Source organism: Sceloporus occidentalis, unplaced genomic scaffold, assembly GCF_023333645.1.
Source record: "Sceloporus occidentalis isolate IW3139 unplaced genomic scaffold, rSceOcc1.0.p SCAF_7, whole genome shotgun sequence".
NCBI classification, from domain to species: Eukaryota; Metazoa; Chordata; class Lepidosauria; order Squamata; family Phrynosomatidae; genus Sceloporus; species Sceloporus occidentalis.
The window spans coordinates 10,570,059-10,674,514 of NW_028316987.1; the positions used below are offsets into that span (position 1 = coordinate 10,570,059).

A 104,456-nucleotide genomic window follows, 5' to 3' on the forward strand; every position below is an offset into this window, starting at 1 on the left:
AACTGGTAAGAATTTTTTTGGCACTCTGTCCTGTAGAAAGTTGGTTAAAATGTCCTGGAGATGGCAGTGGAGGCTCCACAAAATCTTGTCATTTTATTTCAGTGTAATTAATCTGGAACAAATCACATCTCTGATTAATATCTCACTATTGCCAGCATGGAGATTTTGAGGGAGTGTTCTCAAGATCAATTGCAGCAGAGGTTAAGAACCTCTTAATACACATTAAATCAAATGTTTCTTTATACAATTTGATGGGTAGGCTGAATGACATCCCATTTCTAATGTGAAGATTCAGCCCCAGTCTATGTGAATCCTGACAACTGTATATTAATCTTTCCTTCCACTGTTGCAACAGCTCCCCAAAATGCAGCATTTATGCAGCATTCAGGCTTTTGCAAGTTTCTGTTGGTATTATTATAATCTCTCTTTGTTTAAAGTCTACCTGCACAGGAAGTAAGGATACCATGGGGCAGCTTCCATCCTCTGCTTTAAAGGCACTTTGGAGGAATAAGAACAAAATACTGTTTTATCACTGTATAACCATTAACACTGTTTGACTGCAAGGTATAATTAAATGCATATATTGTTCTTCTGAATGCTCCCAGGATACTATGGAGAAGGAAAACTTCACCACCTGAGCCTGGTCCTAGAATATGGCAGATTCCTTGCTCTCTCCCTCCAGGGCTCTTCAAAGTTGCTAGAGCAGACACTCCAGGACTCAAGAGTGACATTTATCCAGAGATCAGTCCAACAGAAGGGAGAATTAGCTTCATCTCCCTGCCCCTTTCAAAGCATTTGAAAGTATGAATGTATCCAGCATCTACAACACATCTAGATAGGAGCCAGAACCAGAGATGACATTATTCTCTAAGGCCTCATTCCCACTTACAAATAAATTGCTTTACGATCTGAATCAATGGATCGGTTTGGCAGCGGAGTGTGGTTCACACTATATTTGCACCGACTGCATTTTCTTGCTGTAATGTAAAATAAAATAACCCACTTGTGGTTCACATTGACAAATGAATTGATTCAATTTAAATTGTTTCCTGCCAGAGAATCTCAAAATAACCCATTTGTAGTTCACATTGGCAAATGAATGAATTCAATTTGAAACGTTTTCAGTGGCATTTTTCTCTCTCTGTCCATCACTGCAATCGCGTTTACGTAATTCCGTATGAGGGTCAAAGGATGGGCAGACACAGGTTGTTAACTTCCACTTCCCCACCCAGCAACCCCTTATCACATCACAGTAAATCAATTCCGCCCTGCATCTCATTCACACTGAAACTGATCAATTCATGAATTCGATTCTTCAAATCGACTCTTAAAACTGATTCCAATCCGCATCTGGTTCACATTTGCATGGAATCGATTCATCCAAAAAGAGGCAGGAAAAAATCAGCGTCAAAAGGACATGGGTTAAATGGGTCTAGCACATGGCCTCCCTGCTTCAGCAATTCAGTTCAAGTGCAAACCAGGGTCATTTAAACCACTTCAAACCGATTTGCAAACTGGTTTAAAACGTAGTGGGAATGAGGCCTAAACTTATCTTTTATATGTATAATTCATATCATTTCAACTGTCATTGCTTTCCTTAACAAATCCTGTTGCTTGGGAATTGTTGCCTGGAGAAAGTTGAGTATACTGTACTTAAGAACTTCAACAAACATAATTTTGATGTTCCTTTTAAGTTTAAAATTTCACTTCTGAAAATCCCACAGAATAAGGATTACTGAATGCTGTCCTATCAGTTCCTGCAAGTCAAAGCAGGATTTCCACACAAAAGGCAAACACATTTTCCTATCTCAGTTACCTGAATTAGAATGATTATTCACAGTCTGTGACTGTACCCTGAGAAGACACTATTGAGAGTCTCCTGGTAATCTTTCATCATCATGATTTTTTAAAAAAGCTTTCACATCCAGCCTAAAATGGAAATATAAATTTACACTAACATTGTAAAAATAAGAACAAGGCTGCAAGACAGAAAATGAGTACTTCTGGATATTTCTGCACATGGCATCTCTTGTGGTTGTATTGTATTCAATTCATTGGAAGCTTATTTAACTGACTCAAACATTTGTGATTTTCAGGAACATGGGCCAGCTCCACACACACAGTTCAGTGTCTGCCCATTGCTCAGCATTGGTCAAACCCTGGGAGTGGCCCTTGCTGCTATTGTTTACTGGTGGGGAAAGGTGATTAAGACAGAGAAACAGCTAATCTCAGTGGGGTGTATGTGTAGCATGAAGGTTCACTCTCAAATGGAGCACGCCACCTTTTCCTTCCTCCAGGAGCTCAGATCAGCTGGATCTTTATGGTCTGAATTGTTCCCCCAAAACACACAGCAGCCTTTTCCAGAGCTTGATAATTGCTGAGCATGGGAGTTTTGGGATGGAGTGCACATGCAATGGAACAGCCCTCTATTGCATGTCTAAAATAGGACTTCCATGCATGTAAGTCATTAAGAGGAACCCAGCTATGTTCTGTTATGCTTATGTCAGGGAGAAATATTGACTGAACAGAGCACTGACCTCTGGCACAAGCTGCCCTACAAGCAAGTCAAGGATTCCAGTTTTGGCTTGACCGCCTCCACAAAATATTGCTCTTCTACATCTTGCAGCTGGATTTCTTTCAGTCCTAGCTACTCTGTGAAAGGAAAGTCACAAGCAGTTCTACCATAAGGCAAGGTGAGGAGTCTGCCTCAGGTCTGAATGCTATGTGACGTGGAAGAGTGATTAGTAAACTGCAATCCATTGGCTAGTTCTTCGGCATAAGTCCCACCTAAATGTATGGTGCTGCAGCTTTCATTCATCTCCATGAGTGTTGCAGAAAAGGTAGGGCTAGCTCTCTCATTAAGAAAAGGCTACAGATTTAGGGCATAGTTAAAATGGCAGCAATGAGACTGGGGTAGGTGCTATTTGGATTTTTCATCTATGGCATCAAAATGGCTTGTGCAAGCATTGGCACAAGAACATCCCAGCAGATTGTACCTTGCCATGTTAATTAACAGGAAGGCAACATGCCATTTCGATTTTGTGCCCCGATACCAAAACGTTTGGGCTCACCCCTAACCAAGGTTGAGCATCCCTGCCGTACGGTGACTTCACGATGTTATCTCCAACCTGGGCAAACCCTAGGCGGAACCCCTGTACATCCAAAAAGTGCTTGAGTATCTCACGGAGTAAACATTCTTTGTTGGCAATGCTTATCCATGGGCTGTGGCCTCATTGGCTGTTCGACTCCAGTTTGTGTGAGAGCTCAAAGAGCAGGTTTTGATTGTCAATAACTTGAAACTGCCGGACATAAGCTTTAGTCTGCAACTGCTGGGGAGATGATTCCATTTCCAGGCCTACAGGGGGAAAAAAGAGAAGGGTGGGCATCAGAGACATAAAAATGTGCTTCCACTGCACATGCACTCACACACACCACATTTGCTTCTTGAAGAGCATGCAGCACAATTCCAAACTGTAATTAAATATCTATGTTCTGAATAGATTCTTTAAAGCAGGGAGTGGTGAACATGTGGCCCTCCAGATGTCTATCAACTACTACTCCCAAACTCTTCCCAGTGTGAGCTGCACAGAGGCAGGATCTAGGGAAGGCCTGCGCAACATATGGCCTGGGGGTTGCACGTGGCCCACCAAAGGATTTTGGGTGGCCCACAAAGATGTGGAAGGACTTCAAGCCTCCTCCATCACAGCCTGCTCCTGAGGAGAGGGCCATGCAAAGGAGAAGGAGGTAGGGTGAATGCTCGCCCTGCAAGGCTCATCTGCTGCTCAGCTTTCTACTGAGGAAAAGGCCAGGTGGAGGAGAAGGATGAGCAAACACTCACCCTGCAAGGCTCCTCCTCTGTCCAGCTTTCCCCTGAGAAAGACAGGTGGCAGAGGACAAAATGAGGCAAAAGCTCACCCCTCAAGGCTCCTCTATCACTCCTCTCCCGAGAAGTGCAGGTGGAGGAGAAGAACAGGCAAGGCTCCTCTGCCATTTAGCTTTCTCCTGGAGACAGGGCTGGGCAGAGGATGATGATTTAATATTTAATTAAAACCTGTCTACAGCACAAATAAGTTTAGCCTATTTTCATTTTGATCCTACCTACTGCCAAGTCGTGCAGGTCTGCTCTAGGGTCTTTTCCATAGCCCTCCTTGCTTCTCCCCCAAGCCTATTCTAGCACTGACCCATGGATAAGTCAACCCAGGTTTTTAATTTTTAGACTTAAATTTCTCAATTTATAGTCAAGTATATATGGTAAGTAGCTGATCTAGAATCTCAGGGCTTGTACAGATGGTCGCTTTGAGCTGGCCTGGGCCTGAACTAGGGGTGTGCAGGGGCTGAGCTTTTACACACTCAGCAACCCTACCGCACACCTTAGCTGCCATCATGGTGTGCGCCTTTCCATACAGGGTGTACCATGATGATGTCTGCACTGTGCAGCGCCCAAACAATGCCACACCGCACCGCACGGACATCATCATTACATGTGAGCATGCCAATGGCACCCCACGCATGGCCTAAAAAGAACGCGCCGGGGAGCGGGTTCTTTTTAGGCCACCCGGAGGACATAGCGTTTGGTTGCTGCGGTATCCATCCAGGGCAGAAAGGGACAGTGTCTCGCCGCCCCTTTCTCCCAATCTGTCCAGCCTCTCAGTTATGGTAAATAACTAAGAACTTGCTATCCTTCTAGAATTCTCCAGTCTGTTGCCCAATAGGGCTCCTTGTGCTACAAAATGCAAGATAGGGACGTTTGGTCAGACTTTTATCTATTCTGCACATCCATGCCTGCACTTCTCAAGTGTGGAAAATAGAGTAAGGTGCACAACCTTGAGAAAATCTGCATTCGTTTTTAAAGGAAAAGCAAGTGTCTAAAGTTCAATGCTGCAAAGATGGATTTTAAAAAAAGATGTGGGTTTCAGTGTCTGATGAAATCTTCCCACAACCCGACTAGTTCCTGGGATCTTCTCTTCACTTTTGATTTGCTTGTCTACTGCATATTAATGCAAACTGTAAGCTCTCTGAGCAAGGACTTGCTCATTCCTCATACAACCCAGGATGCAGTGACTATTAAGCACAGATTAAAAATACAGTAGTTGTAGTAGCAGTTACTGCATTTGTCCCCCGTTGCAGTCTAATTTAGGCAACTAATACTTACAGAGAGGCCGGCTCCGGCATTTCCTGATTGTCCGAACTTTCTCTGCTACTGAATGCTACAAGAGAGAGAGAGAAAGAGAGGAATTGGGGTAGTGAGAGCATTTTATTATTATATATGCCTTACCTTAAAAGATTAATTGGGAAACAGCATTGTTATTCATTTATTTGATATGGCACTTTTCTCCCAGAGTAGGACCCAAAACAGCTCACAGAAGGAATGCAATTAAAATCTACCAATGCAATTTTAAATCTATGTATATCTATGTACATCTATGTACATCTCTGCAAGTTCCAAAGCTCACATGTGCCAGTACCGGAATAAAGAAGGAATCAATGTAAATGTATTCAAAACACATTCAAGGCATACAGAGATTTATCCAGGTTTGTCCCGGGTCTATTTACATTGGTTATTCACACTGCCAATGATGCAAATCTTTTTTTAAAACTTGAAAAAAAACCTCCAATATTGATTAACCTGAGTTAAGTTGGGGGGTTTGGAAGCTCCCACCCACCCCAAACTTAATCAGATTCATTCAAAATGCATCTGAACTAAATTGGGAATATATGATTAGCGTGTTAAAAGAAATGAAATTGGGGAAAAACTTTATAAATTGGGTACAAGCAATATCTAAGGAGCAAAATGCAAAAATTTTAATTAATGGACAAAAATCTAAAATAATCAAAATTGAAAAAGGAACCAGGCAGGGTTGCCCACTCTCACCTCTACTCTTTATTACAGCTTTAGAGATATTGAATAACAAAATTAGGAAAAACAAAGAAATTACTGGGGTAAAAGTTAAAAATTCGGAATTTAAACTGAAGGCATACGCAGATGACCTAGTTTTGACATTATCGAATCCCTTGGAAACAATACCTTTAGTATTCAACACTATTAGAGAATTTGGCGAATTGGCGGGCTTCAAAATCAACAAAAATAAAACAAATATATTGGCATTGAACATGACTAAAAAAGATAAAGAAGAAATTCAAAGAATATCGGGATGTGAAATAAAAGAGAAAATCAGATATTTGGGAATACAAATTACAAGAAAAAACTCAGATCTTTTCAAAAATAATTACGAACAATTGTGGAAAGAGATAAAAAAAGATCTGAAACAATGGAATAATTTAAATGTGTCTTGGTTAGGCAGGATTGCTACTATACAAATGAATGTAACCCCTAAATTACTTTTTTTATTTCAGAATATACCAATAATTATAAATGATAAACATTTCAAAACATGGGAGAAGGATATAACTAATTTCATTTGGAACAACAGAAAGCCAAGAGTCAAATTGAAAATTTTGCAAGATAGAAAAGAAAAAGGAGGACTAGGATTGCCAAATTTCAGGATATATTACTACGCATGTTGTCTTAATTGGATAAAAGATTGGATACAAATCAAAAATCATGAATTATTAGAACTAGAGGGATTCGATGGCATGGATACTTAATTTATGACAAAATTAAAGTAAATCAAAACTTTAATAATCACCTGGTAAGAAAATCTTTATTTAAAATTTGGACAAAATATAAGCCCCATATTATACAAAAAATTCCTAGATGGACGTCAATTAACGAAGCTTTTTTTAGGAGAGAAAAAATGAAAAAAGAAGATTGGATATCATATGAAGACTTACTAAAAAAGGAGGTAGGACAATACAAATTAAAAATGATGGAAGAACTATTAGCAGAAGGCCTGAAATGTAATTGGTTCCTTTATATGCAAATGGGGGCAAGATATAAATTAGACTCCAAATTATCACAAATTGAAATGGAAGAGACGCAATTGGCAAAGACAATAATCTATGACGATGAACATAAAATATCCAAATTATACAAACTACTATTAGATCTGGAAATGGAAAATGAAACAATAAAACACTATATGATAACTTGGGCACAAGATATTGGCAGGCCAATAATGTTAGATGATTGGGAGAAAAATTGGAACAAAAGAATAAAATATACACTCTGTGCTGATATAAAGGAGAATTACTATAAAATGCAATATAAATGGTACATCACACCAGAGAAAATATGTAAGATAAACAAAGAGCAGAGGCTAGAATGTTGGGACTGTAAAGAAAATGTAGGATCATTCAAACACATGTGGTGGGATTGTGAGAGAGCAAAAAAATTCTGGAAACAAATACATCTGGAAATCGAGAAAATATTAAATATTAAAATAAAGAAGGATATATTGTTATTTCTGTTGGGAATAATAGCAGACGAGCATATTGAAAGACAGTATGGGAAACTGATATTCTATTTGATAATTGCGGCAAGAATGGTCTTTGCAAGGAAATGGAAATGTAAAGAAAACCCAACAGTGGAGGAATGGTACGACAAGATTTACGATATGATGATTGTGGATAAATTGACATGTCTGCTTAGGAATGATTTTGCTAATAGAGCGGAAGAACAATGGGAACCAATCATGAAATATTTAACAGAGAAGGGGGAAAAATGAAATCTGCCTAAGATGTGTATGATGTATTTAGGACTGTTAAGGTGTTAAAGTGCTAAGGAAAAAAGATGTTATGAATATACTGGCAATTGTAAAAGTAAAGTAATGTTAAGAACTCAATAAAAGTTACTAAGATAATATTACACTAAGGAAAGATATCAAAAGCATAAACAATATTATTTATATATTTACACATTTAAGAAAGACATAGAAGATTTAAGTAACTTTTGTAAAGAAATATAAGAATAATTAAAGGAAAGTCATAATATGTGAAATATTATAAATATTCAGCTTAAAGGACGGGAAGGTCATGTTTAAATGTGTATGGTTGTGTATAGTCCTTTTCTTCCTATTTTTCTTTTTCTTTTTGACTTAGTTTAGTTTTTTGTGTGTATACTTTAGTATAAGTTATTAGGCATTATGTATAGTGTAATATAGAATGTGTTGTGTCGAGGTTATTTTTATTTTTTTATTTTTCTTTCTCTGGTTTTTTATGTTTAATTCGTATGAGAGTTAATGGTGTTTTGTGTTGTAAATAATTGTATTTGATTTTAATAATAAAATTTATTTTAAAAAAAATGCATCTGAACAACAAAAGGGTGATTAAAATGATGAAAATTATCCAGGATGAATCCAGGTTGAATCTTTGTTGTTCACACGTATCCTGAATGCACCAAATTACGTTGGGGGGAGACTGCCAAAATCCCACTTAATGTGGTATAGCCAATATAGGCTCCTGCCCCCCCCCCCCAGTTTTCCAATGTGAATAGACCCAAATAGACCTGAGATAAAACTGCATGCTTTGAACTTGTTCCAAATGCATTCTCATAATTAACTTCATCTTTATTTGAATGCTTGCATTTGTGAGGAATGGACCTTGCAGAGATGTGCATTGATGAGGTTCCATAGTGTAAACAACAAACCTGGAATGCCTGAGTGAGATGATTCACACTAAAAAGAAGACATCTGAATCATCCTCCCAGATTCAACCCAGATTCAATCCACATTATTTTCACTGTCTGCAGCAAGATGTTCTCTATCTTCTTTCCAGCTATGAACCACTAGAGGGAACTCTAGACCTCCTTATTTCATGCCATTATCGCTTCAACACACTGTTCTCTCTAATGCCAAATTCTGAGAAGCAAATTTAAGAAGCCTGGCTGTCAGGATTTCTTGAAGGTCAATACCAAGGTTTTGTTAAGAGTGCTGGGCAAAAAAGGCGAGGAAGTGAACGGATGTGTCACTCCGTTACAAAAAAACAAAAACAAAAAACCCTTTCTAAATTAAGCATGTTTTATTTATTTAATTATTTCATTTCATTTATTATGGCAAATAGCCAGCAAATTCAATTAATTAAGCGACTGAAATGGCACCAATGTGCACCAATGAAAAAATACGCACAGAAGTCAGGTTTTTGAGATGAAACCCACATCTCTCCCAGCAGGCATCATTTTGGAATGCCTCTCTTTAGATGGTTGGTGGTTTTTGTAAGTACATCCCTGCTGTCTGATGCTATCATTACGCTGTTCTTTAGCAGAAATTGTACCCCACCCAGATACCATGAAAAGCACCAAAATGCAGATTCAAAGGGGACAGAGGCAAAATTTCACATTCAGCACAGTAAGCATTTTTCCATCAATATGCTTGTTTAGCATACATTATACACTAATAATTGCAGGACTGGTGTTATTTTTTTTAATTGGTTGACACATATGCTCAACATATGAATAATTCTATATTTCACACACAAAGTACATTTAGATGAGGTACGGTCGGGAGGGAAATTAGGGCTTAACTGACAATGATGTGGCTTCATTTTTCTGCCCCCACTATGCGTTTCCCTCCTCCCTGGGGGCCAGAAAAATCTGGGACAACTCCCGCGCACATCTCTCTCACACACACAGACACACACAGAGGCGTTACATCTTGACAAGGAGAGTTGGAGGAGCTTCTGTGAAGCTGTTGCCATGGCAGCCCTAGTATCCCACTGGGCTAGAAACCATACAGAGGACCAACTGTTAGCTAATCCCCTGAGAGCAGAGGGAGGATGGGGGACAAGAAGATGGTGATGGGAGATGCAGAAAGACCACCTGAGCGCTCACACCCTCAGAAAAGTCTGGTGTTTGCCAGTGGGGCTTGATGTGAAAGCTAACCGTGGGTGCTACTCCACAGATACACAGAAAGGGACAAAAATCATGTTGATGACTCTTTGCATCTCAGTGTGCATACACCCTTCTTGAGAGCAGGTGAAAGGAGAATGGGCTAAGTGGTGGTGGTCAGTGGGCATCCCCAGCCTGGTGTGTGTGGGGCTGCAAGGAGGGTGGACCAAAGAGCTCACTCAGCCCTCTCCTTTGCTGCTGTGGCATTGGCCTCCTCATGAGGAGACTGGTGGCACCCAGGAAAGTCAGGAGGGGCTTGCTCAGCCCATGTCACTCCATAGTGGGAGGAGGGCGAACGGGCATCACCCCTTTTCTAGGGTGTCATCCAGTGTGATGCTAATGGTGCTGGGGAAGTTTCCTTCTTCATGGGTGGGGTGAAAGGCATCTGTCCATGTAGTGAAACAATATACAGTCAGCCCTCCGTATTAAAGTATTTTAAAAAATAATATATATTCCTAAAAGCAAACCTTGATTTTGCCATTTTATATTGTTGTTGTTGTTAACTGCCTTCAAGTCATTCTCGACCCATGACGACCCTGTGGATGAGACATCTCCAAGACTCCCTGCCCTCCACTGCTCTGCTTAGGTCCTGTAAACTCATACCTGTGACCTCCTTAATAGAGTCCATCCATCTAGCACATGGCCTTCCTCTCTTTCTATTTCTCTCCACTTTTCCTAGCATTATTGTTTTTTCCAGTGTCCTCCCTTCTCATGATGTGCTCAAAGTGCAACAGCCTCAGCTTTGCCATCCTAGCTTCCACATTTTATATAAGGGAAACCATTTTATTATGCCATTGTATATAATGGACCTTGAGCATCCACGGATCTTGGTATCCATGAAAAGTCCTGGAACCAAACCCTAGGGCAGGCATCGGCAACGTGCGGCCCGCGGGCCGCATCCGGCCCGCGAAGCCTCTAGGACTGGCCCGCGCTCGCCCCTGCCGCCGATTGCGCCGCCGATTGGCACCGCTCCGGCCGCCATTTTGTTTTTTAAAATGGCGGCGCCCCTCTAGGAGGCCCGGGGCGCTTGCTGCAGCCCTGTTCCAGGGCTGCAGGGCCGCACCAGCCCTCCGAATGGGCTCCGCCCTCCTCCCTTCTCTCTCTGCCCTTCGCCCTCCTGGCTCCGTTTTCCTAGCTCTGCCCTCCTCTCTCCGCCTCCCTCTATGAATAAAAGAGTGTGGAGGGGAGGGAAAGGAGGAGGCGGCAGAGAAAAGGAAAGTGAAAGTAAGAGAGCCAGCCAGCCAGCCAGCCAGCCGGAGCGAGCCACTGAAGAGGTTGGTTGGTGCATGTATTTTCCTCTGCTTGGTGACTGTGATTTACTCTCCCTTGGTATCTTTGCAAACCCCCCCCAATGCTCCTTTGGGCATGCTTTGATTCTGATTTCCTGCATGGCAGGGGGTTGGACTGGATGGCCCTTGGGGTCTCTTCCAACTCTATGATTCTATGAGGAGAGAGGGGGAGAGAGAAAGGGTGGGAGGGTGGGAGTGAGAGGGAGGGAGGAAGGGAGAGAAAGAGAGGGAAGAGAGAGAGAGAACCACAGCCACTGAGCCAGGTGAGAGGTTTGTTCATTGGGGGAGGGGGGTTATACTACCTGTGCCTTTGTGTTTTGAGACAGTGGCATGCATTTTTTGCTGTTTTGTGGCCTTGCCTAGTAGCTTCCATCCTTGCAAATACTGCTATTATTATTGTTGTTATCCCTTGGTATTGTCTTTGCAAGATCCCCCCACATGGACTTGCTTGCACATTTCTGGGTTCAGACAGTGGCATGCATTTTTTGCTGTTTTGTGGCCTTGCCTAGTCGCTTCTTGCAAATATTGTTATTATTATGCGGCTCCGCCCCCGGAGGGTGGAAACTCCACCCCTGACATGTGGCCCTGCCTCCAGATAGTAGAAGCTCCGCCCTGGCATGCAGCTCCGCCCCAGAGGGTGGAAGCTCCACCCCCGTGTACAGCTCCACCCCCGGAGGGTGGAAGCTCCACCCCCGGCTTCGGCCCCCCAGTTGTCTGAGGGACAGCAACCCGGCCCCCGGCTCAAAAAGGTTGCCTACCCCTGCCCTAGGGGATACCAAGGGCCTACTGTACTTGTATGGTTCATTTTTATCTCTCCGTGTGGTAGGTTAGAGTTTATGTGTGATTTTATCTGGGAGCAGTTTTTTTCTTTAAACAGGAATTCTCACAATAGTTTCAGCTGATTTCCCCCAACCTTTGCACAGCACCTATCGACCTTTTACAAAACAACTCTGGTCCCTTCTCACCCTCCTACAGTTCCCCAGCCTCTTCTCTGGTCCTCAAGACAAGGGATGAAGAATCTCTGAGTGAGAGTTCTGTCTTGAAAAGTCTTAGTGCTATGTGTGTTTATGTATGCGTATCCCACTTGTTGTACCCCATCCTTTTGATTTGAATGGCATGCAGTGTGCAAACATAGTTGATACTTAAGGTATCACAGTTAATGAAACCACCATGGGCTACTCCATGTGACACTGTCCCTAAATCTTAGATTTTGGCCCTAAATCTCAGGGCCCAGGATCTGGCAACCTTGCTCTCATCATGTTGACAGAACCACGCTTTTCATTAAGCAGAGTAATGTGGCTGCATTTCAGGCAGGAGAGGGCAGGAATGGGGAGCAGCACTAAGGTGATGGTGGACACAGCTGTGCATGCTACACTGTCTGCCCTGCACCCTTCAGCTAACATCATTCTCTGAGACGCACTGTACCACTGCCAGTACTAAAGTAAAATATACCAGCTGAAGGAGAGGGCATGCCATTTTGTCCATGCCTCAAGCAGCAAATGTGTCAGGCCAGCCCTGCATGCCTTGTTTGGTTTTCAGATGCTGAGGAGAACAAGAGTGAGCAGCACTGACCTCTTTAATCAGCAGACGGTAGAGCCACTGTACTGCCCCAAATACTAAGAGACTGGCCTTCTGCCTTTTTCCTCACCATAAGGGAAATATCTTCCACATTCTGCACTTCAGGCCCCAGCTCAGTCTATTGTTCTCAAGGATCTGGGTCTGGAAAAGATACACTACAAGTCTGGCCTTCTACATAAGGCAAATATCTTCCACATTCTGCACTTAACGCTCCAGCTCAATCTATTGTTCTCTGTATCTGGAACAGATAAACTACAAGTCCAGATTCCATATTTGCAGCTTTTGCAATTTACAGGGGAAAACCCTTGTTGGTAGGAGAGAGGGGATGCCAACCTATTGCTGGTACAATTGGTGCTATATTCTTTTTATTTCGCTTGGAGAGCTGTGAATCTCAGGAAGGTCTTTTTAAAGATGCCAGATTGTAAGTTACTACAAATCCTCATTCTTCTGGTTTTGAACCCAAATCTCTCAGAATGTATTTGGAGTGGTGCTGCGGGTGGAATATGTGCAGGTTTCCCCCCTCTTATGTCAAGATCATTCTTCATTTTCTCTTCATATATTCTCCTCACTCCCCATCTGACTCCGCCAGATTCTTACTCTCCACCTGACCCCACCACACATGTACAATGTCCAAGACACTAGGCCCAGACATTGTGGAGACTGTAAAACGACGGCCAGGTACAATTGCTGCAATTGCTCCTAACAAAGCAGTATAACAGCAACTACAGGTAATGGTGATATTTACTCTTGTCTTGGATGAATTTGGTGAAATGATCCACACACATCTGTTGTTGTTAATTACCACCAAATCAGCTTTGATTCATGATGATCCTATGAATGAGAGACCTCCCAGACATCTTGTTATTAATAGCACTGCTCAAGTCTTGTGAACTCAGGCCCATGGCTTCCATGACTCAGTCTACTCCACCTGTAATGCATTCTTCCTTTTTTCCTATTGCCTTCTATCTTACCAAGCATTACTGTCTTTTCTAATGTTTCACATCATCTCATGTCAAACACAATAATCTCTGTCTAGTCATTTTGGCTTCTAAGGAAAATTCAGAGACTCACCCACACAAATGACACTGAAGGGAAAAATCTTATGGCTTCTGGGTTATATGATCCTAGAAACCTTCTAAATAAAATCTGCAGGTAAAATCTACCATCTCCTTTGCAACTACACAGAAATGTTCTAGACTGGCCTGGGTGGGTGCAAGGCATCAACAGAATCAGCTGCTTTTATTTTGTTTCTTTAACTTAAATTTATTTAATGTATTTATTTAAAGCTTTTGTCTTTTGCCTCTTAGTCCCCCTGGGCTGATATATAACATGTTTTAAAAATTAAAACGTTAAATATACAAGTACAAACAATTAAAAACAGATGGAAACATATATTCAAAAACAGTTTTAAAACCAATGATAGTTAAGACAGCCAGAGCAGCCATCCCTAGTTTAAAGAAATGGGGTGCTACTACAGAGGGACCCCTGTCCTGTATCCACCAACCGAGCCTCTATTTCATCTCAGATCCAATGTAAAAACAAGACCCTTGAAATTATGGAGTCAATTTTACATCTTTACAGAAACAGTTTTGCTGGAGATGGTGGAAAATACCCACCACCAACAAATCTATCACCAGTTGGAAACAGAAGTAGGTACTATGCTACATAAAAATATCTTATTTGTGCCTTTTTAGAATGGCACAATTATTCCACGTTGTCATTTTCATTACGGAGAGAAAGAGATGTCAGCAAGACTGGTAGCAACATTTTACAGCACAGCCTATCTTTGATTGCCTTCTCTATTCATCAATCTTAACAAAATGGTGAGCTATGTCTAGTACTGTAGGGCAGTGCTACTCAGATGGTTGTTTATTTTTCCCCCCAGTGTGCCAGGGATTAGCACCATATTTTTGCCTTACCAGCTACAATTGTTTCTCTCATTGCTGGAAAATCTCCAGGGGCCAGTTCCAGTGACTACTACTGCGAGTAGCACAGCTGTAGGGGAAATCTGCCCTTTGATCCTTCAGTCCACCTTTGAGGGCAAGCGTCAACTTTCTACAACAGATGGATTAGACATGTTCCTTGCTTTCTCCCATCCCTCATTTTGGTAGTCATTATCATGCACACAGTACATTTGAGATTTGCCAGACACTAAATCCTGCTTTCTTGCTCACCAGCAACTTTCCATTCTGGGGGTGTTCTTTAGAATAATCTGAATTCTGTAGATTTATTAATCCCATAGACTTTGAAAGTAAGAATGTTATTCCTTCTACAAATCACAGTACATGCTAGGATGGTGGGAGAAGGATAGGGGTGGTGGTGGTATGTCCTTACCAGCTTCTCTATATTGACCAGTCCGTCCACCAAGGTTTTGCTAGCTTCATGCAAAAACGTCAGATCTGAGAGAGTTAGAGAGGAGGAAAAAGAGGGGAAAGTGAGCCAAGAAAGAGGAGGACTGGGAGGAATTGCTGAGTTCCAATTTTTAAACCATGCAAACTTGAAGCCTATTTCCTCTCTTCCCAGTTGCTTAGGATAGAATGATTTGTTGTAATCAAATGATGATATGAAAGAAAGAATTCTGAACATGCTCAGAGGCACCTATTATTACTGCTGATACCAGCTAGATATCTGATTTTATGATGGAATTATCTATCTATCTATCTATCTATCTATCTATCTATCTATCTCATATATTGCAAGGATCCAGGGGATGGGATTGATAAAGTGAACACACAATCCCATACAGTGAGAACTGGGTCCAAGGGTATCAGGACCCATTTTATTTTCATCATAACAATGTCCCTGATTTATCTTTCCCACATGAGTAAGTGGAAAACATTCTTGCATATAAGAAAAGTTAAGGAATGTGTTGACAGCTGCATTTCACATGTGGTCCACAGCTATCCCCTAATTCACAATTGTTGAGAATCAAGTCTACATAGCTCCTAGCCCTTCATCAGTAGAAATTGTTTTGAGCTGTGTTCCCAAAGATGCTGGGAGATGCAGTCCAACCCATCTGGCTGGTTAAGATGGCACTAAAGTGCAATGAAAAACTGGGGATTCACTTTTATTGATAGGTACTTTATTATTTCAAATGCCCCTAGTTTAAAATTGGGGCCACACTGGTATAACCAAGGCGCACTTTCCCATGAATGCTGATTCCAAAAAAGCAGCAAGTGACACAGCAGTTGTCACTCACCTTTTAAGATGAGGGGCACAAAGGGGATTATTGGAGGTTTCATCCTAGAGAGAACTTCTCGGTAGCTTTTATGATTCCGGCAAGGGTCCTGCAACGTGAAAAGAAGAAAAAGGCATCATGGTTTCTGGTTTGCAGAAAGACAGGGAATTAACCGTTCCTCAAGCATGGCTGGGGCCATAATACTGTAGCAATAACTGTTAGTAGATATTGCTGAAGTTAGGTTTTAAAATTTTGTTATTTCTAAAAATCCACGAGGAACACCTGATAAAGCTCCGGATGTTCAAGGTCTTCCCTATTTTCAGATGGATAAACACACATAAAGTTTTTGCTAAGCAAAATGACAGGAAGCAGCATGAAAAAGAGGATGCACTGTTCTTTTATCTGTGACCTGGGACCTCAGGATGAAAGCCCATCTTTCTGACTAGATAATTTATCAGGGTGGTAACAGCGGCCGTGACAAATGATGACAATGGTGGCAACAACACATTCTTGGCATCAGGAGACACTTTCATACAAGCTGGTCTGTAGAGAAATCTCTCCTTTTGTAGACAATTTGGGGTAATATTCCAGACCAGCAACAGGCCAGGGGCCACTTTTTCATCCACAAGCCACACCAAGATCCAAAGTACAAGAAATATGCAGGGGGGGAGCTGTTCCATAAACCATCAGAAGAAGTTAGGAAGTCCACTTCTATTATAATATTTTGGGCTTTCAGAATGGATTGTCATTGTTGTGTGCCTTCAAGTTGTTTCCAACTTATGGTGACCCTAACACAGGGGTTTCTTGGCAAGATTTGTTCAGAGGAGGTTAACTATTGTCCAAATTCACCCAGTGGTTTCATGGCCAAGCTGGGAATCAAACCCCAGTCTCCAGAGTTGTAGTCCAACACTCAAACCACTATGACACACTGGCTTTCCTTGGAATGGATTACTGCACTGTATTTTTGACAAAAACATCACTCCTAAAGATTTCCAGGAGCAAAACAATCAACATTTTGCTCCATATTTTCCATCTGGGTTGGCAACAAGAGATATAGGATGCAAAATCAAAGACACTTTGGCTACTCCCTCCATCTTAGGGAATTCTGGGAATTGTAGTTTTGGAGACTCCAGAGCTCTCTGACAGAGAAGGCTAAATGTCTCACAAAACTACAATTCCCAGAATTCCATAGCACTGAGCCCCAGCAGGTAAAGTGGAGTCACACTGGGTTATTACCACAGTGCAGACACAGCGTAAGAGGAGAAACTAAGGCCAGACAGAAGGTTCATGGCTGAACTGATACTTGAACTGTGCAATTTCTAGCTCACAAGTCTTCTTCTAAAGCATCACTCAACACCAGCCCTTTCCTAGGAGATTTCTGAATGGCTCACCGTTAGGTTCTCAAATTTCCGGAACAGGTTCTTAAATTTCCCTGGAAGTTTCTGGAAAAAGAAGAGAGAAAGAGAAAATTCAGAGATGGAGGGAGGGAGAAAGAGATATCCAAAATGACAAGAATGGGCTTTACAACTGAACAAAACTCAGTACATCTTATTCAGCCTGGCTACTCCTATATGATTTATATGGGTTATTCTAAGTGGACAGAGGGGTCCCAATTGCCCTTTGTGCAAAATACAGGTTTGTACCTTTACTGCTCTGCCCATTGTTTATGCTGCTATTAATTGTTAATGTTATTATTAGTAGCTTATTTTAAATTAGTTTTAATTGTAATGCCTTTAATTCCTTTTTTGGGAGGGGGATATTGTAATATTATATTAAGTATTGCATGTAGGATGTTTTAATTATGTTAACCACTTTGATTGTTTTATTACAAAAAGCGATGTACAAATAAAAGTTTTATTATTATTTATTATGGTAGCTATAGTAGTATCAGTGCAATAAGCGCATAGTGTGCAAGGGCCCTGGATGTGGGCAGTTAGATACCCATGGCACCAGCAGATTAAGACAATATGGCCTGGGGCTTCAGAGTATATACTGTACACTTCCATGTGTTTATCAATATAACCCATTTAGCAATAGTTTATGGTTTAACCAGTTTAACAAGAGCATCTCCCATTGCCCTGTGGTAACCTCCTTGTTCGTTTTGGGATGGATGAACCAACTGAGCAAACGACACCAAACAGGATTTGTTTCCTGGACTGAGTCATCCGAGATGTTGGCGTTTAACTAGTCCAGATGTGCATCTTCTTTGGGAGAGAGATCACTTATGCAATGACTCACCTGACAACAGGCACTGCCCTCAACGCCCAAAGGTGTGGCATGTTCGTTTCATATAGAAAAGAAACCCCCAGATGGTTTCATCCTAAAATGTGCTTTGAACTATTGTGACATTTAATTTTCTTTAACCTTTTCCATACTTCTTTTACATTTTATGAAGTACCCAATGCGGCTTATGAAAATGCAAAGGTATTTTTAAAGCACAGCAATTAAATCAATATGACTACAAATCTAGAAAAACATTAAGATTGCTTTGCTGGACCTGACAAGATCCCCTGAATCCAGCACTCTTCTTCTAATATCAGCCGGATGCCAGAGTCCCTAGCTTTGGTATACAAATTATGGCTTTTCTTCCATATCCACGGATTTTTATGGATTCAACCATCCATGGATTGAAAATATATATTTTTTTAAATTCCAAAAACAAGCCTTGATTTTGACATTTTATAGTGGGCCCTTGGTATCTGCTGGGGTTTGGTTCCAGGACCCCCCTGTGGACACCAAAATCCACGAATGCTCAAGTCCCATTCAATACAATGGCATTGGAAAATGGGGTCCCTTATATAAAATGGCAAAGTCCAGGTTTGCTTTTCAAACCACTAGGACCACATTGGCAAACAAAGTGAGGCTGAAACAGGCACAACCAGCACCATAAAATCATGTCCAGAAGCAAAGCAGCTGCCCTTTCAACTGAAGACCAGAAAATGTACAAGTATTCTTTGCATCTGTATTTCACACAGCCATTAATATAGTGTTACATTATCTGCTAATGTCTTTCCTTTTAGCCAACAGTTTTCTGCAGGTTAGCATTCTCTGAAGGTTAGCATAATAACTCTTCCAGGTTGGCATTCTCTGAAGATGCCAGCCACAGATGCTGGTGAAACGTCAGGAATAAAGTCTTATAGAACATGGCCATATAGCCTGAAAAACCCACAAAAAAACTATGCATGCCGGCTATGAAAGCCTTCGACTTCACAGTTTTCTGCAGTGTTTACTCAAAAGAAAATCTTATTTAGCAATGGTCTATCCCAGGCTTCATGTGATTGAGCTTGTGAAGATATACAAGAAGAGAGGTCTCTTTAGTATGTTGGCCTCTGAGCACCAAGTGCCAACTAAATCCAAGGTGAAACACAGCCAGCATAATGCACCAAGCAAAAGGCAGAGCACCACAGCCTGAGTCCTTGCCATGAACCCACCACTGGGATCATCCCTGAGAGAATCTTGTTGCTTCCAGAAGCTGGGATGCTTCTTGTTTATCTCCCTGCTCAGTGATGACCCAGTTTGATGGAAGAGATTATGTGAAATTATAGGGAGGAGCACAACAAATGCAAGGGGGGGGGAAGAAAGGTTTTGACAAAATACATGTATCCACAATTCCTGATAAACAGGAAATATGGCTATTACATAAGGACTGGAAGCACAGAGTGAACGAAGAAGTGTGGGTGGATATAAGAGACTGAAAGACACAAGAGAGAAAGACAGAACAAGTATGTGCATATATATTTGTTTATATGCCAGACAGAAAAATGTACCAACAAGTTCCTAGAAAAGTAAATCCAACACACACACTAATATCAGAGCTGTCAGACTATTACATATCCTTGCTTGTTGCAGTTTACAATGGATTCTATATTATATACTTTTTATTGCCTAAAACGTTTTTTTGCACACACAAAAACCCAATTTTTTTTGTACAAACAAAATTTTCACATAAAAACTATTAATCCATAAATGTGAAAAATCCTATGTTGTTGTTCATTTTCTTGATAAAGTATCTTAAGTATTGAGACACCCCTTTCAACTGAAGACAAGAAAATGTACAAGTATTCTTTGCATCTGTATTTCACACAGCCATTAATAAGGTGCTACATTATCTGCCGATGTCTTTCCTTTTAGGCAACAGTTTTCTGCAGTGTTTACTCAAAAGAACATCTCATTTAGCAATGGTCTATCTCAGGGATAATTGAAAGCTTTCTGTTTGCAGGGTTTGGCCATTTATTCCTTCTTGCTGAGCATGGTTGGGACCTTAGTAATGAAGAGCCTCTTCGGAGCTGCTGCCACACTATCGAATTAATACAGTTTGATACCGCTTTAACTGTCATTGCTCCATCCTATGGAATCCTAGGATTTGTACAGTGGGGCCTTGCTAGCCACAGGCTTGCCATCTGTGGATTTAAGATCCATGGATGGCAAGCCCCACTGTCCCCAATGGTAGTGTGTGCACACAGCTGCTGGTCTGGCCACATGTCACATTGCCATTAAGAACAATGGCACTTAAGGTCCCAAATTTCTTTGTATCTGTGTTGTATGTGTGTCCAGAATGGATCCCCTGCAGATACGAAGCTCCGACTGTAATTTGTTACGGTACCAGAGCTCTTTGACAGAGAAGGCTAAATATTTCACAGATCTACAGATCCCGGATTTCCATAGCATTGAGCCATGGCATTTAATGCAGTGTAAAACTACATTAATTTTGCAGTGCGGATGCAGCCTTACTTGCCCCTTAGTAATAATTTTTGTTCTTAGGAGTGGCTTTAAATATTGATATCATCTGATTATTTCTTTATAATTTTTATTAAGCAAAATAATAGAAGGAAATTGATTATTAACGTCTTCCTATCATAGGAACAGTATTGACAATAAGCCCTACCAAATAAGAGAGCAGTTTAAAGGGGGCAATTAAAGCTGCACTCTCAACTGGGAATAAAGCACAACAAATTCAATAGGACTTGCTTCTGAAAAGACAGGTGTAGCACTGATGTATAAGCATTGCAGAGGATGTTTAAAGTACCATTAAGAGGCTATTTATCAGCAATTGTTTATAAGCAATTAACTGGGCTGCACCTGTAAATAGGAGTCTTTCTATTAAAGAAATGATAGAATTTAAAAATATCAACAGCCTACCCACAATGATGATGTCGTTTATTTAAAATATGGATAGATCACCCTTCATCATTCTAGAATCAGCTAGTGTGCAGGCATAAAAGAGCAATAAAATAAACCACAAGTGGTAAACATGATAGATAACATAAACTTGAAGCAAGCTATTAACTCCTTGATACATTAACATAGATGAAAATGTCTAGGTAAATGTCATTTTCTGTGCAAAAATACAGTGTGTGAATTTCACACAGAAGTCGTCCCAAATTGCAAACAAATATTTAGGTATGTTTTGAACCTATAAGTAGATCCTCCCTATTTTCCACCAGACCTTCTCCATTTGTAACCAGATAACAAACAAGTAGATCCAATGAGAACTAAGGAAAGGATATATTACAGTTTCAGACCTGGCTACACGACATGCAAGGACTGCAGATTTCAGTCTCAAAAAAGATCTAAAACGTCATCTGAAATCTCCTGACACCTCCCTCAGAGGCTAATTCTCCTTCTTTATAGATCACTCCATCCTTAGTAGCTAGTTTTAATACCTTTCATTACCAACAGGTCTCAACTTCTTGTATTTTAAAGCAGGATGCTTCTAGTTTATAAGACAAAGATGGAAAAATCTTGATACCCTCAGACATTTATCCTTTACCATCTTTTGTCATGTTCACCCAAATCTTTAAAAATAAAACTCAAAGACGGGGCACAGGGGGGAAAGCAATTCAAAACTCAACCTGTAAATTAAATGTACCTCCCTTCTACCCCAATACCCAAAAAGATGTACTCAGAGGCAAATACCACTGAATTCAATGGGACATACTCCCTTCGATTTAGAACCTTCAGAGGAGACTCTGGTTTGGATTATGGAACCATCTAAAGCAGGATGAATGGTGATAAGGAGCTGAGCTTTTTCTGTGGTGGTTCTGGAAGTCATTGCCCAGAGAAGCTGGTCTTGCAGGTTCTTGAGAGTGGCAGTTGGGATGTCATGTGGTTTCCTTGGTTTGTTTTCTCAAAATTAGTTTTGTTTTGCTTTTCCTTGCATCATTTTTATGATATTTATTATATCTGCTTCCTGCCGCAGGGCTTACTGTTAGACAACTTTGCAAGATACAGCTTTTAAAACAAATACAGACATTTGTAAATCCTTTGGAGAAGAGCCTTTGCAAGACTGTAGAACTAGATGCTTCTCGGTTTTAGAATCTGGACTGGATGGGGGTTGGGGTTCATAGCTTGGAAAATTAATTTTTGAACATCTCTCAAGATCCCTCCAGACAACACAACTACTGGCATGCTGGCTGGGGGACTCTGGTAAACTATAGTCCAAAAGGAACCATGTAAACTCTGGTAGAGATTACACACAACAATGCCCCTCACAGACATATACCAACAGATTAGGATCCTTCCATCTTCATATTCTTACCTCCCAGGTGAGACGCAAGCGACTGACAGGTGCATTGTTGAGCCCTATAACCACAGCGTAGAATGTTAACATATCCTGGTTCTGTTTACATCTGTGAGAAGGCAAGAAAGGGGCATAGTTAATAACTAAGGTAGAAGAAGGCTCAAGCTTGAAAAGCCGCCACCAATTTCACCACTCCTAGGTTTCACATGAAGGCTGCTGCCTTTTTGCCTAACAGAAGCATTGTATGTTTCAAAAGCTACAAGGAAGACAGAAATCAAGTTCAGCTTTTATTCCTTTACAGGAATGCAGTGAGGTGGAAGAGCTATCAGTGAAACGTGTTTGAAAACCACAGCCTTATATCCTACTTGTCAAAAAAGCTGCCTTACTCTGTCCTCATTCGTTGTTCCCATCTGCTGCTTCAAGTGCGTGACCAGTGAATGCAGGCTGCATTCAATATTTGGCAACTGGCAAACCCATGAGTGCCCATTGTTTGGCTTCCTGCTGCCAATGCAGATGTGGGTAAGGAGTGATTTGCCAGCAGCTAATTTCATCAGACAACAGCAAAGTCCCTATATTTGAGGACAACCAGTTGTTGACCAGGAATTTGTAAGCCTTCTGACAGATTTTTCTAATTCAGTTTATAGAATCTAAGGTCCCTAGTTTATTTTGGAACTAAATGTCTTGTAATTAGCAATGCCTGAAGAAAGAAGGGGAGACTACTGTACTAGTGTCTTTAATTACATCCACAAGTTTTGGCTCCTGAGTCATTACTAATTTTATAGCAATAACAATAGCAAGTACATTTCTATACCACTTATCAGTGCATTTAAGCACTCCCTAAGCAGTTTACAATGAGTCAGACAATTGCCCCCAACAAGCTGGGTACTCATTTTAGCAACCTATGAAAGGATGCAAGGCTGAGTGGACCCTAGAGCCCTGTCTGAGATTGAACACACAACCTTGTGGCTGTGAATGTTTGCAGTACCGACATTTAACCACTGTGCCACCAATTTTAGCCAAATTGTGGCACCCTATGCCACTAAGGGGCCATTGCAGAATCTCTGTCCGTGTCATAATCCAAGCGTGGATAATTAGTGTTCATAACCTATTCCAACCGGTTTCCAAGAACATGTCACAGCTCTGCTGTTCAGCATTCCACTCCAGCCACAAACCTTTCTGCTACAGCTTAATACACACCTTTTGTGTAAAAAGCAATCCAGGAAAGGAAGTCCAAGCAAGAATGCAGGTGCCATGAGTTATTCAAGTTGGCCAGGATGATAGTATCAAAACTATAACATCATTAACTGTTAGTGCTGAGGGAGTCACAGGATGAAGATGAGAATGAGGCTGAAGGTGTACTGAAATGCAAGGAAAATGTAGACAGGCTTTTCCAATGGATGGACAAAACAAGAGTAGAGCAAAGGGAAGACAGACAAGAAAAATTTGCAGTTTCCTTATAGAAGGGCCATTTGGCTGATAAAAACTTTGGGCAACATCATTGTAACAGCTTTCTTCTTTTGAAAAAGCATACACTTCAGTGTAGATTCACAGAACAATTGAAAACTGGCCAAAAGCTGATTACATAGCATCTATAACCACACAGCAAAGTGATTGCCTATATAGCCATGTGGGGACTAATAAAAGCATATTGTGTTTTCAAATCTTGCACTGAAAAACAGTTGGAAAGAAAGTCTTCAGATATATTGTTATATTAAAAAAATGTAATCCTGTAGTGCCTTTGAGATTGAGAGTCTATCTATATTATTGCTACTGATGTTGATATGATTATTATTCCCACCATCCTCCAAGTGTAATGACTCCACCAATGGATAAATGGTACCCTGAGGAATTATGGTGTACCTTTGCGTATACACCATAAGTACATGCATGTGTAGGTGCATCTTCTGCTTATAAAACTAATAAAAATCAAATTCTTACACACAAAAATATGAATTCTATTATATGTAGAAATTATATAAACTAAGTAAATTTGGATGACTTGTTCTGCAATTTTCTCTCTTACTGCAATGTACCTAAGCACCTATATGCTTTAGAATTCTTGGTTCATCCCCACTTTCTGTAATTTGTTAGTCTCATCAACACAAAGAAGCTTATTATAACTACCCTGCCACTGACTGCATACCATAACAAAGTGTTTGCTCTTTCAGGGATGTGTAGCACTCCTCTAAGCAAACCTAAGGAAGGTCCAAAACACACTGCAGAAATAATCCAGTTTGAGACCACTTTAACTGCCCTGGTTCAGTACTAGGAAATCCTAGGATTTGTAGTTTATTGTGGCAACACAGCTCTCTGACAGAGAAGGCTAAATGTCTCACAAAACTACAGTTCCCAGAATTCCCTGGCACTGAGCCTGGGTAGTTAAAGCGGTCTCAGACTGGATTATTTCTGTAGTGTGTTTTGGACCGAAATGTTTTTTATCTGTCTAATTCCAAGAAAGAAAACTTCCTAGTATTTCTTTGAAACAATCTAACTGATTAATCTATACTTGCACTATCAGTCTTAAATTGCTTCCAGGATATAGCCCTTTATTACTGTTAAGACACTGCACTTCTGTAGTCAGTTAGAAGCAGTGGTTTCATATGTGGTCAGGGTTGTTTGATTTTTTACACACTGGCCCAAGAGAGGAAAATCCAGACTATTCAATGGCCTGCTGCAAAAAACTTGTCCAGCGCTCTGCAGATAAAATCACTCAGATCCACTCTGACTCAGATGCTGTACTTGATACAGATCCAGTGGGTGTAACTTTGGCCACTCTTTGTTTGATGACAATGGATACTTTTCAGTTTGTGCAACCTCAGGATGTGGGCAGGATTCTTGGAGAGATGAGAGCCACTACATGTTTTCGATCCTTGCATTAGATCCTTAGATCCAGGAAATGTTATTTCCTGGCTTATTAAAAAAGCTAGAGGGGAACTGGCTGAGTGGGTAGAGGGAGTGATTAACGTCTCCCTAAAACAAGGAAAAGTTCCATTATAATAATTAATTAATAATAATTTGTTTTATTTATATACCGCTATTCCAAAGATCATAGCGGTGAACAGCAAGCAAGCTAATTAGCAAGTAAGCTAATTTGTCCCCAACAATCTGGGTACTCATTTTAGCGACCTCCTCGGAAGGATGCAAGCCTGAGTCAAGCTTGGGCCCTTTTGCTGGTCTTGAACTCGCAACCTTGTGGTTTCGAGTGAATGGCTGCAGTACAGGCATTTAACCACTGCGCCACCAGGGCTCCATTATAAAGCCCTTACTACAAAAGCTCTCATTGGATCCCAGCATTGTGGAGAATCATCGGCCAGTCTCTAACAACCCATTTTTAGACAAGTTCCTGGAACGTGTGGTGGCCTTCCAGCTCCAGTGATTTCTGGATGAGACAGTTTATCGAGATCTATTTTAATTTGGTTTTAATTTAGTCACCTTTCTGGAGGGAGTGTGTGTCTATGTTGGTTCTGCTGGACCTCTTGGCAGCTTTCAACACAATCAGCCAGAAAGTGGTGCTGGGGGGCTCCTGTTCATTCTCCTGGTTGTTGGCCTGTAGGGTCTTTCAGGTCTCAGTTCTATCCTGCATGCTATTTCACATATACATGAAACTACTGGGAGTGGTTATTTGGAGTTTTGGGTTTCTGTGCTATCAGCATGCGGATGACATCCAACTATATTATTGCTTTCCACCACCAGCCAAGGAAACTGTTTTGGTACTAAACCAGTGCCTGTCATCAGTAACAGATTCTCTTCCCAGAGAAATTAGACTGACACCTTCCCTACTGGATTGAAGGAGGGTGAACAAATGGAAACTTAAACCAGATAAAATGGAGGTGCTCCTGATGAGTGGAAAGGCAGATCAGTGAGTAGGGATTCAGTCTGTTCTGGATGGGTTTACACTCCCCCTTTAAATGCAAGTCCATAGCTTGGGTGTGATCCTGAATTCATCTCTGAGCCTGGAAGCTCAGGCTCAGTGGTGGCTGGGAATGGATTTGCACAGTTAAAGCATGTGTGTCAGCTGTGCTTGTTCCTTGAGAGTCACATCTGGCCTCAGTGACACATGCCTTAGCTACATCTAAGTTGGATTACTGTAACACACTCTACAAGGGGCTGCCTTTGAACAGTGTTTGGAAACTTCAACTGGTCCAAAGAGCTACAGCCAAACTATTAACTAGGACTGGCTGCAGGGAACACACAACTCCCTTATTGCAACAGTTTTGCTGGCTGCTGGCTCATTTCTGGGCACAATTCAAAGTGCTGTTTTTGACATATAGAACCCTATATGGCTCAGGTCCAGGTTATTTGGAAGATTGTGTTGTCCCTTATAAACTAGCCATGTTTTGAGATCTGTTGGGGAGGCCCTTTTCTCTGCCCCATCACCCTCAAATGTGCATCTGATGGAAACATAAGAGAGGGCCTTTTCAGTGGCAGCCTCCAGACTCTGGAACTCTTCCACCAAAGAAGTCAGGCTGGCATCCTAACTACTTTCTTTTCATGGCCAAGTAAAATTCTTACACACAAAAATCTGCATTCTATTATACGTAGAAATTATATAAATTAAGTAAATTTCAATGACTTGTTTTGCAATTTCCTCTCTTTCTGCAAGGTACATAAGCTCCTATATGCTTCAGAATTCTCTTTTGACAGGTATTTGATGAGTAACTGCATAAGGCCCACTTCACCTAAGCAATGAACTGGATCCTGCTAATTGTTGCTGGTGTGTGAGTAATGATATATGTTCTAATCTGTGTTTAATTTTGTTTTAACTTTTGTATTTTGTGAAATTTTAATAATGTGTCTTTTCAACTTGCTGTTGTCCTGAACTGGGAAAAAGTCATGACAGAAATATAAATAGCAAAAGAACAATAATATTAATATGGCACTTGTTACTACATGATAAATGTCATTCTTGCAGTCAAGATCCTTTTGCAATGTTTGCTGAGAAGTCCTGTTCAGCACAATTAACTTGCAAATTTAATTAGAAGCTTTCTTTTTGCAGCTCCTGTTTCTAACTGCTTCTAAATTAGACAGTTCCTGTTTTCCATGCAGATGAATGAGTTACTAGCCTTGTCTCATTCTACTCTTTTAAATGCAAATCAGGATCATTTTACTATAAAGAGAAAGAGAAAGAACAATGTCAACTAGTAATTAATGCACCCAAACAAGAAACAGGACAGATAAAATGTTAATTCATTATTATAGCATCAATAATGCAGCCTTTGCTGAACAGAAAGCAGTAAGAGGCAATCTTCCCTCCTCCATCCCCCCCTTTTTTCAGAGGAGAAAGCTTCTATTTCAAGGGACAAGGGAATTTTAAGGGACAAACCTCAACTGCTCTTTGCCAGTATACACTGGACATACTGAACTGTATTTTTCAAGTAAAACAAAGACCCTATGTCTGAAAGATGACAGGAGAACAACACAGAAAGCATTGGTATGCAGTGGGCTGGTAATGACATTTTACAGAGAGTTCAGACAAAGTGTGTGAGCAAGGGACTGCAATTCCAGCCTAACTGGCTAGTAAGGTAGCACCCCTAAACCGATAGTAGCTTTAGAGGAGATCAGGAAGAGACTATGCCAACCCTAAACATAAGGGCAGTGATGGAGGCAAAGTGAACTGCAGTCTCACTTTTACAATGCAACAATTATTCTCTTCTCCCTTATCTAACAGCCCACAATTGAAACAAGCTCACCAAACTGAACAACAGTTTTCTCTGCTGACAACATTATCTTCAGAAAGGGTATATTCTTTCCAGCTGCATCTTTCTGGAAGCTCTCCACAGAGTTTCAGATGAAAAATGTCATGAAAACCACAGTGAAATTTTTTGGGAGGGAGCAGAGGGGAACTTTGGAAGAGTGGTGGTAAGATTCAGGGCAGCAAAAGTGGGGTCCAGGAATGAAATGTAACCTACGCACTACATTTTACCCATTCATGAGTTAGAGTTTCCTTTCTCTGATGGTAATTCAATAAATGAATGCTATCTACTTGTGACTGCAAGTGATGTCTCTGTCTAAAAAGAAAACCAGTCCCACATCTGGCCAATCAGCAAAGCAACAATCATAACAACCCTGAGTGCATTTTTACATTTAGAATCACTACAAAAGCTTGGTAACAGTTTTTTCACTGTCTGATAAGAGATTGCTCTGTTATAAAGCCAAAGCTTTGTGCATTATGTTGTGTAGAAGCAAAACAATTTACAAAATGACCACATATAGTAGTTGAAGCAGAATTCAGCTTCCTGAATTTTTAATAAAAAAACATTCTAGGCCTTATGCATGAATAGTTCCCCCTCAAAACTAAGATGTTTATCACACTATGCTCTTAAAGAGCTACTATTCCAGTGTGACTCCTCTAGCAGCCTCCTGTTGCATGCTGGGATTGGCAGTTTTAAGGAGCTGAACTTCTCTGCCTGAGAATTCTAAATACCCCTCCTTAAAACTGCCAATCCCAGCATGCAACAGGAGGCAGCTAGAGGAGTCACACTGGAATAGTACCTCTTTAAGAGCATAGTGTGATAAACATCTAAGAACGCAAACTCATAACTGAAATGAGACTTCTACTGTCAGAACTCCAGCATTCGGCAAACATCATTACCGTATATACTCATGTACAAGTCGATCTCATATATAAGTTGTGGGAAGGTTTTAGATTCTTTCAGAACCTTTCTAAGCAGTATTACTGTATTGATCCATATGTAAGTTGACCCAGGATTTTAGGGTCAATTTTTGGGCATAAATTTCTCAACGTATAGTCGAGTATATATGGTGATCACTTCCATAACTAAAGAAAGGAACAAAAACTGACCAAATTAGTGAAAATTGCAGAATAAATTATATAAAAAGAAAAAAACTACAGATGACTAAATTAAGTTCACATGGCTAGGAGAGAGATACATCTTTAAGCAGTCACCAATGGCCAAATCTTCATAGGAGTTGAAGCTGATATATAGCAGAAAGGAACCATGACATGCAACACTCACACTGCTGCAATCTTGATGAACTTCTTGAGCAGGTGGGCCCGCTTCCCCACGGATTCGCAGAGTAGCACTTCAGTGGCCACCCAGTGCTGAACCTCACTGCACCGCTGAAGCAGCAACTCCAGGTTGGCTGTCTCTCGTCGGCCTCGTTCTCCATGGAACACATAGTCCACAAATTCCAGCTATAAATGAGGATGGAAGAAAGAAAAGTCAGTAACCAGCGTGGCCTCCCCATGCCTGGCCTGAAGACAAGAGACTCCCCTCCTTACCTTACAACCACACCAACAAGCCCATCAATCCATTTAATAGATAATAAAGATTGCCACATGAGACAGAGGTCTAGCTCTCATTCAGAAGATAAACCTGTGTTTGAATATACTATTTCAGGATGCACAAGCAGGGCTTTCCAGGATATTCTGCTGCCTGTGCATGTCACCTTCTTCCCTATTCTATATATACAGAACCTGACTGGATTGTCAGTTGAATCATGCATCTTTACTGAAGCTGAAAAAGGATTCTACACCACGTTTGAGGATAGCAAACTAGTTTAGTGGGGACAGAGGAGGACACTGGCAGACTCTCTCTTCCAAGAAAAAGGAACCGCTAGAAATCTCGTCCCAATGTCTCTCGCCTGAGGCAGATGCCTCATTCTCACTAATGGTATAGCAGCCTTATACAGAATGGCAAGCGTCCTTCTAACTGAATGCTCCTTCCAACCAAGGAAGAAAATTGCATTTACATAGAAATCTAAATGACAAGGAGAAGGAGTCTAACCTAGTCTTTTCTCCTGTTATACTAATCTTTTAATCCACAATGAGGTATTTTAAAAATATATAGAGGAATTTTCAGTCAAATGAGACTCCACCTGTAAGCTGAAGGTGAAAAATGAGGACAAGGCCCACTGGACAAAATCTCTCTCTGCTTCTGAAAGCTGATTCAAAAGTTCAAGAATGACACATATTACAGTCTACATTCCAAAATTACTGTGTCTGAACAGGTATACTGAAATGAACTCTTGGTTAAAGAATGGCATTTCCCCATTCCACAAACGTACACATGAATCTTACTTAGACACTAATGGGAGAATAGTGTCCTCCACGGCATCTGGGGACATCTTAAGGGATATAGAGCAGTTTGCCTGGCGCACCCAGACCCAACATGTTGCTGCAACTTATCACCACCACTTCCTAGCATCTGCTGCCTGAACTAATTGCCTGACTCTGTCTAATATGCTGTCCTGTTCTGGTCTGAGCTAGATTTGAATACAGGACTCTTCACTCCAAGTTGTAACAATTTTTTCCATTATGATGCTCTTAAGTCAGGGATTGGATAATAACATTTAGTTCAGCTGTTGAACCTTCAAGGAGATCACACATCTGGTTCTTAAATTCTCTCCATTCTTTCCTAATCTGCAAAGCTCTCTAAACTTCCACCCCAGTTCCCACTTCTTCACTCAAGAGTTACCAGACAGTTTAGGCTTTCTTACCTCATGGACACAGCGGAATAATTCCCAATGGAAGGCTGTGAGGTGATTTGCCACATCTTCAGCTTCAACACGATGAATCTCTGTGTCACCTGGAGACACCTGAATTTCATCAGGGAGAGGAACCTAGATAACAGGCCAAATTTGTTAGGAAGAGAAAAATGTAAAAGTATGATGTGAAGTGAAAAGGGTAGAAGTGTTTATAGAGCTGAGGGGGAGAAAAAAGATGTTTCTAGTAATTGCAGTATTCTGAATCCATGGATGCATTTAACTGCAAGAAACCTTTCTTTCACACTATACAATTAAAACACAATGATCCCACTTCCATCCTATGGAATCATTGGATTTGTTGTTGAACCCCAGGATGCAGCCACAACCATTAAAGTGGACATGTAGTGCTATAATTGTGTAGTGTAAAAGTGACCAGGAAATGCAAATGCTTACACCAGTGAATTGACTGGTACAGCATTCAAATTACAGAAGCTTTAACTAGGCTTCTGCTCTGCCAGCCAAGAGACTAATACAGAAAAGCAAAAATCCCAAAGCTTGGAAAAGTTGCTTTTTGGACTGAAGTTCTCAGAATCTCATTGGCCATTCTGGCTGGGATAGTGGAGGGTTAGGGTTAGGGTTCACAAAGAAAGTAACTTTTAAAAGCTCAAGAAAAAGGAACTCACTCACCAGTGATGGAAAAGATTCCTTAGTACAGGCAAAGAGATGGCTGTTTATCCCCAAGGTTGTGAAAACACACTCTTCATTTGGCTGTAGCACAGACTTCTCTGGGATTCAGGAAAAAATAATAGTTAATTGAAAGATCTGAGCTGTCAGACTCCTTGCATGAATTTCCAAAAATATTTTCATTGGAGGATTTTGGTCTATAGTTTTTGCTTCATAATTAAGGAGTCTCTGAGAGGATTGTCACTCAAGCTCCCTCCATCATTTTCTGCTACAGAGTGTAGCTTCGCTCCCTTATTTGAGCCATCTAAAGACAAAGTGGTCTGGATTGTGTAAGGCAAGTTTCAGAACAGTTGCTCATGTTAGCCTGCTTCATCCAAACATCCTGGGGAATTCTAACTGATTTGCTGGAAGTCTGATGGCTGGATGGTCCTGCCTGTAGCTTTGATCTTAATTTGGGATCTTTCAAGTCATAAAATGAACAGCTCTTCCATACACATAGACTCACTCTCCTACCCCACAACCTACAATGCAAGTACAGGAAAAACAAACAGCAGAAACTTGACTTTCCCAAACTTTTTATACTGAAAGCACATGTCAATCACATTGAGCACTAATTGTCCATGATGTGCTTTTAATTAATTGCTGCACTCTCATTAATCCAGATTTTCTGAGTCTTAAAATGTCTGCAGCCCCTTGTCAGCACCAAGTAGGGTTGCCACTTTTTCCTGTGCCTTTGCTCCTTTAATAGCGACTTGTTCAACAATAATTTGGCTAGCAAAGCTATTCACCCAAGAAAAACCAGTAAAACTTTCAAGCTTCAGAAAAGCTATACCTGCTACATTTTTGCATGTCAGGCTGCTGCTAGAAGCTGAGGGCCTTGGGCCAATGAAAAAGATGGCAACCCAAGTGCCATTTCAAACCAATTAAGAATAGCAACAACAATGCAAAATTGCTGTTCCCCTGTCTCTTTGACAAGATTTAATGTACTGGGAGCAAAGTATTCTCTGATCTTCTGTTTTCTTAGGTTGACATTTTATAAGCCTCAGGGTTGCAGAAAAGGAACAGAAGGCAAAGAAAGGATTTCTCTTAATTTGTCCTCACCCAAGCCTCTGTGAGATAGTTACCTCCTGAGGATGCTACAGCCACCAGGAGGAGAGCCTCCTCCCGCGAGGGTTGTTCATCAGAATACTGGAGCTTCTCTGTCACTGAGGTGAGGATGTCCTGCACAGAGGCCGAGAGGCGGCTGCGGATTGTGACGTAGGAGTGGTCGGGCATGTAGACACGGCAGAAAACTAGAAAAAAGAGAGGGCCAAAAGGCTAAAAGCTGGAATTTTTAGCTAGGTCGGGACAACAATCATTGATTCATATCAACTGCTATCAGTGTCTCCCAGCATCCAACCATGCCAGGAAGTCAACAAATGAAATTTGAAGAAAAGCCAAAATAATTCTGTAACATGGAGGGGAATGGGATGGAATCCAGATTCCTCTGGTCCACTGATCCTTAAACCTTTGAGGATTCATCACATATCTTGAATAACTGGCTTGTGGCAGTGTTGCATTCTACCAGCAAAAAGTGATAGCCTTCCCTCACAGATGCAGGTTAATAACTTTACCAAGTTGTGGCCCAGCTTCCAGCAGTAGAAGGCTGCTGAGAATGCTGAACCTCCCTGGTCTGGTATTGGCAGAATAATATTATTGTCTTTCAGTAATGAAGCTGATTCTAAAAGCTGAAGATGGCCCCTAAAATTCTGCTCAGTCAGGGTCCAGCATCCTTAAACAGCTACCGCAATCACAATATCCCATCAAGATTAATAGGAATGTTCTGCACGTCAAATTAGATATCCACAAGAGCATGCAAAGACCCACTCTCACTGGCTTTGGCTGTCAGCTCTCACATTCTCTTTGGCTGAATACCTGTGAACTTGCACACATTACAAATGGTATATGGCTTTTTTTAAAAAGTCCAAATCAAATTTTGGCCACCAGGTATCAGATTTAATTAATAATATACTTTTATCCAGTCCCCAAATCTTTCGGTAGGATGAGCTTCAGTCCAGTTAACAAAAACATCTTTTAACTTGTACTTTGTTGATATTCTGTGTCTTTAAATTGACTCTGACGAACAGCAACACTATCATACGGTTTTCTTGGCAAGATTTGTTACAGAGGGGTTTTGCTATTGCCTTCCTCTGAGGCTGGGAGAGTATGACTTGCTCAAGGTCACCCAGTAGGTTTCCATGGTTGAAACCCAGTAGATTTCCATTCAAACTCTGGTCTCCAGAATCCTAGTCCAACACTCAACCCGTTATACCATATTAACTCCATAAACTTTGAAATCTGGCTTCCATTTTTTGTTGCATTTTTTCAAATGAAAACCTGCCTAGCTCTATGCATAGGTCATCCACCAAGGTGTCCAAAGCTGCCTCTTTCCCATGAAGCCAGACTGAAGCCAGACTGTAATGGATCTAGATAATCAATTTCCTCCAGGAAATCCTGAAGCTGGGATGCCATCACATGTTCCAGACCCCCGCCCAGAAAAGGAATATGGGACACTGGCCAATAGTTATCCAGTGTAGTTGGGTTCAGAGAGATTTGGGTTTTTTGGGTAAGGGCCTCCCTACACTACAATTTTGCTCCTTTCTGTGGGCGTCCAGCTCCTAATCACTCTTGTTTAAGGCATTTGGTCACAATTCAAAGGTAGAATGCCTGTTCTACATGTAAAAGGTCTCCCTGTAAGGAGAAAAACCTGTATAAAATGATAATGGAGAACTACTACCAAATGTTGTAGCCAGTACTGGGGTACATAAATGGTCTGACGCCTACATATTTTTACTTAGTTAAAGTGCAGTTGACAGCCTGTTATCCTGCAAATGTCACTGGACAGTAAAGTCCAAGGTCCAACACCACTGGCTACACAGGCTGAGACTGAAGGAAGATGCAGTCTAACAACCTGGAAGGCCACAAGGTGGCCACAACTAATTTAAAGAGAAATATTTGAGAATGAAATTAATTAGCACCTTCCCCCATTGAATTCATCAGACCTGGAAAGACAATCTAAGTCTGAATTATCACCACTGTCATCACCACCCAACTGTCTCTTTCCAATAAGGATGGGGGTGTCCCTCCCAATGCAGTAAGACCTTCTCCATTGTCTAAGCTAACTAGAGCAGTTGGGAGAATGGTGTGTTCCTCCCAATATCACACCCTTTTCATCTCTGCTTTAGTACTCACTTTCATCTGACCCACGGAAAGCAACCCGTGTCTGAAGGCACGAATCGATGCGCCGGAAATGCCTGAAGAGGGGTTTTACTTGTTTGCTGGGAGGATGACTTTCTTCGGTCACCCTGTAGACAGAAGGCAACAATCAGAAGCCAGAACATGACTAGGCCATTCCAGCTGCAAACTGAATCATGTTTTTAGAGAAGCAGAAAATGGATATAGTTCTGAGAGAAGCATGCCCTCCAACATTTCACAGATGAAGACTGGGGAAGATGTAGCCATGCAACAACAGACTGAAGTCAAGAAGGGAAATGTTATAAAGAATACACAAGCGAGGAGAAACTGGATTGGTTTTCTTTTGCCTGAGTCTAGTGGAAAGAAGAAGACACCACAAAAACCCCTTCTCCTTCCTGTTAAATTGACTGCAATCTACTTTTTCACTTTGAACTCAGTTTGCAGCAACTGAAATAAACTGAGGTCAAAGGGGGAAAGTGGGAGGTGGAGGGTATGGAGAAGTTAAGCATTTTTTTAAAAAAATGCAATTTTGGTGCATGGTAGTGTGAACCTAGGGCAGTTGTGGAGCTGGCTCTTGCTTACTGTTATAGCAAAGCATTCCAATGGGATGGCCATTATTCAAACATTTTGGAGTTCTTCTTTAGGTTGCTGCTGTTTAATAGGATGGGCTCAGAAGGCTTCAATTCTGGCAGGCCTTACTAACTTTCAGGTTTGTGCCTGCATCCCTTCCTGAGGGATCAAGGAAAATCCCAGAACAGTTCAGTTAAATTTATGTTTCTTAAGATGCCTCTGTGCTACAAGTTTGATAGGACTTGAACTGTTATAGCCCATTCTAAGGAATCATGGGATTTATAGTTTAGTAGAGGCTTAGAATTCTCTGTTAGAGAGCTCTAGTATACTCTCCTGAACTATACCTCCCAAATGTATTCATTGATTCTTCCTCTCAAGATACCATGAACAATAGTTCTGGAGAGTACACCAGGGTCTTTCGCAAAGGAGTCAAAGTACTGTACCTCACCAGGATTCCTTATGATGGAGCCATGACAGTTAAAGTGCTATCAGACTGATGTAATGATATAGTACAGGTACACTTGTAAAGTTAGTTGTTGATCTGCGTTTCAAGATATTTTAACTAAATGGTTGTTATTGAAGACATGTGTATAGGCCAAATTCCAAAGTTGCCACCCAGTATTAAGGTACCAATATGATAAAAAACAAAAACACTCCCTCCACTGTGGCACTTTTCCTTTCCAGGTTTTATTACTCATCCATGCTCCAGCCCTCTACTATAAGACAACATTAGAATCCTACCTGCTTCAACAGGGAAGGAGCCCATTCCCATTCCACAATAATAGTGTTATTATGCCACTTTATTCCATGTTTGCACCCTATGGAATCCTAGGATCTGTAATTTAGGAAGGGGCATGCTTACATAATTATCATCCAGGGTGCTCCAATGCCTTACCAAACTACAAACCCAAGGATTCCATAGGATCCAGCCAAGGAAGTTCAAATGAAATTAAAGCACTACAATTGTTCAGTGTGAATGAGCCCAGGGAAAGCAAATTAACAACAGATTCAGAAAAGAACAAGGCTAGTAGGCCTTCCCAGCCAAAGCAATCTCCCCTATTGCATCCATACCATTAAGGGTATATCTAAATTGTTATGGTTGCAAGATGGCAACCTTTTATCTCCCTCAGTTTAAAGTCCTTGCAACTATTTAGAAGCACTATCACTAAAAGCATAAACTAGAAACAGGAACAACCACCCTAGTTCTAATCTCTGTTTTCCTATGAACTTGCTGGGTGGCCTGCTGAAAGCCACTATGTCTCTGCTCCAGTTCTCACGCCTAATAGGTAGCTAATACTATCCATTTACTTTAGGGTTGCTATGGATATTACTGGGGTGACAAGCACATGATGGTGTGAGCATAATTACTATTATTTCCATTTTAAGGGCTGAGTCTCATCTAAGAATATCCAGGCTAAATAAACCACACAATTGTAATAATATCAAATTGATGCTTTTTTTAGGCTGTATTTTATTGTATATATGTTATTCATACTCTCCAGCTGTCCCAAATTGGCAGGGTATGTCCCAATTAATCATCACTTTTTCAGCTGCTTTAATAATGTCCAAATGTCTCTTTCCTCCTCCCACTTTGTCTTACTTGCTTTGTCTTTAGTTTATTTCATTTGGTGCAAACTAAGGCTCCATACAGAGAGGCCAAACTAAAGCTGCCTTGGATCACCTTGGAGGTATGCTGTTTAAATGATGCATGCGTCCTAAGAGTCTGGAAGCCACGTCAAAGCCACGTTCCAGTCCTAAGGACTGGAGCGTGGCTTTGGCATGGCTTCCAGACTCTTAGGACACATGCATCATTTAAACAGCATACCCCCAAAGTGACCTGAAACAGCTTTATTTTGGCCTGTCTGTATGGGCCCTAAGTTCAAAGTGCAAAAATACTTCACACTCACTCAATTCAGTGGGGGGAGAGGATGGGGTATGTGTGTGTGTAACCCTTCCCAGTAGACCCAGGCAAAAGGAAACTGCTGCAGCCTTTCCTAGCTTGTGTGTTCATCCTCATTTATCACTTTTCCCTCTTGACCACTCTGATGTTGCGTGGTCACATGTGTCCCAGTTTTCATTTATGAAATGTGGGAGGGTATGGTTATTACCTAAGCATTATATGGTACAATTTTTTAAAAAAAGAAACAATACATTTTATTTTATTTAACTAAAGGCAGGTTTGGGAGACTGCAAAATTGAACAGATAAAGGAGACACTGCAGGGCTGGTTAACCTTCTCTCCCCCTTTTTTCTCCTTTAGTCAAGCATTGTTCCTCCTTGTTTTTACACAGCCTCCCAAGACTAATTTTGTTTTTTAAGTGTGTTAGGCAGAAAGTTTATCCTCAGTCTGTTGCTAAGTTGGGATGTTAATCCATATGAGTTATGACCATGTTCAAATACATTTATCTACTGGACAAAACTGATTTTTGGTACTAACCTCTGGGCCCATGCAGCAGTAAGACAAGTGAAGATAGATACAATTGGAAAGGAGATGAAGAGATTATCAATTCCAATCCCCTTTAATGTGTATTCCCTCTTATTTTCCTCTCATAGAAAGTTATAATACTTTTCTCTCTTGTTTCAAATTTATTTTAAAAGAAAGGTATTTTAGATTACCCTACTAAGATTCTTCAACATAATTAATTTATCCAAAAGAGCCCTGCAGAGTTTAGCAAAGCAGCTTAAATTCTATAGTCTATCTCTGTCCTCTCTACTTACTTAAGTTCAACTGTCTCCACAAGCTGATGGAGCTTTAGAATTTCATCTTCCAGTTTCTGGTAGAGAGATGAGTCCTTCATGATCAGCAGATAAAGATCCTAGGAGACAAAAGAAAGCAACATGGGCCATCATGCCCTGGCAACAACCAGAGGGACACCTCATCTCTTTGTATCTATCCTGACAGGAAGACTTGACACCTTAGACAGGTAAACCTACATTTTATGACAACAACAGATAGACTAACACCTTACAATCTGACATTATTCACTTCTTAACAAGCACATTTCTAGTTCTTACGAGAGTAAACTTAGGAGGCCACGGAGTATACCTTGATGATTTTGCCTGCTTTCTCCTCCTCCTGCAAGATTCCCTTGTATGTCTCAAGGAAGTGCAGCAAAATAACCAAAACCGCTTGCTTCCGGTGCATGGCCTCACCTTCTTTCCAGCAGGTCGGTGATGGGATTGTCGATGCTGTCATGAAGGTGGTCACAGGAAGGTCAAGGGAAAATCATGGGATCAAGTTTCAGAAAGAAATGATTTGGAAGAGAGAAGGATGGCAGGCATGGGCAAAGTGTGGCCCTCCAGGTGTCAGTGGATAGCAACTTGCAGCATTCTTCACCATTGGCTAGGCTGACTAGGACTACTAGGGGTTGGACTCCAATAACTTCTGGAGGGCTATGTGATTCTATTCCCCACAGTGTGAGAAAGAGTAAGGTTAATCTGGTCCCATGCAGCAGTAAGAAAAGTGCAGAAAGATACAGCTGGAAAAGAGACAAAGGGCCCGAACAGAAGTTCAATATAAAGCTGCTTTGGGTCATTTTGGAAGTATGATATTTAAATGATGCATGCATCCTAAGAGGCTGGAAGCTGTGCCAAAGCCATGCTCCAGTCCTAAAAACTGGAGCGCAGCTTTTGCGCAGCTTCTGGTCTCTTAAGATGCATGTGTCATTTAAACAGCATACTTCCAAAGTGACCTGAAGCAGCTTTATTTTGGACTGTCTGTTCAGGCCCAAAGAGACTATCATGCATATACCCTCTCATTTCCCAATCACCACAAAGCTATAGACCCTGACATCTGGTGATAAATCCAGTATACTGAGAATTCCAGTTGAATACAGTAACACAATGGTTCAAATGTCAAATATAAACCAGGAAATCACATTTTAAATCCCTGCTCAGCCACTCTGCTTCCTGGATGATCTTAAGATAGACATTTTCTCAAAGCTTTACATATCCCACTTGTTGTTTATGATAAAGAATGGCCAAGGTTTTTGTAAATGACCTGAACTCATGGTAGAGGATGAACATGAAACTAAAACAGCAGCAATTGTCCACAAGCTGTTGTTTCCAGAAAATCCCATTTTAGGGCTTTAAAGGTCATGACCAACACCTTGTACTGAGCCCAGAAACCAATGGGCAGCCAGTGGAGCGAATTTAAGATAGGTGTTATACAATCATTCTGGTTTTACCAGTAACCAACTTGGCTGCCATGTTCTGAACTAATTGAAGTTTCTGAACTAAGCACAAGGGTAGCCCCAAGTTCAAGATCAAAGTTTTTTGTGGTGTTTTTGGGCTATGCGGCCATGTTCTAGAAGAGTTTCTTCCTGATGTTTTAGACTCTTCTAACTTGTAAGCCACCTCGATCGTCACTCTTCTAGAACATGGCCACATAGCCCAAAAACACCACAAAAAACTATGGTTGCCGGCCATGAAAGCCCTCAACTCCACTCAAGATCAAAGGCAGAGAACCCCTAGACTAGACTGAAATCTGTCCAGTGATTGCGCACATTTCTTTACAATTTTGGTGTATAAGTATGTGTCCTTGTCCTCTTTGATCAAAAATCTTATATTTCAGATTCACCACTTCTAGATGGAGTTCAAAGAAGCACAGTCACATATCAGTTAATTTAACAAATTAGATTTAGGACTAAATTAGGGTTAATGACTTTAACCTTCATAGCAACCCGTAAAACAGATTTGGTTTAGAGTGGCCAAATGCAAAAGAAAACAGTGATCATGCACTTTTAGTACAGCGTGTGGTACAGGGATTTTTCATGTTTGGTTTGCATGATAAGATTCCTCTGTTCAAATTCTCTTTTCTGCACACATTTACAGACACAGGACTCCTAGGCTCTTCTGCATCTGCCAATCTATCTGGGCTGAAACCAACATTACAATTTATTGGGAACAGGAGGATATCTTCAATGCATCTTACCAATAGCATATAATAATTTTCCTGCTCCCCTGAAACAGCAACCAATAGTGTAGAACTGGGAAATGTTGGAGAAATGTTGTGAATACTGCATTTTTTCCCCAGTGGACATCCCTAGGAAAGATGCTATAAAACATGTGGCTCACTGATGCTCCCTCCCTGCCACATCATCCTTTGTACAGAATGACTTTGCCTACAACTACTCAGTGAGCCTGCCAGCTGAGTCACACTTTGTGGTAATCATATTTGTCTCATATGCCCATAAAACACGAAGGAGAGATGTACTTCTCCAAACATCTGGAAACACAAGGTAGATACTCACAAGAGAGTCTTGATAGCCATTGTTTGAAGACTCCCCTGTTAAGCATAAATCATTTTCTGAGACAGGGACATAGATGCCTATACACTTTTTAACTGAAGATGCCAGTGACTGAACTGACATCTCATACATGCAAAGCATAATTTCTATCATTTTGTTATGAAGTCTCTCACAAAGAGCTCACCCATTTTGAATAAAAACTAGGTTACTAGTTCTGTTTCTTCCCACTGCATCACATCCTCCCTCTGGAAGATGTGCATTAAAATGTGGAATATGCTAATAAAGGGAGGTGTCAGAACAGAAAAGGTGAGTGGGATTTTGCCTAGAATCGCAGAGTCAGATCTCTAGGGGGAAACCGCACTGTTTGAGCTACAAGCTTCACACATTCCTTCTGTCTGCTCATTTAGCACAATGCACACACCTCTTTCTAGACCTACAGAAGGTCAAAGGACATTGAAACATCAAGAAATACTGAACCAGGGGTATAGCAAGTAGGGGTGAGGTGGCGGTGGAATGAGGGAATTGCCTCCTAAATAAAAATATTGCTCCCTCCAGGTGACATTTCTTCCAGTCCCTACATTTCTAGCATTGCATTAATTTAACATTTCAGTTGAGAATTTAGAAACACAGTTTAGACATCCAAAAAACGATGTGGTGGTGGTGGCAGGCAAGATTACTGAGATGATGAGAACATAGCAAATAGAAGAGTTTTAGGTGCAAATGAAATCTGGAGATGCTAGAAATTTGGAGACTAGAGGAAAATGTAATTTGAGGGGCCAGAATGCCTTCAGTGTTGTCCCTATTCCCAATAGCTATATCCCTGCACTGTGAACACTAACCATGTTTGGCCATGAGTAGAAGGGATGTGCTTCAAAACAGGGGAGACAATTATGCAGTCCTTCAGATGCTTTTGGAATGTGTTTGTTGGAATGCCTCTTCCAATGTTTCTCACCATTGACTGTGATGGCTAGGACTGCTGGGAGCTGCAGTCCGTTACCACCTGGAGGGCCGCACAATTCCCACCCCTGCTTTGAAAGGAAATTGATTTGAGCTGGAATTCTCAAGAGCCTATGCATGGGGTCACCATAAAGCGACAGGCAACCTGAAATTACAAGGTTGGGGAACCAGTTCAGGCTATATAAAAATCCACAAAGTTCTGTGCAGCAAGAATGGGAAACATGAAAGGGTGAAATGGATCGAATTACTCCTGCAATTAAATATATTAGCAGAGCATATCTCCCCACAGCCCACCTCCCATGCTCCACCATTATTAAAGGAATTTTCTCGATGTTATACGCCATACAATATATAGGAAGGATATTGCTGGTGCAGCTGATGTAGAAACTGCTCCGTGGGCAGGAACAATGAGTGGGTGAGGACAATGTCATCTAGGAGCAGATCTAAGAGAAAACAGGAAGGAAAACAGAAAGAGATTAGCACTGATGCCCTACCTTCTAGCATACGAAGTTACACTAGTGTCAAGAAATTTGGGACACATTTTCTTTGAGTGACACCCTCCCCAAATCTGGTTCCATTATGGAAAACAAGTCCCATCAGCCCCAGCTAACATGGCCAATGATAAAGGACCATGGAAGTTGATATCTAAAATATCTGATAGATACCTAGCTCAAGAAGGATGGTATAACAGAATGGAGCAAACAGGCATGTGAATAGGTTCTACATGTGGCCACACAGATGTTGAAACAAGCCTGAACCAAACTGAAGACTCCACCTTGGAAAATATTTTTAGGGGTAAGCATGGCTGACAAATTTCATCTCCAATACAAAGGACAGAAATATAAACTCTTTCCGCTTCTCTATCCTCTCTTTCCACAAGCCATTAAATGGGGATGATTTCTGAGCCAGGATACATCGTATGTACAGTCAAACCCAACTCCTAGTGCTTTTGCCCTGAGACTCAAATCTGCAAAGTAAAAACTAAAAACACTGTACTTCTGAGTATGTGCAAAGAGTGAATAAAACCACAATCAACTCCTATGTATTTTACACACACACACACACACACACAAGCTCCTATCTCAAAGTGTGCAAGTTTTTGAGAGGGACATTGTCCTGATTATCTCTTGCCTTACAGATTCAACCCCAACCCTAAATTTTATTCAGCACATTTTCTTGATCACAGTTTTTTTTTCCTTTTGTTGCTTTGTAATGTGGTAGTATTCATCAGAAAGAAGCAAATGCCACAAGTCACAGCTAAAAAGAATGATAAGCAATACGGAAGAGGATGGGGATTTGGCGCCCTCCAAATATTTCTGGATGCATTTTTAACATTTTCCCCAGACTTCTAAAACCTTTTAAAGCCACTACTGCATAGGTTTTATCAACTGTCTCTTTTTTTAGTTTGTTTTGCTACTCTACTGAACATTGAATTTGAGATTTTTCTATTGTACCGAAAACTTTCCTGGGAAATGTGCCCCAAAATTTCCCCAATCTAAGCAACTACTTTTTTAAAAAACACAACAAAACAAAACCACAAATGCTGCAAATCAGCTAGAGTCACAACTACTAAGGAATCCTGCAACACAGGTTATGTTTGCACCGTGCACACTAGGTATATAACTTCCCTCTGGAACATCACAAATTGGATGCATACTCTGCACAGTTCTGATTTGATGATTTCACTTTAACTGTCAGAGTTCCACCCTATGGAATCCTGGGATTTTTAGTTTAGGAAGGAATGTGAAGAATTCTCAACCAGAGAGCCCTATGCCTCCCCAAACTAAAATTCCAAGATTTAACCTTCATCCATAGGATGAAGCCATAAAAGTTAAAGTGGAATAATTGTGTGGTTTTAACAGACTCCTGCACTCACAAATATTGTTTCCATCCAAGCATGTGAATCAGCCTCTCTGGCTCAGTGCCTTCTAGTGGTGCTAGAGACTATAGTGACCACCATCCTCAACCAGCGCAATCAGTGGTCCTGCTCAGTTGGGATGTGTGGCTCAATAGATTGGAGAAGCCTAGCCTACCATAAAAGCAGTCTTCCCTTTACAATTCATAGGCTTATGGAGATAACATGATAACAGGGGAACAACCAACCCCATACTCCCTTCTCCATTCAGTTACAAGTGGATCTCCCCCTCTGGAACAAGTGGATCTTGTATAAGTAGCACGTGGGCAACGTTGGCTTGGGAACAACAACTTTGGCAACCCAGATGGGACCAGTCTTTTGAGGCCTTGTCCTGGCCTGACTGACCAGCATACTCCGATGTGCATGCGGAAAGTCAGTGCACATCAGTCTTTCGAAATCTGGAGTCAAAAACTCGGGACCTTAGGAGGACAAAGGCCGGAGCTCAAAGGTGATGCCAACCAGAGGATATCCCTTTAGGGCAAGTGAGAAGACCAACAACATTTCTTGTTGAATAGATTTCCAAACTGGCTGGGGGGTGGGTGTAAAATCTTAAATGCAGAGTCCAGAGGCTGTGCAAGGCTTCTCAGATGAATTTTGGGGGATCATACCAGCAGATGTAGTTACAACAATGGAACTCCATCATTATAGCTTCGTCTCCCAATACAGAGTATTGAGCAATTGTTTCTAAATAATGTGGAAGGAGACACTTGTATCTGCCAAGGAGTGAGGAAAAAGGTGTCACACCCAAGAAGCACTCAAATCAACTGTGTAAGATCTTGAGGTTTGTTATTTACAACCTTCCATTCCAATATCTTACTGTTATTCTTATTTTAATCAATATGCTGCAATGAGGAGGAGTGTTACTGCTTAGGATTCTGGATAGCCACCCACATCCTCTCCCATGATACTCCATTCCATTCCCTTACTACAGTCAGACAGCATTCTGTGATTAGTGATCATGCCCCACCTGCATTAGGCTACTCCTGCCTCAAGATAATTTATTTCTGAAGATTTCTTCTGCAAACTTTGGGTTTTCAATCTTGTTTATGCCTCTCACTTAAGCATGATGATCAGATGACCTAACCGCAACAAGGCACTGCAAAATGTGGGATATTCAAGAAAAATGTAGGCTATTACCAAATTAAAGCTAAAAACACTCATATGAATGTAAATTCATGCTTCTTAGTCATGCTCAAAATGGAAGACATTTTGGAATTCCTCCTGGACAGAAGGTTGAAATGTAGGACATGTCCTAGAAAAGGATATTTGGTCACCCTACACTTAAGCATCCTTGCTGAGAGAATATGGGAGCCCTTCCAATATTACATAAATGTCGCTTGATTCGTGATCCCACTTTAACTACCATGGTTATATCTTGTGGAATCCTGGGCGCTGTAGTTTAGTGAGGCACTTAGAACAGTGATTCCCAAACTTTTTGGACTTCAGTTCTCCAAAGCCTGTTGACCAATACTTTGGGATTATGAGAGTTGAAGTTCAAAACATCTGGAAGGTCAGAGTTTGGGAATCACTGCACTAGAGCTCTCTGGCTGAGAATTCCTGCTTGGCAGAATGGGTTGGACTGGATGGCCCTTGTGGTCCCTTCCAATTCTGATTCTATGAAAGAAAGTCTCTATGAAATTCTAAATGCCCCCCTCTAAACTGCAAACCCGGGATTCCATATAGAATGTTGTCATGGCAGCTAAAGTGGAATCACATTGCTATAATTGTACAGTGTAAAAGGGCCCTGGGTCTTTATGAAAAGGTGAGGGGAAAGAGAGAATGTTATCTGCCAATGTGGCTTTTGTGGAAAAGATTATTTTTAAAATATATATATTTAATGCCGATGTAGGCAGCTCCAGTTTTGATCAGAAAAAGCAGGAGATGTGGAGAACCTGCCTTCTTCTTTATGAGGAGAAAAGCAGCTGGGGGAAAACTTGATCAAGATAATAGGCTGAATATGGAAAGAGTTTAGCTTCCCTTCTGCTCCCTGCAGAGTAAAAGGCACAGTGGGAAGATATTTTGGTAGACTAAAGTTGATCTTTTAAAAAGTCAGCCCACAGAAATATGATTACAAGTAAATACCTCTCCCCTTTACTAGTATTCAGGCAAATCCAGAGCCTCTCGCAACTGCATTCAAATAAGAAATTGGGGGTGGGGTGTGGAGTCATGAAAGATCCTCTACATCCTCCTTTGTCTGATCTGATCCTTTATTTCTGTGTATAAAAATAAATCAGTGCCCAAAGCTTCATAAAGTATCTAAGCACTTATTCCTAAAACTCTTCTTCTAGCCTACATACCACTCCCTTGAGATTATAAAAATCAAAATTATGGTTGCCTCTCATACCTTCTCCTCCTCCCCTTTCAGCAAATCCAAATCCAAACTAATCCAAAATCCAATTTAGTACAAATCCAAGTAAATCATTTGGTTCTTGAAAGAGGAATAATAGTAGAATCCAGTTAACTTGAAGGGAAGCCCATCGATAACCACAAATGTTCCACAATCATTTATGTTGGGAAACTGGATGATAGACCTTAATTGACCTCCTCTTTAAAACATCTCACGTGAGACTTCTCTCAGCAGCCAGACATTACAGTTACATTATCATATTATCAGATCTTTCTTTCCCTGAACATTTGTTGTATTATTTCTTTAAATTATTACCTTTCAGCTTGACTAATATATCACATACATATTTATCAGAACCAAATGGGGCCAGCCCTGCCATTGGGCAAATGAGGCAACTCCTTTGGGCAGCACCTGCTATGGACCAAGGACTGGATGGAGCTGCACCTTCCAATCCATGGCCAGCCTCGTGCATCCTTTGGTAGCCTCCTGCCATTTGGTATAAGAAAGGATGTTGTACCACTGCCAAGATTAAAGATTCAACTGCCAGTTAGTTTTCTTTTTTTTATATGGACTGGGGAAACAACATTATGTCTTTCACCATAAACAGCAAGGTGAGTTGAGCTGGCCTTGGCTTGTGTTTTTTTAATACTATGCTGCATCTCCACAACAGTATTAATGCAGTTTGACACTGCTTTAATGGCCAAGACTCAATGCTACGGAATTCTGGTTTTTGTAGCAGCTGTCAGAGAGCTCTGGTGCCAGAACAAACCATAAATCTCAGTTTCCATAGCACAGAGCCATGACAGTTAAACGAGTGTCAAACTGCATTAATTCTGCAGTGTGGCAGCAGCCTCAGTCTCAGCACTATCCCCCCCCCCCCCGGCTTTATTTCTTTGCACACCATCAACAAAAAGCAAGCCTTTTCATCTCTTTTTAAATAGACGATCCCATATAAGTTCTTCCATAGCAACCTTATACTTTCTTTACATTATAATACTGGAAGCATTCAGCATCTCATAGAAAATAGCTTTTTCCATGTCCGTACCATTCAAGGGGCCAAATTAAACATTATGTAGATTTGAAGCGTGTTTCATCTTACGCTGTTAGCACAAACCACTTCCTTAATCAAAAGCAGCCACAGGAGGACTTGACCCAGATCAAGACTGAGATGCAGGGGGTGAGGGAATTCAATCCTTCACCCTGTGCTATTTTCCTGCTAACTCCACCTGCCAAAGATGATAATTACTCTCAACGGTACTGCTTGCAGTAAAGAGCATTTTCAGGGGCAAAAAGCATTTAGGAAGTTAATTTTTGAGAAGCACCTACACCTGAACATCAGAAACAGATGGGAGGAATGGGATCTGTTCATGTTTCCAATCAGTCAGTCATGCTCTTTTTTACAAAATGCCTTTCCATTCTCCCCCCAGTACTTAGAGGTTTATTGCCACAAGTATGCTCCACCATCCCTAAGTGGTTTGGAGGTATTTCCCCCTCTATCTAAACATATACATTACACTTACACACACACAATATCTCTGCAAATGTTCAAATTTTCCCCAGGCTTGTGCCTGGATGGCATCATTTCCTAGATAAGAAATAGCAAATATGCCTACAAAGGGGTGGAGGAGTATATTTACATAGAACTGATGCTGTAAGGCAGAAACCTGCATCTCTTTTCTTCTTGGTGCCAGGAACCTGCCCATCCCAGAAGTGCCAGTGATGGGCAGGTTCCTGGGAACCTGGAATTGAAATAATGCCTCACATGTTTCTCTATCACACTTTCCCAGCTTGTCACCTGTTTATGTTTTGGACTGCAAACCCCATTTGTCTCAATCACTGGCCATGTTAGCTGCATTCTGGTAATGATGGAAACTCTAGGTCAAACTATCTCAAAGGCACTCATTATCAGGGAATAGAGAAGATGAGGAAGTGGTTTTGGGCTTTTACTCCTATTTCATGTTGGTTCCAAGTGGAGTTATTTCCAACACTCTCATAGAATATCTTTTTACTGAAAATGTCAAAGAACAACATTACACGCAACATATGTGCTCTATTATAGAGATGGAAAGAATATTGAAAAATATTAGAGTGACAAATGAAAAATGCATTTCCCAAATGTCGGGAAACCCTGATAAGGGATAATACGGGAGGGTTGAGAATTGTCACTGTTTGAAACTTATTGCTTTTTAATTTAAAAAAAGGAGGAGTTAGGTGGGTTGCATTAAGAACAGTATTATCTGCTCACAAAAGAACATTTCTATACAAAAAATGAAACTTTCTGCATAAAAAAAAAGCCCATGGTCATTTTTCACGAAGAATAAATCCCAATATATGCATAGTCCTTGACGCCAGTTTTCAAGGACTTTTTGTTTTTTGCAGCGAGGAGAGAAACTGGGAAATTATGCATTCTTCCCCTGCAAGAACAAAATTTCCAAAGATTTTGCACCTACCATTGCTCAAAGGGTTGCTTAAAAAATAATTAAATTTAAATTTAAAATAACAGTCAAAAGCATTTGAAAGTGATGCTCATGCCTACTTCTCTCCACTATTAATTGTAGTAAAATCACTGATTATGATGTGGATGCATTTGGACTGTTTTTGTCCCTGTCCCCCCACCTCAAGTCTTCCTCCTGCTGCACTGCACTGCGCCACACACTCTAGAAGGGAAAAAAGGGGGAAACTCCTTGCCTTCCCGACAAATTTATTGCAGTCCTTGTGAGCAAGGAAATCCTACTGGATTCACATTGGCATACTGGGGGTGGGAATGGGGCAGAGAAAGGAGGCCAGCGTGTTAATCCTTCACATCAACCAGACATCAAAAGACAGCGGGATCCTCTGAGCCAGGCTTCCAGACAATCAAAACTGTCTGACTGGCAGGAGAGAGAGAGAGAAGGAGAGGAAGTTAATTAGTCACCTTTGTATTATGTCTTTCTAGAGACAGGGTTCTAATCCACGGCTGACATCCCTAAATAAACCTTTAAAACGCACACTGGCTTCTGTATCAAGAGTGGAAGGCCTCAGGGTGGGCTGGATTAATCGCCGTGCTTAAGTAAGCCGCAAAGTAGGGACCAAGCCAAGCTCCCCCACCCGCCTATGGCCCAATTATATACAGACTTATGTCCATCTTTGACCCCGATTTGGGTCTCTGTCAAAAACATGCAGAAGCCCAGCACTCCTGCAGTCATCACGCTTCACAAATAACTGACTGATGCTGGCAAATAGTCACAGGGAGATTTAAAAATTGTGCCATTCTAAAGGATGTGTACTGGGCATTGGCATGGTTGGTGATGACGTGAGCTACAGTCATCACACTTCACAAATAACTGTTCGATGCTGGCAAATACTCAAGTGGAGATTAAAAATTAGTTCATTCTAAAGGATGTGTACTGGGCATGGTTGGTGATGTTGTGAGCTACGGTCATCGCACTTCAGAAATTAATGATCGATGCTGGCAAACAGTCACATGGAGATTTAAAAATGGTGCAATTCTAAAGGATGTATACTGGGCAAGGGCATAGTTGGTGATGATGTGAGCTACAGTGAGTTACGACTAGACCTTTTTACCATTCTAACACATGTTTAGTGGGCACAGACATGAGCATTGTTGGTGATGATGAGAGCTGGCTGAAGAAGTCCACACCAAAGGATGGAAGTGTCATAAATACTGTCATCCTGAGCCAACTCTTGGCAAAAGCAGCTGCACCTCTTTCAGGGTTCTGTGGGGACAAATTTAATTGAATACTGCAAATGCAATCATAATTTAATACCACACTACACTATTATAGCACTATGATTCCACTTTTACTGCTACGGCTTCCTCCTTTGGAATTCTGGGGTTTGTAGTTTACGGAGGCACTAGAGCTCTCTGGCTGAAAATTCTAAACATCTATCCCTAAACAGCAAATCCCAGTATTCCACAGGAGGCAGCCGCAGCAGTAGTGCTATAACAATATAGTGCGATATTGTAAGCTCAAATATATATATGTGAACAACAAAAACAAATTATATATTAAATATGACACATATGTATTATCTCCAGAGTTTCAGTGACGTGCCAGTGCAGAACTCTTCTATCTGTGCTGTATTGCTACATTTGGATGTAAATCTTTAGCCTACTCCTTTGCCCTGGCAGCTGCATCTCAGAGCCAATGGTGCACTAAGTGAAAACCAAAAGTGGGTGAAGCTTGCAACATCTTTTCCATCTCTGTGCTACTTATTCGTTCTTTATCTATCTTTCTCCCTTGTATGCATATGCACAGCAGAAGAGGAAGCAATTCCTAGAATGGCAACATAAAATGCAAGAGTGGGGCCACAGCATCCATGCTCTGGAGAGTCATAGGATGCTGGGAGCCACAAAACATTAGGCTTAAAGTATAAGCTTTGTATCTGTAGGACTGTTATCTGCACTTTCACTTACTCGCATCCAAAAAAACCTTCTCTCTAGGCATTTTCTAGGTCCTCAAGTGTGAATCTATGGTATGCTTCCAGCAGAAGTTAACCACAGAGTCATTCTGGAGGACCTAGAAATGTCTATCAACTTCCACTGGAAGTCACTCATGTCAATAGGGTTCACTATTATCCATGGTTTCATGTTTCCATGATAAGTCCAGGTACTTATTCCCTGTAGACACGGTGGTTGTACTGTATAGACTTTTGGTATTGTTACTCTTCCTTTTGCAGTTGAGTTTCTTCAGAGTGTCCGAGAACAGTTTACCATTTAGCTTTCTCCCTCTTCTCCGTCACCCCCTCAAAACCATATCACTTTGGTACACTAAGTACTTGGGACATGAAAGGTGAAAAATAACATCACACACTTTGCAACGTATTACGTCCCGTTGACTGTGCTTGAGAATATCCCCCCAAAAATAGATTCCAAAAACAGTAGATTTTGTATAAAACAGATTCTGTATATCAGGAGCTGGCACACCCCCTCAATATACTGAAGATACTGACAACTCTAAGTAAAAGCATTAAACACACACTATTTTTTTTTTAAAAAAAGGAAAGCAAGCACTGCATGGACACCCAAGGACCCATTGTTAAAACCATTGTTTTAACTTATTATTTTAACTTACTACATAATCTAACTGCACAATTGTAACAATCCAGTATGTTGGCATTTGCCAAGGCAGCACTAACTGGCTATACAGATGAGTTACATAAATAACTCCATGGTAGATATTCAACATTAAATTTAAAGAAGCATGATTTTATCTACACTCTCACTGGCATAAGTCCTGAAAGTGCCCAAGGAAATGAGGTGCATCAAAATTCCTGATACAGAGAGATGAGTGGCTGGAATGGGAGTTCAGAAACAAGCCTTAGGGAATGTTCTTATGTCTGGAGTCAACACCAGATCTTCCTATTAGTCTCTTTTCAGAGAAGATGGAAATAGGCAGGTATGTTGGGCCCCCTTCACAACAGTGACTGTAAGAGAGAGGGCCACAGCAGCATATGTACATAGAATTGTGGAATCATAGAGTTGGAAGAGACTACAAGGGCCATATAGTCCAACCCCCTGTCATGCATGAAATCACAATCAAAGCATCCCCAACAGATGGTCATCCAGCCTCTGTTTAAAGACCTCCAAGGAAGAAGACCCCACCACTCTTTGAAGGAGTGTTTCCAACATCCTCCGTGTGTCACCCTTTCAAATACTTAAACAGGGCTATCATATTACCCATTAACCATCTCTTCTCCAGGCTAAACATCCCGAGCTCCCTAAGGCGTTCCTCATAGGGCATGGTTTCCAGACCCTTCACCATTTTAGTCACCTTCCTTTGGACACGCTCCAGTTTCTCAATGTCCTTTTTGAATTGTGGTGCCCAAAACTGGACACAGTATTCCAGGTGGGGCCTGACCAAAGCAGAATACAGTGGCACTATTATGTCCCTTGATTACTGCAGACTGATAAAAAGGACGCAGTCTTGTGAATATATACCTGGCTACAGAGAGAACAGTCTCTTGGATCTTGACATGGGTAGGCTGGCGATCTGGCCATCTCCCCATTACTCTAAGAGTAATGCCTCATTTTCACCCCAGATCTCATCACCAGCTCTGGGAAGGAAGGATCTTCCCCAGTATTTCAGAGACAACTACTGCAACATGCTTTAGGCACCTTTCTTCATCCAGGCTTCCCAGAGCTGAAGACGCTTCCCAGTCTGAGGAGTATATTTTGAGCCTCTACATTTAATGTTTTAACTTCCCATTATTTTAAATGATTACTCTTGTGTTTTAAAGTTGAATTTATGATTTTTAATGCTTTGCTTTCAAAAACAAATGATTTATTTGTTGTGAACTGCTTTTGAAATACCATATGTATATGTACAGAAAGTGGTACAGAAACTGGATGAGGAGGAAGAGATAGGCAGGCGCTGGCCACGGCTGAACACCATTCATTCAACAGAGTTCATCACAAACTCTGCAATCCAGCACGCTTGCCAAGCTGGCTCCCTGCCTGCTACTGAGCTAAGCCTTAATTAATTGGAAAGGGAAAAACAATCCATGGAGAGTGACACGAGGTAAGAGATCTCTCCCTTGTTCCAGACAGCACCTCAGAAAGAAAGGATGAGAAAAGCCTGAGAATCCAGGCCAAACTGATGAAGGTGCAGCTTTGCAACAGAGAAGGGAATGCCTTGTCACTAATGCCCATTTCAGCAACATCAGGATGAGGGTCTCATTCTTGCAGATAATTTCATGTGCCATTTCTTAAATTCTTATCTCTCTGTCATATTACATATCTTTATTCTTAGTGAAGGGAAGGTGAAAGAGCAGACACTACTTTTGAATTTTTTTTTAATAATCTACAATCTTCTATCATAATTTATATCTTCTAGTAACATGCCAGCTGAAGGCACCACTCCATGCATCTGATGAAGTGGGCTGAGGTGCACGAGATTCTGTTTTTTCCCCCTTCTACATGAGTCACTGTTCTGAGTGGGCTTCTCCAAAGGGTAGCCTGTTCTGCTGCAGTCTCAGCACTGGGAGGAGTGGAATTATTTGATCTCACAATCTGATACAGAGATGAGGCAGAATTCACCACCCACAAAGGAGGCTGAGTGGAATGCATTGAAGCCAGAGCAGCAAAGCATGCAGTGAGACAGCAGGCAGCCTCCTATGAGTGTGGGAGCAGTTCTTCAGGCTCAAAGGAGCCTTTCATCTAATAGTTTTTATTCACAGCACAATAGCTATTCTCTCGCAGTACACAGTTTGGGAATTGCTGTCACTTCGGAGCACAAGGATTTGCTAAATCGTTGGTGGAAATGTGCATTAGGGGAGAGCAGAGGGTTTTAGATAAGTTTTGTCTGGACAGCAACTTTCAGTCCAAAGGCAACTTTTCCAAGCTGAGGAAGAAAGAGTCACCTCTGACTTAGGCAGGCACATCCTCTTCTGTGAACAGTGTTGGAGAAAACCTGGGATTTAGCTGAGAAAGGCATGGGCATTGCCAATGGTGTCATCAGGGCAGGATCTGATCTCCAGCATCATACTCAGCAGAATGGCCAGGAGACACCAAGAATGCTAGCTTACTATATTTTGAAGAAAATGAAATCAATACACACTGCCATCTACAGAACCCCTCTTTGCCCCATAAGACCATTAAATCCAGCCTTTAAAATGATCTAACTGCATTGCTGGCTATTGTTAACATACTTAACAAGACCCACAGGATATTCCTCTATGAAAATCTTCTGCTGCAGTAAAGAGAGGCACCAGCGACAGTAGATATTAGCTCCGTCAATGGTATGATCTTGCATTTTCTAAGAAAACCTACCTCTTTCAAAAAGACTACTGTTGCTAAGCAAACATCTGGCCCTGTTGCACCACACTGCTGCTCTAGGTGCACAAATGATGTTAAAACCATGTTTCTTATGGATGCTGTACTATTGTTTATTTGCTAGGAAATTGCCTGTAGCTTTGACAACAAGGTGGGATACAAGTAGTTTAAACAAAACTCACCAGTATTGGGGACCAAGTGATGGTCCTGAAGGTGATCTAGTCTAGCGAGATGGAAACATCCTGGGAGGGGTCAGGCACAGTACTAGGAACACATTGGGTCCGCGAACTACCTCAGTTTCCAGAATCTAGTAGCAAGCCAAAAGTATACCATGTGAATTAACTGAAGCCCTTCTGTGATAAAACCAGACAGCTTCTCTCACTATCAGTTCCAGAATCTGGGGGGAAAGTGTTACCTGACAGTGCTTTTTATGATCGGACAGACGATGGTAGCCTAGAAGATGTTAAATTCCCTCCAAGGCTCAACCTAAAGCAAGAAATACTTCTCCAACTGACTGTCACGGTTACTGCCCTGGTGTTGCCTATCTCTAGCCTTATATACACCCCTATACAGTACTGATTTTCTGTGGTTCTTCCCTTCTTTATATGTCTACTCACATTACCATTTCCTTGCTCCAAGGTTTCACTGTCAGAAGGAGGCTGGGAATACCCATGAAAGTTAGAGGGCTTACACAGCATTAAGCACATTTTTAAAAGAGGCTGTCACTGCAGCCTCCTCCATCCTAGTGCTTTCCAGATGTTTTGGACTGTACCTATCATCATCCTTAACCATGCCAAGCCCTGCCTTTAAGTCCGGCACTGCTCAGAAAAGTTATTCTTTGGACCCAAACTCGCAGAATTCTCAAGCCAGCACTGGTTCCCATTTGTTGAAACAATACAACAGGTTAATAAGATTTTATAAAATGGTGGGTTTAGACAGAAAAACGAGGATGGTATAATTTACTAGTGAGTTACTCCTTTTGTCATGGTTTTGAGAGCCAGGGTACAACAGGCAGCAGCTTGTTACTGAATTGATTTCTCTGGACATACACCAATCTTAAATAAAATAAAACCCAAGAAACATACCTAAACATGAGTGATAGGGTTGTCAGATCTCAGGGGCTGGCCTTGAGTTTTTATGCATCATCTCCAGGCAAGAGACATGGGTACATATACTCCAGTTTTGATGGGCTCAGTTCCAGGCAAGAGGAAAGGGCTAGGAGAGAAGCAGCTTGCTATAATTAACAATGATTAATGAATTTATTGCTCCAACTGGAAAATACTTCCCAGGAGACTATGTATTTAATTAATAAACTTCCTCCATCCCTCCCAGTTGTTGAGATGCTAGGGCTCACCTTCCACTCCACCTTTGGGCTAGAAGCAAGTAGGCAAAATTAAATGTTCTTTATTCCATCCTCTAAGTAAGCGAGATGGAATAAATCATCTCACTTTGATCTGGGAACAGCCCCCTTCAGCTAATTTTTTAATTTTCATATGATGAAAATATGATGTAGGTGTGTGTTTGAATGACAAACTGTGAGTAACTGTGGTTGCTACTTAATGCATACCGCTTAACGGCATCACCAGGACCCTTCCCTGGGACAATTCTGCAATGGCAATCCTAATGAGTGATGCTACACATCTCACCAAGTTTCTAGTCTAAGCGCAAGTCTGAGAAAGTTCCTCTTTTGGACTACAGCTGCCCAAATCTTCCAGCGAACAGGTACAATTTACAGACCAGGTACCTCTGCTACAATGCCCTGTTCCATCCAAATTCTAAAGAAGCAGGATAGAGCCCTGACTTCTTTTGCCTTTGGCCATCATATCCACAGGGAAGGAGCCACGCCCGAAGCAAGGCAGTTTCGCTTTCCCAATTAGACATGCCCATTTTGAGTCTGCCTCGTGCTGCCCCTGGAGCTCAGCCAGACCTTTGATAAAAAGCCTTTGCTTTTGGGAAGCTCATCTGGGAGTTTCCATGTTTGTTCTACATGACAGGCAGAGCTAGCATAATACTTTGAGTGCTTCCCTGCACAATTTGAGACGATTATGCAATAAATCCCATTGGATGTGCCTTCTTTGCAAGCCCCCGTAGGGAGGGAATACAATCGAAAAGCCTCTGGCTCAAGATCTATACCCTCCAATGACCTCTGTGTACCAGCAACATTCCTGGCTTGGCTAGTCAACTGTCCTGGGCCAACACTGTGTCAAAACTAGGGTCTTGCAGACATTTTTGATATTTATAAGACTGAAGGAAGGAGGCTTCTGCTAGCTTAGCCAATGATATATCCCTTGGAAAAGGGTCAAGAACTCCCCCTCTCTTCCACCTTTTGATCATTAACATGCATTAAAGTAATAAGAAGTTGGGAGACAATTCAAAGTGTGGATTGCGATCTATAAAGCTCTGCATGGCTTGCGTCCAGACCAAAGAACTGTACATCTAAAAGACTGCATTTCCTGATACAAGCCTGTCCAAGGTTTAAGATCCTCAACTAAGGGCTTTCTTTTGGTTCCACCACTATCAAAGTCACATTTGGTGAAGACAGGGGAAAAAGCTTTCTTGGCAGCTGCTCCCAGCCTATGGAATACCTTCCCTCAAGAGACTAGGTGGGCCTCCTCTGTGTTCTACTTCTGTTAGCAATCAAGGAACTGTTTGTTTCCTAAATATTAGGAAGAACTTCTTGACTATAAGGGATTTTCAGCAATGGAACAGACTGCCTTGCGGGGTAGTGTCATCTCCTTTAAATCAAGGTTGGATGGTCATCTTTGGGAAGCGCTAAAGTGTACTATTGCATGGCAGGTAGATGGCCCTTGTGATCCTTGCCAACTTAATGATTCTATATTTATGCAGGCCTTTAGTTCTTGTAGAAGGTCTTTTAACTGGGATAGGAATTTTATTATTATGTTTTCACTACTTTTAAAAATTGTTCTAAATTAATGTTTACTTGGTTTTTTAAAAAAACTTTGTATTATGCCTTGTTTAAACTGTAGTCTGTAAAGTGTATATTGTAAACTGTCTTGGCTCTTGGGTCACATAATGGGAGAATGATGGGGAATGAATGAATGAATGAATTGTTCATGTAATGTTCATCTAATCTGGCCCTTAGGATATGGTTTAGGCAAGGTTCTGGTACCTGGGGTCTATTCACACTACACAATTATAGCTCTATTATTCCACTTTAACTGCCATGTTTCCATACTATGGACTCCTGGGATTTATAGTTCAGAGAAGCATTAGAACTTTCTGGCTGTGAATTCTAAATGCCCCTCGCTCAATCGCCACTTGTGGGATTCCATACAATGGGACCAGTTAAAGTGGAATAATATCATTATAATTCTGTAGTGTGAATGTGCCCCTGGATATAAGAAGCATGCATAAGGGAGAGCTACCGCCAAAGAAAGTTAGAACCACCCTTCCCTGTTGCAAGATAGGAATATTTTGAAGGGAACATCTTCATGGGAGCCCATTATTATAACTTGATGTAGTGAATATGTGCATTAGGTACTCTAATATCGGAACCTGAGTAGAAATGCTATTGTTCAGCTCAATATTTCTATCCTTCTCTTCCCATGAATTAGTTAGAGTTAGAGTCAGAATTGTGAGTTTAAATTTTAACTAACAGGAACTTGAAGAGAGCCAAAACAAGAGATTCTACCTTTTATCATGCTGCTATAAGCTTCTGTACAAATAAACACAAAGACCAGAAATGAGCAGTAATTATACTTAGCATCTAAATAGTGATGGGGAGTGTTAGGACAGTTTACATCTGTACATACAATACAACAGCCCTATCAAGTAGGCCAGCATATTATGTTCAGACAACAGATGAGGAAATTTAGGCTGACAGATAATGACTAGCAAGATATTAAGCATGTACTTTTAGGTAACATTTTAGTCTTTTAGCTAATCCATTATGTCAGCTTTGTACAGGCATACAAATAATGAAGACCACTCTTGCCTCAGTTTCTCAGAATGAAATATAAAAGTATATGTACATTTCTGAATAATTAATTTGCATTGTAATTTTCAAGTTTCTAAGCAACCTCGCCTCACAATGTCATAAAGAACATCAAGTGGTGACTCAGAATGCTGGAGGAAACCAGGACAAGATGGAAAATAGAATGGGCCATCTCAGTCTTTCATCCTCAAGCTGCTTTAATCTGCAAAACATACTCAAAGGTAGACGTGTTGGACATACAGCAAAATACAACAAAATCCAGAAAAGAGCCATAATTTTAATGGCCAACCAAAACACAGAAAATACATCATGCAAGCTTTTGAAGCTTCACTGGCTTCTTCGTCAGAGAAAGGTGTCAAAATCAAACAGAACAAAATCGACAATGCTAGATGGCTCTCAAGAAACTTACTGTTTCTCTGTCAATGCAGCTGAAATGTTATTACCTGTCTTTTATTGCCGTTTGTCTCCAATCCCTGCATGGCCAAGAAGGCAAATGGCCTTTCCCTGCACCGATATCACTCTAGTCTAGACCATCCTAACTGACAAAAGAAATAACATCTAAGAGAAAAATATAGGCCTGTGTTTCTAACATCATCACTTTTCTTCCATAAGATTTTAAACATCTTTACCTGATGAAGAAGCCAGTGAAGCTTTGAAAGCTTGCATGAAGTATTTTCTGCATTTTGGTTGGCCTATAAAGGTATCACTTTTTTGTGGATTTTGTTGGTTTACAAAGTCCTCCATCCCTAGACCAGCATGACCTGAAATGATGGAAGATGTTGTCTAACGCAGAGGGAGTGCACCAGGTGAGAGGAAGGCTAGCCTGGTTCAACAACATGGACAAATGTGATGAAAACGGAGCAGAAAAGAGGGGCTAGGGTGTTTTCCAGATTAACCATCCCGGCCCAGGTTCCCAGGTTCCCTGATTCCCTCATTCCTCCCGTGGCCCCATCTTAGTGATGGGTGAGGATCAACAGAGGGATATCAGGGTTTTTAGTTTTAATTGCTGTTTTTATGCTTGATATTGTGTTTTTAATATGTTATACTATTTAATACTGTCTTAAGGGGGGGGGGAGGGATAAAGGGTTTTTAATTGTCATATTTTATATTTTACTGTTGTTAACCGCCCGGATTGGTTTGCCAGAGGGCGGTATACAAATAAATATTATTATTATTATTATTATTTTGACAAAATGCAGCAGCAAGCTGATGTGGTTATCTAGCGTGCAAACCATAGCAAGGAATGGTGACCTCCTTAGCTCAGCAATGCAGGTCCAGCATGAGTAACAACAAAAGGATACCCAACTCCAGCCAGCCAGCCAGCCATGCCAGTAGAAACCCTCAGAAATGAGGGAAGCCAGCCAAATGGCTCCCACCAGGATGGCTGTATAGGAAGGGATTAGCAAAAGAAAAAGTGTGACAGAGCTACTCTTTACTGCAAAGAATCATGTACTTACCCCCCTAGGGCACAGAGCCCCAACACACATGAATGCTGAGCGCCTTATTTGGCTCCAGGCCTAAAGAGAAATGTTGCCCTTGAATACATAGCAGTCAGGGACAACCGCTTGCAAAAAAAGAAAGCTTCTCTTACTGCTACTGAACACTCAAGACTTTATCACACCAACTAGAAAAGAGGAATTTTAACAGGATAAAAGCACCTTTTTCTGGTATTTATCACATAGCATTGTATCCATCCTGCTTCTGCCTTGCATTCCATTTGTTACTGTTGTGCTCCTTTTCACTGATGGGCAAAACCTGTCAATATTACAACTGAACCTCACTGCTATTCTGGTACTGCCTTCTGCTGCAGTTCCACTTCTCAGGTAGTGTGAGTGGGCATAATTCTGCTCCTCTCCTCTTTGGAGCAATCTAGCCACCAACACCTTCCTGAAGCTGGCTGCTGTGTGAATGTGCACAAAGCAGTCCTGTGCTTTGGAAGGGGGAAGAACAGCAATCATACCTATGAACACATATTTGGAAGTGTGAAAAACAGATCACGTTACCATGGATTGTGAAAGTGTTATCATAAGAAAAAGTGTGATAAGAAATTATAACAAATCGGTACGCTTCCATTTTTAAACTAGCACAATTGTGGTGTGACAGCAGGTTGGTGTGATAAAGTCATCAGTAAGCCTAAACTTTGTGCTGCACAAGACACAGAAATGCTATGGTCTTTCCATGCCCTGCCATCAGAGCCAGCCCCACCATTAAATTGACCTCCTGAAGGAGGAGATAGTGGAAAGAAAGAGCTTCCTGGGCTGTTTCTCCTGGGCCTCCAACTACTCCTCTCTGTTGTTGTAGGTCAGATCCCCACAACATGTCCTGAACTCGCTTCATTCACCTTCAGCCTCGGGGTAAATGAGGGCACTGTCCCAACACTAATGCTGAAGCAAAATTCAAAAGCTGGTCCAGTTAACTTCTATACTTTGCATAGTGTTGTCATTCATTTCAGGAAACAAAACGTCTCATGCTGGCATGAGGGTTGTCAGACAAGTGAAAGATCGGAGCAAGAGAAGGAGAGTGAAGCAGTCATAAAAGGGCAAGTGGGAAACAAGAATGAGAGACAGGTGGCAGTTTAAATACAGACTGAAGTGGTTCAGGGAGGATTAGAAAGAACAGAGGAATGCAGTCTGATGAATGGAGAAAGAAAGGCTGTGTCAGGGTGCCAAGAAGAAAAGTTGCTTTTTGTATTTTACTGTTGTTATTGCCCTTGGGCTGAGTCTGACGTATGGCGACCCTATCCTTGGAATTTCTTGGCAAGAGTTATTCAGATGAGGTTTGCCTTTGCCTTCCGCGGAGGCTGAAAGACCATGACTTCCCCAAAAGTTGTTGTTGTTAACTGCCTTCAAGTCATTTCCAACTTATGGCAACCCTAAAGTGACCCTATGATGTGGTTTTCTTGGCAAGATTTGTTCAAAGGAGATTTGCCATTGCCATCCTCTGAGGCTGAGAGCATGTAACGTGCCCAAGCTCACCCAATGGGTTTCATGGCCAAGCAGGGAATCGTACGCTGGTCTCCAGAGTTGTAGTCCAGCACTCAAACTAGTACACCATACCCAGCGGGTCTCCATGGCTGGAAACCCATTCAAACCCTTGTCTCCCAGAGTCCTTGCCCAGCAATCAAGCTATGACACCACCACCTTTTGGATTACAATTTACAAAATTCCTACTAGATGGGGGATTTGAGGAGCTATAGTTCAAAAAGGTATAAATAAATACTATTTATAAATAAATACTATAAATAAATCATATTATTATTATTATTATTATTATTATTATTATTATTATTATTATTATTGCAAAAGGAACCAATAAAAGCTTGGGGGAAAGAGGCAAAGGAAAATGATGGGTGATAAACTTGCAAGAGAGCCAGCTAGAGATTAAGGTACCAAGCCTTATATGTAAGCAGCCACTTCCCTGGTGTCAAATGTTAGGTTAGGGACATCTTACAAAAATAGGTTGCTGTTTGTTTGTTTGTTTGTTTGTTTGTTTGTTTTAATGTTGGGCCATAAATAGGTGTGTTTCAGCAGGGGAGCTAGCTAAGATTTCTTTCAGCTTGTAATTCTGCAAGACAACATGAAACATGCAAAGAAAACAGGGAGAAGAAGTGGCAATAAGGAGAAGAACACAGGCAGGAGGAAGGGAGCACTTTGTAAAGTGAGGACTAGATGCTTATGCAGAGAATAAACAGAAGCCAGAATAATCTCAAGGAGAGAGAGGTGAGCCACAGTAACTGGGAACAGCACCCCAGAAGCAGTGTGTCTCCCATTACTCCAGGAAAATATCTAAGGGCAACTGATCTCCAATAAGATTCTCTAGGTAGCTGTCTAGCCAGAGAATTGGTGGCATAGATGGAACTTCAGGCTGATCCAGCAGCAAAGTGGTAATCTCTTTTTGAATGAAGGCCCCATCCCATCACACAGTTATTATGATTATGATTTGCCATGGCTACATCCTATAGAATCCTGGAATTTATAGTTTGATGAGACACTAGAGTTCACTGGCAGAGAATTACCCTACAAAACTGCCAATCTCAGGATTTCACGAGATGGAATAGTGGATTAAAGTGGCATCAAAGTGCTATAACTGTGGATTCTATGACCCTGGATAGGAAAAATGCTGCCATCTTATTTCGTGATGTGTGAATTGTAATAAGCACTAGAAGGAAAAGAAGCAGTGAATTGTGGAAGAACACCACTCTAGCAGGGAGAGGCACACACAAACACAGGGCTGGCTCTCAAGCTCAGATCAAAGTGATTCCAGCCTGTTTTCATGGACAAGGATTTTTGTACAAGTGGTAGCATCAGAGATGGTGGGGAGAGGAGGGGATTAAGGAAATCCTTGGCACAATGGGGAACCATGATCTACGGCTGGGGTGGTCCTGCAATTAGCAGTGAGCAGCAATAAAGGGAGGCTGAAGAGAAACGTGCCCTGGGATTTATTTTGTTCCCAGGCATGGCAGGCCTGTGCAAACATCATAGCTCTCGACAGCCTATAGGCCTTGCGTTTCTGTTTGGGAAGGGGGAAAAAAGGACATATAATTATATCCTAAGGCTGAGAGCGACATAAAAGGAGGTTGTGTCTCCAGTGGTTGGAGTGGGAAGGATGACTGGATTCTAATGAGCTGCCAGCAAGGGGTCTCAGAGGCAGAAGCCCTGGGTTGCATACACACCCTTTGACAAAGGACCAGACATGCTGGCCACAGCTTTGGGTGGGGGAGGAAGGGGCGAATCTCTGTGCTGGGAATGATGCATTTGAGCACTGTTTAGCTTCTACAAAAGGAGCCGTTGGTTCTCAAGCCTGGCAAAATTCCTTTAATTTTTTTATTTTAATCACAGCATCCAGAATTCCTCAGCCAGCACCCATGCTGGCTAGGGGATTCTGGGAAGTGTTTTCCCTCCAAGAGGAATGTTTGCGAGTCCTGCTAGAGCTGCACATTTCAACCAGGAAAAAACTCCAGCCACTTCCTAATTCAGTATGTGCTGGATCAGGCAGTAGTTACTTTGATGCTTGCAAAAGCACCCTGCACAGGCTCAGAGGAGCTCTATTTCTGTGCCTGCCCAGCCCACACTGCAAATAAATAAATGCATACATAAATAAAAATGTACTCATTTCCCTCCAGTTCAATTGCATATACATTGGACTTGTTAAGATATGGGAGAAAATATAGCACAGGACAAACCACGCTGAAGAGCATTGGCTGTTCTTTTTATGGTGCTTATAGATTTTTCTAAGCCACTTTAAGAGGAACAGTGGTGATGGAAAGGGTGAGTACACATGCTCAAATTTTAAAACAGAAAGGCAAGAGTAGGATTCCTTACCTTGCACCCGCTAAATGTGTTGGAACTGCAAACCCCAACGTTTCCAGCCAGTATGGCCATAACGTGGCCATGCTGGTCTGAGATGATAGGCATTGCAGTTATACACATATGGACATCAACACATTGGTGGAAAGCTGAAACGATTCTTAAGTGTGATGTCTGATTCTTTTCCACCATCTGTCTCTGAAAGTCAGGTGTGTTTCACTGAAAAAATTTATGTTCTAGTCCTCTAGCATATTTAGTTAGTAGCATGGTTGGGAAAGATTTCTGCCCATCAGCTGGAAGAGTTGGCTTTCAGATTTTCTTAACAATTTCAGTAGAGGGCTAAACAATCCACTGATCTGAGTCAACCTATAAAACTATTCTTTATAGCCACAGTGACTGCAGTTAGAGTGCCCCTGGCTGGGGTGGAGATTTAAGTATAATTTTCCATAGGATTCAAGCTTAAAGAGCAGTGCCCTAGTTAACTGTCAACAACCCCACAAGGAAAATCAAGTTGGTTTGCCATTTCCCTTTTCATCTTACAATCTGTTACATAGTGCAGAGCCCTATGCATCTCACCTTTATCAACAGTCATTATAGCTACTAAAAATCCCACAAGTTTTTAGTTCCCACGGTGCCTGAGAAAATGTTTTAAAAAACAAGAAACAATGCCTGCTAAATGGTCAGAGGTGTTTTCATATAGTTCTGCCTCCTCTCATGGAACCATAGTCCTTGTCTTTGTATGCATAGACACACCTGAAGTGAATTGGTATAGTAGTTTGGGGAGAGAATGGATACACATTTATTAAACATTTTCAGTCTTGCAGCAGAAAGGGGATACAAGAGTATGCTGTTTTCTTTGGGGTCAACTGATACAGCTTTAAAAGCTGCTTGCATGTTCTCTAAGCTATTAATTGAGTAGGGGGGATAAAATGCCTGCTTTGTCGAGGTGACATTAGGTCTGTTTTTGACCTTATACTGAACCATGACTGGGGATAAGCTGTATTTGATGTGCAGACAATTAAATGAAGGGCAGAAGGTTTGGCCTGAAGAAACTATTCCAGAAAGCATAGTGCTGACTAGAAAACAGCACTACTGAAGTTAGAAACCAAAACACAGGCAAATGGCCATGGAGGACCAAAAAACAGGATGCCAGAGAGGGCTGTCTAGTCCACTCTCCGTAATTAACAGCAGAGATCCTAAGTACCTCAACAAACTACAGATCCCAGGTATCCATAGAACAGAGTTACCATACTGTTAAAATTATATAGTACAGATGCACTGTATGTCCCTTCAATACTGGATTTCTGTACACACTGCACTCCTTTGGTCTATCAGACCTTTGGTCCATCGGATGCTTTTTGCCTTCAACACCAATTAATTCTATTTGAAGTCTGGGAGGATAATTTTTAAAATAATTTGTTCCCATTTTTGAAACAGCAGGATCCACATTTGTGTGAAGATGGCATTTTGGTTCTCCAAATTTTCTCTCCTATTTTCAGATGGCAACACAAAAGCATTTTGTACATCTTCAGCGATATTTGAGCATTAGTATCATTATCACCATCATCATTGCTGATGTTCTCATGATTCTAGGATTCTAAGTTCAACTGAGTAAAAGCAGTGCAAAAACCAGCCATAATACTGCAGATATTCAAGTCTAGAAACAGCACTGTCTCTCAGTTTCATGCAGACCTTTATCATTATTTAGGGCAGGGCTGCACTGGCAACTGGTGGCTACCATGTTAGTGGGGTCATGAATTCTCCATAGATATTACCACCCCGATCTCACTCCCAGTGACCGCCTGCCACCTGTCCCATCATCCCCTGCCTGGGGATGATTCACAGACATCAGTGGTAGGTCAGATAACAATGCAATCCAAACTTCTCAGGCTATCTCTTGTGGGGGACCAGCAATTATTTTCTTCCAATGTGCCTGGGACCAGCACCATATTTGTGCCCACTGGCTACAGTGGTTTCTTTAGGGACCCAGCAGCCAGTGGCTTGTGGACTGGCACCTTTCCAGGGACCACCACTTTGAGTAGCACTGATTTAATTTGTCACATAAAGATCCTTAATATATCATGACATAAAATTTGGTGAACACACATAATAATGGGAAATATTTGGGGAGGAAGCACTCTATATTCTTTGGAATTATCCTTGTCTGAAGGCTTCTCAATTAAAAAGAAGGCTGTCTAGTATTTGTATCTCCTGTTTGCAAAGCAGGGAAAGATTACTTTTTTAAGACTGCCTATTGGCTGACCATGATGGCTGGGCGATTCTGGAAGCTGTTGTAACAAAAATGTAATGTTTCAAAACTCTGCCTACAAAGTGCATTTAGAATCCTAGCACTACACTCCTGGGCTTGCGTTGTTCTGCTTCTTATCACATTTCCACTCAAGTACCAGAGTGAGAAGACAGCTACGTTGATGTCCCATGATAGTATCCTCCAGTTGTGTCCATCACCAACCTGCTGTGTGACTACAAAGTAGAGAAAGGATCCTATCTAGTGCAGGAACAGGAAATGCAAGAGTTTGATTGCACCTCATTAGAATAATAGAATCATAGAGTTGGAAGAGACCACAAGGGCCATCCAGTCCAACCCCATTCTGCCATGCAGGAAATCTAAATCAAAGCATCCCCGACAGATGGCCATCCAGCCTCTGCTTAAAGACTTCTAAGGAAGGGGACTCCACTAGACTCCGAGGAAGAGTGTTCCACTGTCAAACAGCCCTTACTGCCAGGAAGTTCCTCCTTATGTTGAGCTGGAATCTCTTTTCCTGGAGCTTGCATCCATTGTTCCATGTTCTAGTCTCTGGAGCAGCAGAAAACAAGCTGGCTCCCTCCTCAATATGACATCCCTTCAAATATTTAAACAGGTCTATCGTCTATCAGATCATCTCTTAACCTTCTCTTCTCCAGGCTAAACATCCCCAGCTCCCTGAGTCTTTCCTCATATGACATGGTTTCCAGACCCTTCGCCATTCTTGATCAAGACAAAATATGAAAAGGAAAGCCGCTCTGGAAATGGAAATAAGAAAGAGGGCTTACCAACTGCAGGATAAACAGACTTGCTAGACTGACACAGTTGATTTTCAGTGGAGAAACTAGCAAAACAAAAGATGTCAAGTGAGAGCCCAAGTTCTCTAGGGCGGTGCTACTCAAAGTGGTAGTTCCTGGATCAGTGCCAGTCCCTGCCAAGTCTCCATGAAAGAAATAAACAATGGTAGCCAACTGACACTGGTAGCCAATTGACAATAGTAACTAATGTCTGTTGGTACATGGGGGGGGGGGGGCTGCTGGCCCTCCACATCAAATAGCTTAAGACAAACTGTACAATGGGCAGATGGACCAAGGGTCCTTCTGTTCAAAACTGGGCTTAGAAAGTGGCAGGAACAGTATTAGCCATGGAGAAGATTACAACAACAACAAAACAACCCCAAAACAAACAAACAAAAAACAAAAATCCAAAGTGAGACAGTGGAGCAAAGTCAAGCTGAGCCAACCCCAAGACATTTTGCTGCCTGAGGCAGAGTCTATAACCTATCTAAATCAAGTTGTGAAGTAACAAAAACAAGCCAAGTTATTTGGCACAAGTAAGTGACGAAAATTTCAAAAGTATCAGTCAATCCCTAGCTGTAAAAGAACCCCACACAGTTACAGCAAAATAAATACGAAAACTTTTTGCTGCCTGATGTGTCCCTGGCCCCACAACCATAATAAGTTTCTGATCTCTTGTCACAAGAAAAGTGACCACAAAAATGTTATCCTATACCTCTGAGAAGTTGGAAAAAGTTCTGTTATTGTTGAAGTCCATCTGAGGCAAAGCGATAAGTTGATTTCTTTTTCAGCAACCTTACACCTAGAGAACAGGATAATAGTGCCAAAGTCTATAGCAACTGCTGTTTCATTCTGAGCCGCACCCCATAAGTAAGGGAAGAATGAAGTGCTTAACTTGGCCCACTTTTGCATTCTGTGCTGGTCATTAAAAACAGCAACACAACTTTGTACTATCAAAACTTGCTGTACTTAAACATTCAAGAGAAAATGAATGTAGAGCTTCCTAGATCTTTACTGGATGCTAAGATGGGGCCTATATAACACTCAGCTGCATCTTAAGGAGGTGTGTGGGAAATGCAACCCATGGACTTCCTACACCCTCCAAAGTCACTTTGAGACCCTCATCCCAATTGTTTATACACACACACACACACACACACACACACGCATGCCAGGGAGCCAATTTGCCCCACTGTTACCCTCCCAGCCTTTAGTGTCTTTTTTCCAAGAGGAAGTAGCTCTTCCAGGACATTTCCAAGCCACCTTTTGTTAGAAAAGCCATCTTTTAGGCCTAAAATGGTTCACAGTGCTAAATCCTTCCGTATGTGGCAAAATCCTCCCCCATGCCCTCTAGAGAGAATCATGGAGCATTCGGGGATGAAGCAAAACTAGATACAGCCTCTTACCCTAAACAGTTGCCCACTACTGACCTAAAAGATCCATCAGCAGGACTGTAGGAGTTACAGTCCAAAAAGTAACTTTTCCTAGGTCTGATCTTTCCCTATATGGACGACTATAGTCAGTTTTCTGCTTCTTCCCCCCTCCCAATCCTAGCTAAATTTAGCACTGGAATAATGTTAAAGATTAAACAACATGTTCAGTTTGTTTGTTTGGCAGCCGAGCTCTCTGACAGAGAAAGGTAAATATCTCACAAGTCCCATAATTCCACAGCATACAGCCATGACAGTTAAAATGGCATCAAACTCCATTATTTCTGCAGTGCAGATTAGGCCTAGAAAACAAGGGAACAGAAAGATAATATCTGAAACACCAGGGTCCACACTTGCTTGAAAATGACATCTCTTGTCCTCCAAACTCTCTCTCCTATTTTCAGATGGCAACACAAAAACATTTGGTACATCTTCAGAGATATTTGAGCATTAGTATCATTATCACCACCATCATCACTGCTGATGTTCTGGTGTTAAATCCTACTGAGAAAAAGCAGTGCAAAAACCCAGCCATAAAACTGCAGATATTCAAGTCTAGAAACAGCATTATCTCTCAGTTCCTGGATGCAAACTCATTATTTAGGACAGGGCTGCACTGGCAGCTGGTGGCTACCATGTTAGTGGGGTCAGTGAATTCTCCCTAGATATTACCAGTAGTTAAAACTCTAAAGGTGCTATCCAAGGTGTTGAACCTACTTTGGGATTATGGTTCAGCAGTTTGGGTATCTCTATTAAATCATGGACATTAACCCACAGCAGATTCACTACCAACTACTAAAAAAGCCCCAAGTAAGGGTATACAGAAGTTGGGGATGGGGGAGTCAATTAGTTACTACATAGAATACGAACTGTCCCAATTTGACAAGGACAGTCGCAGCTAATTCCCTGGTGACGCACCTTTTCAGGTGCTTTTAAAATGTCCCGGTTTCTCTCTCCTCCTCCCACTTCCCACTTTGTCCTCACTTTATTTCAGTTTCAGCAAAGTGAGTTTAAAATGCAAAGTAGTTTGCACTAAATTAACTCAGCAAAAAGTATGGGACAAGAGATGGCGGAAATCTTACCTCTCCTTGTAGGGTCAGGCAAAAGCATGCTGCTGCAGCCTCTCCTAGGTAATGTATTCTTCCTCATTGATAATGTTTGGCATCTTGACCACCCTCTGATGTTGCCTGGCCACATGTTTCCTGATTTTTGTCTGTGAACAATTGGAGGGTTTGCTACACTCTATGAAGCATACATTATATATGCAAATACAAATCTACACCTGGGTTCCCTGTGAACAGAGGATCTACCTTTAAAAGTGCCAAATAATCAGTACTGATGCACAAAGACCTGATAAAAGGCCACCAATCAATGGCCTAAATGGAACACTGCACTGGAAATGCTGTACCAGTGTGATGTAACTTCCATCTTCTCCCACATCCATCAAAGCTTTCAAAAAACTGCCTTTCGAACTTGCCCTAGCCCTCCAGAAAGCACTAGGTGAGTGACGTCAGGAGGGTGTCTGTTTCTACTGAATTCCACAGTTCTGCCATTGGAAGTCCACTTTTGGATTCCAACCAATGCCCCACTGGACAAATGAGGAACACTGAGGCCAAAATACAGGCACCAAGCATGAAGCCAGCTGTCACAAAAAGTCTGCAGGCTTTCTCTATTGTTATTAGCAAGACTTCCCCAAATTGCTGTGCTCCAGATACTGAAAGCCTTGGAACTCCCAAAAGCAGGAACAGGGAACATGTGGCCCTCCAAATGTCATTGGACTGCAACATCCATCTTCCCTAGCCAGTATGGTGAAGGATGATGGGAGTTCAGACCCACAGCACTGGTCATCCCATCATCTCTCAGGCTTCCTCTCCCACAGCAGGAGTGGACTGGTTGTTGCTCTCACTGGGCTGTGCTTGCCCCATTTGTATCCATGTTTATTTCCTGGGGCAGGATATGGATGCAATGGGTTAAGAAGAAGGTGAGGTGCATGTGTTGGTTGATGGCTGGGTAGATGTATGGTCCTGGATCACTCATTCCTCTTGCTTCCTCCTCTCTTCCTCTCCTCTCAGCTTGGAGCTGCTTTATCTTGCATCTCCAGAGGTGGTGAGTGAAGGAGATGACACATGCTCAACAACTGCTCAGTTTTCTTCAGCTTCTCCTCAGATGCCTGGCTGTTGATGCACTACACATGGGCTATGCATGTGCAGCTTGATCCTCCCTGGCATGCTTCGCCCACCATCCACCAGCTGCTACCTGAGGCAACACAAGACCTACCCAGAGCAAGGAGGAGGAAGGAGACAGATTGTTACCTGCAAGGAAATTGGTGTCTGGAGGGGAAACTACTTTCACCCCAAGGGCTGAACGCCATTTCAGAGAAGGGGTGGGGTGCATTCCAGTGTTCGGTCTGTCTGTCTGTCTGCCAGTCTGCCTGCCTTCTAATTTTAACATTACCCTTCTTCTAACTAATTGTTACTTTGAAATACTGCCAAAGAACCTACTAAATCAAAAGGTGCTATGAGAGTACGTGTGTGTATTAATGATATATGTCACACAGCATGAATATGTCACACAGCATGCCTGCATGGGCCAGGATACTCCAGGGGTGGCCCAGAGTATCCTGGTCCCAGAGCTGCCCTGACATCCCCCCCCCCCTCCACATCATCTGGCCCTCCACCACAAATCCTTTGCTTCTTGCTTCAACCAGCCATGTGAGCATCACTGGGTACCGCATTCTGACCTCAGAGCAAGAGTTCTGGTGCTGAATGAGCCAGAACTTATCCGGACTGTTCACATCAGAACTGAGTTTTGGATTGCGCATCATCCAAACAGGATGCCACCAATATGTGGGGGGATTAATTTTTTGGCCCATGCAGACAAGGCCTTAGACTTCTACCAGGGGACGACCAAGGCAGACTGCTCAAAATGGACACACCAGATTAAGGTGCATCCATCCTCTTCGATCAGTAACGGCCAGATTAGTGAAAGAGATTATCTCAATGGTGAAAGTGGTGTAGAAGCTACTGAGCAGAAGGGAAGCTACTGGGCAGCTACAGTGACAAAAAGTGAAACTAGTGAAGGTTATCTCAGAGAAAACAGCAGTGGTATTTTAATTATACTTGGTATTCTGCAGAAAAAGGCAATATTGAACAGGTGTAAATGCCTGTTGCCTTGAAAAGCCTATGATAAGACAATCTAAAGTGAAGTAGTAAGGGACAACACTGGAGGATGGAGGGACTGAATCAACTACTGGTAAAGAGCAAAGGACATGTATGAATAGTGCTTTACCTAATTATACAACTGAACTCTAGCTGAAATAAAGTTCAGCTGCTGGTATGCTCAGATGTGAAGGGAAAGTCTGAAGCTGCACAATGCATATAATGGAAGAACCTCCAGTATGTTATGGAGAATTCCTTCATTATTGTGCATTTGGCTACAGGGACATAATCAGGTGTTTCTTAGCCATTCCTCACTCTCCCCTGGCATTATATGGCCCTTGCACAGGCCCCAGTGTGGTGTCTTTTAAGGAGACTGAAGGTTATTGCATGAGATAGGTAGTGAATTTCTCCCTTTGCAATGATCAAAAAGACATACACTGCAAAAAGATAAACTGACATATACTTTTCCAGTGTACTTTTCAGAATTTCGTTTTAAATAATATTAGGGCTTGCTATAAAAATTCAGTCACAGGGTATTGTGAGGACAGACTATCCTTCCCTCAAAAGAAAAAATGGGATGATGGTGATGGTGATGATGATGATGATGATGATGATTTCATTATCCTTCATAGAGATTCATATATTGGGAAATAAAGCAAGGTTGCAGTCATACACACCCCTATTTTAAAATTAACCCAAAACCAATGGGAACTTTTTCCAGAACAGCTCTTCCCACACTAGCAGTCTCTAGCTCTTTTAAACTATAACTCCCATCACCCACAGTAAGTCCAGTCAATGGTTAGTGATTAACCATTGGAGCTGTGGTCCAATGTATTTAGACAAGACTGAAGCTGCATCTGCACTGCCGAAACAATGCAGTTTGACACCACTTAAATTATCAGATCTCTGTGTTATGGACTTCTGGGATTTGTAGTTTGTTTTGCACCAGAGCTCTCTGACAGAGGGATGAAACACACAATCAAATTGAAGCAGCTTTCTGCCATTTTGGAGGTATGGTGTTTAGATGACGCACATCTCCAAAGCAGCTGGAAGCTGCACCGAAGCCATGCTCCAGTCCTTAGGATTGGAGCAAAATGGAGCCAGGATAAATATCTCACAAAACTACAAACCCCAGAATTCCACAGCATTGAGTCATGGCTGTTAAAGCAGTGTCAAACTGTATTATTTCTGCAATGGAGAGGCAGCCTAAGACACGAACGACTGCTTCAGAGAACATGCATATAGGACAGGTGCATTAATGTGAAAGACTGTTATTTCTCTTTCAGAAATCTAACAGATGAGACAAAAATGCACTATTTTCCTGTGTGTGCCGCTCCCCCTGAACATTTCTCCCCAACACTGCCACAAGTCCACAACACACTCAGAGGTTTGTTCATATATTCATATCCACCATCACTGGATGTGTCCTGCATCAAGTCATAACTGCCACGTGTGAGTGCACCAGCAGAGCTCTAGTCCAACAGAAAGAACCTGCACATGATTTGAATCACTTCAAATTGCAGAGCCTTTCAGTAGAGTTATTTGACACATTCAGCTTCCAGATATTACATGCAGAGCAGTCTGTGCATGTATGAACCAGCCTGGAGTTAAACTTCCTGCTCAGAAACTGACTCCCTTGACAGACCTTGGGCATGTCACCTTCTTTCAGCTTCAGTTTACCATTTTGTACAACAAAACAGCCATTAAAATAAATTTGCCAAAGTTAAGAGTACATATTGTTACCAATCCTATTAGTCATTCATGACATATTAGCAAACTGGAGAGAGAAGAAGAAGAAAATAAAACAATCATCTCTGTCTTTCCTAGTCTGACTGGTTGCCTGGAAGTCATTCTTAGCATGCATAATCGTAGTGATTTAACCTGCAATAAACAAAAAAGCCCAACCTCTCACACACAGAGTAAAAGGCTATTGTAAGGACAAGTGCTCTAAAACATTTTGTAGACTCTGTAGAGAAAAAGAACCAAATTCATATGCTAGACGACTTCATATTTGCAATGTTTAACATTTATATAGCACTTCTGCTGAAGGTTCAAAGGCCTTCCCATATATTGCTTCTGCAACAACACTGCAAGGTAGGCCAGGTTACTGTCTGGGATTATTGCTCCTATTGCTACAGATATACACACTGCAGCTGAAGTTAATTCCAGCAATTTTACTACAAACTAAGCTTTGAATCAGACTCTTTCAGGCTCAGTTATTATTTATTTTATTTTATTCATACCCTGCTCTTCAGAAATGTTCTCAGAACGGCATACAAATAGTTAATTTGACAGTTCCCTGCCCTCGGGCTTAAAATCTAAAAACAACACAAAACAAGACAAAAACCTCCTGTAAATTCCCCATAATGTTTCTGATTAAATGGTTGTGAAAGACGGATAGTGAACAAAGCAGACAAGGGGGAAATCAACTCACTTGAAAGGTGGGGTTGGAAATGACATGACCCATCAATGGGTCCTAGAACAAATCAACCCTGAACTTTTCCATGCCAGCATTCTCTGAAGATGCCAGCCACAGATGCTGGCGAAATGTCAGGAAGAAACTCTTCTAGAACATGGCCACATAGCCCGAAAAACCCACAAAAAACAACCGTGAACTCTCCCTAGAAGTCAAAATGACCCAACTGAGACCATCGCGCTTTGGACATACCATGAGATGACATACATATATCTCATTGGAAAATACAATAATGCTTAGTAAAGTAGGGGGCAATAAGAAAACAGGAGGATTGCATTACAAGTGGATAGTCAGTCAAGAAAACCACAGCCCTGAGTTTGCAAGACCTTAGCACAATGGTTCCCAACCTGTGGGTCAGGACCCCTTTGGGGGTCGAATGACCCTTTCACAGGGGTCACTTAAGACCATTGTAAAACACATATATGCATGTAGCAATGAAAATAATGTTATGGTTGGGGGTCACCACAACATGAGAAACTGTATTAAAGGGCCGCGGCATTAGAAAGGTTGGGAACCACTGCCTTAGCAGGACTCAGGGCTGTGGCTTTCTTAATTGAATCCATCCACTTGTAATGCAATCCTCCTGTTTTCTTATTGCCTCCTACTTTACCTTGGATGTTTGCACAGTTTCTCTTTGACTTGTTGGCAATTAACAACAACCTATCACATCGGTTTGTGAGGGATAAGTGTGTGCTGCAATCCATAATATGGATTGCATGTGGCTGAGAAAGTCTTAATGCTCTCCTACTGTGAAGCCTCTCACCTCCCTGACCCAGTCCTACATCTCCTCTCCTGGATTCCAGCCTGCCTTCTTTAAAAGCCATATTCTATAGCTTCACCTGCAAGTCAAAAACCACACCTTCTTGTGTCAGATGGGAAGCAGGCTTCTACAGTGGGCCCTTGATATCTGCTGGGATTTGGTTCTAGGTCCACCATCACCATAGATAACAAAATCCATGCATACTCAAGCCTCATTAAAGACAATGGCATAATAAAACAGTGCTCCTTATATAAAATAGCAAAATCAAGGCTTGCTTTTTGGAATGCGTGTCTTTTTGGAATGTTTTCAAGCCATGGAGAAAGGACCCATGGATACATAGGGCTAACTGCGCTGCCTTTCCCACCTCTAAGGCCCTGAAGAACAGGTTTGGCCCAGAACTTAGCAAAGTTCCTTCCTTGGACTATAACTCCCAATATGCTCCGACCTGCATAAAGAAACCTCTTTGAATATACTCAGAGATACTCTTCTTCTTCTTTTTTACCGAGTCTAATGCATGTTAACGGGGTGATGATACTAGGCAATGGAAATCAGAGCCTGATGAAGGTGCAATGGAGGGAATGGAGGATTCCAACTCCCAAAATCTCTGTCCCTAGCAGCCCAGCTCTGTTCTAAATGGGATCCCTTCTTCAAGGTTCATATTAAGAGGCCTCTCTCTTTAACCCTCTCCTCACCTGGGCCTTCTCCTCCCTACCTATCCTGCCACAGGGGACCAGACAACCCACTTTTTCAGGGCACGTTTGAGGAACAGCGGTATCAACCCAAATAAGGGTGTCACCTGGTGTGGTCCACACGCATCACACCCCCTTACTAATGCCACTGTCACAACATCCCTTCAGCACTTTAATCGGACACAGACCAATGCCGCATCCCATTTTCGTCAAAAGGAGATGTTGCAGGAGCAGTGGCATCACCCCACATTAGGGTGCCACCTGGTGCAGGCCACACTCCCTGCACCCCCTTAGTGATGCCACTGTTACACCATCCCTTCAGTATTTTAATGGGACACAGGTGAGCGGTGCACCCCATTTCCTCCATAAAGGAGGAGCAGTGGCATCATTCTAAATTAGGGTGCCACCTGGCGCACTCTGCACCCCCCCCTTGCCGCCTTAGTGATGCCACTGCCACCCCATCCCTTCAGCATTTTAATGGGCTAGAGGTGAATGCCGCTTCTTCCGAAATGGAGGCGCAGTGTTTGCCATCCCAAACTAGGGTGCCACCTGGTGCGATCCACGTTCCCCGCATCCCACAAGTGACTCCGCTGAGGCCTGCCCTAGTGTGTCCCCTGCCCTGTCCCTATGCCCAAGTGGCATCACTAGGGGTGTGTGGACTGCACCAGGTGACACCCTAAAGGTGTGTGTGTGTGTGTGTGTGTGCCACATCCCATTTCTTCCAAAAAGGAGATGTTGGAGGCGCAGTGGCGTCACTGCAAGTCAGGATCCTGACTGGTCTGTTCCATACCCCCTGCACCCCCTTAGTAATGCCATTTTTACACTATCCCTTCAGCATCTTAATGGGACACAGGGGAATGCCACATCCCAGTTCTTCCAAACAGGACCAATGGCATCACCCCATAGTAGGGCATCACCTGGTGCGGTCCATACCCCACGCATACCCCTAGCGATGCCAATGTCACCCCATCCCTTTAGCATTTAAATGGGACATAAGTGAATGCCACATCCCATTTCTTCCAACAAGGGGATGTCTGAGGGGCAGGGGCATCACCCCAAGTCAGGATGCCAACTGGCCTGTACCACACACACACACACAGCCCTTTGAATAATGCCCCTGTCACCCCATCCCTTCAGCCTTTTAAGAGGCAGCAAGTGAATGATGCCACATCCCCCAAGTGAGGAGCAGTGGCCTCTTCCCACAGGAGGTGAGGATGCCCCCTTTGCCCCCTGCTTTACCTGCCCTGCAGGGCTGAGGGTGAGGCTCGGCGGGGCGTCGGCTGAGCCTGTCGAGGGTGGCCTGGAGCAGCCCCTGAGGGCTCTGGGGCTCCCAGCAGCAGCAGCAGCAGCAGGAGCCGGAGCAGGAGGCGCAGGAGCAGCCCGAGGAGGAGGAGGAGGAGGGCAGCAGCAGCAGCGGGAGCCTGGTCTCGGGGCCTCCTGCCCCGCTTTCCCCCGGAGAGAGCTCCTCCGAGGAGAAGGAGGTGGGCGAGCGGAGCAAGAGGGGGGCCTCCAGCCAGCGCCCCTCGCCCCCAGGGCTCTCCCCTTCCTCTTCCTCCTCCTCGGGCTCCTCTTCCTCGGGAGGGCTCTCCTTGAAGAGGGCCTTGGAGAGGCTCTGGCGCCGGGGGGCTCCGGGGAAGAAGAGGGGGCCCCCCTGAGGAGGAAGAGGAGGAGGAGGAGGCGGCTGAGGGGGAGGCTGCTTCTTGAGGAATTTCTCCAGGGGCTTCATCCCGAGGAGGAGGAGCAGCCCAGGAGGCCCTGCTTCTGCTCCTGCTTCTCCTGCTTCCCAAAAAGGGCCCCGCAGGAGAGGGTCACAGGAGCCCCATGGCTTCCTGCAGCAGCGGCCCCGGAGTCTGGGGGAGGGTCTGCTGCTCTCCCTCCTCCTCCTCCTCCTCAGGGGTCTCCACTCAGAGGGGTCTCCTCCTCCACCTTCTCTTCTTCTTCCAGGCGAGGAAGGGCCGCAGCCTCCTTGAAGGATGCTCCTGACAGGCAGAAGATAGAAGCACCAGCAGCAGCAGCAGGAGGAGGAAGGCAGCTTCCCTCCCTCCCTCCTCTCCTCTCCACACCCACCCCGCCCCTTCCTCGCCTCCTCCTCCACGGCTTTCTCCTTCCCCTTCTTCTTGTTCTCCTCCTCCTCCCTTTTCCTTTTCCTCCTCCTCCTCTCCCTTTTCTTCTCCTCCCTCTCCTTTTTTCTTTTTCCTTCTCTTCCCTTTCTCCTTCCCCCTCTCTTTTCTTTTCCTCTTTCCCTTCCTCCTTTTCCCTTTTTCCCCCTCGCCTCCTTTTTCTCCTCCTCCTCCTTCTCCTCCTCCTCCGCTTTCTTTTCCTCCTTCTCCTCCTTCTTGTTCTCTTGTCCTCCTCCTTTTTCTTGTCCTCCTTTTTATTCTCCTCCTTTTGCTTCGCCCTGCTTTTTCTTCTTCTCCCTCTCCTCCTCCTTCTTCTCCTCCTCCTTATGCTTCTCCTACTTTTTCTCCTCTTCCTCCTCCTTTTTCTTTTCTTCCTTCTTCTTCTTATTTTCTTCCTCCTTCTCCTTCCTGTTCTCCACCTTCTCCTTCGCCACCTTCTTGTTCTCCTCCTCTTCCTTCCTCCTCCTCCTGCTCTTTCTCCCTTTCCTCCTTCTTCTGGTTCTCGTCCTCCTCCTTTTTCCTCTCTGGCCTGGAAAGGAGCCCAGACCCTTCTCTGCTCCTGGCCCTACATTGGCATCACTGCCCCCAGAGCAGCCCTCCCAGAGCCCCCCCATCTCCTCCTCCTCTTCCCCATGCCCTCCTCACCCTTGCACCCTTCCTCCTCCTCCTTTCCTCCCCATACCTTCATGCCTTTCTTTCTTTGGTGTATGCACTTGTTGCTTGGAACACCCCTCAAATCTTTATCTCTCTTGTTTTGTGTGTGTGTGGTGGGGGGAGGAAATAGTGATAACAAGTCACACTCTCTCAGCCTCAGAGGATGGCCACAGTTGCCCGCTATGTCCTCTGCTTACTTCAGTTAGTGTAAACTCAGTTCAAAGTGCAAAAATTCAGTTTGCACTGAAATAATTCAGTGGGGGGACGGATGGTTTAATCTGGTGTAAATTACAAAGAACAGGTAGGTCAGGTGAGCAAGTAAGAGGCAGGAAAAGGAATGGTTTAATGTCAGTGCTTGGGATTGGCAAGGAGCATGGCAGCACTTAGGGCTGAAAAATGAAATGCACAGATATAGGATGGGGGACACCTGGCTTAAGGCGACAACATGTGAAAGGGATCTGGGAGTCCAAATAGACCACATGTTGAACATGAGTCAACAGTGTGATGCAGCAGCTAAAAAGGCCAATGTGATTCTAGGCTGCATGAATAGAAATATAGTGTCTAGATCAAGGGAAGTAATAGTGCTACTCTATTCTGCTTTGGTCAGGCCTCACTTGGAATATTGTGTCCAGTTCTGGGCACCACAATTTAAAACAGATGTTGACAAATTGGAGCATGTCCAAAGAAGGGCAACCAAAATGGTGAAGGGTTTAGAAACCATGCCTTATGAGAAAAGACTGAGGGAGCTGGGGATGTTTAGCCTGGAGAAGAGACAGTTAAGAGGTAATATGATAGCCCTGTTTAAGTATTTGAAGGAGTGTCACATTGAGGATGGCCCAAGCTTGTTTTCTGCAGCAAGGTTCAATCGTGGCAATCAAGGTCTGAATGTCTATTTGGTGTCAAATCGCTCCATTGATTCGAAACAATCCAACGCAAAAATCGGTTTATTATATAGTACGAATGAGGCCTGAGATAAAACTCTGCATGCCTTAAAAGTGCATCGAAAACATTTGCATCATCAGCTCCCTCTTTATTCTAGTGTTGACATGTGTAAGCAAACAAACTCTCAGAGGTGCGCATAGATGCAGTTCCATAATATGAACAACAAGCCCAGAATGCATGAGTGTGATTTATTTGCATAGCTGCGCTAAAAACAACGTGTGAATGATCCCTTAGGCTGTTGTACTTTGGCCGCATCATGAAAAGGCATGGCTCATTAGAAAAGGCAATAATGCTAGGAAAGGTGGAGAGAAGGAAAAAGAGAGGAAGACCACATCCTAGATGGATAGATTCAATCAGGGAAACCACAGGCTTAAACCTACAGGACCTGAGCACAGAGACTGAGGATAGGGAGACATAGAGATGTTTCATTTACAGGACTGGCATGAGTCGAAGCCAACTCCAAGGCGGCTAACAACAACAAAATTAAATAGTATTGCTCACGTTTCTTCATCTCGCTTCACACATGTGGTGGTTGGTTGCCTTCAGGCTAGCCCGCCCCAAAGAATAAACTTCTGAAATTCAAGCCTCTTCTGAATGATCAGATTAACAAAAACGCCCTCAAATGTTTTCAAGAAGCCTCCATGCACTGACAAACTCTGTAAGAGCTTAAGCCGCAAGAAAAATGTTACGCTGGAGCAAAACTCAGGTCCAAAACACACTGCAGAAATAATCCAGTTTGAGACCACTCTTAACTGCTTTGGCTGAGTGCTAAGGAATCCTGGGGATTTATTACATATTGCAGCCCCAGAGCTCTGTGACAGAGAAAGCGAAATGTCTTGCAAACACTACAGTTCCCCGAAGTCTCTAGCATTGAGCCAGGGCACTTAAAGCGGTCTCAGACTGGATTATTTCCGCAGTGTGTTTTGGACCATACGTACTGAAAGTCTGCCTGGGTTTCCCCCAATCAAGTGTTATCAATATCTGGATGCTCCTACACCTGCTTCCACACATACAAAGGCAGTTCCTTCCTGCTTGTTTTTATTTATTTCTTCAGCTATTAAAATACCTTCCTAGATTCTATAATAAATGTGGTGTGAAATTCTGAGCAAATGCGAGCAACTTTCTCCTCAAAGTACCTAGCAAATATTTCAAACCAGGTTTATGGAGGCCCTTTAGGAACAGGTACTTGAATATACTATTAGCATACATACATAGTATATGTACATATATAGATGACAAAAAGTAGTAAAGACTTGGAACCACTGTTGAGACAACTTAAGAAACAAAGTGCAAAAAAGGGGTTCAGCTGACCATTAAGAAAACAAAACTAATGACTACAGATTATATAACTTTAAAGTAGATAATAAAGACATTGAAATAGTGAAAAGATTTTCTGTGGCTTTCTACAGGGGGGTGCTGAAAAGTTATCTGCCCAACCCACTTCCCCAAATTTGAGTGTAATTTTGTCACTGTAGAAAGACAGGGTTTTTTAAATTGTAAATTGCCAATTTTCAGGATCGTAGCCCTAATTTCTGATTTTTTTCAGATCACTGATGGAACAACGTCAACAAAAAGTGTGGAATTTTCAAGTGCTGAACTCCAGGCCATCATGAACTTACTGTTCTTGCTGAAGAAAATCCAAGAGTGTGCAAACATGGAGTGACAAGTGCCCATCATATTCAACTGTGAAGAAGTGGTATGCCAACTTTCAGCATGGAGGATTTGAAACCCAAGATGCAGCAAGGTCTGAGATGCCTTCAACAGTGTCAACTCCTGAAATGATTGATCACATTCATCAAATCTCAGCTAAAACAATTACTGAGATACTAGAGATACCCCAGAAATGCATTGAGTTTATAATTCATGAGCAGTTGCTTAGGCAGAAGCTATCAGCCAAGTAGGTATTGAAATGTTTGAATGCTGGCCAGAAACAAAATGGAGTGGATACCTCCAAATTGAATTTGCAGCATTTTGAGCATTCTAGTGGTCATTTTTTGGAATGATTCATCACCAATGATGAAACATGGTTACATCACTATGATCCAGACACCAAACAACAGTCCTTGCAGTGGTGTTACTTGTGTTCTCCATGGCTGAAGAAATTCAAGTGTTAAAGGTATGCAGGAAAGTTCATGCTCACAGTTTTTTAGGGTAAGGAAGGTATTTTGATGATCTTCAGAACGGACTAAAACTCAGTAAACTTCAATGGCCTATTCATGTCTATACATAAGTTTAAATTGTAAGGAGGAGGAGGAGGAGGAGGAGGAGGAGGAGGAGAAGATGGCTTTTAAAGAGACGAGTTCAGAATTCAGAGCCCGAAGTTCTCCACCCCTGTTATATAGAGAGAATAGTAGTAACATTTAATGATGTTCTGTTCATCACTTGAGCCATTTTGAAAGGGTGGTACCTTTAAAATAAGTGGCTTACAAATATTTAAAATAAGGGACATTAAAAAACCGAAAACATTAATTATCTTCCAAAGGCTGGTAAAATGTATAGGCGTTCTCCAATCTCCCAGATGTTATTAAAATATTTCTTACAAACTGCTTTTTGAGGTAGGTATTTACCCCATCTGTGGTATCACTGTTTCAGATGTTAATTAAAGGCTTAGAGATTTGGAGGTGGGAGGACGGAACAAAAGCTCCGTGAAGTTCAAAGACCTGCTTCTATGTTTAAGGTTAAATTGCAACAAAGGAGTGGCGGCATTTTAGAGCATTTCTTGTGGTTGCTTTTTTGTGTACCTCAAAACTATTATTGTTTAGGTCATCACACAGATGAACCAGCATAAAAGATGAACCAGATTTGTGTCTTTGGTGTGCATGTTTAACTTAAGCTAATGCCTCCTAGAAGCAGGTCAACCCCTGCCTCCCATGGCTATCTTTCCAGCCGTGGCATAACTATCTTTTTCAAGTTGATTTTAATTGGGTATTTTCTACGTACATTTCATTGTGACACACACTTGAATGTTCAGGGTCAAGATGAACTAGAAACAGCTCGTAATTTTTTAATAGTTTGTTTTAAAAAACTGTTTTATTGACCTTGCCAATGAAATAAATAGTTACTTCTCACTTAGGAATGATCTGCACCGGAGAAATAATGCTGTTTGACATCACTTGTTAACTGCCATGGCTCAATGCTATGGAATTCTGGGTTTTGTAGTTTTGTGAGTTATTTAGCCTCCCCTGTCAGAGAGGTCTGGTGCCACAACAAACTACAAATTGCGAGATTCCATAGCAAATGGCAATTAAAGCAGTGCCAAACTGCATTATTTCGCCAGTGCAGATGAGACCTTAATCAAAGTTGCATTTGTATAGCAATAGCAATAGCAAGTACATTTCTAGTCCAGATGACACAGCACCAAAGGAGCACTGAAAAGCCGCGACATCAGCAGCTATGGCACCCTTTCCACGGTGCAAAAAGGCCAGATCGGGGCCACAGCATGTAGTTGCTGTGGCCCCAATTTGGCTAAGAAAGAGGCAACTGCAGGCTGCCCTTTAGGGGCGGTCTGTTCGGCCCCAAAGTCCTTGTTAGTGTTTCTAAGTCCTATTAGTCCTTCAGATGGAAGAATCATAGCTGGGGCAGTCTCCAATAGTCCAGTGGAACTGGGAAGGAGGCAGTCCTCCTTCCCCATTACATGCCCCCCACCCCTCCAAGCATAGCCCAAAATTGTATTTGTAGGGCTGGAAATCCTCCAATCTTTGGAGGTTCAGAGGACTAAAAGGTGAAGGAGAGGAAACTTTCCCATAGAGTTGTCAAATAAACCAAGTTCAGAACTTTAGGATTCAGTAGTTAAAACTCAGCAAACCTTTATTCAGTACTACAGGTCCAGAGCCAGCATGGTGCAGTGGTTTGAGCATTGGACTATGACTCGAGTTTGAATACAGACACGGCTATGTAAACCCACTGGGTGACCTTAGGCAAGTCACACACTCTCTCAGCCTCAGAGGATGGCAATGGAAAAGCCCCTCTGAAGAAACTTGCCAAGAAAGCCATTTTATAGACTTGCCATAAGTCGGAAACAACCTGAAGCCAAACAACAACAATAGGTCTATACCAGAGATGCTCCCTGTCGCAACTAAACAGCAAGTGTCAGTAATACCTAATTAATTACACACAAATTCAAACTTGTGGCAGGCTTTCCCCCCATTCGTCAAAAACAATAAACTTACTGACCCTTCTCATTTCTCATACTATCCCTCTTTGTTCTTACAGCCAGAATCTTCCCAATGGAATTACCTTGAACAGTTTGAGACATGCCTGCCTCCTCTGCTTGCTATCACAGCACCTGTGGCTGAGATCACCATTACTCTGTACTACCAGTCACACTGCAAATCCCATCACAAAACAGAATACTATTATTTTATGGAAGGCAAGATGCATAAAGAACTTCTGACAGGAGAGGTGGACATAGCTCTTGACCACCATGTCAAAAACCCACTTGCGATTATTTTTATTTTTAAAAGAATAACTGGCAGGTGTTCCCCTTTGGCAAGAGTTTATATCTGTTTAGTCACAGAGAAACATGAGCACCACTTGGTGGAAAGGTGGAGTCCAACATTTAGTTAGCACACAAGCAGATACCTAGTATGCTGTCTTTACTTCCCGATAAAAGTAAAGCTTTTGCCAGTTTTGCCAAGGCTTTTGCCGACTATCACCTAACTTCATAAATAGCTTTTTAATCAGTAGTTTTTTGTGGTTGGGGTTTTTTTTGTTTGTTTTTTTTTGGCTATGTGGCCATGTTCTAGAAGAGTTTATTCCTGACGTTTCACTAGCATCTGTGGCTAGCATCTTCAGAGATGCCAGCCACAGATGCTGGCGAAACATCAGGAATAAATTCTTCTAGAACATGGCCACATATCCCCAAAAACCCACAAAAAACTATGGATGCCGGCCATGAAAGCCTTCAACTTCAAATTTTTAATCAGTCTTTCCAAATCTGAGTCCCAAATGGAGTCCAGTTTATGTATTGATCTGAAAGTGTAATTTTGCTCCAAAATGTTAATTGATTATGTGCCCATCCCTACCAAGCACTGCAATGCATATGAACCGAGGTGGTCTTTTTTTCTGGTCTGTTTGTATTACACATACCCAACATTACTCTGCACTAACATGTTGTCATCTGATCATTACTCGGGTTTTAATAAGATGAAAACTACGGCATGCAACAATGCTTCTGACAAATAAACTCCTTTTTACAAAGTCTTTTAATGCCCTCAGTCCACATTTTCTGCTTTAATCTCTGGATGTTATCAGACAAGGGAAATTGGAAGTATAATCCAATGGCAATCCGAACGCAATCATGGGGTTTAATGTTATTGCGTGACAGACCACCACATGCAATTTCGGGCAATGGTAAGTCAGTCCGAACATAATCATGGGGTTTCATGTTATTGCGTGATAGACTACCACATGCAATTTCGGGCAATGGCAAGCTATTTTCAGGCAATGGGAAATCAGTTCGAATGCAATTCGAATTCACGTAAATTCACTGAGCTAGCGAATTCACGTGAATGTGTTCTGGCCCCACTTTCTTTTCATTCAAAATTTAGAGAAATTCCTCCCATGTGATAAATTCCTCTGTCTAGCTGGATCTTTTAAACAGCACTGACAATGTAAGGATGGTGAAGAAGGTTGTCTATACATCTACAGAAAGCAATGCACTAAACCTTGAGCTGTGAAAACCCAGAGTCTAGTCAATCACAGCATGACCGTGTGTAGCTGCCTAAAACAGTCAAGGTAAACAGCAGCTGTCTCTCAAAAACCTTACTGAGTGTGTAAGAACAGTAAAGCAGAGACAAGATGGGGAAGCAGATGAGTCTGCCTCGCCAGGTTAAAAAACAACATAATCTCTAAGTCTGGCCACTAAAATGGAAATCATAAAAAAAGCAGAGACTGATGAAAGAAAAAGAAAAAAAAACTCTGGATGAATTTCAGAAGAAGCCTTCAAATTATCTCTAGAAGATTCAAAGTATTTTTGTTTACTTATGCAAGCCTTACTTGTCCCGATCGTTTTATTTCAAGTGTGCATACTGTTAGTTCTGAATAAAAAGTCTGCTGAAACATGTTGAACTGCTTTTCTTTTTTGTGGTATAGGAACATATCCCTGTTCTTTCCATGTTATTTTTGCCTTTGGTACCATAGTTTATGTTAAAGAAGTAATGCTCAGGAAGATATTTACTTTGTTAACTAAAGTATAACTATAATTATCCATTATATACTAACAGAGAGTGTGCTAATGCACACATTGCACAGCACCATAGCTAGAGTTAGGAAGAGTTGCATTTTTGGACTACAGTTCCCAGAATCTTCCAGCCAGCATGGGAGCTGTAGTCTAAAAGGGTAACTTTTCCAGGCTCTGTCCAAATCTATGTTTGCCTGTGCTGCTGCCACTCCTGGCTCCTTGACAACATACTTGTATCTTACACACCTGTACAGTACACTCACATGATAGCTTTAGCCATTCATTTACAGGGATTTAAGCACACTATTTGAATTGTCACAATGGATATAACTGAAATTAATGGGAATAATAGGTCTCTTGCATGGATTTATTTTCCCAAGAGGGAGAGAGAACTTCACACTAGTTGCACCAAAGGATGTTCATTTGTTGTTGTTGTATGCCTTCAAGTCATTTCTGACTTATGGCAATGCTATTACAGGGTTGGGGTCCCCCCCCCACCCAAGATTTGTTCAGAGGGGATTTGCCTTTGACTTCCTCCGAGGCTAAGAGCCTGTGATTTGCCCAAGGGTTTCCATGGCTGAGCAAGGATTTGAAACCTGATCTCCAGAGTCCTAGTCCAACACCTAAAGCACTACATCACACTGGCTCTCAGAAGAGTCCATTACTGTCTACAATTTCATCTATTCATCTATTTCATCATCAGTGTCACCTTTACTGGTTGCAGGCTATTAGAAAGACTAAATGTTTTCCAAAACTGCACCCATTGGAAAAATAAAAGGCGAATCTGAATGACAACAGAACAAGAAAGGGGATGTGAAAAGGGAGGCAGAAAAGATCTGTACTACTCTGTCCCTAAAATACCTCTGAATGTTCTAAATTCTAAATGTGTTAACAAAGAACAAGTTCCTACAGCATGCCCACGCCTGCAGCAAAGGGAACAGGGCGGGGAGCACACACCCAATTTTAAATTTCACGCTCTGGTATACCCCCACTTTTTGAATAGCACTATCAGTGCTGATGTCTTCCAATCTGTCTAGATACTAGAATCATCCTCTAATGTGATATATTCCATCCTCTGACAACAATGCTCTTCAGCACTCTTCACTGGGCAAACAGACCAGTCTCTACAACAGAGGATGAACGGTCATAAATCAGACATTAGAAAGGGGAATACACAAAAACCTGTTGCAGAAGACCTCAGTCTTCCTGGACATTCCATCTCTGACCTCAACACAGTGTCCTTTGAACATATATATGGAGATAGATACACCACACATATTATAATACTGGTTAAAACCCCTCATGAAGCTGCTCTTTGTCAGTTTATCATATCTCTGGAATCATAGTCCAGTACTCAAACACGACACCATGCTGGCTCAATCACAAGCATTTTCTTAATCCATAATATTGACTTAATATCATCATTATAGCATTATTATCCTTACTACGGCCAGTCCTGAACTTGAAGGCCATACCAGCTCCATGTGTTGTAGGATCCATATGGAAGATACTGAAGGAAGGTTTTTTTCTTAATATCTCCTCCATTTGCCCCATCGCCTCTGCCTTCACTCTGCCCAATGCATTCCTCCAGATATTGATAAGCTGCAGCTACCAGCATTCTCCTCTATTGGTGATATTGGATAAGACTGTTGGAACTTGCATTCCAGCAACATAGGGAAGGCCGCATGATTTTCACTTCTGTTGGTGGGGGGTGCTCTGCCTTATTGAGGAGAATCCTAATTATTTTCTTAACCTGTCTTTGTAGGTCTCCTGTTTGTTCATTTGGTGGAGGCCAAACAAAAACATACTTTTTATTCATACTTTAAAATAAAACCATAATGAAAAATACATCTGTTCGTAAAACAACACAAATGCACAGGCACCAGGAGTATTATTATCCCAGGTGAAAAGAAGAACCTACTGAGTTTTCAGAAAATCTGGCAGGACAAAAGTGTTCTAACCGACTACCGGAATATCATTATAGGGTGACTCTAAGCAAATACCTTAGAGACAATATCAATTGTGTGCATTTTCAAGTATTTTGGATCCATTTATACTGTAAACACAAATACTTCTGAGCTGAATAACCCCTTCCACAATTAAATAACATGGATCAGTTTTCCACCCACTGCCTTTTTTCTTTCTTTCTGTTTCTTTGGCCATCCCAAAGCGTCTCCCAACCAAGAGCAGGTCTGGGCAGCTCCTGTCCCTGCCCCAGCTGAGGCTTCCTCATTGGCTTCTGGTCTTTCGTCTCTTAAATGACAAACAGAGCCAAACAGAACAGGTGGTTACGTGCCACCATGGGGCTGGGCATGGGGGTGGGAACTGGAATGTCAAGGTGGTTGAATAACAAGGCCAGCAAGCCCCAGCAAGCAACGCAAGGGAGATGTATTAAGCCAGGCAAGTGCCATGGGTAGCAGTGCCAGAAAGAAGTAACTCAGAAGGAGTGTATAGCAGGAGGGGAATACTGAGCAAAACCAGTATAGGCCTGCTGGTGGAACACTGGGCTAGGATGCAGTGCAAAACGATTCACCACCTTCACATAAGAATAGATAAGCTATGTTGGAAAGGTTTTAGTTAATTCTAGTAAACGTTTCTTCATACTGCAATGAACTATTTGGTTTTCTAATTTCTGAATACAGTGGGCCCTTAGTATCTGCTGGAATTTGGTTCCAGTACCCCCTGTGGATATCAAAATCAATGGATATTCAACTGCTATTAAATACAATGGATAGTAAAATAGTGCCCCTTATATAAAATGGCAAAAATCAAGGTTAGCTTTTTATAATCAAGGGATCTTGGAAGAAACAGATTTTCTAGACCCATTTCAAACCAGCTTCCAGGCGGGCTATGGAGTTGAGACCGCCATGGTCGCCTTAGTCAATGATCTCTGTCTGGGCATGGACAGGGGAAGCGTGTCCCTATTAGTGCTTTTGGACATCTCAGTGGCTTTCGATACCATTGATCATGGTATCCTTCTGGAACGCCTGGGGGAGTTAGGTATCAGGGGCACTGCGCTCCAGTGGTTCCATTCCTACCTCTCGGGTAGATTCCAGATGGTGCAGTTGGGGGACGTTTGCTCCGATAAGATGGCACTTACATCTGGTGTCCCTCAAGGAGCTATTCTGTCCCCCATACTATTTAACATTTACATGAAACCGCTGGGAGAGATCATCCAGAGACACGGGGCACGGTGTTATCAGTACGCTGATGACACCCAAATATGCTTTTCTGTGTCTCCGACTGATGCAGTGACTAGGGATGGCATCTCTCCTCTAAATGCCTGCTTGGAGTCGGTAATGGGCTGGATGAGGAAAAACAAACTCAGCTTGAATCCAGAGAAAATGGAAGTACTAGTGATAGGCTCTCCCGGTCCGGGTGGTGAAATCTGTCCACCTGTCCTGAATGGGGTCACGCTCCCCCTGAAGGACTCAGTTCGCAGTCTGGGGGTGCTTTTGGACTCGTCGCACCAGCTGACTTCTCAGGTGGATGCGACGGTCAGAAGCGCCTGCTACCAGCTTCGGCTGATATGCCAGCTGCGACCCTACCTAGGCCGAGGGGACCTTGAAACAGTGCTACATGCTCTGGTAACCTCTCGGTTGGATTTCTGTAATGCGCTCTACATGGGGCAACCCTTGTACCAAACCCGGAAGCTTCAGCTAGTACAGAATATGGCAGCTAGGTTGGTCACTGGACGTCCCAGGGCCGACCATATAACGCCGATTCTGCATGATCTCCATTGGCTACCTGTTCGCTTCCGGGCACAATACAAGGTGTTGGTTATAACCTATAAAGCCCTAAATGGCTTGGGCCCAGGGTACTTGGAGGACCGCCTCTCCCCATATACTCCGCCCCACACACTCAGGTCATCTGGGAAGAATTTGTTGAGGATCCCGACAACGAGATATGTGTCAACTTCACAAAGGGCCTTTTCCATCTCGGCCCCTGGGATCTGCAATACCCTTCCCGAGGAACTCCGCTCCGCCACCTCCCTGGATCTCTTTAAAAAGAGACTTAAGACCTTCCTGTTTTGGCAAGCCTTCCCCGATGTCCCTTGATATTATGCGACTCCCCCCTATATGTACAGTATTATCGAGCGCATTTAGCTGGCTTGGATCTGATGTATGGTTTTAATTTGTATTTTTGAAATGTTTTTACTGAAGTTTTATTTATGTATTGCAATTTTTACCCTGTATTTTGTATTTGGCATTGCAATTCTTATCTGTACACCGCTATGATCAATGCGGAATAGCGGTTTATAAATAAAACTTATTATTATTATTATTATTATTATTATTATTTATTTAAAAAATATTTTTAAGCTGTGGATGCTTGAATCTGCGGATAAATTATATATGGATACGTTGAGCCAACTGTATTTTGTTGATATAAATAGCGAGTTTTCTGCATTCTTAGTTAGAAATACATTGCAAATGAATCCTCTCATTAATGACCCTATCACACTACACTGTTTTAACACTATTGCTTTACTTTAACTGCCATGGAAACATCCTGTGAAGTCTTGGGATGTGCAGTTTTGAGAAGGGCATTTAGAATTATCAGCCAGAGAGCTCTTGGACCTCACTAAACTACAAACCCCAGAAATCCACATGATGCAGCCATAGCAGTTAAAGTGAACTAATAGCATTATAAGAGTGTAGTGTGATAGGGCCGTACGCAACCTTGTGCACCAAAAAAACGGAAAAGGATATTCAGCTTGTGCAATGGCATTGCCAAAGCAATATGCTATAGGATGGTGAGCAAGCAAGAAGACAAGGAAACAAAAACAGTCACATTTCAAGCATCCATCAAAACACTGTCAGCATTCACCACTCAGGAGATGGGGCAGTAATGCCACTCACAACAAAGGACACAACCCTAAGATATTTCTCTGCATGACAACCCAGTGCTTCTATGGCACCTCCTTAGGACTGCAAAAATCTATCAGTTTTCCTTTCGCTTACAAAGTTCAGGTTTTGTGAACAGTGGCTCAGTCTGATGAAACAAACTGAAACTAAACTTGCACCCATACATAGGAGGGAGTGCGAAAATACGTTAGCTTCGCTTTCTCAAAACTTCAAGATTTATCAATCCAAGTGAATTCTAAAGTGAAATTAAATTCTCATCCCTCCATAGTAAAGATTGGCACATCTAGTAGTTTTACTTTCTCCTACATTCAATTTTTTAAAATAAAATGTTGGCAAATTCTAATCAAAAATGAACTAACAATAAACTCTAGCCCTTCCCTGGTCAATTTCAGTTATACCCACATCGAAATATGGCAAATTTGGTTTAATATCTGATCAAAACTCTACTGAAACAAAATTCTGAAGCATCCTACTGAGGCAGGGAGCAGTATCTCAACTTCTGCTGCTGCTGCTATAATTCCCCAGATCTCCCCGTAGCCAGGAGTTCAAATCTCCATGTGCAACATAATACTACTAAGAAGCAGTTTTGAAACAAGGGTCCCTTTAACTATAGCTCTCTGTGTGTGTATGTGTGTGTGTTCAAGATTTTTCCAACTTTTGGCAACCTTAAGGGAAACCTATCATGGGGTTTCCTTGAGAAGATTTGTTCAGAAGAGGTTTGTCATTGCCTTCCCCTGAGGCTGAGAGTATGTGACTTGCCCAAGGTCATCCAGCAGGTTTCATGCCCGAGCTGGGAATCAAATGTTGGTCTCCAGAGTCATAGTCCAACACTCAAACCACTATGCCACACTGGCTCAATGGATCCAAAAGGATTCCTGAATGCTCTGGGAGATCTTCCAGCTGTTAAGAGTTAGTGATCCTGTTCATATCATGGTTGATCTGTGGAATAGGGAGATGAGCCAGAGCATTGGCACAGTTGTTCTCAAGCATCCTTTACTGGGATGCACAATATAGGCTCCTTGGTTTTCTGAAGAGCTCAGGGCAGTGGAGCAATTGACTAGATGACTAGAGCAATAGTGGAAAAAGACTGAGGATGAATGAGAGAGCGCATGGGTTAAGGACCATTTTAGAACCTACTTTGCAACAGTGAGGGCAGCAAATAAATTATTCTTTGGTGCTTCTATTATATCAACTCAAACTCATTCCAGGCAGTGAAAAGGCTATTACATCCTAGACCTCAGACTGATGAGGAAGAACCCTCAGGAAAGCACTGTGACAAATTTGCTAAATACTTTGCGGAGAAAATTGTTTAGATTCATTCTGACTAGGACTCCACATTGAGTGTAGGGATGTGACTGAGGCACATGCGTGCCTGGTTTTGATGAAAGAATTTTAGGTTGTTCAACATGATAATGTGGACCAGTTGCTTGAAGAGGTGAGGACCAATACTTGTGTGTTAAACCCATGTTCATCCTGCTGAATTAAAGCTGCCAGAAGAGGACTGTTCATTTGGGTGGTGTAGGCTGTAAATGTTTCTTTGAAAGAGGGCTGTGGAAGAAGAGGAAGTCATAGGAAAATGAAGGAAGGCAGAGATGAAGACCGTAATTATTATAATTTGCACTAAACTTTTTAAAATTCTTCCCACCATTTGTAGTACTGCAACTTGTTTCTATGGCCATGCGGCTGGCCAGCTGGAGACTGCTCCACAAATGCTGCAGCCATGGAAACAAAGCATCTATTTCTGATGTTTTGGGGGGCCGGGGGGGGGGATGAGACCAACACACACTGAAATATATAACAAAACAAAATTAAAAATACATCATTTGAATGGAACAAACAAAACAACATGTTCTGCAAAATTTAGTGGGCTTGGGTGGGGAAATTACTTTAAAATACAGGCGTTTGGGCAGCTATGCAGAGCTAAAACATGCAGGATGCTATAACACTGGACCACAGTGGTGCATCCTTCCAGATATTTTTGGACTGCATGATGAGGAATGATGGGAATTGCAGTCCAACGCAGTTTAGACCTCAGATAACTTATCTAATTTTATAATTCCACAGATGTTATCTGTGGAAATACTTCCCCTTGGGGGCTTAGCTGGCACCAATGCTGGTCTCATTTCAGTATGTCCTTAAAACCTGGCTCTTCACCCAGTGGCATCACTAGCTATGGTGTCACCCAGTGCAGAGAGCTCAAGCAGGTGTCACTCTGGGGTGTCACCCAGTGTGATGCCACTGCCTCCACCAAGGCTTTTGAGGCTCAGTGATTATAACCTCAAAGACTGGGGATTTAGTGTATAATGCACAATATTGTATTTTGATTTTTTTAAAAACTGTACAAGCATATTTAATTGTTTTAAATGGCCCGGTGTTATTTTATTGCTTGCACGCTCTTCTGAGATATTTGGATATAGGGCAGGATATAAATAGTTCAATAAATTAAATTCCCTCCTTATGCATTGGATTACAACTCCCCTCACCATCCATGCTGGAGGGTGTGACAACAGTAATATTCCAAAACATAGGCTGAGGAAGGCATCTAGCTGAGGGATATATGTAGCTTATCAGAGAACTCTTGCATCCAGTTTGATTATACAAGAGCTCATCCTTCCAGAATATCTCAGAGGATGATCCAGAATGGTTAGTTTTGTCCATATGTTTGATGCACAAATGCAGGATTTGCTTTCCAAAATGGGACCTCCTGAATTTCTCAGACATATATTGATATTAACTAGGTCTTTTCTTAGTAGTGATTAAATGTAGCAGCTTTTGGGAAAAGGTCCCCCAAATCATATACTTGTCCTATGCAAAAATAAAATAAAATAAGAGATAAATCAAATATATTCCAGGAATATGGTAAATGCATTTCAGTTTACTTCATTTGCTTAATTTACACTAATTACCAAAGTACTATAATTTTGTAGGTGAGAGGCTACAGGGCATAGAGTAGACCCTGCCCTGCCCCCTGATGGTTTAAACTAAACTTTAGAGGCTGACTACTGTCATGGATTAGTAAGGGAAATCAATGTTCATGTTCTTTTTAAAATACACTTATGCAGTCGTCTTCAAGCTGGTCCCTTCCAGACATCTTGGACTATAACGCTTATAATCTCCCAATGTCTTGTGGGATGTCAGATACATATGGAGGGTGCCAGTCTGGGAAAGCTTGTCTTAGCAGCTCACTACCTCACAGGACTGGTCTTGATACTAGGGGGAAAAACCTGATCCACTGTGCATCATGAGAATAAAATGTATAGAATTGCCTTCAATATACAATGGAAGAGGTTTTTAAGGATTGTGTAGAGCTGGCTGCTTGTTCTCAAGAGCCAGTATTTAAGCAGGAGCTATTTATCAGATGTGTGCATACGTGTTGAACAGTTTTCATGGGTTATTTTAAAGCTGCCCATAGCCCATTACTGGCTGGCTCATAAAATCTTCCTCTGCATGGCTGAGTAGGTGAGCGCATCCATGCAGATGGAAAGAGCTTCCAGCAGAGGAGTGGAGAGGAGAGAAACGGTGTGACATACAGAGAGGCACAAGTGACAGGCCAGCAAGTCCACAAAGAAATGTTCTGGATTTTTTTAGGTCCTACAGTCTAGAAGAAGTGTGGGGCTCATTTGTGTATTTATAAATGTGTTTGTGTCTCCAACACAGTTTGGGCAGAAAAGATCTAGCCTCCAAAGCTTAAGAAAAAATTGAATATTCCTATACTACACTGTTCCTTTATCTCAAAAAGGCTACTTACATGTCTGAAACAACTATGGCCTATCTCTTAACCATGCTTGTACCCACAAGCTTGCTGGGGAGATGAGTGCCTCTGAACATGGGCAGAGTGACCTGCTGTTCTCCACCTTGCACCAACTCCCTGTACTTCCAGGATCAAACAATTTTTTTCTGTCCTATTTTTTAGTGTTGTTCTTCAATCTTCAGCAAAGAATAAACTTGCCTGCTTCCTCAGCCCTGGGAAGCTCAGAGTTAAAAGCAGGCACCCTCCTCTCCTTGCTGTCTTTTTTCACAGAACTGTGACAGCAGGTGACCTTCCCTTGAACAGCTGAGCTTCAATCTGCAGATCCAGAATCCAACAAATAGAAAAAGGATGAAAAGAGACTTGTAAACTCTCCCTTTCTCTGTGATATTATAGGGTTGTCCTTTCTCCTCGCCCCCCAGTTTTTCCCTTTTCCTTGGACTGAAGGATATAAATTGTATGGTTTCAAACATTTTAGATACATAAGATGCATTTTATTCTGGTTTTTGTTGAACCAATAGCAAGAATTGCTTTCTCAGTAGCCAGCAATGATGGGAAGAGGGCTGGCAGCAACTAGCTATGATCTCCATCCTAAATTGCACTGCTGAGAGTAGGAATGCAGACACTGAAAGAAAGTTGCATGATGCGGACTGTAAATTAAGCTGGGAGCTCTGAGCATGCACTGGTTTTTGTTTTTTGTTTTTGTAGGAAGAACATATACAGTGAGCCCTTAGTATCCATTGGGTTTGGTTCCAGGATTCCCCATGGATACCAAAATCCATGGTCATTATATACAGTGGCATAATAAAATGGCATCCTTTACATAAAGTTACCAAATCAAGGTTTCTATGTTTTCAAGCCATGGATGGCTCCATCTTTGGATACAGAATCTGTAGAACTGACTGTAATCTTTGGGCCCAAACAGACAGGCCAAAATAAAGCTGCTTTGGGTCACATTGGAGGTATGCTGTTTAAATGATGCATGTGTCTTAAGAGGATGGAAGCCGCACCAAAGCCACTCTCCCGTCTTAAGGACTGCAGTGCTGCTTTGGTGCAGCTTCTGGCCTCTTAAGATGTGTGTATCATTTAAACAGCATACCTCCAAAGTAACCTGAAGCAGCTTTATTTTGGCCTATCTTTTTGGGTCCTTTGGGTGTTTACTTGTATTCTTGTGTTCAATTTGAACCTTTGTAAGCAAATATAGATTACAGGGAACACATACATAATTCCGTATTTGTATTTGTGTTCTCTTCTCACGAGAAATCTGGACATGTAAATGATTAGCACATATGTGCACACTTTCCATTATGTATCTGGTAAGTGGACAGCACAGTACCAAAAACAGATGCACTCCAACAACTACAAACCATGCATTGGGGGAGTAAATAGCAGGTAGTGTCTGTGTGATGTCTGGTAGGATATCGGAGCCCTGTGGCTAAAAATAAAAGTGGCCAGTATAAGGAGATTTACATGTACTCTATAAGTGTGATGTGTAATTTATCATGTATAAGGAGCCAGAATGGTGTAGTGGTTTGAGTGCAGGACTAGGACTCCATCTACACTACACTTAATGAAGTTTGACACTGCTTTTAACTGCTATGGCTCAATGCTATTTGATCTCTCTTACAATACTGCCTCCCTAAATATATTTATTTGGCAGTACGTGCCTATCACATGAGTTAGTAAAGTTGAGAATATCACAACCAGGTTAATGTGCTGAGGTTTTCTGATTAGCAATAAGAATAAATATATAATCTGCTCCCCCTGCTCAAGTTTCCCTATCTCTTATGATGGTGGTGGCAGGGTATTGATGGTGGTGGATTGTCCCAGGAATAATATATTATTGCAACCTGTCCCCATGGACAGAACTACACTAGTCTAAGAAGGGCAAGGCTCCTGGACTGCTGTCTTGCCACAGAGACAATGAACACATGCATTCACACCATACACTACAGTGATATGATGCCACTTTAAAATTGCCATTATTCTATCCTATGAAATCCCAGGATTTGGCGTTTAGAGAGGGACACTTAGCATTCTCAGCCAAAGAGCAACTCTAGTACCTCACCAAACTAAAAGTCCCAGAATTCCATAGGATGTATTCATGGCAGTTACAGAGAAATCATAGTGCTATAACTCTATGTACGGTATGAAAGAGTCTCAGGCTTGACAGATTGATTAACTGGCAAAATCTCTCAATGTTAAAAAACAATTCCTATAATCTAGATGTTATAAAAGTCATCTTTATACCCAAGATGTTATAAAAGCAATTTCCAGGAAAAAAAACCTCACAGAACAAATTTGCATCTCTATTCAGCTGTTGTGAGCCCTCAAAAAGCAACAATGAGTATACTTCCTCTCTTGCCAACATAGAACACCTAGACAGCCTTTATGACCTGCCCTAAGCTAAACAAAGGCAAGTCTGGAGTTTTATATAGGATGAGTCCCCTTGATCTACCATGGATGCACACCACTGCATCTTTGCTTCCACTTATTCACCTGTTCTTACTTGATAAATTCTAACAAGCTAATTAATCGTAGCTGTTCTAATTGCTATCCCTATATTTACATTTAAACTAAAGGATGGATCATGGCAAATGATTGGTATTGATACTCCACCCTCTTCCAAGGCTGTGCCCTAACAGCCAAGATTACCCAAGTTTACTATTAGTCAAGGCCAACACTCCAGCCAGTGTGGTGTAGTGGTTTGAGCACTGGACTATGCCAGTGTGGTTTGAGTGTTGGACTATGACTATGGAGACCAGGGTTTGAATACTAGCTCGGCCATGTAAATCCAGTGGGTGACCTTGGGCACCTCACACTCTGTCATCCTCAGGGGATGGCCATGGCAAACCCCCTCTGAAGAAACTTGCCAGGAAAACCACATGACCTGCCTTAGGGTTATCATAAGTTGGAAGAGACTTGAAGGCACACAACAACAACAACATCAACATCAACAACACTCCATAGGTTTCTGGAAGAATATAACTAAAGCAGGCTGCGTGATAGAACAATTGATGTACATCATCCTATTCTTCCTTGTACAAAATTCTTCCAGTGTATGTTCCCCTACAGTTGCCAGCTCATTGGGGTGGCATCAGACCACCTGCCCAGCTCCCCAGTCCCTGCCATGGAAAGAAGGAGAGGGGAGAATTAGGATTTTGGTTCTATATTATTGGGAAAGGAGGAGAAGCCTCAGTTGTGTCAGGGACAGGAGCTGCTTTACAAACTAAGGCCTGCTTCCTTCTAGATAGTTATGGAAACCGATAGACCTGGTTTGTTTTCATAGACCAACAATAGGTGTCTTTATTTGCTGGAATGTGTATGCAGGGACAATCTTCTTTGAAATTTCACAATGGGGACTGCCAAGGTGAGTGCCTACGGTTTGAAATTTTTCACTATACTAGTGAACCCAGCATTACTGTAGGGCTGAGCACTGTCGGAAGAAGATTTGTAATGGCCTTTCAGTGTTACTTGTCAGCCATTGTTCTTGTTTCAAGACCCCTTCGGATTGTCAAAAAGATTCCTAGGAATACTGTTTGAAAACTACAGTTGACTGCAGTATATAGATGGTAAAAATAAAACAGAGCTTTAGTAATGTATACTATTGCCTGCTTTCTTTTGACATGCTATTGCTTGACCTTAGTTTGTGCAGGAACAATTTCCCTTGTTTGTTGTTTTCAGTTTTTCTCTGTTACGCTTTTGTGGAATGGGTGGGGGAATAGGGCACCCCTCAATGAAATGGGGGGGGGGGAAACAGGCTAGGTCAGGAGGGAAGGAATTTAGGATGATCATTCATGTGGAGGCAAATTGCAAGAGATGTTTATGACCGTGAAACAACTACATTCCTTTGGCTATCACTATAGCAATTGCTGTCTGGAAGAAGAATTGCATTTTCCCAAGCACAAATGCAGTCCCCTTGAAACAAAAAGTGTTACTTTGAAGGGTAATACTTGGTTTCTCAATACGTCTGTACATTTATTGCAAAGTGGAGAAGAGGCTGTTACTCTAAGTGGACATTTCAAAAACAAAAAGTGTGCGTGCGTGTGTGTGTGTGTGTGTGTGTGTGAGAGAGAGAGAGAGAGAGAGAGAGAGAGAGAGAGAGAGAGAGAGATGGAGACAGGGGAGAGAATGCAACTACTCCCTCTACCATGAAATAACTACCAGGGCTGGTGAGTTTCCGTTATCCAAAATGCTTGGGACCAGAGGTGTTTTGGATTTGGGGGATTTTGGAATACCTGTACATCATAAGATATCTTGGAAATATCCAAGTACTTAGACCCAAGTCAAAACACAAAACTCAGATATGTTTAATGTTCACCTTATACACATAGCCTGAAGACGATTTTATACAATATTTGTAATAAATTTGTGCATGAAATAAAGTTTGTGTACACTGAACCATCAGGAAGCAAAGGCCTCACTGTCTCAGCGATCCATGTAAAATGTTTTGGTTTTGGGAATATTTTTGGATTTTGGAATTCCAGATAAGGGAGACTCAGCCTGTATCAGGCAAAGTGAGGCAATTGCCTCAGGCAGCAGATGCTGGGAAGCAGCAGTGGCAGCATCCTCCTCCATTGTTACTCCTAAATCTGTTGAAAAAGTCTAATTAGCACCCTTAAACTACCTGGTTGCATCCGAGGGTGATAAAGGGCACTTTTTCCATTGCCAGTGGTGAAGTTAAATTTACCTCCCAATCCAGTTTGCTTCCATATGTAGACTGGAGTGGGATGGAAACTTGTTCTTTGCCTCAGGCATTGAAACACTGAAATTCTTTATTACAGTCAAAGACCAGCATCAATATAAAATATAGCACAGAAAAATAAAATAATACACATAAAAGATTGCTTGGGATAAAAATCTGCCAACTAGAAATGTAAATAATTCATGCCTCAGGCATGAAAATGTCTTGGGTCAGGATAGAGGCATGAATTTAAGAACCAGCTCCCTGTCTTTCTGTTCCAGATATTTGCCTGTAAAAGGTAAATGACAATTATTTAGCCTGCAGATTTGACTTAAGGATGCCAACATGATAAATCTCTCTGCTAAATAAATGCAGCATAAGCCGCTTGCACCTGTTAAGACAAACTGTCAGAAGGTAAAGAACATGTTTTTCTTTTCTTTTTTCCCTCGTGCTTTTTGCCCAGAGAAGTCCACTTGAGCTCTGTTTCTAGGAAAGGAAAGAGACGAAGGGTGGGAGGAGTCCTCTGATGTGGGAACAGAATGTGCATTGACATGTTGAGGCAAAGGATGGGGCCTCCATCAGCTCCTGGCGCCTTTATGCATGTTGCCATGTTAAAGCCAGTTGCCTGGCAACCTGTTCGCTGGGTAAAATTTGGGATGGCAACGACTGCGGGAAGAAAACAAGATGCTGATCTTTGCCATCCCTTTTGCTTCACTGGACAACTAGAGGTGGGATGGTGGTAGAGGGGGATACGGGAGCAGCGACAGTGGCACCCATTTTTGAACAAGGTTATCTCATCCATCACTGGCCTTTCCAACTCCGTCTCTCAGTTCCATACTACCTCCAAGGTGAATGCACAGTCCAAATATGCTTCAGTTCTCTTGCACAGTTGAATCTTTTCTCTTGCAGGAGAAGAAAGGGAGGTCCTAATTTCCAAAGGGCACAGATGCTATCATTCCACTTTCATCACAGACTGAAGAGTATCCAGATGGGAGGAATTTCTATCACATTTTGCCTCCCTGGGCCAATTTAGGCTGAGGAGAGGCTCTCTTTTGGTAAAAATAATACCAGGGGCGGCTTACAGCATTAAAATATACATTCCATATCTCCCACCCCCACCCCCTTAAAATACAATTAAACAGTTAACGATTTAAAACTTAACTTAAAATGATAAAATAAATAACAACACAAGCAATGGATTGCAGCAGAGATCAGGGTCAATAGGTTGGAACGATGGAATCCTGGGATTTGTACTTTGGTGAGGCGCTATGGCTGAGAATTCTAAATGGCTCTCCCTAAACTACAGGTCCCAGGATTCCATGGGGTAGAAGTATGACAATTAAAGTGGAATGATAGCACTATAACTAAATAGTATAAAAGAGTCCAAAGCATTTGGTCTTAACCTGAGTTGCTCTTTTTATTATCTACTTATGAGAAGAAGGCAATTGTTAGGCAACTAATGTGCTTCTCCTGGAGCATTCCTCCCAGGTTGCCTGAGAAGCCGTCAGCTCCTATGTACGCTCGCTCAGAGATGCTTTCAGTACGAATGAAAAACAGGAGCAATGGTTTAATCCTGATAGGATCTGGCTCAGACTATGTCCCTGCACCCAGGACAGCTTTAGATAGTCTGCAAGTTGTGAGGGACAGCCTACACTGGAGGTTGTTGTGTGCACCTCCAAGTCATTTTTGATTTATGGCTATTCAAAGGTAACCCTATCATGCAGTTTTCTTGGCAAGATTTGTTCAAAGGAGGTTTGCCATTGCCTTTCCCTGAGGCTGAGAAAGTGTGACTTGCCCAAGGTCACCCAGTGGGTTTCGTGGCTGAGTGAGGAATCGAACCCTGGTCTCCCTGGCTGTAGTCCAACACTGAAACCACTATGCCATACATTGGAGGTATGGTTAGTTATAACAAAGACTGCAACCTGAACAACATACCTTCAAACTGTCCTAATTTGGCACAGACAATCCCATTTAATTTTCTTTTGTCCCGCTTGTTTCAACTTCTTTTAAAATGTCCCAGTTTCCCTAGTCTCCTCCCAGTTTTGCATTATCCTCCATTTACTTCAGCTGCTGCAGAATGGGTTTAAAGTACAAAAGGCATTTGTACCCTGCTGCTGCCACATTGCATAAATCAATGCAGTTTGACAGCACTTTAACTGTCATGGCTCCAACCTGTGGAATCCTGGGATTTCTCATTTGTTGTGACACCAGAGCTCTCTGACAGAGGAAGCTAAACATCCCACAAACCTATAATTCCATAGCACTGAGCCATGGCAGTTACAATTGGTGTCAAACGGCATTAACTCTGCAGTGTAGATGCAGCCTGGGTCCTCATCTGAGGGTAGCAAGCTAATGTAAAAGAAACAGCTTGGTTCTCCAACAGAGAGGAATGGCAGGGTTTCTCAGGGAGAGATGCTAACCCTGGAGGTCTGGTACTGTTGTTCCCCTGGCTCCTGTGCTATCCTTGGCATCTGCCACCTGAGGCAATTGCCTCACTACCTAATGACAGGCCTAGAATCATAGAATCGTAGAGTTGGAAGAGACAGCAAAAATGGAATTGGAATCAAGAATTGCTTGGTTTGCAGAACATATACTCTGTTGTATTTAGGTGACTTCACACAGTCTTTGGGACTGACCAGTATTTTCATCACTGAAAACAGGTTTGGGGGTGTGGACCTTGAGAAATATTAAATAATACCCAACCGTAGTCCTAGGTCTGCCTGTTTATTAGGATTAGGCCAGCAATAAGGCATGATTAGAGGCTACCCCATAGGCACCACACTGTTCTCTCTTCTTGTCCAGATGGCTTGGTACACACAAAAAAAGGATGAAACCACATGGTCAGGCAGCAACAGAAAGCGCCCTGGAGGGGAGCCTGGGGGGGACCCAGCATCTTGCTGAACTCCACTCATGACAATTCACCTTTTGTTCTCCTAGCGCCTCTGCAGCCAAATTCCCTTGGCCTTTTGAAAGACAGATGGGGCAGCGCTGGGAAGGTCTTGGCTGGCCAGGTCTGAGCTTTAACTTATTAACTTCATTGCATTATCTTGCTCATTTGCTTGGATTTCGGCTCTGTTAATTCTTTGGCCCCACCATCCAGACCCTTGCTGTGGCTGAACTCCCAAGAACCAAATAAACAGAATCAGCAGACTCAAATGACAAAGGAAAAAGAATGGGATATGGAAGGCAACATATTTGATGTATACTGTGGGGTAGCTGTATTGGCCGTGCGAGAAAATACAACAAAATAGATGTCTAAAGAACTTTCAACTGCGCTAAGACTTAAAAGATTGAGATATGGAAGAAATGAGAAAAAGGAGAAATCACCAAAGAGAAATTCAGATTAATAGCCAGCACATGTTAGGGCGAAAGTCAGAAAAGATACAGCACAGAATGAGCTCAGGCTTTCTAGGGAGGTTAAAAACAATAAAAAGGATTTGTTTGGTGATGTCCATAGCAAAAGGGACAGAGGGGGAGAAAACAGTAGGGCCATCACATGGAAAAGATGGCGAAATGCTAACAGGAGACAGAAAAAAGGCAAAACTACTCAATACCTTCTTTGCCTCGGTCTTCTCCGAAAAGGAAAACAGTGTACAGCCTGGGGAAAATGGAACAGATGATGCACTGGGGAAACACAACACAGACTAGGTAAAGAGGTAATACAGGATGCCTGGCTACTCTAAATGAATTAAAGTCTCCATGGCCAAATGAACTACATCCAAGGGTATTAAAAGAACTGGCAGAAGTAATCTCAAAAGCACTGGCAATAATCTTTTTGAATTCCTGGAGAACAGAAGTCCCAACAGATAGAAGAAGGTAAATGTTCTCCCCGTCTTCAAAATGGGGGGTGGGTGGGGGAAAGACCCAAACAATTACTACTTAGTCCGACTGCCATCAATACCAGGAAAGATTCTAGGCAGACGATTGGACAGTCTGTAAGCACTAAGAAAGGAATGCCATGATCAACATGGGATTCTCAAAAATAAGTCATGCCAAATTGATCTTATCCCTTTTTTTTTGATAGAGATACAAGCTTGAGAGATGAAGGGAATGTTGTGGATGTAGCATATCTTGATTTCAGTAAGGCCTTTGACAAGGTTCCCAGTGATATTTATGCAAACAAGCTAGTAAAATGCGGGTTAGACAATGAATCAGGTGGATTTGGTTGACTGGCCATACTCTAAGGGTGCTCACCAATGGGGCCTCTTCATCATGGAGAGAAGTGATTAGCGGGGCGCCACAGAGCTCTGTCCTGGGCCTGGTGCAATTCAACATCTTTGTCAATGATTTGGATGATGGACTAGGGGTCATGCTTACCAAATTTGTAGATTGCACCAAATTAGGAGGGTTAGCTAATACTGTACTCCAATGGATAGGATCTGATTTCAAAATACCTTAACACATTAGAAAGCTGGTCCAAAACTAACAAAATTAATTTCAGTAGGGAGAAATGTAAGGTACTACACTTAGGCAGAGGGAAATGAAATGCACAGATAAAGCTATAAAATAGCACTGGATGACCCTTGTGGTCTCTTCCAACTCTATGATTCTGTCCAAAATCCACCAAGATCTAGCTCTCTGTACCCGTCCCTCTTCCATGTCAATATCAAACTGATATCAATGGGATGTTTAAAAGGTAGCTGTGAAAGCACCTCAGTGTGGGAAATTGCCTTGCCGTATCAGGACATCTGGTAAACTCAGCATGGGAGAGTTCAAGAGCATGTACACAGGACAGATCATCTGAAATCAGAATCTGCATAATCACTGTATTGATAGGGATTACACGTGAATAGAAATCCAAGTACACTTCCCTCTGCGAGCGATACCCTTTTGTCCAAGGACATTTACACTGATTGTCCAACTATTCTCAACTTCCTTGTTTATTATTCCCTCCTGGAAATCCTTCCACATCCTGAAACCTGACCTGGGATATAAATATGCCTATTTAGGCACCACCAATTCGGTCTCATTTGACAGACACTCTCTCTGTATCTCACCTGACTCCTCAGGACAAGCTGGCCATGCCATGATCCTTAATCAGCTGCTGAGCCATTTTCCATCTCACAGTGGCCCCTCGACTGGAGCTATACGTCTGGAATCAGTACAGTATTAACAACTGTAAACCCTTTAAGTCACTATCTGCTACCACTTTTATATTGTTAGTTCGTGAATGTGCGCATGAGTGGCCATCTCAGGTGAATGGTGATTTCTGATTATGTTTTACCTGCATTCTGGAGTCCTGTTTCTTAGAACTGTTAAAACAGGCTTGATATCCACTTTAGTTGCCCCGGCCCTCTTGGCTGCTATCATCTGAGCTAATAAAATTCTTCTATTTAAATATTAATTGTGGGTGTTCTCTTTGGACCCTTGCCTTTTGAGTAACAAGTGATACCTTTATTGGAACAGCTAAAGATGCCCAAAACCACATCAGGCAAGCTTTCAAAGCTCCACTGGATCTTTGTCAAAAACATAAAAATCATATAGGAGAAGAAACGTTATGATGTTTGAGTCATAAGCCTTCATTTTGTCTCAGATGTTGCTTCTGTCAGTTAAGAATCAAGATGGTCTAGAGGGATTTCAATGTATTTTAGTAGACTCAATAGAGGTATCGCTGTTTTGTGGGTTTTGGAACATGCCTGATATTTCACATCATGAAACTGCTGTGCATTTTTGCTGCACAAAACGGGAAACAAGAGGGACTCTTATGAGATTCCCTGCAGCTGGAATAACCAATATGCAGCCCTTCAGATGCCATTGGACTATAGCTCCCATCGTTGCTTTCTATGCTAAGCTGGCCAGGGTTTAAAAGTGTAGAAGGGATAGCTATTTCCCATCCTTGCCCACTAGAGAGGAGAATTCCAAGATAATCACTCACTAGAGCACAGAACCATTAAAAAAAGTAGCAGACTCACTCCACGATCATGTTATCAGCACCTTGTTATATGCGGTATTACATTCTTTGTTATTGCCTTCAAGTTGTTTCCTATCACTGTGTTTTCTTAGCATGAGTTGTTCGGAGGGGATTCATCATTACCTTCCTCTGTGGTTCAGACAGTGTGACTAGCCCAAGATCACCCAGTGGGTTTCCATAACCGAGTGACGGTTTGAACCCTGGGCTCCCAAAGTCCTAGTGCAACACTCAGCCCACAAAGTACAAAAGAAACCAAATCATAATGTCATGTATGGAACCAAAAGATGCAAGGGACGGAGGCAGCTCAAGGTCTCCCACTGCCTGAGGCAGGGAGGGAAGAATGTCATTAGGAAGGAAGAGAAAGGAACTAGCAAGAGCAAGCCGTGTGTGTGTGTGTGTGTGTGTGTGTGTGTGTGTGTAAGTAATGAGAAGCACTACTCTGTCCTTAGTAGTGTAGTGCTAGGAAAGAGGCTACATCTTGCCAAAAAATCTTGTACTCGTGCCTTCAGACTGCACGCTTTTGGGACCCAAGTGACAGCTTGATAGGCAGCTGGTACAAGGGAGGATGGGCAGTGTTCCCAGTACAGTTCCAGTCTTGTAGCAAACAAATTGTAAGTACCTCCCTTTCTCCCTTGTACCCAGCAGAAGAGGGAAGTTACACTTACATAGGACTCCTGCTCTCTGTGCTGGGGAGACACATCACTGTGATTCCTAAATCCTAGGGATTTGAGAAGAAGACAGAAGAGGTGTAGTTCACCCTAAAAAATCCTCTCCCCCTAATAAAAACAACAACACTAGTTTTGAACAGTAATTATGATCAGCACTTCGGCATTCAACACTTTTAACTCATAGCATCTCCCTTCCCAAATCTGAAGAATCCCCATGTGAACAAGCAATTCCACACTGGAAAGTACCATCTCCATAATTGTTAACTACGAATGCTACCATTTAGCATTTGTGGAGATTAAATACAAAGTTTAATTACAACATA

The 104,456-nt window shown here is 42.1% G+C and overlaps 1 protein-coding gene across 1 annotated transcript; it reads right to left on the reverse strand.

Annotated features, from left to right (window-relative positions):
- Window positions 1-2,041: 2,041 nt before the first annotated feature.
- Window positions 2,042-76,095, reverse strand: RAPGEFL1 (Rap guanine nucleotide exchange factor like 1). The gene is made up of 15 exons (XM_089531877.1): window positions 75,597-76,095; window positions 41,852-41,930; window positions 38,328-38,481; window positions 38,000-38,097; window positions 34,710-34,822; window positions 32,603-32,770; window positions 31,482-31,579; window positions 30,807-30,929; window positions 29,324-29,502; window positions 22,365-22,455; window positions 17,218-17,268; window positions 15,848-15,935; window positions 14,983-15,047; window positions 5,153-5,207; window positions 2,042-3,355 (listed from the first exon to the last, which is right to left on the reverse strand). Exons 1-15 carry the CDS (start codon window positions 76,081-76,083, stop codon window positions 3,231-3,233), a joined length of 1,974 nt encoding a protein of 657 aa, XP_089388003.1. The 5' UTR covers window positions 76,084-76,095; the 3' UTR covers window positions 2,042-3,230.
- Between the last annotated feature and the right edge of the window lie 28,361 nt (window positions 76,096-104,456).

Bases quoted from the DNA above. Each gene is read 5' to 3' on its own strand.
- RAPGEFL1 (XM_089531877.1), bottom strand. From the start codon at position 76,083: ATGAAGCCCCTGGAGAAATTCCTCAAGAAGCAGCCTCCCCCTCAGCCG. The intron at 38,098-38,327 runs GTATACTCCGTG...TTTGTCTCCTAG, and splicing joins AAGCAGGCAAAATCATCAAG to GATCTTTATCTGCTGATCAT. The intron at 34,823-37,999 runs GTAAGTAGAGAG...TTCTGTCTACAG, and splicing joins GTGGAGACAGTTGAACTTAA to GGTGACCGAAGAAAGTCATC.